The 131,422-nt window shown below is 32.4% G+C and overlaps 7 protein-coding genes and 1 long non-coding RNA gene across 15 annotated transcripts; 3 read left to right on the forward strand and 5 right to left on the reverse strand.

Moving 5' to 3' along the window:
• Positions 1 to 1,761: 1,761 nt before the first annotated feature.
• On the reverse strand, positions 1,762 to 40,013 carry LOC132728541 (katanin p60 ATPase-containing subunit A-like 2). Of its 8 annotated transcripts, XM_060714181.1 has the most exons (8): positions 39,819 to 39,949; positions 28,258 to 28,331; positions 19,159 to 19,285; positions 18,586 to 18,656; positions 17,845 to 18,011; positions 16,476 to 16,490; positions 12,174 to 12,207; positions 9,010 to 9,509 (listed from the first exon to the last, which is right to left on the reverse strand). In XM_060714181.1, the coding sequence occupies exons 3-8, from the start codon at positions 19,210 to 19,212 to the stop codon at positions 9,374 to 9,376; spliced, it is 477 nt and encodes a 158-aa protein (XP_060570164.1). In that variant the 5' UTR covers positions 19,213 to 19,285; positions 28,258 to 28,331; positions 39,819 to 39,949; the 3' UTR covers positions 9,010 to 9,373. The 8 variants fall into 8 exon arrangements, with proteins under 8 accessions (XP_060570169.1, XP_060570170.1, XP_060570171.1 ...); XM_060714186.1 differs by lacking the exons at positions 9,010 to 9,509; positions 19,159 to 19,285; positions 28,258 to 28,331 and adding an exon at positions 1,762 to 2,137 and having other exon boundaries at positions 39,819 to 40,013; XM_060714187.1 differs by lacking the exons at positions 9,010 to 9,509; positions 16,476 to 16,490; positions 19,159 to 19,285; positions 28,258 to 28,331 and adding exons at positions 1,763 to 2,137; positions 15,068 to 15,079 and having other exon boundaries at positions 39,819 to 40,013.
• LOC132728548 (uncharacterized) lies at positions 36,190 to 39,059 on the forward strand. Its single transcript, XR_009625499.1, has 3 exons — positions 36,190 to 36,777; positions 37,785 to 37,887; positions 38,164 to 39,059. It is a non-coding gene; the product is annotated as an uncharacterized LOC132728548 (long non-coding RNA).
• Positions 40,014 to 40,097: 84 nt separating the features above from the next.
• LOC132728538 (uncharacterized) lies at positions 40,098 to 44,404 on the forward strand. The gene is made up of 2 exons (XM_060714179.1): positions 40,098 to 40,246; positions 42,915 to 44,404. Exons 1-2 carry the CDS (start codon positions 40,244 to 40,246, stop codon positions 44,286 to 44,288), a joined length of 1,377 nt encoding a protein of 458 aa, XP_060570162.1. The 5' UTR covers positions 40,098 to 40,243; the 3' UTR covers positions 44,289 to 44,404.
• A 4,320-nt stretch (positions 44,405 to 48,724) lies between these two features.
• On the reverse strand, positions 48,725 to 52,650 carry LOC132728544 (uncharacterized). The gene is made up of 4 exons (XM_060714191.1): positions 52,453 to 52,650; positions 50,890 to 51,047; positions 50,432 to 50,549; positions 48,725 to 49,818 (listed from the first exon to the last, which is right to left on the reverse strand). The coding sequence occupies exons 1-4, from the start codon at positions 52,567 to 52,569 to the stop codon at positions 48,925 to 48,927; spliced, it is 1,287 nt and encodes a 428-aa protein (XP_060570174.1). The 5' UTR covers positions 52,570 to 52,650; the 3' UTR covers positions 48,725 to 48,924.
• LOC132728543 (prostatic acid phosphatase-like) lies at positions 52,592 to 56,569 on the forward strand. The gene is made up of 2 exons (XM_060714190.1): positions 52,592 to 52,838; positions 54,394 to 56,569. Exons 1-2 carry the CDS (start codon positions 52,710 to 52,712, stop codon positions 55,567 to 55,569), a joined length of 1,305 nt encoding a protein of 434 aa, XP_060570173.1. The 5' UTR covers positions 52,592 to 52,709; the 3' UTR covers positions 55,570 to 56,569.
• A 4,860-nt stretch (positions 56,570 to 61,429) lies between these two features.
• Positions 61,430 to 72,322, reverse strand: LOC132728547 (peptidylglycine alpha-hydroxylating monooxygenase-like). Its single transcript, XM_060714193.1, has 12 exons — positions 71,938 to 72,322; positions 68,149 to 68,203; positions 67,537 to 67,657; positions 66,347 to 66,423; positions 65,830 to 65,907; positions 64,919 to 64,967; positions 64,112 to 64,176; positions 63,473 to 63,556; positions 62,720 to 62,796; positions 62,395 to 62,448; positions 62,119 to 62,168; positions 61,430 to 61,708 (listed from the first exon to the last, which is right to left on the reverse strand). Exons 1-12 carry the CDS (start codon positions 72,097 to 72,099, stop codon positions 61,474 to 61,476), a joined length of 1,107 nt encoding a protein of 368 aa, XP_060570176.1. The 5' UTR covers positions 72,100 to 72,322; the 3' UTR covers positions 61,430 to 61,473.
• A 2,243-nt stretch (positions 72,323 to 74,565) lies between these two features.
• LOC132728542 (putative elongator complex protein 1) lies at positions 74,566 to 99,005 on the reverse strand. Its single transcript, XM_060714189.1, has 32 exons — positions 98,819 to 99,005; positions 97,837 to 97,983; positions 96,966 to 97,047; positions 96,513 to 96,593; positions 95,852 to 95,937; positions 94,955 to 95,054; positions 94,324 to 94,414; positions 93,721 to 93,844; positions 93,032 to 93,119; positions 92,063 to 92,290; positions 90,720 to 90,987; positions 89,851 to 90,009; positions 89,042 to 89,148; positions 88,496 to 88,593; positions 88,055 to 88,108; positions 87,149 to 87,251; positions 86,378 to 86,567; positions 85,164 to 85,322; positions 84,597 to 84,746; positions 83,948 to 84,033; positions 83,228 to 83,373; positions 82,078 to 82,201; positions 81,500 to 81,597; positions 80,054 to 80,255; positions 79,699 to 79,760; positions 79,311 to 79,373; positions 78,559 to 78,733; positions 78,044 to 78,173; positions 77,500 to 77,627; positions 76,634 to 76,788; positions 75,948 to 76,038; positions 74,566 to 74,704 (listed from the first exon to the last, which is right to left on the reverse strand). Exons 1-32 carry the CDS (start codon positions 98,963 to 98,965, stop codon positions 74,634 to 74,636), a joined length of 3,993 nt encoding a protein of 1,330 aa, XP_060570172.1. The 5' UTR covers positions 98,966 to 99,005; the 3' UTR covers positions 74,566 to 74,633.
• Positions 99,006 to 107,899: 8,894 nt separating this feature from the next.
• On the reverse strand, positions 107,900 to 114,558 carry LOC132728545 (uncharacterized). The gene is made up of 7 exons (XM_060714192.1): positions 114,529 to 114,558; positions 112,257 to 113,009; positions 111,336 to 111,474; positions 110,581 to 110,763; positions 109,553 to 109,752; positions 108,594 to 108,750; positions 107,900 to 108,033 (listed from the first exon to the last, which is right to left on the reverse strand). Exons 1-7 carry the CDS (start codon positions 114,556 to 114,558, stop codon positions 107,957 to 107,959), a joined length of 1,539 nt encoding a protein of 512 aa, XP_060570175.1. The 3' UTR covers positions 107,900 to 107,956.
• Between the last annotated feature and the right edge of the window lie 16,864 nt (positions 114,559 to 131,422).

The following is a 131,422-nucleotide window of genomic DNA, read 5'->3' on the forward strand; positions in this document are numbered from 1 at the left end:
CCATGGATCCAGACCAGCCTGCGCATCCACGCAGTCTGATCAGGATCCATGCTGTTCGCTATCAGTTTCTCTACTTGTTATAGGGATTGTAAGCGAACAGCAAAGGATCCTGATCAGACTGCGTGGATGCACAGGCTGGTCTGGATCCATGCTGGTCGCAAACCCATTATGTTGGTTTTGTCGTGACGCGGCTCAATTATAAGTGTTATAATTGATATTTCATCTGCCTGCAAAAACTCTAAAACATTTCCAGCCGCATGCAAAGCAATTTTTTTTTATTGCTTGTTTTTTTTAAATATACATTATATAATTAATATTAAATTCAAATGTCACATATATACAATGTGCGTAATAACCTTCCTCTTTTTTAAAAATATAAAATAGGTCTTTTATTATTATTTATAGAAGAAAATTCCAATAAAATTCGAAGAAAAAATACATAATTTTCTGAATTTTTAGTTTAACAATGAATATGTATTTAGTTTCAATGAACATGTATTTAGTTGTCTTAACAAAAAAAAAGATGGCAGAGCGAAGCAAAAAACCTACTAAGACAAGAAGAGCATTATTGCATCAGTTATGAGACAACTACCATTGTAGCGTAAAAGATTTTCATCAGCTTGTAGCTTCTTCTGCACTTACAAAAAAGTACAGTATAAGTAATATGCCATAACTGATCTTAATTATCAAGCAATTAAGATTCTGTGAAAAGCAATTTACCAAGTTTTTCTACAAACTGTAATATCAGATATTTTGGAAGGTAATAAAAGAGTGTCCACTACCTTAACCACTAAAATCCCTAAAACTATTACCAAAACCAAATTATCGGCACATAAATTAGTTCATTTGTTTTATAACGATATTTTATATAACCATATTATGGTTATTTACACAAGAGATAGCAGACCGACAGTACACTGGATTATATTCTCAAAACTTGACAGTAAAATATAAGCTATAATTCATGGGAATAATTCAGTAGAGTTATGGGTCTTACTTTGATAGGTCTTGGATCTTGGATAGAGTCCTATATCATTCTAAGTTTACAATAAAAACCTTAGGATAGCATCATTATCCTTTGAATAGTTGAGCTAAAGCATCCAATTACAAAGGGTGTTTTTTTTAAGCCAATATCATTTCAAATGATATAGTTTAGTAAAATAACATATGATAACTTGCTAAAGACTTAACCTTCATAAAGATTTAAAAAAAAATCTTAATTCTACCTTTGTTAAACTGAACATAAAATTATATAAACCTTTAACCCAACTGAATTTGCTAAATGGACTTTAAAAGCTTAGATCAGTATGAATATATATCAAAATAAAAATTTGAGGTCTTATAAGGCTAAGATTTTTGAAACTGTTAAAACGAGTATAAATACAATAAATGTATATATCAAAATGAAAATTCAAGGTTGACTTGCTCGATAAAATTATATGGAATTACATTTATAAAGCTAGCTTGTTCTATACTACACTCATTGTTTATACATACAAATTTATTTGAGGAAGCTTACTGAAACCCACTCAAACTCATTCCTGGAACCAACCAGTACTAAGGAATGATTGTAAAGTTTCTACAGCTAACGGAAACAATGGCTTGCCCCTGACAACGCCTAGATTACTAGTCTGACATGTTAATCACTAGGCGGCGCTACCATTCTTGACAAAGGCTGGCAGTTCAGTATTGTACGTGCCTTTCAAGTTGGCTAAAGTCACAATAAAAGAGTCTAAATATATAAAAAGACAGGTATATAATTATATTATACAGCTTTCTAATTAACTGATTATGCCAACATATGAGACAAGATGCCAATTAAAATATAGAGTTACAAGATAACTTGAATGGAATTTTTCTATATTGGGTACCGAGGCCCAACACGTTTTCTGTGTACATTTTGCTGTACGTATTATGGCAGGATATTTTCAAGAAAAAAGAAAATGTTAGAGATGAGATATTGTTTTTTGATTGGTAAATATATAGTCATAATTATAGCATCATAAGCTTATGTCATATATAAATTTCATCAAAATATCTGACTTTACAGGCATATTTTAGACATGTTTAATACTAGCTGGCTCTCTACTAGCACTGTCAACAACAATACCTGGACATTCTACCATTACGTGATGCACTGAAGTAGATCAGTAATTAACATATTTATATAACAATTAACAATCATAATAACACAGATTACAACAAATAATTCATCTACATTCACCCAACCATAGCATTTTTATAAGAACTGTCATTTTCTGGTTTGAAATTGCCCATCCGTTTGTAAGCGGTTTCCCTCAGACAACGGTGGAGAGGGAACCAAATTCTATGATGCTTGTCTATGCATTGTTTTAGTTTAAACATATTTATTTCCCAAATATATACATATATACAATACAAATCAAACATTTTTATATTCAAGATGGAAGACTTATTAGGTCTATAAAATTCCTCTCCTTGCAGTGTTTTCATTGCACACCTTGCATTGTTTTCATTGCACAAGTAACAATATTCTGTTAACTTGACCTGCCTATAACCAGCACTTTCAACATTCTTTGCCTGATTTCAAACCATAGCAGTGAAGGACAAAGCATTCTAAGTCACTCGTTTCAGGAAGTGAGTAAAAACCACTGACCTTCCTGTAATTGGCAGGAAAGCTTCCTTTAATAAAGAATTCAATATTTCCACCTGTTTAAGCTTTATCAGTCAATCAGCAACCTTTGTTAAATACTGTGTTCTCTAACATTTATTAAGATAATGCTAAGGAAAAATTATATTAATGAAATAAAAGAAGAAAATGTTAGTGTATGAAATAATTTTGTAAAGCTACAGTTTAGGCAATTATTTCTAACTTCCTACCAATCAGTGCTTATCTAAATATTTAACTCTCACCCTGCTGAATGTGCCTGGAACCTGCCTTAGCCACCAGTATACAGCCAGGCCAGCCTGCACTCCTGCGAAGTCCGGCCAGTCTCTATACTGTTGGCTGACTCCCGCGCAATCGGACCATGCTCCATACTGCTGACTGACCAGATTTCCAATTACCATCTTCATTACCCACAAGATTGATTATGGACATTTCCAAAGATGGAAGCTGGAAGCTGGACAAGTCCATTTTAAGATCAAAGCACTGAATGTACTGATGGGGAGGCTATGAGAGAATGTTTCAGACTTATAGTTTCTTTTCTTTTTGCTTAAAATATGCTACCAAAATAAAAAGATATGCACATTGCGCTATTTATCCTTACTGTTGTGTTCAACCATTCATATATATGGTTAATGTGGTTGACTATTCATTTTGTTAATATTCCAGAACATTTAATTGAGGTCTACATTCGGACTGTTAATCATGCAAATTTTGAAAAACCTAAACTGTCAATAATAAATGACATACCAGCAAGTATGACGACTGTTCATTATCAGATAACAATAACATTTTACAACTGACGGTTCCTTATCAAAATATTCTAGGACTGTTCATCATAAATACTTTATGTCATTTTAATATTATTGAATGATAATAACAACTGCAAGTGATGCAACATTTTTATTGAACATAAAAATTATACACGTTTAGATGTACCATAATTGAGATCAATAAGATACTGTCTTGTGATGAGTATTAATATTCATGCTCTACGGACAGAAGGTTGTCTTCTCCAGAAGCAAATCTCGAATAAAATCACGTTTCAGAAAATTAATCCCATTTCATTACTGACGGCGTCGGATAATATTAAAGCTAAATATTTCTTGAAAAAAATACATCTCTGCAAAGCTTATTCAAAACTGAATCAACCTAAGTGAAAATTGATCAGGAAGTTATATCTTCTTTTTTTTAATCGATAGATTCTACGTGTATTTTTAAACCTCACTAGCTTGAAATATATACTGCGGAAAATCTGTTGTTAACAGGGTGTGCGGTTATTACGTAGGGTTTTCCCTGTCGACCATTTCCCGCAAATAGATGAGAACATCGAAGCCGTCAGTGCTATGAATGGTGTTATAAATGGCGTGTTTTGGAAGTTTTTGTTGAAACTTCTCCAAATACCTCCAGAGGCGTGCACGTCGCGGAGAAGGCACACGGAAGGTCATAGTCAAGTCATCATAAGTACCAGAGGTGATTGGTTGACCTGTCGTGACTTACTCTGGAGGTTTGGCGCTAATAGATGCCGTTTTTGTTGTCGTCAGTCAGAAAGTTGATGCCTTGACGGTATTGTCGTCTCCTTTACCACCAAAGAACGAAGAATGGGCTTCCAGGAAGAATCTGCTTGAAAAAGACGTCCCAGATGCTATAATCTCGGACATATGGTTATTCCGGCGCCGAGTATAAATAAACTTAAAACACACACACTTTTGTTGAAAACAAAACAACAACACATTTTTCTGTAGTAATTTTTCAAGTGTTGTAAAATGAATAAGAAATTCCTCTTATGCCGCCCATTATTTTTAGAACACAACCATAAAAGTTCCTTTTTTTTTATTTTTCAAATAAACATTAATCACTTCAGCGCGCGCAAATATCGGTTTCAAAATTAAAGTTTCGTAAGATATGTTAATGACTTCCCGATGCTCGACTGTAAGTAATTTGTATATGTATGCGGTTTTTTTTGTTTTGGTTTTTTTGTTTTTGTTTTTTAATTAAAGCTTCTTATTCTTTAATATTTTTTATGTATCTCATAATCTGTATTGAAAATTTGAATTTTATTACACATGGACTATCAAATTATGATGTATGCCCTAGAATTGAATAAACTTTCTAATTACACAATACGGGGTCATACTGATCTTTGCGTCTTTCTCTGAAATAATTATTTCCTTGTTAAAACATATTTGACCACATATTTCTGTCAATTAACTGTTCACTTTACTTCCGATTTTGTTGTACGGAAACACATGTTTCTATTTGTGTTTTCTAATCAATTCGAATCTATAATCAGTTTAATGGGATCACCACCGGGTAAACGACTACTAGGTACTTTGGTCATGTTTTTTACCACAAATATTTGAATGTTTCTATTGGGATTAAAATGAGCATAGTTAACTAAACAACTGTTTGTATAAATTCCTGACCTGTCTAATTCTAATTATGAGATTAGTGAATATATAAGACTTTCACTTCAAAATATTCCTAAACAAAAGAGCACATGTTTAAATTTATTCCTATACAAATAAAAGATCAAAGTAGGGATCTGTCAATTGCCAAAGATACTTTTATGTTAAAAGTTTGATTAATGAATTATGTAAGATGAAAATATAAGTATTGCTTTTTTTATTTTGCTAATGTAAAATGTAATATTGTGCTGGAATTTTGTCGGAGGTCCTTAGGGGTTTTGAAGTTAAATAGTTTTTTTTTTCGGCGATAATGGTTAAAGAATAAAATGTTTTCAAACTATATGTTCATCACCATCAGTGAATTTTTAGTTAAATGTATGCAAAATATTTACTAAACAGCTATATGATTTAGCGGTTTATGAGCGTTTTCCGCGTACAGCCTCCTGGGGTGTACAAATAAGTTAGATTTCCTTAGTTATCACGCAAGCATGATCCATGTCTCTGATGTAAGCGACAGTTTACATTATTTGTCTTTAAAAAATATTAAGGACTATTAATAGTTTATAACAACAAAAGAACATGCATGATATTGAGAATACGGTGTTGCAACGTTCTAGTTAATGACCCGTCATAAACAGTTGGTCGCTGCGTAGTAATTGGAAAATTGTTATCAAAAATAATAAAGAATATTTGCCACTGAATTAAAGCATTTACTTATAAATTTTCATTTATGATTTTTGTTAAAAAAATATTGATAAAGTTATTATTTTGAAGGGTTTTCATACCAGAACTATTTATTACCTAAACCTGATTACCGCGGCAGTATGACGTCACGGAGTAGTGATTTAAACAAAAATCAAGAATTTTTCAGAGAATTATTATCTTTACAAATTGCAGATATGAAATTAAAGAATGAAAATATTTTCATATTGTAAATGTCTGTGATGAGTGATGAGTCAGCTTAGAAAAAATCAAGGTACTATTTTTTGACCTGATTACCGCGGCAGTATGACGTCACTGAGTAGTGATTTAAACAAAAATCAAGAATTTTTCAGAGAATTATTATCTTTACAAATTGCAGATATGAAATTAAAGAATGAAAATATTTTCATATTGTAAATGTCTGTGATGAGTGATGAGTCAGCTTAGAAAAAATCAAGGTACTATTTTTTGACCTGATTACCGCGGCAGTAAGATTTGACAGACGGTTATTAACATTGGGTCGGCATAGCCTCCCCAAAAATCAGAATGTTATGAGTCAATGAATCTTTGGTCAATCAGACTTCTTGATATCCCATGATATATGTGTTATTATTTCAACAAAATGCAAAATGAGTTTGGCCCCTTTAATTCATGCATGAAAAATTCTCATGTACACTAGATCTTATGCTTTTTAAAAAGTAAAAAAAAGTTATTTAAAACTCAAAAATAAAATTTAAAAATGTCTGAAAAAAGAACAAAGAGTTTTAAGCGTTAAAAAGGATGAATCCCTACTATTTTGGAAAAACTAGTTACAAAACATTTTCTTTTACTTATATATTTAGGTAAAAGTCAAATCAAATTTTAAAATTTTTAAAATCAGGGGGACATTCTACCACTTTGATTACCTTTCATGGGATATATCTTTCCTATTATTATGAAAAAAAAATCAAAATGAGCTTTGTGCCAAAATCATTCCTGTTTTTAAAATTCTTGTATAAAAAAAAAATTCATTATCTAAAATACAAAACTGCTACATGACATCAATAATCTTCCTAGCAACATTTCTAACTAATGTCATCAATTTTTTATTTTAATTTTTTCACTTTTACTTCGAAAATGCTAATGATATACACTTATATCCTTATTTCATGGGGAAAAAATGGAATAAAAAATAAATCAACATCTCTTTTTAGTTGTAAAGATGTTCTTCTAAAAAATTTCTGATACAGTTGTAACAACACTGTGAAATTGGAAATATGATATGCCTCTATCATGCTTTATGAAACTTACAAGATTATTTGAACACATATCTGGTTTAATTTGAACACAAAGAATGGAAGTGTATTTGAACTCATTCTCAATATTAATGCAAGTGTATTTGAACACAACGAATCTCAAAAAAATTAAATGTATTGGAACACATTCTCAAATAATGTATTATAAGTGTATTTGAACAAACTCTCAAAGAATGTAAGTGATTTGAACTTCTCAAAGAATTAATGTATTTCCTTTCCCAAAATAAAGTGTATTGGATCCTTCTAAAAAATATAATGAAACGAAACATTTTCAAAAAATGCAGTGCATTTGAAACGCTCTCAAAAAAATTTAAATGTATTTGAACAATTCTTTAAAAAACAATGGAATTTGTACAAGGTTTAAAACAACAATGGCTGTGTGAAATATCAAACAATAAATCGAGTGAACAGACATTTCGTAATTAAAAATTTAAAAAAAAAACTAAAAAATTTTAACAATGTTACCTTTTTTTTTCTTATCTTGCAAAAATTTTTGAAAGAAAAAAAAAGTGCAATAACTTAATAAAAAGATGATCTTGAAAAAAGAAAGGTAAATACAAAAAAAACTTTTTTTTTTTGAAAAGGGTGATAAAAGTGTTTATGACGTGCTGGTAACTGAGAAGGGTTTTAATTAGCAAAATTACCGAATAACTTTCCATATGTAATGGGGCAAAAGGGCGACTACTGTGTCCGAATAGGCACATGAGATTTGAAACACCAAAAAAATGTTTTTAAAAAAAGCAAACAATTTCATTTTAAAAAAAAATTCTGTTTACCCCAAAAAAGATTTGCCCCTTTGCTCTTTCAAGTTGTTAAAATTATTTTTAAATCTGGTTAGAAAATTTTTAAACTTGTTAATCACTCAAAAAAACTTTACCCAAAAAAATTTGGTGATTTTAGAAAGCTGATCTGCCCCATATCACAAAAAGTTTCTGCCCCAGGATCAAATTTTCTAGTCAGACGACACAAAACCTTAATAAGATCTAAAATTAGAAATTTTCTTTAATGATGTTTAGCTTCCTTCACTTCAAATTGTATTTCATTTTTAAATGATGGGTTTTTATACAGTTCAATGACGATTTTGATAATTTGTGGCCTCGAGAGAAAACAATACATTAGCCTTTCTTATTTGAGTTACTTGACCTTCAAACTTGTACCTTGACCTTTATTTTATCAATGAAAAGATTCAGACTATGTATCTAATTATCAATGTCTTCGAGCAGAGTTTGGGAACAATAATTTTCTTCAACTTAAATTTGACCTAGTGACCTAGTTTTCTTCTGCATTTTGTAGTTTTGTTTTTACCAGAGATATCTACCAATCTACTAACATGATATGAATTTTTTTCAAACATCAATTTATATGATTAAATGAAAAATATTACCACTAAATGATTGACAATTTCAATTTGACATCAGAAATTACTTAATCATAACAGCTTTCAGTCAAACACTTTGTCAAATCAAATCTAGAAATGTTGAGTCTTTACAGATTTTTTATTAAAATGGTCAAATAAATATTAGTAATATAATGTGATATTAATAAATTATCAATTAGGTCATAGGCCCCAATATAACCATGTTATTTCAAAGTTAAGCATAGATGGCAATTAAAAACAAAATTATTTGATGATATTTATGGCATTAGTCGTTTGAACAATATTATAATGACTCAAAGATTAAGTTATATTAATATTTAGTTTATAAAGTCTTCTTTGGGGTTTTTGTTTTGGTAGGGTTTTATGAAGCACCAACACTGTACAGGTAATAATGGCATCTTTCCAGCTTTATTAGTGACCTTCATACATTATTTCATGCACAGTAGAACCATCAATGTTCCCTAAGCAAGCTGAATAACTTCCCAAGAAAGAATTCAAACTCCCTAGCCAGATTTGAACCCACAGCGATGAGGGACAAGTGGTTTGAAGTCAATGACTGTTACCACATATCTTAAGTTTTAGGTTATCATTGGTGTTGTTTTTTTACCATAAAATTGAACAAAAACTTAAGAAAGACAGCCTTATTGACAAAAAGTAAACTAAGAAGACTTTTATCAATTTTCATAGATTGGCAGCAGCAATAATGTGTTGTCTATCTGAGCCAGATGACCATCATTCTGTGCATGCTAACAAACTTTATATACAACATTTTCCTTAGTTACATTGAAAACATAATTGTACATTGGAGAATTCGAATTTCTAAGACTGTCGTTAGTGAATCATATGAATTTAGCATATTATTAATAGAATGGACAATGTATTTAATCACTGAGTTTTGAATTCATAAGCAAAAGAATTAACTTCATCCAAATTAGCTTCAAGCAGGTCAGTAAAAAAACATAAATAAATATTGATGTGCACCCCTAGCCCTATTTGACAACAAGCAGAAGTCACGACATACGTGACACGACGTGGCTAACCTGTGTAACAGTATAGCGCTGCTTGACGCCGAATGTCTCATGCTACAAATCATAAATCATTATAAATCATCATAAACAACACCTCATCATAAACAACACCTCATCATAAACAACACCTCATCATAAACAACCATATTCATGATCATAATTATCATAAAATACACCTTATCATGTAATCATAAACAACACCTTAAGTTATATCATCATTTACTACTTAGTCAGCATTTATCATTATTAAGCAAATGAATTGCAGTTTGGGCCTTTAAACAAGAGCGATCAGTAATCACATGTGTCGCCTCATGATGGCCAATTTCATGTTGGGACAAATTTTGTAATAGACGGACAGACAGACGGACAGTGCACAACTAGACTAACAACTTTGTACTGATCATTCCTGTAAAGTTTGGATAAAATTGCACCAGTAGTTTATGAGGAGTAGTCCGGACAAGCTTTTGCGTATCTGGCAACACACAGAAAAAAACACCTTTTTATCAAAGGGCCATAACTCAGCCAAAAATCATTCAACCGGAAAACCCGTGCAATATGCGCAAGGACTTGAGCTACAGATCAATCCTGTAAAGTTTCATTGAAATTGCATAAGTGGTATAAGAGAAGTAGTCTGGACAAACTTTAAAAATAAAAATTTTTAAAGGGCCATAACTCAAACACAAGAGCGATCAGTAATCACATGTGTCGCCTCATGATGGCCAATTTCATGTTGGGACAAATTTTGTAACAGACGGACAGACAGACGGACAGTGCACAACTAGACTAACAACTTTGTACTGATCATTCCTGTAAAGTTTGGATAAAATTGCACCAGTAGTTTATGAGGAGTAGTCCGGACAAGCTTTTGCGTATCTGGCAACACACAGAAAAAAACACCTTTTTATCAAAGGGCCATAACTCGGCCAAAAATCATTCAACCGGAAAACCCGTGCAATATGCGCAAGGACTTGAGCTACACATCAATTCTGTAAAGTTTCATTGAAATTGCATAAGTGGTATAAGAGAAGTAGTCTGGACAAACTTTAAAAATAAAAATTTTTAAAGGGCCATAACTCAAACAAAAATCATTGAACCGGAAAATGCTGACAATATGCACAACTAGACTTGGTACTGATCATTCGTGTAAAGTTTGGATGAAATTGCACCAGTAGTTTATGAGGAGTAGTCCGGACAAGCTTTTGTGTATCTGGCAACACACAGAAAAAGAAACCTTTTTTATCAAAGGGCCATAACTCGGCCAAAAATCATTCAACCGGAAAACCCGTGCAATATGCGCAAGGACTTGAGCTACAGATCAATCCTGTAAAGTTTCATTGAAATTGCATTAGTGGTATAAGAGAAGTAGTCCGGACAAACTTTAAAATTAAAAATTATTAAAGGGCCATAACTCTGACAAAAATCATTGAACCGGAAAATCCTGACAATATGCACAACTAGACTTGGTACTGATCATTCCTGTAAAGTTTGGATGAAATTGCACCAGTAGTTTATGAGGAGTAGTCCGGACAAGTTTTGTGACGGACGGACGGACGGACAGACGGACAGACAGACAGACGGACAGACAGACGACGGAGAAGTGATCCCTATATGTCGCCACTACTCCGTAGAGGCGACACAAAAAAGGGAAAAAGAAAGGGAACAGCATTAGACTAGTTTAACTGAGCCTTTGAATGTTTTATTTTCTGACCTTCACATTGCTCTCTCCTAAGACATTTCATAAATACCGTACATTAATATCCATTAAACAATAAACCTATTGATTTTTGTTTTAATGGAACAATTATAGTCTGAAAATATTCTCAACAAATATATAAAATTCAACTCCAAAAAGACAAAATAACTGATTCGATACTTTTTAAGGTCACACTGACCTTTAAGTTGGAATATTGAGCACACCTACTCAGTGTATGAAGTTACTGCACTAAATTAAAAAATTTGAAACTTTAAAGTATATTTTTGTTTAAGTTGAAAATTTAAATTATGTTATTAATATTCCATTTCCTTTTAGATAGATATCAAATGTCTTGTATTAACACAGTATTATTGCAAATGTATTAATTACCATATATGGTTAATGGTACTTAGGCAATACACATGATACTAAAAAAACCTCAAAAAACAAAACTATCAAATTTCAGAAATTGTAATTGAGATATTAAAAGTGAAATCAATTAGTTCTGTTCAATGATCAAACATTATTTTTTGTTTATTTTTTTTTTTTGTTTGTTTTTTTCTTTCTTTCTATCAATATCTTTAATGGTCTTTTTAGCCTAAGGATTGGAATAATAAAATTGTCTTGCCTTGCATGTACCTAATTATTTGATATATTGTCATTATGATACACTACTGTTATTTAATGTCTTTATAATTTTCACACAAATAAATATTTATAACTAAAAAAATAACTATTTAAATGACTTTGGGTTGGGACAAAGTAAGAGAGAGATATATATTTATAATGTATTTTAAGTTCCTACAATTTCAACCAAGAAAAAAAATCGCACCACCATTATAATTATAAAAACAAGGTTGGAAAAGTTTAGTGGCATCACCACAGTAACCTTTCAATAAATTTCATATATTCCCTATTACTTAAAGGCAACCTTTGTTTAAGTAAATTATAAAGATAATACATCTATAATTATATAAGTAAATGTCTTGTAATACAGACTCAAATAATATAAAAACAGAATTTACCTATTTGCTCTGTTCATTTTTGTCCGTCTATCTCCTGAAATATCAACAAGGAATTTCATTTTTCAATATGTGAATGAAGTATGATAAATCTTTATTCACTAATCTGAAAAAACTTTCAAGTAAGTTTGAATATGAAAGTATTTTTTTTACTGAACTTCGTATTTAAATTGTTACCAATAAAAAAAAAAGTCACATTGACTTTGCAGTCTTTGTAAATATAAACATTAAATACATGATTCTGATGACACTAACAAATGTCTGTGAATTTAACAAAACAATAACATGACTGTAATGAAAGGTCCTAAATACATTGTCACAGTTATAATTATGTAGAGAAATATAAATTATATAATGCACCAGTCATTTGCATCCAATGCCCCAACCCCACCCTCACAAATTATGGGGTAAACATTTAGTACTGGGGAAAGCAAGGGGATTATATAGCTGTCAATGCCCTGCTTGGTAAATGTTGTGATTTTGTACTTCAGACAGCAAAAGCTAGGAGAATTAAGTGATTGACTGATTGTCATCAGAGATAGACTGTCCCTAGAAGCACAGTCTTCACCATTTGCCATGGGTTGGAAAGTGGGGCGGGTGGCTGGTGAGTCAAGGTAACAAAACAACTAGTGCACCTTTTTTGAGGCCATACTGATTTAGTGAATTAGCAGCAGGGTAAATGACCTTGAATCATAGCTGCAACATTTCTAGCAAATAACAATCATTATATTTATACTGGTATAGCATCTTAGACTAAGAAAAACAATTGTTGATTTTTTATATAATACAAAATAATAATTGTAACATTATTATAAGACTTGTACAGAATGGTTTGGGGAAGGGGAAACTCACTGCAAGCTGTTATTTTTGGGAAAAAAAGAATGTTTTTGTTTAGTATTAAAATGGAACAATGAAGAAAAGAGAGAAAAGAATACTGTGAAATCCATTCAATTTTTCTGAAAGTTACAATTTCGATATAATGTAAATATAAAATGTGAATAAATAAAGTCTATCAGTGTTGATTAACACATAACCCTGCTGTAACTTAAGGGGTTTTCCTAGGTCACCACAGTATATATATACTGTCAGGCCAGCCTCCATACCCATGCAATCTGACCTGGCTGTATACTCTGTTGACCAAAATCAGATTTTCAATGTGATATCTCCAAATATTGATCAAAGGCAGTTAAACAGATGAAAGTCAATTCAAGAAAAAATTCAGCATTTCAAGGGTTAAAATTGTCTCCATAAATGTCTATATTAACTTTCTAAGCCCTGATGGCAATTATTAAAAGACTGAATACTGAAATTCCTCAGTCTATTTATGGACTACCACACTGGCAAGTCCATTTCAGACATGTTTATCAAATTAAGAATGCCTCCAAAGCTATCATATCATAAATAAGTACCTACACATGTGACCTTGACCTTTTTGCTGGAGACCTAATTAATGTATGTGACATGTCATCATCATGTCTAACACATTCATGCAAAGCAATTTTTAAGATTCCATTTAAAGGAGAATCAATCCAATAATAACAGATTTTGATAACCTGACAAAACTGCCCATCAATGCATTTTCATGAAAATTTCCTTACAACTTCTAGTGTGACCGTGACCTTTGACCTAAAAACCTTGGCCTTGCATGAGACACATCATGTTAATGTGCTTCACATTGATGCAAAATTATTTCAAAATCCATGCATTAATAACAAAGAAATGGCCCTGAAAAAATGGAAAGACAGTTAAAAAACTATGGGGGAAGGTGGATAAAAGAACAGTAAAATAAAAGATTAAGATTTCACAGTACTAAATGGCATAAGGAAAAGTTAATCAATTTAATTTTTCCAAATTATGTTGGGTTTTTTTTGTTCAAACATTTGCTAAAATTCACCTTCAAGAAACGAAGGAACACAGCTTTTTTTCCTATTTAAATACTTAAATCAATCAATATATAATTAATATATAATTGTGTCCATATCCAGTTTTTATTTCATAACAACAATTTCTTTACTTTGCAATATTGAAAACTAATTTTGTTGTATTTGGCGACATGTGAATTTCAATAAACAAGAGCAACGGAAGATAAATTACAGTAAAACTTTGATATCAGTAGAAAGTTTTATAAATAATCTAAAATAGATCTATAATATCTTGTACCATTTTCTTGATAGTTTACATGCAAATACTGCAAACTATCTGTTTAAGATATGAAGTTTAGTGTAAGAGTTCTATCATTTCAGACTTACTACATAATGCCACCATTTTAGAACCAGCTAGGCAAGCCCAATTGACCATGCAGATTTACCAGACACTATACAGTCAAAGTACTATTGTCTTATAGATTTAACATTTTAATACTGAATTCCTTTGCATTCCTTAGAGCGTAGTCATTCAAACCAGAGAAGTGCATAGGGTTAAGGTTAAAACATAACAAATGGCGGACAGGTTTCCGATGAAGACAACCAAACTTTGATAAACTATTAACAATGAGCCTTCTTTTTTTATTACTTAAACAAAATTTAAAGTATCTACAAAATTGGGAGTAAGGTCACGCTGGTTTTCTATTTCAGTATCTTTTAGAAATATTATCTTTTATGATAAAAGTATAGAGGCAGGTCAACCAGCTTGTCTGTTGGGTTTGTCACTAAAGTCCATCCTGCTAACTGCTGAGTTTTTCATTATTTAAAAAAAAAATCCACCAGTTTAAAAAATGAAAATACACAATTATAAATTCAAAGCATGGCATTTAAACAAATCAAGCAGTATAAAAAAAATTGTCAAAGTTTTACTGTAATATGAATGGTAGGAAATGGTAAGAAGATGATATAAAAAATTTTAACAGGTAATAATAATGCGGTCAATAAAAACATCACAGCAAACCAACAACCCCATACCTGTTGGATGTCCTATTAAAGCAAAACAAACAAAATCATCTTAATAACCTTCTCCAAATCTATCTCTCTATCTATCTAGCCAGCTAGCTGCTAACACAAATGTAGGACACTTATCAAAATTTTCTTCCGATTGCAAGAAAAAGGTAAATCTTCAGCATTAACTTTTTAAGTTTATTATAAATTCCAAAGATATAATGCTTATCTGAGAAAATTTTCGAAAGAAAGAACGTTAAAGGCCCATTATGCCTAAAAAATGCTATTATTTTATTCCTCAAAAACTTTTTCTTTTTGGTATCTTGCATGTTACTGTTTCCAAAAATTTAAATATAGATTAACTTTTTTTTTGCTTCTTTTGCTCTGATGGCAGTTGGTATAAATTTATTGAATGAGTAGAATTCTAAAAAAAGGGGTTTTGAGACATGTGCCTTAAAATGGTCCTTTTAAATTATATATTCATCATCTGTTATTATGATAAACATAAAACTCTGTATAAAAAACAACTAAAAAAAGCAAACAGAAAGAATGAAAATGACAAATATCGTAAAGGCATATATTTTTGATAAGCATCCTTCATCTGAAATTTAAACAACTTTAAACACATACACATTCAATAACAAAAATTCCATCTATATATTCTAATTAGATTGACAGCACAAAAATGGCACAAATATATAGTAAAACAAGAGCCTGGATAATGTAAAAATTGTCAAAGTTCAAAAAGGGCAATTTCCATGTTAAGAGTTATTTGCCTTATATTATGCTCGCAAATAACAGTGTGGAGTTTTCAACCCATTCCCTTCAGTAGTTTTGGAGATACCAACTTGCATGCAAAAACTTAACCAAAGGGTGATGCGGACGCTATCACCAGGGTAGAATAGTCCCACAAAGAAATAAATTAGTTATTTTTTACCATATCAAAGAACATGACCTACTTGTTTACCCCATTATCAATACTACACAGCAGACTTTCATACTTAATGTTTTTGTATAGGATTAAGATCATTCTAATCTGATTAAAACTTATCAGCATTATAGTTCATGGTCAATTTGTCTCGTATATAACCCAGTTATGATAAAATTCCTGAAATCTGAAAGTTGTTTCCAAATTTAAAACAAGAACCAAATCAAAATCAGGATCTACTAATATTGTGTTCATTTACAGATTACCCCATTTATTTATCAATTATGTATTCTATTCATATTGTATTACTGTGAGACAGGACAATCCCACACACTAAATGAACATAATTAAAAACAATTTACTCTGGTATTATTACAATGAAAGTCACAAAACAATCTTATAACGGTTAACCTCTAATTAACTACCACAAAATCAACAATTTTTCACAAAATATGGTTGTTATAGCAACAAGAACACAAGTCAAACTATAAATGGCCAAATTCATACCATCATAGGGATTTACTACAATAAAGAACATGTTCTAATAAATTTTATTTTTGGTTGGATTTGAACCCTTAACCTATGGAATTTTAATTTGTGTCGCTTTGAATTTCAAACAGTTTTTTTTTCCATAATTTATGGGATTTCAATATTAAAATATAAAAATTGAGTTACAAACAGTATAGAGCCTGGTCGGACTGCACGGTAGTGCAGACCGGCCTGGTGCTATACTGGTGGCAAAGGCTAATCACTTTCATTTCCAGCAGGTTAAGGGTTAAAGTCACTCCAACATATGAAAGGTCATAAATTAACTAGTCAGCTATTCTAGTGCAGAATCAATTCTCAGTGCTTGATAGTACAACAAGAGCTTGGATATTATATAGGAAGTGTGAGTCTTGGAAATTTTTAGTGTCCCATGAATATTGTATGTCCACATAGGGACATATTTTATTTAAAATTCATGCTAGAGTTATGGGTCTTTGATTGAGCAAAACTTTAATCATAGTGTTACATTGATGCCTATGCCAGAGTCCCAATATTTTTTTTCGAATAGTCTAGCTAAATCTTACAGAAAAATATATTTAAATGTGCCGAAAATGTTTTCGAAATTACAATAAAAAAATTATTTTTCATAATATTTCCGCTATTCAGTGACACCCTTATACCAATATATTGTTGTGACACTAATAGCTGTAAACATTTATTGTGCTAAATGTCATTTTAAATAACCAATCTTGTGTATTCAACCTCACCTCTTTGACGAGCTAATAATTGAAACAATGTTTCATTCTATCAATGTTTTCTTTTTAACCAATATAACTCTTTTAAGCAGTATGCCTCCAGATTCATGCTTATTTTCATGAAAATTTTGAAAATGTTTTTAAAGTATAATATTGTAAAGTAACCAAAAGGAAGCAATTTACACATTATCAATGGCACTTGCAACCCACATAAATTACCAAAAAGAGGTCAAAATATGCAAAATATAGGCCTTACTGTGTTACTAACGCAGAAGAAATATGGTTATAAATACTGCAAAATCAGTCAACAATTGCATAAAGCATGTAAATAATTACTTGAATCTTTTACTTTTTAAAAATCTTAATACAATTTTTTTAAGTTTGACTTTCTTGAAATATTTTGGCTCATCTGGAGGCAGGAAGCTTTAAGAGTTAAAACGTAATTTCCATTCAGCATAATAAACTGCAAATCTTAATAATTTTAAAAAGACAGCTCCTGACAACTTGTAAATACAAAACACAAGACATGACAGAAAACAGAAAATGAAAATCATTCTGGGAAATGTCAAAACAAAGGCAATGATTGAAATTCAGTTTTCTTTCTAATCATAAAATTGCAAAACAAGGGCACTTACCACTCTGTGTAAGTTTTTTGCAAATTTTGGGGTATTTTGCGAACTTGACATAATAATATGATTCATATTCCATCACTATGGTATCCAAGTCTATGTTATCGCAGACCTCAAACTTTGAGACATCAATATTTGTCTCCCTTGCCAACGCCTGGCCTGAATCCAAATAACTGAAATATATGAAGATTACTTATGAGATTTTTTTCTTTTCATCAAGATTAAATCATTAGATACTTGTCACTTAACATGCATTACCTCTCATTGTTGCCATTTTCAGGATCATTCTAAAAATAGTATCCTTATCTAAGGTGATTAAAACATTTCTGATACTGGTGCTGTGACAGTATTTTTCTTCAAATAATTATGTGAAAGAATTTGACATTTTACCCAAATCAGGTGTTAACTTTTTTTGATTTTCTTACTTTGTCAATTATATAATAACTGTGAATTGATTAATTAACCCCAAATGGTTGCAACATTTGTCATGGAAGCTTAACATTTTGAAAATAAGAAACTAACAGTATGTAATAGTTCTCGAAAATAGCTACATTGCTGGCAACTGTAAAATTTACTGCTGGTTACTTTTGCAAAACATTGATAAACTGCTCCCCACCCACTCCCATTTGCCTGTCACATTACATGTATTGCTGGCTTTTTTCATCTTGCTGATTTTTTATTAGACTTTGAAGGCATCTATAGAAATTTTTTTTATAAAAAATGGCCAAAAGAAATAATGATTCTTACCCTTCTTCATTTAAATAGTTTAAAACAAGGATCAAAATATTCTTTTTTCTTGTCTCTGTCTTCAACTCATCCTGAAAATATACAAGAAGCACTGACATGTAAGATATATGATAAAACTATGATACATCCTGCCAAAGTAATACACCATTGTAAGGGATATGTTCTCACAAGTCCCGATAACAAATATGGAAGATTCTACAAAATTTTGTATCTTTAAATTTCTACTTTGGTGCGAAATTCTAATGACTTGATTATTATGTGGTCTGGTTAAAAATTATATAATACTATCTAAATTTGGTTACAATGTTCTTCTCTGTAAAAGATTAAGAATACAGTGCAAGAGCAAATAATTTTGAAATATTTCCAATGTTATTATCAATATAGAGTACAATAATTCTGAAAAAAGATTTTTATGATATGATGCACACAAGTTGACACTTTGCATATGAGTTCCTATATAAACCCATTACAAAATTGCCTTAAGCCCTGAAAATAAATGAATGAATGAAGCTCATCTTCAATATCAAACTAAGCACAAACATCACAATTTACTAACTAACAGTGCCCACTTACTTCCTGCGAGGTTTTCTTGATGTGTTTTGTAGGACTATGCATAGTTACGCTCATCCCTTGTAAACAAGTTTCGATGTTTTATATGTGCTCACAATGTTTATATGATGATAAAATCCAAGAAAATAACCTAGAAATGTCACATGCGTGTATATATATATAAACATAAAAGACATGCATTACTTTAATGTCTATGATACTGTAAAAGATGAAGAAATCTTATGCAAAGATGTCAAAGGTGACCAATTATAAATCTTCTCTGCAATAAATACATTTTAAAAAGATTTGAAGAAAATACTATAATTATGATAAAGAAGTACAATTGTACATAATCATATATGTTTCTAACAAAGAAAAGTCATTTTAAAGGCCACATAAAGCTTATTCTATGTCCATTTGTTGTGACATTTGCAGAAACAGAAAGTATTATCGAGTTAACCCAAACAATCCATCTCATGAAATGACCATTTCAGGCAAAGATATCTCAAATAACTATTCTGTTTTAAAGACCAGACAAGGAAATCATATACTAAATTTTGTATTTGTTACTTTTGCAATCAAATTTTGAATAAGAAGACATGATTAATACCACATCTCCCCTCAAAGAGATATTACTGTGAATATTCTTTGAATCTTAGTATTTAATAAATGGTATTTAACAAACATACAAAATCATTCAGTGTGTTGCAAAATAAATAAATTTACAATATTTTACACCATTTCAATATAAAATAATTGGCCACCTTTAACAAAAAAAGTTCTTTACTGTGAATATATGCTATCCGGAACTCAGCGATTTGTATGGTTTTCCTGCAAATCCCGAGGTCTAAATAAGCTTTTACCATTCTAGCTTCATGGTGCTTAACGCACCATTATTTTACAATAATGATATAACAACACAGTCGGTTATTATCAATATGATTACCAAGTTGTAAATTGTAAAGTTTGTTTGTTCCACTAGAGAAGATAAGAAAAACCAACATTTGCTGAGTTCCGGAAAATGTCTGTTTCATGTTTTTACATTTAATCAAAATATACAATGATGGGTCACTCTTACACAGTATATGATAAAAATTTGTAATAAACAAATATTCATTCATGATTTTCATACAGAATTATTTATTTATTTATTTAAAATCTTGCTTTTATTAATAAAACATTTCATAATTATGTTGGTTTTTTTTTTTTTATAAAATAGCATGATACATGTACGATTTTAATAATTCAGAAAAAAATTAAATTTAAGACTAATCAGAAATTTTCAAGCACCATTTGGGAGCTTGAGTAATATTAAAAGCTATCCCCATTTTAGTAAATTGTAATATAAAAACAAATATGAAATCCCTAAAAATATTTCATAAACCCAAAGAATAAGAAATGAGTCAACAAGGTATTAAATAGTTCTTGAAAAAAAAAAAAACATGTAAAAACCCAAAAGAAAACCGCTACAATAATAAGTAAACCATTTCAAAATACATGTATATTACAATAAGGAGAATGGCATTAAAAGATTATAAAAAGAAATAACACTCTGCCGACCATGACCTATGTGTTAAAAGGTTTCGAAAAGCATACACTGGGTTAGTTGATAAAGCTATTCAAAAATACCATACATTGCTTTAACATTTAAGCCATACACAAAACGATAGCAAAATTCTTGAAAGAATACATATCACAAGAATAATGAATATATTTATGCATCATATCACATTGTTTTAGGAAATTTGTAAACCTGTTATCACTGAGAAATAAAATTGTTTGCCCTCTAAGAAGTGCCCTTTTGTATTATTCTTGACTCAGAATTGGAATTAATTTTTTACCATTGAATAACTAAGCTTGAGTTAACGACTTGAACTGCCTTGACTTTGAACTATTTAAGTAAAGGGATTTCAATATCAAAATATACACACTAGTGGTATATAAAAGTTATACCACCACTTCTACAGAGCATATTGGGTACCTCTGTTATTTGGCCTTAAATATATTAAGGGCAATGCTATAAATCAATGATTGATCATAACTACATAGCTATTTTATTGAAAATTAAATAAATTAACACTACAAGCAGGTACAACCAAGAAAATTAAGCAGTTTACACTGCCCTTGTTTAAATTTACTTTATTTTTTAACTGCCTGTTCCTCCCATAAAAGGAATATTGACATTACAGACTCATAACAAGAGCTGTCTGTAGGACAGCACGCTCGACTATTCTAAGTGCTTGATATTAAAAGAGCCTTTATAATGTTAAATTTTTTAAGTTCACAAAAGGGTTAATTTTTTTTTATAAATTCATGTTATAGGTCTTAGAGAGAGTCTAATTATACAGAATCGGCTTGACTATTTGGAAGGTAATGTCACAAGGGTTTTTTATTGAGTATAATAATACTAATTACCTATGAATACATAAATTTGACAGAAAAGGTACAAAAGCTTGTTATTAAGATGTTTTATCAAGTAAATCACTGCTTTATTATTATGAATGCATAAAATTGTCCCAAAAAAGGCACAAACCCTTCAGTAGTTATTGAGATAACAGCTTACAAGCAAAACTTTACCATGAATTTCTAAGTTGAAAAAGGGGAGAAAAATCAGCCTAAATGCAAGATAGAATTATGGATCTTTGTCAGTGACCTACAATTATGACCCTAAATGCATATGTGAAGTTTTAAATAAATATCTTTAATGGTTATTGAGATATGTAAAACTTGCATGTAAACATTTACCAAGAGACTAAGTAGAAAAGGGGATATGAATCAGCCTTAATGCAAGATAGAGCTATGGAACTTGGTCAGTGACATACAATTATGCCCCTCCAATTATGACCCTAAGTGCATGTGTAAAATTTCAAGTAAATATCTTTGAAGATTTTTAACCTTTAACCAAAATTTCTAAGTTTCAAAGGGGCAAATAATTCTGCAAATATTGCAGACAGAGTTATGCAATTTTGCAAACTGATGTACATTGTTATTATAAATAAGAATTTTAAATTTCAATTGAATATCTCAAGCAATAATTGAGATATTTGACTTTACAAAAAAACTTTAACCAAAATTTCGAAGTTCCAAAGGGGCATAATTCTGTCAATATGGTAGGCAGAGTTATCCAACTTGTCAATCTGATGTACATTGTTACTATAAATAAGTATTGTTAGTTTCAATTGAATATCTCAAGCAATAATTGAGATATTTGACTTTACAAAAAACTTTAACCAAAATTTCTAAGTTAAAAAGGGGCATAATTCTGTCAATATTGTAGGCAGAGTTATCCAACTTGTCAATCTGATGTACCTTGTTACTATATATAAGTATTGTTAGTTTCAATTGAATATCTCAAGCAATAATTGAGATATTTGACTTTACAAAAAACTTTAACTAAAATTTCTAAGTTAAAAAGGGGCATAATTCTGTCAATATGGTAGGCAGAGTTATCCAACTTGTCAATCTGATGTACCTTGTTACTATAAATAAATATTGTAAGTTTAAATTGAATATCTCAAGCAATAATTGAGATATTTGACTTTACAAAAAACTTTAACCAAAATTTCTAAGTTAAAAAGGGGCATAATTCTGTCAATATTGTAGGCAGAGTTATCCAACTTGTCAAGCTGATGTACCTTGTTACTATAAATAACTATTGTAAGTTTCAATTGAATATCTCAAGTAATAATTGAGATATTTGACTTTACAAAAAACTTTAACCAACGCAGACGCCGACGCGGACGCTGACGCCGACGCCGGGGCGACTACAATAGCTCTCATATTCTTCGAATAGTCGAGCTAAAAAATGTACATGATAATATTTGATGTCCTTGCCTACATTTAAGGAGAGAAAAAACATCCAAGAATAAATAGATTCTTGTGACAATGGGCCTTTGTTTTTGCAAGTTTTTAGTATGTGCGAGTCAGGGCGCAATGTAAAAACAGAGCCCCCCTGTAGTTTGATTATCAAAACATAACTGTCATATAACAAAAGTAAAAAGAATGGCACTGGACCTATGATACATATTTTTCAATTTAAATAATCTATTAGTGTACATCAATGTATTTAAACACTTTCTTTAGCCAATAAACACTTTAACAATTACTAGTACATGTATATATGTGATTAAATTTTTTTCTTTCTAAGAAGGATCGGAGAGATACATAAGAAATATTAAAAGAAAACAAGAGAAAGAAAAAAGATGACACTACTGATTGGGTTTTAACCAATGCACCTCCATTTCAAAGTGCTTTGACAGTAATTCTATCCTATTTTAATGTTCTTGAATGTGAAGGATATGCATTATTAAGTGGGTTCTACCGGTACCTTAATTACTGATGTTTTTTTTTTTTTAAATTATCAGTTTGGAAAAATATAATGCAATACAGAAATAATAAAATCTACCTTAAAGTCATGATTACTTCGCATGCGCTCCAACATTGTTCCAAACATATCACTTTAATAACGTATGGTATTTTATATTTAAGTTTTCATTTTTATATTCCAGCCTATTTTCCTGTTTATTACAATAACTTGATTAAAGTGTTAGGTCATCTTGTTTCATCTTAAAGTAAATAACAGTTACACAGGTCAAACTGTGATACATAAATATGTCCACTTAGCAGTACATGCAAATGTTTCAATTTTTTTTTTTTTTCGCAGCTACTTAAATTAATATTACTTTAATTATTTCTGCAATATAATCCTTTGCAATAAATAAAACCATGTGTAAATGACAGTAAATCGCCAACATTTCAAGCTTAAAAGATATCAAGTACTTGTAACGTTCTATACCATAATTGATTTTACGACACAAATTGAAATAGAAAGTTTGATACAGTACTTAATTTAACTGAATAAACACTGGGAATATTAAATGACAGTTTACCCGAAAAATTGTTTGAATAGAAAATTAAAAGAAAAAGTCAGAAAGCCCTTCAAAGATTAATCCCAATAAAAAGCCCACAATAAAAAAACTCATGCTTATATACATAAGATATCTTTTAAGCACACAAAAATAAAAAAAAACATTGACAGCTATGTTTATATATTTCAAGAGTTTTATAGTTTTGCTTACAGTTTAGACGCGCGTAGCTAAAACAAACTTGAAAACACTATAATCTATAATAATGAAAAAAAAAACTTAACGTCAAACATGCTTTTCCTGGTGTTAAATCTTTTAGTTAACAGGTATTCTCTAATCTACCATATGATTTCTATAGCAACTATTAAAACATTAAAACCTAAAACAATTACAATATCTAAATTCAGAAGAACACCCAGTACGGATTTGATGAGGATTCTATATAATATACAGGACATTGTGTAAGTAGAAGCTACCTCTCACAATTTAAATAATCCTAAAAACCACTATGCACACCCCCACCCAAATTCTTAGTCCGCCCAAAGTCCCAAATGTGCCCCCAATTATGAAGTGAAAAATTCCAAATTGACTGCCATTTCATTAACCTTAATATTCTTTAAACTTTTGATAAATACAAGAAAACAAGAGAGCAATGTTGGACATTTTATCGCTCACCTACGTGGAAACTGTTACTTCCTTTTATCACAGAATGTAAGCATAAATCAATGTTGGAAAGAAAAGTAAATTTTTCTTTAGATAATGATTCAATTAAAAGATCTGTTGCTGTAGTGGGTTTATGAGGATTTTCTATTAATTTGACCTCGGCTGGTGCCCTCTATTTTTACTCTATCGATTTATAAGCTTAAGAAGACAATGTTAGAATATACTTATTTCAAGAAACATTATGATCAAGTTTGTGAAGACTCATTCATTATTGTGGTTTCTCAGGTGTGTGCACACAGGAATCAGAAAATATTCTGTTGTACTAAAACTTCAAAATCTCTCTAAAAATACACAAAATAGTTAAAAGAAATTGAAATTTTGCTCTTGGAAAGCAGACAGATTGCTTTCCACTATTGAGATACATGCATGCAATGATGACCAATGTGTTAATTTGTAAGACATCATTTAAGAAAACATTTATGAGGACAGTTGCTTGCACTTTCAAGTACATGCTCGATTAAAATGAGTCGGCAAAATTTTCAATTTTGCCATTTTTGGAATTTCTTTCGGGATTCTTTTTCTTTCAAATATATTCTTACAAAGAATATTGACAGACACTGACTGTTCCTAATAGCTTGCCTTTGAACTTTTCATGCTTTGGTAAGCTTTAAAATCTTTTTTTTTTTTCAAAAACATAGCCTAGGTTAAGAATGTATCCTTACCACAAATTCTTTGACATTATATTTGTTAAGTGTTGACCTGCTATTCTGATAATTCAAAACTGTGATGTCCTATAAAGTATGTCCTTAACCCTTTAAGACAGGGGCATTTAAGGGGATTTGACCATTTAATTGTTAGCGCAAAGCCGAGGCTTTACAAGGATTTTAATGATCTAAAAGTCAAAGCCTATGCTATTCATGAAGCTGGTGTTACAAATGACAGGTTCTGAGTGGTTCATATAAAAAAAATTACACTAGCACCTCGAACAAACCTTAATATCCAATATCAATTAAGATTCACAACAATATCGAGGGTTGACTGCAAAACTGTTATAAGTCGTTTTTTATTTCATAAAAGTTATTGCAGTTTTGCATTCAAACCCTAGATATATACATTTGAATAACTGAAATAAGAACAAACTTAATTGTATCCATCACACAAAATGTTACAAACACACTATGAAACCAAAGTCATATTTCCATCTCTAAAATCCATTTTTTTTCTTTTTCATTTTCCTTATTCCAATTTCTTGATTTATCATAACTTATTATCCATCCAGCCTCTTCAGAATAGAAGGTAAATTAAAAGTCCCTGCTTCTTTTCTCAAAACAGTGTAACAGTAAAAAAACATTTAAAATTTTGATATGAATTCCAACATAAAATAAATCTATAAACAAGTTATATTAAAGATAATCATGAAATCTCCAGATTAAGAAATGTCATAAATAATTTTTTAATACAAAATTTATAAGTACATGTAACAATGTATTAGGGCTGTGTTGACCTAGTATGACTTTATGCTATACCAAATCCCCCCTTAATCTACAGACTTTATTATTTAAGCTTAATCAAATGGATAGGACAATAATATCTTAATCTGTAAAAAATCAAAAAATTTTGTTTATTCCTTTGACATTTATTCACTATTTTAAAATTTTAAGTAATGTTAATTTTCCATAGGCCAATACAGTACTTTCCTCGGGATGATATTTTTACTTCAAACCTATGTATTTACACTGTATATAATAACGAAAGCTCTTGCCATAAATGTTTCCTACAATAATGGTTAATGCATTAGACAAGAGATCCAAGGATCCTTAGCCATAAGGGTTCAAACACTGTCAGGGCTCTGTGTAAACTAATTTGACAAGACCCATACTTCAGTAGTTGTCTCTTTAATGACATGTATCAACAATGTTCATCTAATTTGTTTTTTGACTCTGAACCAGGGTTGATATATTCTAATCTCTCCACTTAAACTTATATTTTTGGCAAAATCGAAAGAAAAAAAAAAAAAACACTTAAAAAAATAGATTTTCAATAATTTATTGTCCTTTAATTAAATTTGGGAATTGCCTTGTTGAGGCATAAAAACTGTGACAATACATGACTGTACTAGAGTCAAGTGTGACCATGAATTAGTATCATAAATTATTTTTAACAAAACAGAGCTTTGTTTACTTATAGCTACACTGTTATATTAATTCATATATTAAAATAACATTGAAGCATATAGCAAAAAAGAAATACACATGTTAATATTTTATATTCAATCAACAGCTATAACAATGAAAAATGTACAAAAATATCAAACTTGGCAACAAAACACTATGTCAATTGCAGAATCTTCTGTAAAGGGAAATAAAATCCATTCCATATCTATACAGACATGGAGCAAAGTTTGTGAACTAATAAATCAATAAATACTTAGATCAAATACAACAGTTTGTCATAAAGATGCAGTCTATTTCCCTATGAATTTCTACTCCATATAATTAAAATCATAATTCATTCAAAAATGAGAGAATTTTTGACAAAATTTTGTGATAAATTTGATATTTTTGTACCTCAACCTGAAAGAGAAATTAATAATGATAAAAAAATTGATGAATTTACAATGGTATTGAAGTATGGTACTAATATATGAAATATCAAGATTTGCATTTGACATAATATTTCGTAACATAAACGTCAAACTAAAGTACCCAGACCAGCATAAACAAGTCACATTACTTATCAACAGTCAAACAGTATCATTAGCCATTTAATTATAACTACAGTACTGGTAATTCAACCTCAACCTCCCAACATTACTATCACGCCTTAATGTCACAGTTTTGTTTGTCTGTTGGGTTTTAAGTGCACCAACACAGAAAAGATCATAATGGGGCTGAAACAGGAAAGATGATTTTGGCTTAAACCTTAGGGGTTACGAATTTCAAAGCAACACCAGGGGTCAAAATCACCTCACCTGCTGGAGCTAAGAGATGCATAGACTTCCAATATCACAGGACTCACAGCATCAATTTACAACATTGTTAAACCATTCTCTATATGGAAATATATTCACAGTAAATACAGAGCAAAAGTGTATTTACACATTTAATGTAGAAGTGACCTATCTTGAAACTACAGCAATATCTAAGATTGACTGCTCAGTGCTGTCAACCTTTTTTTACTGCAGCAATTCTATTTTCATCACAGGTAGGGGACACTATGCAATCCCTTGAATTTGCGGAAAAAACAGACATGGTATTTTTGCATTGAAAAGGGAAGAAAAAACTTGATGTGAAGTATATTTTTTGACTGCATGAGCTACAGTTGCAAAAGATCATGAGTTCAAGTACAGTCATGTAAATGACAAAAGTGTATTACATTGAAAACTGTAACAAGGTATTTAGAGAAATGAAACTAGGAGCATTTCTGAAGCATAATTTTTAATGACAATGTTCAATTGTTCTTTAAAAGCATAAATTAATAGGTTGGAAATGAATTTATTTCCCAGAATGCAGGTAAATCTATTTGGCATAAATTGATACTGTTTTGAAGTTGACAACTGACAGTTATAACATTAATAGCCCAACAACTATAATACCGACTTCCGGACCCTTCTTTTATATACCACTATTTTTACTGACTAATGAACCTTTGGCTGGGCACAATTTATATCTGAAATAGTTATCTCTTATACTCTGACAAAATCAAACAAAAACAGAAGTATTATGTAAAGGTATATAATATATAATGTAAAAGCTTTGACAATAAAAAATAAAGAAATGCCATATATTTATGTTACAAAGAAATATTTTCATAATTTACATCTTTTAACTTTTAAAGCAAGTTGTCAATTTTCCTATAAAATAAATAAAATAATTATTAACCCTGTGTGTTCAAATCATACTTTGCAAGTTAAACAGGTTTATTTCCACTAGCGTATCTTAATTGACTAAGATCAGTGGAGCATACCCTGGTCCATTCATAACATTTCAACAGCTCATTTAAAGGTATTTACGACTTTGGCATTCAATTACCTATGTCATACAACTCAATAATTAATATGTCTGAAATATCAACTTTTTGTATCATTTTCTATAGAAGTCTATACTTGTAATACAAGAAGCAAGTATCAGCTTTTCTTTCAATACGATATATAAGATTCTATGTTGCAAATGTGCATCTGAATTGATTAAAATATTTCCTTAATCCTAATTCAGTTTTCTCCTTAATATGGTTAATAAATGTTCCCATATATTTGTATATCAATATGAACTTGTTAAGCACAGGATCACTGTCTTCCTAAAAATTTTCTATCAATCAGGCAAAATAATGTGACAGTACAAAAACACTACTAATGCACTCTTAACCTTTAAATCGCTTCATTTCCAATTCATTATAACTATATTCTTATATTTATATCTCAGATGAAACTAGAAATATGTCCACTACTGTGGCATAACAAGCAAATTCGTTGAATTTATATCCCCCGCCGAGTACTGGTTATTATTAACACAACAACTGAAGACATAAGGCTTTATTTATATATTAATCATGGCATAAACAGTAATATTCTTTGAACTTGATAAATATTCAGGGCAATAACAGAGCCATAACTTTGTGTTAAATAGTAAAATCTGGAAATGCCAATGAGATGTATGCATACTACATAACTAATCAAGGGCCATAAATCTGAGTTATAAGTATCTGACCGGAACAAGGCAACTATATGCACATTTCCTCTTAGTATCCCATAAAGTTTCATTGAATTCCAGCCAGTAGTAGCACAGAAGTAGCCAGGAACAAATATTTTTCTATATGGATACTGCATAACTATTCAAGGGCCACAACTCTGAGTTAAAGTGTCTGACCGGAACAAGCTGACGATATGCGCATCTCCTCTTGGTATTGAAGGTTCCCATAAAGTTTCGTTGAATTAAAGCCAGTAGTTGCAGAGAAGTAGCGCGGAAACGATTTTTACTCCATATGCATACTGCATAACTAATCAAGGGCCATAACTCTGAGTTAAAGTGTCTGACCGGAACAAGCCGACGATATGCGCATCTCCTCTTGGTATTGAAGGTTCCCATAAAGTTTCGTTGAATTCCAGCCAGTAGTTGCAGAGAAGTAGTGCGGAAACGATTTTTTCTCCATATGCATACTGCATAACTAATCATGGGCCATAACTCTGAGTAAAAGGGTCTGACCGGAACAAGCCGACGATATGCGTATCTCCTCTTGATATTGATGATTCCCATAAAGTTTCGTTGAATTCCAGCCAGTAGTTGCAGAGAACCACCCCGGAAACCATTTTTACTCTATATGCATACTACATAACTAATCAAGGGCCATAACTCTGAGTTAAAGGGCCGGACCGGAAAAAACCCACGATATGCGCATCTCCTCTTGATACTGATGATTCCCATAAAGTTTCGTTGAATTCCAGCCAGTAGTTGCAGAGAACTACTCCGGAAACGAAATTCGGACGGACGGATGGACGGACGGACAACGCCAAAACTATATCCCCCTCCCGATTCCATCGGCGGGGGATAATTACACACATGTACTTATAGGTCAAATGTTACATAAATATTAAGTAATAATGTAATATGTTGTTGTTATTGGGTTTTTACGTCACAGCAACAGTGTTGATCATACTTCAACTTTCCAGCTTTACTGGTGGAGGAAGACTGGAGTCCCTCTTTGAATTATTTCACACTGGTGAGATTCAAACCTCTGACTTCTGGATATGTAGTCAGAGGCTCTACCTTTATACCACTGTTTCTCCACAAAAAGTTCAACTAATTTAAGAACATGTTTGAACTAAGTACTATGAACTGACAATGCAAGAACAAGAAACAGAGAACAAGAGCTGCCGGTAGGACAGCAACGCTCGACTATTCTTAGTGCTTGATAGTAAAAAAAACCTTTAACTAAAAGGTAATTTTTTTTTCAGTAGAGAAAAAGGCAAATTTTTTCTTTAAATCCATATTATAGTTATAGGCCTTGGAGAGAGTCCTATTATGCTCTAAAAGAAGAGTATAAAGTTTCAAAGCCATATGTCAATGGACTTTGAAAATATTTGAACTATTACAAAAACTTTAACGTAAATTCTAAGTCGAAAAAGGGGCATAATTCTGTCAAAATGCTTGATACAGTTACCTCCTACTGTCTACTGGTTTGGGTCATGATGGTGAACAAGTGTGCAAAGTTTCAAAGCCATATGTCAATGGACTTTGAAAATATTTGAACTATTACAAAAACTTTAACGTAAATTTTAAGTCGAAAAAGGGGCATAATTCTGTCAAAATGCTTGATAGAGTTACCTCCTCCTGTCTATAGGTTGGGGTCATGATGGCAAACAAGTGTGCAAAGTTTCAATGCCATATGTCAATGGACTTTGAAAATATTTGAACTATTACAAAAACTTTAACATAAGTGGTTACGCCGACGCCGACGCTCGGGTGACTACAATAGCTCTACTTATTCTTATCAAATAGTCGAGCTAAAAAACATCAGCAAATGATCAATTCCTTAATTGGGAGGGAAATATACTTTGCATATCTTACAGAAATATCATTCAGCCTACATTTCTTTATCAGTTGCATTATAGCCTCTGTACTGAAGGGGCTGCATACCTGTAGTAGACCTCATAACAACATTAACACTGTTTATCATGTCATTGAAATAAAGAAATAAACTTCATATGAATTACTGACCAGTGCTATTTTTTTGTTGTTGTAAGATTATTATTATTTACATGCAGATTTTTTAAATGCAGAAAACACAAAGGTGGTTCTGCTCTTGACCAGAACTGTTCAATGAAACAATTCACTGTTGTTGTTTTATTACCCAACATAGAAAGAAAATGATGCACACACTCTATCACTGAATTAGTGATTTTTTAATTAATTTTAATTCATATTCAGTGAATTAAATTTAGTTCAATTTTTTTTTTAATTTAACTGTGATCAAAACTGGCTGTAAAAAGACTTTCATGGTATTTGTACTTTATTCAGAAACAAAATAGAGTGCATGTGTACACTTGCAAACAGATAGTCTACTATACTGACACATCCATGGAATCGGCTACTTTTGTTTTTTCAAGTGAAAAGACACCTGTTTAAAGGTCAGTACTGCTAAAAAAATTTCCCTATATAACTTTATGGAATCGGCTCCTTTTGTTTTTTCAAGTGAAAAGACACCTATTAAAAGGTCAGTACTGCTAAATTTTTTTTAGCAGTTTTCTGGCAGTTTATCATATTTAGTTTCGATTGTGTAGGAAGCTATAAGCTTATAGACACACAGAATCTGTTCCTGGAACAAACCAGTACTGAGCAATGAGTGTAAAGTTTCTTGCTCAAGGAAACAACGACTTGCCCCTGATGGGGTTTGAACCTATGCCACTAGTGATCATTAGATTACTAAGTCAGACGTGATAAACACTCAGCCATGCCACCACTTAAGTTTAGTTTATCATATTTGCCGGTAGGGTCTATTTTTACCAATAAGACACTGCAGTACCTCAGCACATCAGAGAAACATTGATGACTAAGGCAACACAGCAAATACTTTAGAACAGATGTTAACATTTTTTGAACATTTGCTGGCTGTATAAAATTATAAAAGGGAACTTGCTACTAAGCACCTGGGTATTTCCAGTCCAAATGCACATGCCAAAATATCTGAGGCCTAATAATTGTGATAAATTAATATGTATTGCCATAGTTGTTGATTTAAAATGTCTGTAATATAATTATATATACTGTACTTTGATATTATTTATATCATACTGTGATTCTTTTTTATCTGTGATAGGTTTATTTTGTTATTAGTTATTATTTTGAAGATTTTCTACATATTTGTTGTTGATTATTGTGTTTAAGATTTTTCTCACATTTGAATGTAACATTGAAAGTTAGAAATACTTTACATTTATTTGAAATATTACATATATAAATACAAGTAGTGTGCTAGAAATTGCATATACATTAAACAGAAACGGTTGGGAATGTTCTCTCTTTCTTTGATAAATTCATAAAATATCCCTTTTTAGTATAAATTATTTTCAACATTAAAAAGCAAAAAAAAACTGTTTTGAGTAAAAGCTAGGCACATATTCCAATTAAAAGTAGAGTATAAGAATAATATGGATGTTTTATTTTTGTATATACTGTTATATACATAGTAATAAATCTTTCAATGATTTTAAGAAAACATTAAATGTATACATGTTAGTATATAAAATAATATGAAAGTAGATAGAGCCTTCTAAAAACTGGGAAGTCAGAGAAAATGATATGTTCATTTTTATTTTACATTTTTCATTTTAGGGTGTCATTAGTACTTATGTTCCGATTGTCGCAAGTCGCCGATTATCACTTACTGTTATGTAAAACGACAATAATCGATTCACAAAAGTTTGTTCCGCGACGTCGTCAAAAATGTTTTAATTATCAAAGGGAATTTAATTCTGACGGTAATTTTCCTTTAGGAACACCTCGCGGATCGCAAAAAATCACTCAGAGACAATTTGGAGTTGAACAGGATCAATAAGTGATGTAAAACAAAAGAAATATAATGTGATGAAAATGGTATTATTTGATATCCATTGAAAAATAAAATCTATTTCGTAAAATTATGACTATATAAGGTTAAAACTGTGTTGAAAAGTGCTAAATGAAGTTCATGTTATTAAATATAATCAAGTGCCTTGGTAAGAAATGTTACTTCCCTATTATTTTTTAACGCGACTTTATTCGAAAGTTATCGATTATGTCCCATCCGACTGAACCGATTATCGATTGGGACAAATTTCATCCGATTTCCATCACTAGTCATTAGGCATGTTAGGTATTTCATGTACGCTTCTATTAAAACACCTTGATGATTATTCTTAAGCAGAAAAGATGTTATTGATCTGTTATTGGAATATCCCGGCAATTATCATGCTTTACTGAAATGAGGCTATAAGTCAAAAGTATGTGAAGCGCAAGTATTATTTCAAAGCAATCAAGAAAAAAACATGATGAATCAGGGTTCTTGGTGACGCTTATTTCAGCGTCCTGGTACGCATGTTTATTAAGCTGGACGCAAATATTTCAGAGCAAGGATTCTGCGTACACTTACGATGCATAAACATTACCGATTGTTTACAACCACAAATACGTCAGCGTGTATCAGTCTATAGGTGGGCGGTCCTATGCACATCTACCAGTGAAGCGCTTAGCCAATCAGTGATAACGCTTTCAATCATTTTCACGCGATAGAGATCAGACTAATGTATACACTCGCTGTACATGTAATTAGCAGATATAACACCAGGTGATAATAGTTGATTGGAAATTAGCAAATTTTACCGACAAAAGGATTAACTATTGACTATTTACGCCGCAGGTTAAAAGAATGTTTTCTCATGTTTACAAATGAGTGTAATTATGAATTATTGTTGAATATTTTCGGCATTTTCTAGGATATAGTGCCGGAATGCCAGGACAACAATTTGATCAAACCAATATACACATACGCTTTGCTTTGATATTTAGATTCTTTCCGAAAATTGATCCCGAACATCGGCGATTTCATATTCGCCAGAAACCCTAAAATTTCGCAAAGGGCACAAAAATTCTCAGTTTCCAAGCCAAACATGTGAATGAATTGTTCCTTTGTGTTTTAATCAACATTAAATCTTTAAATATTGATCTTCAATTTGCCCCCTTTTGAAGATATTTGGTAAAATAATTGTAGATAGGATGAATCTCTTACACACTGTGAAGCTGTACATGATTTTCCTATTCATTTCGCTAAATGCTGTCTATATAAATTTATGTTGTTTTTTTTTTTACAAATATAAACTTTTGGTCTTAAGAGTGCTTTAGAGTGGACTTATTTAACCAGAATAAAATTTAATTTGGTATAAAAATGCAAAAGAAAAAAAAATGATTTCCATGCAGGGCACTCGTTTGGCCAATTTTGGGGCCGAATATCGGCCCCATTCCCCTCTCAAAATCATATGCTTTTTTCCCCTATTTCAGTAGAAAATTCCCCACAAAAAAAAATTGTAGTGTAAATGTTTGATATTTAATAAAAAAAGTGATGTTTTGATTTCATAAAAATAAAATATATTTCTGTATAACTTTCAATGGATTGAAAACTAAAATACAGTTGTCAACAACGCTGTATGTTAAAACCGAAAGTAGCAGGAAGTTAGAAATGTACAAGGGAGGTAACTCTCGTAAAATTATTTACAAAATTAATGTGGCAGATAATCATCATAGGAGTTTACCTTATATTCAATTGATGAAGAGTATTGTATTACTCGAAACTAGTAGCCAATAAAAACTTTTTAAAAATGACCTGGTGTTGTACGTGTGTTCCTCACCTACTTTATTCATTATTTTATATTCAATTTGTTTAGAGAATAGACAAACATTGTCATATTCTACTAGTAAATAAACAAAACTACTTTAATTTCTGTCAGTTGTTGTTGGAAAAAAACGTATTTCTCTTGCAGTTTTGTACTAAAATATTTTCGTACCCAGTTTTACAGTTACAGACAATTTCCTCTGAAACCAAAACTTTTTTTAGAAAAGGTATAAAACTTTCTTGTTTATTTTTATTTAATTCTTATTTCAATTATCATTGTTATAATTGTTTCAATCTAAAGAACAGGCAGAAATATGTAGAAATAGATTAACAACTGACCAGTGCAGATTGCAAAATAGTGTGATACATTTTTAACTTTAAAAATAAAGAAGACATTAATGACTATAATAGGAAATAGTTTAGCTGTGTTTCAATAACTTGGGAACAACATACCCTTGCCTAGGAAAGTCTGCCTTTCCAGAGCTTGTTGCACTGATTCAATTCTTGTTATACAAGTTTTTTTTTTTAAAACAACAACAACAAAAACAACTGTCAGTTTTAATTTTTTATCATAAACAAAAATGCATTATGCTTGTTATAGATTTTAATATAACCCTAATATTTTTCAGAATTTGCATTTTACCCCTGACTAGAATTTGAGGGGTATAAAACCCTTGGCCAAAAACATATAATTATCTGGAGCTCTGATAATTTGATGTCTGAGTCAGTCAAGTGCAATAAGAAAGCAATAAAGAAAACAATGAGATAGCCTGTCTCAAGAAAAACTTCATGTTATATGTTTTATTTGTTAGGTCTATAGTAATAAATATACTAGCTATTGTAAGTAATGGTAGGAAATTGTGCCAAGAGTTAGTGTAAAACTTAAATATAAAGAACTTGTATATGACTTAAAATTCCCCTTTTTGTCTTAAAATGACACAAAATTCCCCTTCCTGAGGGTATGGGTACCTGTCCCCAAAAGTTGTCTAGTGCCCTGCCATGTGTTGATGCATTATAATTTTATTGTGTCATAATAAATATTAACAACAAAACAATAATTATACTATGTAGTTCAGAGTTTGGTTTGAATAACTATAAACTTTGAAAGTCTCTTGAAGATTCAAAATATCAGCAATGCAACTGTATGCAGTAAATGACTAATCATCCCAGCAAACACCCGACGTTGACCCAACGTTGGATCAACGTTGAATTTTGGTCGCGACGTCGGTGACCTTCATACAACGTCAAATCGACGTTGAATCCCCGACGTCTAACAGACGTTGCATTTTGACGTCGATTCGACGTTAGGTTTTGGTCGGTAATCTGACAATAGGTAAATTTAATTTATGAAACCAATATATATATAAATGAAAGCATAAACAGCGAGAATTTTAAGTTTAAGTTTAGAAAGGGAACATTATATATTTATTTTCTCCATCAAAACAACAGTATCACGTGGGTGGCTAACGTACGATATTCGATAGGTGGCGCTCTGTAAACGGATAGTCGCAGATCAGTATGAAATATATTTGCTCTATTTTCATTTAAATAATATCTTATTTCCTCGAATTAGTCTAAGAAGTGTTTATATAATTTACAATAAAGTTGTTATCATTTTTGAGTGCTTCATTTTATAGTGGTAAATAATTTAGTAAATTCGAATTTGCGACTTATCGGATTTGAAATTCAATTGTATTGGCGGACAAAAAACGACGGGTTGACAGACAAAGTTGTGTATTCCAAACAAAAGACAAAGGTAGGCAAACATTATATATTGTTTTTCATTGCTAATTTACCGCATGTTTGCATGGATTCGATGGTTATTTGATCATTGAAATGTTTGACTGGTAAAACTTAATGTCACGTTATTTCGCGAGATAAATATTTTTGTTTCAACGTAAGAACACTTTATCATTTGCTATAGAACAGTCTGTATAATCGGATCATTTTTCCCACACTATATCGCCATGCCAAATAAATGCACAATCAATGGTAGGAAATATCCTAGCAATTGAAATCAATAAAAAGTTAAATGCAGTACGTAAGACTCTTATTATTCAAATGCTGGTAAATAAAATTTCCTCTTATTTCTTATCAACATGAATTTCACTTATATGAGGGGCCAGTCATTTACACATGTATCAGATGCAGTTTGATTTTGATATCTGTGTAGTTGTTATAATTGTAGTACTTTACACATACTGTAAGCATACCATGTGTTTCTTATATTATGATAATGATTCATGGCATTTGATACATGTAAATGATACGACTTTTGTAAGATATATCTGACAGCACAATGTATTTGACTAGCTATCTTTTTATTAATGTAATCAAACAACATATTATCAATCAGAAAACACATTATCATAGTTATAAATCAATAAAAGTAATAGTTTGTTAATTAGCCTTGATATCAACAAGTTGTATGCTCGTATCATAAAACGTTTTTACACTAAGCCAGTCTGTCCTATATACACTTAGCAGACCAGATCATGCTGGGCAGAGATGATATCTATAAAAATGACAGTAACATGTGAATTTCTTTGATGTTGTATGAGCATTTGTACAAAGTACTTTGAATATAAAAAATAACAATATCAATTTTTGCGGGAGTAGAATTAATTTGGTATTTGTTATATCAGTTTTTCATGCGCTTATGAGTTAACTAAGATTAATAGTAATTTGATTTGCCTATTGTATTAGACAAACATCCTTTCACCACATGGTTAAATCCTAAAACGATTATATTTCGTCTTTCAGATTGTGAAAATTATGATAATTCAACATGTGTCAAAAGTTCATGAGGAAGATGAAAATATTTAGAGGAAAAGAAAAATGAAAACCTTCCAAGATTTTGTGACAGGTATATTTCAAAATATTATAGAAAATACAGTGATCTTATTACCCTTGATTTTATAATGAAATTCTTCATGAAGCCATTTTTATCAAAATTAATAGATATAATATACAGTATGTACACGAAAATACATATGGTTTAAACTAAATTAAAAATAATAAGTGCATGTATCTTTTAAATAGTTGGAGAGTTTTGTTAGAATTTCGTTTAATTATAATATGTAAAAGTGATTTATTTCTTGCACTTGTAACTCACTGATTATTTTATTTTTTTTAATTTCAGAAAGTGTGATGAGATCTCAGGTTGGAGACGGTAATGATACGCTTAAAGTATGCCCCAGATCGACATAGTGGAGGAGGACGAAAGAAGCTAGAATACTAATGAAGATACATGAACATTGCTATTTATAGTTATAACAAAATATTCAGAATATTGTTCCATTTAACATTCAGATCTAGATTCAGTTATAAAATACAAAGACAAATATACATTTAGTGAGTTGGATAGATGATTGAAATATCCCAAACTCAGAGTGATCAGTTCAGTGGTGATATAAGAAAAAAAAACATGCATGGATGTTTGCTATATAAAATGTCAGTGTTTATATTCAAGAAGGATTTTGTTTAGCATGCTTAAATAATACATGAAGCGTTATAAAAGTACATACCGTCAAGTTAAATAGTTTCAAAAAATATTATGTAAATCTTGCATTTGTTATATAGTACCACATTTCTTGTTTTGTGATTGTGATTCCGAGTATAAAATAAATTGCTAACATCATAAGAATGCTTATTTTTAACCCTATTAAAGAGCTTTAAAATGAAAAAAAAAATCATATTCCAAAAGTTTTGAATGAGGTTAAATCATGGTTAGAAAATTTGGTCAGATAAGGTTGGCATATGGTCAGATAATGGTCAGAAAAGGTTGGATTATGGTCAGAAAAAGGTTTGATTATGTCCAAATAATGGTCAGAAAAGGTTGGATTATGGTCAGATAATGGTCAGAAACGGTTGGATTATGGTCAGAAAAGGTTGGATAAAGGTCATTTTATGACGTTGTATAGACGTCGGTTTCTGACGTCTAAAAAACTTTCAAATCCAACCTTCTGCCAACGTTTACCCAACGTCAGGGTCTAACGTCAGTACAACGTTGGTACAACGTCTTTTGTTTGCTGGGATTCTGTAAACATGTTAATTACTTTTGGATTCCAACTTTTTCAGGCTTGGGAGACCATGGACTCCATGTTTTAAAGTCCTAGTGAGAACCCTGATGAATAATCACTAAATCAGAAAATTAGATCTATCTATTAAAGATTTTTAATTTGATGTCTCTGATAATACAGGGAAGTCAAAGGCCAGGACCGCGAAGTTGTCCAGGCTTTGGCTTGCCTGGCTATAGAATACACATGTATATTTAAAAGGATCTCAATTAAAAAACATTTGAAGAATAAGTGTATAGAATTGTATACCTATCAATGAAATTTTCAGTGTCCTTTCAAGTTGGGCACCGCCATTTTCAATGTTACTCAATGATAATAGGCGGGGTATTCCGATATCGTAACATCTGCAACCTGTTGGATTAATAATTATCGTCGAGTGCTCCAAGTGAAAACGGAAGCGTTGCATGAAATACCAAATGACTACTATAAAAAGGAAAAATGAACGATTTTTTTAAACTGACTTCATCGTTCATAGGCTTTACCTAATTTCATATTATATACAAAGGAGACGTAATATAAGGGAGAAGTTCGGTGACAAACTGACTAAGGGACGCAATGATTTAATGCTCATAGTATTATCGAAAGGTTTCCAATCATTTCCATGCAACCTTGGTACGAAAATAATTGTGTACGAATATATATTTTAAGTGGATCTCTCTGGTACTTTGGCTGTGTTTTCATACATATTAAATAATTAAAAGGATGTGAATAACATTACCGCTTCTCTTGCTTGATTGGCAGTCCTGATACTTTGGTAGCTGAGCTCTGCCATGATTTCTAAAAGATATAAAGCATTTTCGATTGCACCGTTTCGGTCGCGAAGATATACAACAAAATGGCGGATGTCAACGACATTCTGTAACCCAAATCAAAAATATTCCATATGACTTTATAGAGAATATGGTTTATAAGATTTTAATAAAATTTGTATCTATTTTATTTTTTAAGCTATATATTCTATTTGGTGCACCTTAATATGGTTCTAAATATCGGCATTTCTTTAAATTTAAAGGCTAATAGAACGACCTTCACCTTCTTAATTGATGATAATAACAATTAAAACGTTGTAACAGAATTTGTTGAACCTGCAAGGCAGATAAGCAACAACTGACGATATTGCGTGTCTGCGAGAAAAGCTGTTGAATGGTAATGTAAAATTGCAATATTTGTCGTATTTGTAACTATTGTTTGTAAATTATCATTTATGTAATAGCATTCGGATATGTGAAATTTGACCTACAATAATGGTTATAATAATCTCACTAAAGGTTTTGTTATTGATTTAATTACGGTAGTGTCTGTGCAGATAAAGGAACAAGTCACTTGAAAAAATATGAAAGACTGGGCATACTTTCAATTATCTAAAGAGACTTCAGCGAACAGGTTTTATAGTACTGCGCACAACGTCAAAATAAAAACGACATAAAGTTATGGAAGCCAGAACTAACTTTCTCTCAATTGATTTACAAACATGAACAAAAAAGCGGTGTAGTCTGGTTAATTCATCGTTTATGCCTATCTATATGTAAATGTACTGGTATGCAAGAAGTTCCCTATAAAAGCGGAAGCAATATTTTATATATAAATCCTTGATTTTTAGTTAAATCATTGGCATGCAATGGAACTGGAAAACTTCTAATTCTAGTGCAAGTTTGAATAATCTGCTTATGCTCCTTTTACAAAATGAGAAATTTTTATATCAGTTAATGGACAGAATTGCTTGCCAGTCCAGATATGAGAATTGTAGTTAAAATGAATTACATAACTGATTATATGAATGAAAAAAAGACAAACAAGTTACTTGTTAGTACTAATACAGAAACGGTGACATAAATGGACCACTTCTCCGTCTTCTGTCTGTCCAACTATTGGTCTGTCACAAAAAGTATCAGTACTATTGCTCAAAAACCACTGGTGCATTTTCATCTAAACTTTACAGAAATGATTGGTACCAAGTCTTGTTGTGCATTTTCGTTTTCATGATTTTGTCAGAGTTATGGCCCTTTTATGATTTTTATTTCTAAAGTTTGTCTGGACCATGTCTCGTATACTACTAAATCAATGCATTTTGAATGAACTTCACAGGATTGATACAGTATGTTGTTATGGCCCTTGAATAAAAATGGCATTTTGGCATGTGAATATTTTGTGTTTTGTCTTATTTAGAAGATACATACTTTGAATGGCCAATGTCACCTGTGCTAACAATAGATTTTTTCACTTTTGCTTCTACAGCCTTAATTTTTTTTAACCCTTTGTCTTTCATATTTGTTATGATAGCTTCTACAGCCTTAATTTTTTTTAACCCTTTGTCTTTCATATTTGTTATGATCAAACATTGGGTGGTCCTCTATTTTCGGGGTGGAGTTTGGTGTCACTGGATTCAAGGTCAAGATCATGCATTTATCAACATTTGATTAACTTTTATTGTTTCAACTAATTATCCCCCCCCCCCCCCCGATGGAATCGGGAGGGGGATATAGTTTTGGCGTTGTCCGTCCGTCCATCCGTCCGTCCGAATTTCGTTTCCGGAGTAGTTCTCTGCAACAACTGGCTGGAATTCAACGAAACTTTATGGGAATCATCAATATCAAGAGGAGATGCGCATCTGACCGTCCGTCCGTCCATCCGTCCGTCCGAATTTCGTTTCCGGAGTAGTTCTCTGCAACTACTGGCTGGAATTCAACGAAACTTTATGGGAATCATCAATATCAAGAGGAGTTGCGCATATCGTCAGCTTGTTCCGGTCAGACCCTTTAACTCAAGAGTTATGGTCCTTGATAAGTTATGTAGAATGCATATAGAGTAAAATTTTGTTTCCGGAGTAGTTCTCTGCAACTACTGGCTGGAATTCAACGAAACTTTAGGGGAATCATCAATATCAAGAGGAGATGCGCATATCGTCGGCTTGTTCTGGTCAGACACTTTAACTCGGAGTTATGGCCCTTGCTTAGTTATGTAGTATGCATATAGAGTAAAAATCGTTTCCGCACTACTTCTCTGCAACTACTGGCTGGAATTCAACAAAACTTTATGGGAACCTTCAATACCAAGAGGAGATGCGCATATCGTCGGCTTGTTCCGGTCAGACACTTTAACTCAGAGTTATGGCCCTTGATTAGTTATGCAGTATCCATAAAGAAAAATATTTGTTTCCTCGCTACTTCTCTGCTACTACTGGCTGGAATTCAATGAAACTTTATGGGATACTAAGAGGAGATATGCATATAGTCGCCTTGTTCCAGTCAGATACTTATAACTCAGATTGATGGCCCTTGATTAGTTATGTAGTATGCATACATCTCATTGGCATTTCCAGATTTTACTATTTAACACAAAGTTATGGCCCTGTTATTGCCCTGAATATTTATCAAGTTCAAAGAATATTACTGTTTCTGCCATGATTAATATATAAATAAAGCCTTATGTCTTCAGTTGTTGTGTTAATAATAACCAGTACTCGGCGGGGGATATAAATTCAACGAATTTGCTTGTTCAAATAGAAATTTCATGCCAACTTTGACATTATTACATTTTATGATAGCAAAAGGTCATAAATCTATCAAGGTATATTACTGTAAGCAATATTTTTTGGAAAATTTTGTTACTGCAAGAATCTCAGCATTTATAGGTCTTTGCATGATTCATTCTAGCTTTTGTTGAAAATTAATGGTCTTAAATGCAGGTATTGCTTTTGGTTAAATTCTGTCTGTGCCTCCACTAATCCAACAAGAAATAAAGTGTTTTTACTTTATGAAGTATAATATTTAAAAGAAGGCTGCAAGTAATATAAATGTTTTATTTCTCTTTTCAGGAGCATGAAATCAGTTCTAAAGACAAGACAGAAACGTTGGAAAATGAAGGAAAGACACCTGATACAGAAAAATGTGATGAAGGTCATGTATTTAAAAAGGCAAGATATGCCTGGCAAATTAAAGGTCATCTTGGTACTGAACATGACTCTCTGAATGGTGAAGCTTCTTGTGATAAATCCAAAAGTACCGAATCTGTTGCCTTAAATGACTTAGCTCATTTTGAATATAAAGACTTCAAAAGGCAAGACGACTCTGATGTAAATGAAACAATGTTATCAGCAGTTACGACTGAGAAAAATTCAAGTCATCATGATGAAGAGAGTTATGAGAAAGGAATTAAGGAAGATTATGTTAATAGTGATACACAGAAACACAGTGATATGATTGAGTTCATAGGTAACAAGAGAAAAGTTGATCTATTAAACTTTGAGGGGGGTTGTGGGCGATCCAAACGATTAAGAAACATAGAGGATATTAACAGTAGAAATGAAATAAGTAATTGTTCAGCAAATGCTCATCCACAGCAAGATAGGTTTATGAACATGCAAGCTGGAATTGCCACTGCTGCAAATAACCCAGATTTCGGAAGAGCTGTAAGTTCTATTATACCAAATTTTCAAGGCTTTGATATTCCTAGCTTTATTTGGCAAAAGCAAGAAATGGGTTGTGCAATCGTTGACAATGTTTTTAATAGGACTTTGGAAGAGATGGGTCTGTCACCTGATCCGGTTGTCAACTTAAGCGCAACTACTAGGCTAACTGTAGAAAACCAAAGTATCGAAAGTGCCATCAGAAATCAAGGTCTTCGTGCAAATAGTTCTCAAAGTGATCACAGTACTATATTAAGAAATATGGAGGAAATGAGACAATCTGCCACAAGGACAGACTTTGAGCACACTCAAAGCCAGCTTTCTAGAATATTGGCAAGCCGGTCTAATTCACAAACATTGCATTCACAGCCTTTGATAGAAAGTCATTATGAAGAGGAAAATTGTGCCATGCATGATCAAGACCTGGACTCAGTAGCTAATGGCAATGAGAGCAATCGGGTATCTTCTTGTGGGCCTTCTGTTGCTAAGGATATTAAATTGGACAAAGCTAACAATAAATCTGCTCCAGGAAATGATCACAGTGGTCATTGCAAGTTAAAAATAGTCAGTGAAAATCCATGTGTGGACCATGAAACAAATCATAATATATGTGATGTTGAAAAAATTTCGGGACCAACCAATGAAAAAGATGAATTTATTTTTATGGAAGATTCGGAAAGTATACATGTACATTGTAGGGATATAGCAGAAAAAGGTTCAGAAAATGTTTTAGATCTTGCAGTGTCAGCTGCAATTATGAACCAAGGACTTACCTTTGACTAACTTTTTATAGCTGCCATTATTTTGCAAATATATAAATGGAAATAATAAATTTTAAGTAAAGTCTAACATAATGAATAACAAGACAGATATAAATATTGTCATGTGATAATGATAAATGCTTTTGTTATTGTTATTTTCTGTCCCCATTTCAAAAGGTGAAAGGTCACTTACTTAGAAAAGGCGAGTCCATGGCCAAGTAGTTAAGGTCATTGACTCCAAACCACTTGCCTCATACTGCTGTAGGTTTGAGCCACGCTAGTGTCTTCGGATAATTTATGTGAGGAAGCTATCCAGCTAGCTTACATAATGTCAGTGGTTCTACTCAGATGCCTGTTTACATGTATGCCTGAAATATTCTACATAGGGGTACCTACAGTCTTCCTCCACTAGTAAAGGTGGAATGTTGCCATATGATCTACACTGTGTTGGTGTGATGTAACCCCCTCCCCCCCAAAAAAAGTAAAAATACAAAGGTGCCCCCACATTCCATCGCCTTTTGTCAATCTTATGACTCTTCAGGCTACATGTGCCATAAGTTGAAAACTTAAATTCTTTTACTAAGTAAAGGGCAAGAACTTTATACTGAACAAATCCACAAGCAAACCCTAAGGTGCATAAGTACACCTGCTGACCAACACTCTTGTAAACTTTCAGGCCTACAGGTCAAATACTTTTTGAGCTATGCATGAACAAGTTGAAAATTGCAAATTTATACTAAGTCAAGGCAATAACTCTGAACAAACCTGAAAACAATCCACATGCAAAACCACAGGTGCATAGCTTCACAGTGATGTTGATCATTATTCCTGTAAAGTTGGTTGATTCTAACTCAAGCACTCAAGGAACAAATAACACAACATAATGGAATGTTTTTTACGAAGTCAATGGAAATAACTTTAGAAATACTGGATAAATCGGCAAGCAAAACTCCAGGTAACTAAACATGCTGAACATTATTCCTGTTAAGTTTCATGACTAGGTTAAATACTTGTTGAGCTACGCAAGACACAAATTGAAATTGCAAATTTTCACTAAGTCAAGGGCAATAACTCTGACAAAACAGAGAAAATCCACAAGCAAAACCCCAGGTGCACAACTTCACATGCTGATCAACATTCCTTAAAGTTTCATGATCCTCGGTCAAATACTTTTTGAGATACATGCGACACAAGTTGAAAATAGCAAATTTTTAGTAAGTCAAGGGCAAGAACTTTGACAAAACAGAATAAATCCACTAGTGAAACCCCAGGTGCACAACTTCACATGCTGAGAAACATTCCTGTAAAGTTTCATGACACTAGGTCAAATACTTTATGAGCTATGAGCGACACAAGTTGAAAATTGCAAAATTTTACTAAGTCGAGGGCAATAACTCTAAAAATACTAAATAAATCCACACGAAAATACCCAGGTGCACAACTACACATGCTGAGCAACATTCCTGTTAAGTTTCATGACTAGGTCAATTACTTTTTGAGCTACATGCGACACAAAATGAGAATGGATTGACGAACAGATGAACAAGGGTAAATCTAAATCCCCCCCCCCCCCCCAAAAAAAAGTGGGGGCACAAAAAAAAAAAACTAACTTAGAATCGCTTTCCCTCAATCTGGTCATTGCCCTGGCTACCAGTCTTGCCATGAATGTATTATGCTGACAACATGTATCCAGCTAGCTTGTTATACCCAAATGCCTGCCAGTGCTTGAAGTAATGACGTGTGTTAAACACATTGTGATTCAGCCATTAATAATTATTAATATATTGTGACTATATATTTAAGCATACTTTAAACAAAATATCATTTTGCACCAGTCATCCATGTAATGTGCATAAGTAAAGTTCTTGCTTTAAATCTGCTCGCAGAATTTTTTCCAAATTCCAACACAGAACCATATTTACCATGGCATCTGATAAGTAAATATTTTTAACGCCTTCTTATACTTTGATTTTTCAGTGTACTTCCATTGTCCACCTTGAGACAGCTTGACAGAGACACTGGTCTCTCTTTTCATTCTGACTTTATGTATGAATAAGTTCCCAAAAGTCAAGATCAAGCTATTTTTTGTGTCCAGGACATACGTTTATCATTCTTGAACAGCTTTTGAACTTTTTGACAGATAATATGACAATGAGGGGCTAACAAAAAATGGACCCTGAAAAGCTAAGTTGTTCTATTGTCTGATATTGAATCAAATCCATAAATAAGTAACAAAGTTATGACAATTTAAGCAAAGTTCAATAATTTGACCTTTGACGGTACAGGTCAATTAAAGGTCAAAGTCATTTCACAGTGATTTTTTTTTTTTTCAAATTTCAAAACAATCTGTGGCTTTCTAAAGGGGAAAATACAGCACACTAAATCAGAAAAGTGGGAAAACCTGAAATCAAATTCCAACAAGTGAGAATGGAATTAACCAACACATTTTATTCCAATCCAATTTAACATGCATGGTACATCACCTCTATATGGCCACCATCTGTCTTACAGTCAATTAAATGTATCAACTAGCTGTTAGGTCAGCTGCTGTTAACCCATTGCTTCATGAGCATTTTGTGAAAAATGGCTGTTTTCATTGAAAAGTCTCCCGTTACAAGTTCAAATTGCTATAATACTATAAAAACTGCTTCAACACTAATCAAACTTGGCACAAATGTTGACTGGACCATTGTCCTTGCAACAACATGCTCAGACTTAAATTTTCTGTTACCATGGCAACGAGGGGACATCTCAAAATTGCCAAAAATCACTATTATGCGTTGATTTTTTCCATCAAAATTGATTTCAAAGTGCTGCAACTTATCAATGGATTGAGATAGAGTCAAATGCTTTTCAGCGTTGGTTACACGTTACCTTATGATCAATCTGGGGTCATTTACAGCCTCTCACAAGTCAAAAATTTTCTTGGCGATGAGGGGGACTCCGCCCCCCTTCAAACCCCCAAAAACAGAAGGGGGCACATCCCCCTTCTGGCAACCCCCTGATGTATCTTTTGGTTGGGGGGCCGCGCCGAAAAAGAGGTCAATTTTTTTAACAACATTTCTCAAACAAAAACAAGTGTTTGGGGCCTAAATAAGGCATTTTTCATCATTTGAGACAACAAAAGGGGGGGGGGGGGGTGAAAAAGGCGTTAAAAGGCGTGTATATGAAGTAATGGGTTAAGTCATGGTTCTGGTCAAGAATGTGCACAGGGCATTAAAGCCAGGAGAAATATAGCTTTTTTAGGGGAAAATTTCCATATTTTGGACAAAGGGAAACAGCCTTTAACCGGCTGGAAAGTGTAGGGAAAAAATCACTGTATCAAAATATTACAACATGTCAGTTTGGCCACATCTGTTTTTTCCTCCAAAAACCAAATCTCTGTAAATAAATAACAAAATTAAGCCAATTTAAGCATATTTCAATAATTTGACCTTGATGGTCAGTCAATTTCAGGCAACGGTTGCTACAACCTGACTATAGGCCAATAGCTTGAAATTTTTCTTTGGAAAAGTCAATCTAAAAATGTGTCAGTTTTAATTCTGTTAACTTACAGAATATTCCACATACATGTACATAACAGATGCTAGTTCAGGATCCACCTATTAAGGGTCAAATTTATACTATTTTTGTTACCATAGCAACCAGAATACTGATCAAAGGGAAGAGCAAAATGATGTCCATAAAATTAATAACAAGTTGTTTATTGAAATCAAACTTATACTCTCACCATGAGAAAAGTGGAAAGGAGCAAAATTTCTTCCTCAACGTAAGTCTGACGATTGCATTTCATTAAGTTTTATTATACAAATATAAAAAGCAATACTTTGATACAAATACTGTAGTATTATCATCAATGTGTCTTAATAGTACAATGTACATGTATAAACATCACAAATTGACATTCTTATTATTTTTTTTTTCAATTCTCTCTTAAAAATACTAATTAAGCATTGTCAATGTTTATCTTTTGCACGCCATCCAGACATTCAGGTTGTTGGTTCATAAAGTTCTTGCCAACATTTCATAACATTAGAAATGATGGTGCAGATGTCAATTTAAAAATTCGAAACAAATAATTTAATTTCATGTTGCAAAGCAAAATTAAGACCAATAAATTCAAACATAATACACTTGTAGATAAATTAACCAGAAATGTTTATGTCAAAAAGTCTAGTTATATCATTCTGAACATAAGATAATTGGGTTCATCTGCATAATAATCCCCGAGATCTGTGCAATATGCAATAAAAATAAAGAGTTTAAATTATAAGATTATGTGTGCGATCAAAGGGAAAAGAAATCCCTTTCAGTAATTTTACACATAAATTACAAGAGTTATACATTTTTCCTCCCATTTTGTGATAATTCAAAAAATTATTGTTTTTTTTTTAAAATCTGTGTTTACCCTAAAAAAAGTCTTCAGTGTTTACCATCAAAAAGTCTTCGATCTCAAAAAGTCAACTTCAATGAGTGTTAAATAGATTTTTCCAACTCGGATACAGTTCTCATTGCAAAGACAAGTGGTGCAAGAACAACAATACTGCGCATGGAGATCCATTGTTCACTTGGCACTGAATCACCGCATCTTTTCAAAAATTTCATTATATGTAATGTAAGATATTTATAGATACAAATTCATGTACACTTTTCTTGGATTAATGTTCCTTGGATAATCGTCTTTGCCTTTCCTCTCTGAATTTATCAAACAATTTCTTACGATCATTTTTCTTTTTCAACATTTGCACCCTAACTCTACTTGAATTACTGAGATCTTCATCACTCTCGTTATCTGAAGCTTCACTAGTATCAGCAGATGTACCTTCACTGTCACTTTCTGAATCACAAGAACTTGGTACATTTTCAGAATCATTCTGTATCTCAGTGGCAGTAACTTTCTCAAAGTTTGTGAATTCCTTTTTGGATTTGTCATTCTTTGGTACATTAGAATGTCCATTACATTCTGTGACATCATCTTTATTCTCTTTATCAACAACCGGTTCATTATTGTTGCCAGGACTTTCTTCTGACTTGTTTCTACAATGTTCTAATGATTCAGCATTTCCATCAATGCACTCATCCTCGTCACTTTCTATAATACTTCTATTGTGTTTTTTAGTCACAGCAATGTTTTCATCACTGTCATTTCCATCATCACTTTCATTAATTAATCTTTTACATCCTTGCTTAATCTTTTCTCTGCCTCTGTCTTCTTTGTTCTCACAAATATCAATATCATTATCATCACTTTCAATAACACTTCTGTTAAGTTTTCTTGTCTTTGCTCTTGCTACAATTTCAAGGTCTTCATCAGTGTCGTCATTTTCACTAGAGTCTGTGACATTATTTCTTATTCCTCTTTCAGTAGACCGTACACATATTGCAGAATCACCTGAAAGGGGATCTTCATTCTTATCTGTTACGTCTGCACCCACAGTATTCATAACATCTGTTACATCATCGCCATCACTATCTGTTGAACTTGATTCATTAACTTCTGATTTCATTTGCAATCTTCTCCGTCTTCCTTTTATTCTCACTTGCTTCTTGTGCTTAAAGTAGAAATGAAAATTTTACATCAACACCAGCCTTAAAATTGTCTTTGTTTCTTCTCCCACAACTAAGGCCAGTTGGGTAGGGTTGGCATTCTTTTATGTTTAGTGACGAAAAAAGAATATTGTTTACTGTTAAGCAATAGAAAGTCTTGGGTACCGGTAACTGTGATTTTGTGGGTAGATATTTTATTTTAGGCCCAAAAGTTTAAAAGCACTATGATTTTTTGAACTCCACTGTGCAGCTTTAAGAAATAATTTTCGTCAAAACTAAAAGTCTGACATTAAAACTATATTATAATGTTGACACACAGAATTTTTGCCGATTTATCTATAGATCATGTGGACTGTACATTTCACATTTCAACAAAGTTTTGTTTCATCAGATACATGTACAATGTACATGTTTTTTACAAAGAAAAAGGGAATATAATTACAAGCATATAAGTTTAGTATTAAATTTGATTTCAGCACCCTTGAGTGAAACCTAAGAAGGAAAGCAGAAACTTAAAATCTTAGCCTTAAACAATACAGCTCTGCCAAACTTTGGACAGGTTAGTATGGAACAGGGAACAAAATAATTTATTTTAGTCTTTGTTATGTTTGTACAAACCTTGAGGGTTTCTCTAGAACTGTCAGAGCTAGATTGTTCAGTCAAACTATCATCGAGGAAATCGTTCATTGACTCATCTCCACTTGTTTCATTAGGGTCATAGTTATAACTATTGTTCCTGAAAGCAAAACATTACTTTTCATTGTTTATATTATCTAAAATATCAACATCATGAAACACTTCATGTATTGTAAAATGTTCTCATAGTCTAGTAACATTTATATCATCAGTGCCTTTCCGTGTTTTTTTTCCCCCGAACAATTTAAGGGTTGAAATAAGGCCCCATTCACATTGAGCTTAGTAGTTTTCCTGACATCATTTGGTTTATTGTCGACATACGAGATGTAAGCATCCCTTTTATTATGTTGTGCATATAGTGTGCTATGTTGCACTTGATTGCCATATCAGTTTGATAGTAAAGTAATTGTGTAATGTGTAAGAATGACATGTTTCCTTACTCTTTAGTGAAATTATTAACAAGACGTTTAGGACGGAGCTGCTCATATTTCTCAGGTGACTTTGTTGGGGTTATCTTCTTCCAAACATCTTCTCTTGATGGTTTTCTGAAAGTACGACTTCTTTTCTTTTGAAGCCTCTCTGAACTTCTTGGAGTGTTCTGTAAAATTAATTTCTATAAATATTCATTGATAAACGAGAGAAAAAAACAAGGACTTCACTAAGGTGGGCAGTACACGCTCAGCCCAGTCACACATCAAGATTAAGAGGGTATCATGGGCAAAAATGTGTCTGAAAGAAAGATAGCAAATTAAAAGCAAAAACCTTAATCCCCATATTAAATTCTTATGTGGCTGTCTTATATAATTTATTAACTTTATGAACATATTTTGGAAGATAATTCAATCTCCTGTTCTTTACAATAGTGTTTATTTCATCACGATAGAGGATATATATCATTAGATTATAAATTATGAGCCAGCCTAGTATAACAAGTAAGATAACATCCAAATAAATTTATCCGATATATGTAGAGTCACCGTACCAGTGCTCAACCAGTTTTTCACAAAATCACATAAAAACTCTTTCAGAACAAAAGGTTTGATGGGAAACTTATTTTTGTTACAAAGCTGGACCTTTCAAACTCACAATAAGCTAAAGCGTTTTAATATCACAGATAAGGATACAATTAACCACGGAGTTGTATATAGGGTATAAAACCACTATATTTTTCAGACAACCAAACCAGTGCTCGACCAGGTGGTTTTTATCTCTATCAGAACTTTTATTTCTTATAAACAGATATGACTTTTTATGTTCAACAATTCTATTATAAAAATATTTTGAAACATTTACGTTTTATTGTCTATAGATGAAAATATGAAAGCAAATATGATATAAAGGAAATGCTATACATTGACAAATAAAGTGTTTATAAGAGTTTTGGAATTTAAATATACTGGGGCGTTTGGGATTACTTATTCTCATATTTTTTTTACTAAAATCACTATGCAAACATAGTTAAGTGTGATAATTGGTGTAATATACAAATGGTCCATGCTTTTAGTGGTGTGTTCCCGATTTGTTTCCGTACAGCTGCCATATTTGTTTACATGTTCATAGCCCCTGCCTTTTGTGGAAGCAGGGTTTTGATAATTTTTGAACACCTTTCCTATGGAAATCAATTCGAATCATAAAAGTAAAGGCAATTTAACAAATATTGTCCACATTTGCCCTAAATTATCATTATTTCAGTGTTTTAGATAGTTTTTAATGCACTTTTATTATAAAATTGTATTTTTGTGCTGTTTAATATTGTCTGCAAAATGGTAAATCTTCTACCAAACTTGGAGTACTTGTACATGGTGTAGAGTTTACAGGTCTGGTACAAAGAGCAAGCACAAACTCCCAGGGTTTTTCCACTTAAATGCATAAATCATACACAAATAGAAGTATTGGTCGAGCACTGGGCTGGTCGAGCACAGGTACTGTGACTCTATAGCAGTTATTTATAAATGGCCCTTCAATTAATAAGTGGCGTTATGATAATGCACATTAAATATTACCGTTTGATCCATATCATCATTGACCTTCTTTAATGGGGTTACTTCATCGCAAGATGAGCTGGATTCATGGATAATTGACACTTTACGCTTCCTAAGCTTTGTGTTTATCTCCGCCATTTTGTGAAGGAAATCGAAAATAAACAACGAGTTACTCCCCTTTTATTCAAAACACCATTTGCTCTGATAAATGACATGTCAAGCGTTAAAAAAAAACAACAGTCTATAGCACAAATAGTCGGATATATAATGATTTAATAATGAAAGTGATTCAACTTTTGCTGTATATTTTGATTGTGACAGCCCAAGACCCTTCAGAAGAATTTGATGATGATGACCTAAATGACAGTCAGATGATTGAGAGTGAGGATACATTGAGATTACTCCAGGTAGGAAAAACGGTGTACGGACATAACCCCTTCGGACAAAATCCCCTTCATGTATTTTTGTATATCTGGACATAATCCCCTCCATGGATGGACATAATCCCCTTCATGTGTGAAATTTTGAAGTGGACAAAATCCCCTTCATAAAATTGCTACCTGGGATAAAAATCCCCCTCAGATGAATTTTCGGTTTATAAAGTAGGTATGAGAGCGACATACTGCATTATGCTGTGTGGTAAATATCTTAAAGTATAAATAAAAAGAAAATATTTCAGCAAAATAGCACATTCAATTAGCACATTTTAATCACATTAAAATTGCTTTGTTAAAGCATTCATAACAATCAAGTTGTGCAGTGATCTTGGTTTGATTAAATTATCACTCTTTCATCAATAGAAATTTTAACAATGGATAATATGTATCAATTAGAAGTATCAACATATACAATCCATGAAAAAATTATTGGCTAATAAAAATGTTTTTCATACTAATCAATTTAAAACAATTAAAAAAATTGCCTAATCAAACATGTGTTATGCAGTTAATAATTTAAACTTCTAAACTAAATAAAGGTTAACTATTGAAACATAATTATAAATAAAAAACAAAAGTTCAGTATTCATCACTTTTTAGGGAGTTTAATAATACATTATTCATCAATTTTTATGGAACATAATAATACATTAGAAACCTATGAAACAAAGGGATTTTGTCCGGGTAGTGAAGGGGATTTTGTCCAGCCTTGCAAAAACACTAAGGGGATTATGTCCACCCATGAAGGGGATTTTGTCCGGGTATGCAAAGGGGATTTTGTCCGAAGGGGATTATGTCTGACATTCAGGAAAAACAAACACTGATAAACTGAAACTGAACATTGACATATCATGTGTATTGTTATGATGATAAGTAACAAGTGAATGATCAAAATAACCTTTGCCCATATATTTTTCTGTCATTTTAAAACGTTTAAAATTTTTTTACAGAGTGCCAAGTGAAAGCATTTGAACAAACACAATCAGTTGGCCTTCCCCTGACATCCACTGCCATACAATGTATTTGCACTTTTATTGTGCTCATTGTTTTTGTCATAAACGGCATTAGAGTACAAGTATTCAACTTTGTTGAAATAAAACTTTTCCAGAGTACATAGTTTGTAAAAATATGAAAATAAATCTGATATAAACTTGCTGTTCTTACTGTTCGGATGGTCATTGTATATCTCAAGGAGAGTGGTGGTCTAATGCTTCAGGTGTGACTGTCTGCTTTTTAACAGGTTCAAGCCCTACTTGGGTTTCGTTCCAACCATGTTTTTTCTCATAGTTAAGACAACTGTTAAGACAACTGTTATGGTTAAAGACTGTCCTGTGCATAAATGGTCTAGTACATTGAAATGCACTAAAGTGCACATGTAGTGCACACCAAGTGCACTTTATGTAACTTAAAGTGTGAACTCAACTGTTAATATAAATTGTAAGAACTTGTCTAACAATCAAACTAATGGTAAAAAAAAATGTTTGGAAACTTGGAAATATTTTGCTTGGTTTATTTGTTCTTGCAGGTGCTGTATAGACATGGGGATCGAAGTCCTACGAGAGCATATACAAAAGACATATATGAGGAATCAGACTGGCCTCAAGGATATGGACAGTTGTCTACAGAAGGAATGCAACAAGAGTTGGAACTTGGTGAATTTCTTATGAGAGAATATGTGGACACTGGGTTTTTAAGTTCGGAATATTCACAGTCAGAAGTATATGTTCGCAGCACATCATATGAGAGGGCATTAATGAGTGCCTATAGTGTTTTGTCTGGACTTTTTCCACCAGGCCAAAATGATAGTGTGTGGAATCATAATTTAAATTGGAAGCCAATACCAGTTCATACTGTACCTCTAGAGGAAGACTATCTTTTGAGAATGAATTTATCTTGTCCTGTGTATAATACTGCAAGAAACAATGACCCACAAAGAAAGTTATTTATGCAGCAAATAATGGATGAATTTAGCGAGTTTTACAGTTATGTTTCGAAATACACAGGTGAATCAAATACTTGGGATGGAATACATGCTGTAATTGATCCAATATTTTGCCAGTATGCAAGTCATTATAATTTGCCAGAATGGATAACTGATGACATTTTGGATCAATTTTTACAGCTCTATGATCTTTACAGCATTGAACACAGCTATCCTAGGGAGTATGCCTATCTTAAAGGTGGATTTCTTGTTGGAGAAATGTTAGAACATATGATCAACAAAAGTAAGCATGAAATATCAACCCCGCAGAAACTGTTCATGTATTCAGCCCATGATACTACTATTGTGATGTTCCTTACAACTCTAGGAATATTCAATGACAGGAAACCTAAATACACAGCCTGCGTTCTTGTGGAACTGCACGAGGTGCAGCCTGGCCAGTTTGCGGTGCAAATTTCATACAGAAACGAATCCGACAGCATGCCTTATGTTTTAAAATTACCAAATTGTGATGAATTATGTCCCCTTGAAAAATTTGCTCAAATCATGCAACCATCGATACCAAAAGATTTAAAGAAAGCTTGTGGTATTAAAGGCTCTGCGGGCGTAGATGTTTATGCAACCTCTACAATAATTGTGATTGTAGAGTTGTGTTTATTGGTGCTGTTGGTAATAGCAGTGGCTATTTTATGCTGGGTTAAGAGAGACAAATTAGCTAATACACATGATTATATGCCTGTTCCTTTAGAAATGTCATAGGTTAGAATACGCTTAGCCTTTAAAATTGTCTCAGATTTGTATACACTTAACCAGATGCTTTTTCCTTTTAAGTAAACATACACAAATGCATGTATATGTCTCTTTCTTTAAAATGGTTAAAGATGTAAAGATGGGTAGCTATGCATGTATGTCTGTTCCTTAGCAAATATTCTTTTTAAATTGTTTAAGATTTAATTACACATGAATATATGACTGTTCTTTTGAAATTTTCAAAGGTTTGAATAAACTTGGTCAGATGTTTGTTCCTTTAAGGTTTATATACATGACAAATATATGAGATTGTGTCTGTTCCTTTACAACTTTCATAAACTTGAATTGGAACATTATTAATAGCTCAAGAAAAAGAAAAATGACCTCTTTTTTCCCCCAATTTTATACAAAGGTATTCCCATAAACTATGGAAATATGACATGTTTTAATGCCTGAGAATAAAATGTTTTAATTCCTGAGAGTAAAACTTAACTGTTACAAAAAAAATTGACAGGATAATATATGTCATTACATGTATACGAATATATGATAATGTAAAGCAAAAGTCATTCACATGTAAAATGACAGTAAAAAGGTGGTTTTACAAATTTAAAAAAAAATATTTTCTAGATTGCAACATTTCCCCCCCCCCCCCTAATTTCAGACAGGGCCTTTTCTCTAATATAAGTGGAAAGGGCCCTTACTGCTGAATTAATTTACTTGCTTTACCTAGGTTTATTGATGTCATGTATGATCTCAAGGGCTAGTTGCTAACGCCCTTTTTCATAACTCATTTATTGATTGTATATTTAATGCTTTCAAGAGTTCAGTTTTTGTTTAACCTTTACTATGCTGAATACCTTAAAAGGACTCGTGCAGGTTTTTAATTTAAGAACCAACAGTTATTTTGGGAATGTCAAGATGAAAAAAATAAAGTATGTCAGCCAGCAGTATCATGGTGCGTCAGAAGTCTATATGAGCCGTGTCATGACAAAACCAACATAGTGGGTTTGTGACCAGCATGGATCCAGACCAGCCTGCGCATCCGCGCAGTCTGATCAGGATCCATGCTGTTCGCTATCAGTTTCCCTACTTGCTATAGAGTTTGTAAGCGAACAGCATGGATCCTGATCAGACTGCGCGGATGCGCAGGCTGGTCTGGATTCATGCTGGTCGCAAACCCATTATGTTGGTTTTGTCATGATGCGGCTCATATACTGGTGGCAAAGGATAATCACTTTCCATTCCAGCAGGGTAAGGGTTAATAAGAAATTATGTGGACAACACTTGAATCAGCAACAAACATTATTGTTTAAAAATCATTTAAAATATACCACCTAATTCATTTATATCAATAATAAATACTATGCTTCATAATAACTTGTGTGTTAAATAAGTGGTGAAACAGCGAGGTTTAATATGATGTATAATGTACATGTAATGATTTTATAATAATTTATGTAATGACACATAACTAGATTTATTAAAGTATGACATATTTACCGCTACTATTTGCTTATATGAGATTTTTAAAGCCCCATTATGTGTCATAAATGTTATTATTTATTTTTCTAATGGTTCTTAATATTATTCAATATTGTTGTGATTAATTTTCACAAATTTACTCATTGGCAATATTGCTAAGCCATATTGTACTCCTTTTGCGTTTTAGCAATTAGTACAGTTTGGATGACATAGCATTTTATATGGCATTCAAAATACCACTTTGCTTACATTTTGCTACCCTTGTCGCAAATAATTTCACATTCTTTTCGTTTTTTCTTCTCCTTAATATTGTAAGCAACTTATGTGTTTTAAATCCATTTTTACAACACAATAAAAGACATGTTTACCTTTTCTGCAGAATGAAAAAAATTCTGAGGCATAATGCCTGGAAAGACATTGAATGTTTTATGTTGCCATATAATTTAATGTATATATCAGACATTATAAGGAATGTCATAATGTTAGCTCGTCTTTTTTGTCGAAAAAAATAAGAGCTAACTGCTAGACATGTTGTGTTTGACATTTCTGTTGGCGATGCCATTGCTGTTGCCATCCGAAAACTTTAATGTTGATCATAATTTTTTATTTCTCAATGGATTGCGTTATACATGGACACAACAAACCTTTAGACATCAGGTTAACCATACTGAACTTGATCTCAGGTATAGTCAAGTCAAATGTTTGAAATTTGCTTAAATTGTCATAACTTTAGTTATTTATGTACAAATTTGATTTATTTTTGGACAAAAGAAGACATGGCAGAAAAACAAAATGTTGGATTATTCTTATATGACCTTGACCTTTTATTTACCTTTACTGTCAACGTCAAATTATTAAAGTTTGTTTAAATTGTCATAACTTGGCTATTGATTTATGGATTTGATTCATTCTTGGACAAAAAGAACACTCATGATAAACAGACATGATGATAAAGTCAGATGTGACCATGACCTTTGAATGACTGTGAACATCAAGGTCAAATATGAATTTGTATTTTGTTGAAGAAATTTTTTTGAGGACTTTTCTTTACCTACAGTTACCTTCGCTGATATGTTTGTCTTTAGAAACAAGAAAAAGTCAAGCATAGGTACAGCATGGCGGTGGCTCTCATTATATGCTTTATATCTGATATTTTATTATATAGTGTAATTTTATGTTAGGATTTCATGTACATGTAGTATTTACTATGTAAAGGCGTATTATATGTATTGCATAGTCTGAATTTTGTTATTAGTCATGCTTATCAATTAAAGACTACATATTATTATTAAAATTTTATAGAAATCATACATATCAATACATGTAATTATTGTGTTTTCAAGATTAATGTTTTCAACAATCTTTACACTTGCATTACGTATATTAAATTCATCTCATTCAATTATAAGAATGCTTGTCATTTCAGCTAGACTTTTGATGCTTGAGAATCAGCCACCATCACAATGAGAGTTCATTAAAAATCTATTGTGTCTAGATAAATAAATGTTCATTTTGACATTGAAATATTAATTAAAGACAAGTTGAAACTGTAAATATGTTAAATGTTTAGTTTTTAGTATGTTGTTTTAGGCAAAGTTGTTTTTATAGATTTACCTGCACTTTAATGATTATTTTAAGATTATTTTTTGAAATTTTTTCATCTGGCATTTCCATTCTAAGTGAATTATTTTCTGGGTTGAACTTTTCGTCATGTCCCGAAACACATAGTAATTGATCAGTATTTCATGAGTATGCCCTTTTACATGGAAAATACTTAATTTGAACATTCGCAATCAAGTTTTACATCTTACTTAATATGTGGTCTTTATTATTTTTATATACAGTAGTTATTGCTCTTAACAGAGGAATATTGGCACCTAACAACGTGCTATTGTTTTATTGAACTAAATTGTATTGAAAAAATTAAATTCATTCCCATTCCTTTACCAAAAACTTACTTTATTACTGGGGACTAAAACACATTTTGGTGTCCCATGTTAGGTTAGTCCCAAATATAGGAAAAAGCAATATTAACAAGCATATAATTGAAAACATGTACTATTGATAGTTTGCTAAATGAAACTAAAATGTTATTTTTTTGCTCATTCTTGGTCAGCCAGATCTCATTATATATTATACATATGAAAACAATACCAAAGATTTATATTACCAAGGAATAAAAATGTATCTCTTTGATTATTATGTTAAATTATCAGAAAATATTGTATGGAATTAGAACTTCATAGAACTTTGTATAAGAAACAAATTTTACTTGTATGAACTTAGGTTTATTGTTTCAGAAACAAATTTAATTGGTATGGAATAAGGACTAATTTTGTATGAAAAACTTATTTTATTTGTATGGAATTAGGACAATTGTTTGAGAGAGAAAATATTTATATGGAATTCTGACTATTGTATGATTAACAAATTTTATGTGCATGGAATTAGGATTTTTATTTGAGAAACTAATTTTCTTTGTATTGAATTATTGCAATTTTTTTTTATAAAACATCAACATTTGTATAATTTTGGGTCTTTTGTATGAGAAATAAATTTTATTTGTATCGAATTAGGACTCATTGCTTGAGAAACTAATATTATATTGTATGGAATATTACCACAATTGTTTTTGTTTGTTTTTTTTTGAAAAAAGGTATGCAAGACTATTGTTTGAGAAATAAATTTTATTTGAATCTTGCTTTATTGTTAAAGGGATAAGTAAACATGGAATAAATTATAGTACATTCCATTAACACACCTATTCAGCATTTCCTGCATATTAAAGTATCATGCTTCCAGATTCATTTTAATTTCCATGAAATTTTTAAAAATTGTTAAATTTCTAAAATACATTATTATGTGTACAGTATAGATAAAGTGTTTATAAAAATAGCTTCTAAGCACTTATTGTCTACAGGAATCATCTGAAATGTGTCAAAAATGCAGAAAAGGGCCTAAACCTTGTTTGTTAATACAAACGTATTTTAGTTTAATTGTGTTGGAAGGCATAAGCTTATTGAAACACTCTCTTTTATTTTAGTTTAATTGTGATGGAAAGTATAAGCTTATTGAAACACTCTCTTTTATTTTACTTTAATTGTGTTGGAAGGTATAAGCTTATTGAAACACTCTTAAACTGTTCCTGGTACCAACCAGTTCTAAGCAATGAATGTAATGTTTCTTGCTTACAGAAACAGAATAGTTACCACCTTATTTTCTATTTATATGCAATTTTTTGAAGAACATAATGATAATAAAATTACACCATCTATAGGCCTATGTCTACATGACTGATCTCTAGAACTTTTTATGCAAGTCCTTTCAATGTTACATGTATATTGTATTGACAGAGCTTTAAATAACATGTATATTGCAATATATTATTCTATTATTATATATTATTTATATTTGAAAAATATTGCAATAACCATTATGTTAATCTATTGTGATAATTAGATTTTTATATTGTGTAAATATTACAGGGCTGTTGCATATAGACAACTATATATTTTGAATAATAAAATTGATAAAAGAGCAAGTCTTTAGTGCTATATTGTATGTGTTTGAGTTTAACTTACATGATGATCTTAAAAAAAAATAAATATAATTTTTCAGGATAGATGTACCCTACCTTTTTTATTTTATCAAGTGATTTTGTTAGATTTGAGGTGTGATGAAATGCTTAAATCAAATACAATGTAGTTATTATTAGAGTGCTGTATGTTGTATAGAGGCTGTCTGAAGTAGATGGCAGTTTATAAATTCACATCAACACTGTTGAAGGTTCTATGGTATTTGAGGAAGACTTTGACTGCCATAGCATGGACTAGTTCAGGTAACATGCAATCACCTGTATAGTAGAACCACTGTCCATGCATAATCTACCTTGATTCCTCACATGATCAAATCTAATGCCCCTTACCGATAATCTATACAACAGGTAATCTAAAATGCTCAACAACTGCAGAGTCCTATTATGTACAGCTCTTGCTTTATCTTAAAATAGGCTAAGATAAGGATTTTAAAGGGGATCCAATATTGGCTAAGATAAGGACTTAAAGGGATCCAATATAGGCTAAGATACGGATCTTATAGGGATCCAATATAGGCTAAGATACCCATCTTATAGGGATCCAATAAAGGCTAAGATATGGACTTAAAAGGATATAATATGGCTAAGACATGGACTTAAATGGATCCAATATAGGCTAAGATACGGAACTTATAGGGATCCAATATAGGCTTAGATATGGACTTAAAAAGATCCGATATAGGCTAATATATAGACTTAAAGGAATCCAATAAAGGTAAAGATACAGACTTACAGGGAACCAATATAGGTTAGAATAAGGATCTTAAAGAGAAATAACACAAAACATAATTTTCTGAATTAAGAGTTTATTTTTGAAACAATGTTTGCTATTTTCACATAAGATTTTCTTCATTACTGTTTGAGATAACATCTTCAATAGCAAAGGGGTCATCACGTGTGAACGAGGGTATTCCTTCTATAGAACTGGCAGATTCTGGAGGCGTTGTTAGATAGTCGGCCCAGCGAAATGACTGAGCGTCTCTCTGACAATATTCTATCTGCAGAGTGTCTTCATAATCTGTGTAGTACATGATGTAAAAGTTACACATTTCATCCTTATGTTGAGGCCTGCAACAAGAATACCAAAAACAACTATACATTTTTTGGGCTCCTAATTGGAAATTTACAAAGACAAAGAATAAAAAGAGAATCACGACTGAAACAAATTGATGAAAAAACATAAGGGGTCACCAGCGTACTTTTTGATTTACCTTCCACTGAAAGTGATTTTTTGTTCATGTTTTTCTTTTCTTGCTTTCCTGATGACTCAAAATCAAGATTTCTTTTCAAATTAATAATTAGTTAATTCATTTTCAGGCATTATGCAAAGTTTAAAACAATGCTATCTTAAAATTATTTTGTTATATTCCAATGAGTAAACAGACTGCATTTTCTTGTTAAAAAAAGGGCATAAGTCGAAGAAAATGTTGTATTATTTCACACAAGCAACTGCTATTTAATACAATTATGATTCTTACCCAATTTGTGTGAAAAACTTTCGTTGACTGCTCATTGTACATCTTGAAGCCTAAAATAAATATAAGTTTCTTTTCATCAGTGAAATGTCACTTCACCAGACAACTGAACAGCACTTGTATAACAGAGTTAATTGTTTATAATGTGAATAATGGTAATTACATTTGTATACTTGTTCATAAAGGCTATATCAGAAATATATTTCACTTCCAAATCTGTTAACAAGCACAAAATGTCATTATCTCTTTGCATTTTATAGCAAATTAAACAATACACACCAGAATATCTCCCTTTCTGACAACGAGTCCCTCATTAGATGCGTCATAGAAAGTCTGAAATTATGTATATACATTTCAACAAAAACATGTAAATATTATTTAAACACATGTACACAACAAGCAAAATACAGAGTTTATGCGTTTGAGCTCATTATTTGACCGCTAACTAAAATTTTGAATAAAGAACCACGACATAAATTAAAACATGAACTGTGAAAAGGCAACAGAAAAGAAAATAATAATAACAACAACAATATAAATATTTTTTTTCAATAAACCCTCCATTTAAAAAATCACGTAAAGGAACCAAAACAATAAAATATACCTGTGGTAGCTGGGGAGACATACGTCCTATCTCGACCCATGTTCCGTTCCTAACTCTATAACCGGACGTCACAACACCTGTAATAATAATGCACGGTCTAACACACACAAGGATGGAATATGTAAGATAAATATTTATGTTGGAATGAAATTATCCAACAGTCATAAAATACCGCCCTACTCCCCCACCCCGGTTAATGCGGGAAATAGCCGGGAAATTCATTTTTGTTTAAATTTTTCGTTTGTCCCCGCCTTCATGATCGCCCAATGCAGTTATATTATTGTTTTGGTGCCAAAATAGAGGGGAGTAGGTTCAACCTGCAGTTTAGGGACTTTTAGGAGATTTTATCCTGTCACTGTGTTTGGGCCGAGTTAAAATTATCCGATGCATGATAGTGAAATCTACAGAATACCACTAAAATATATAGAATGCTATATACGAAGTATACATTCTTTGAGAAAAACAAAATTGTGTGCAGCAACATTTTTAACTTGTAGTAGACCCTACTTCTTCTTTATTTACCGAACACGTACCTACAATGGTTTTCGAAATAGAAACTCAATGGCGTTAATTCGATATTGTCCATTCCAAAGAGCTAAAATGATTAAATTTATCTCTCGAGTGATATATTATGCTCTTGAATTAAGTGTGTAAGTTTCAACCCATTTCCTCCAGTAGTTTAGTGAAACCCCTTTTGCACGCAGAATTTGATTTTTTTAAAGGATTTCCATATATAAAATTTCAACATTTTACCAAGATTGTGAGAATGCGTCCTGTATGCTAACGGAATGATCGTGTAATTCTTGTTAAACTCACACGCCGTCTCCATGTGGAATTCTAAAACAAAACAAAAAAGTGATCTACGTATTTGTGCAAAAATTAAATGTTTAATTTTTACAGGGTTTTTGAAAATTGTTCTGTTATGGTATACATGGAGAATAAAAAATAAAGTCACACAAACAAAATGATTGTATTGATAGGTACGAGTATTCAAAGACAAATTTTCATGTCTAATCATAATAAGTCAAAGAAATGATGAAATTTAGATAATGTTTGCTATGTTTCTTACTGAGGCAGTAGGAACAGAAAATAATTTAATTTAATGAAAGATATAAAGTAAAAGATTTCCGTAGAAAACTATATGAGCCGCGTCACGAGAAAACCAACATAGTGGGTTTGCGACCAGCATGGATCCAGACCAGCCAGCGCATCCGCGCAGTCTGATCAGGATCCATGCTGTTAGCTTACCAACTCTATTACAGGTAGAGAAACTGATAGCGAACAGCATGGATCCTGATCAGACTGCGCGGTAGCGCAGGCTGGTCTGGATTCATGCTGGTCGCAAACACATTACGTTGGTTTTGTCATGGCGCGGCTCATATATTTTGTTACCTTTAGTCATAGGAGGAATAAAGCCAAATGTATACATAACGAAATATCCAGCTTGGTATTTCTGCCTGAAGAGCGAATAAAACAATAATGAATAACGTGTAATTGTAATTCAAACCGCCAATACAATGAATTAAAAAAATCTTTAAAGTTAAGTCTAACTCGAAGAGTCGAGTCGGACACTAGGATTAACCTTAACCTCTCTAAATATTTTAAAGTGTATAGGCCAACAATGGGCACATTTTCCGGAAGAATTTAAAATATTGATAAAAGCAAAAGATAAAAAATTATCAGATTTTCTTTTAAAATATTGCTTAAAAAAAAAGTTGATGATAAAGGTCGTATTTAGTATGAACATGTATATGATAAATGGATTATAATATTTTGTTCTAAAACATTTTATTATCTGCTATATAAATACATGTATGTAATTTCAGATCATGTATCTTACACTTGCCAGAAACATCCGTATATATTTTTTTCCTGGTTAGTTGTTATGTCTGATACTAAATACTATCCGGGTAAATATTTACTGTATTACAGACCTATTACAGACCGCCCAATATAGACAAATTCTCTTTAAATGGATTTAACCATTTGTCCATCATTCATAGTTGTGCCGGCTGATTTCGGGCTGCAGTCTGCACTGGTCACGTCGGTATATTTAGTTGCCGCTCACAGGCTTAAGGGTGAAGTGTCATGGCAATTTATTAATAAAACTTTTCATATTTGACAGTTTTGTGAGTTGGAACCACAATAATAACATGTTTTTCTTTAGGATGATATTGGTAAGAGATATTATATACTTACGGTTTGTCTGTAATATACAGTGTAACTCCAGAATTGTCCGTATGTCCGGCTAAAGGAAAACCAAACTTACAATTTACACAGAAAATTAAGTAAAATATAGACGTAAAGGCAGAATGAAAACTGCATAATAGGATGAATATGATTACAAAAGCATTTTAAGCGAAACAAAAATGGGGGTCACCGAGGTCGTTTCCGAATTTTCTGACCTTGAATTAAAACACTTTGCTTACTTATCATTTACGTATCACAAACCTTTTTTTCTATTGGTTGATTTTGTTCATACCAGACAAAATTTCAAGGAATTCTATTTAATATTTGTGCTCTATTCTTAAGTTTAAACTGCAGACTGACACTTCTTTAGAGATAGGCCACCCGTGTAGTCCGACCTAGCTGTATCATGTCGGTTGTTCAGTTGTTTTATTTTGATATTGAAATCCCTTTAACTTCGGAAGAACTGCTCAAAATTCAAAGCAGGTCAAATTCATTAAATAATAAAAGATCATTGGTTAAAGTAAATGGAATTCCGCTAAGGTTTTTTAACATGATTGGACAGGAAATAATTTTTCGAGATTAATGTTCTATTTCATGCAGGTCAAGATCAATAACTTGTGTGCACAATTTCAAATAATTCGCCCACTCCTTGTTCCAGAATAATTATTCTAATAGTGAAAAATGACAGAAAACATAAAAGCGTTGCAACGCTTTTCACTCAAATCGGGATAAGAATTGCATAAAAACGACTTAGAACTACTTTATTTCTGGCTATATTTCTCTATTACTTTAACATATCTTTCTGTTTTTAGTGCCCCAGACGATCTATGTAAAAAAATCAAAGTGTATGTTTTTAGCTTTTGAACCTCAGTGGGGTCCCTTTACGTTAACAAAGACAAATCTTACAGATATGTAATTACCTTCAAATTGTTCAGCATAATGAAGTTGTATGACTATGTAGTTGATATTACTGCGGCCTCCAACACGAAAACCAACATCTGTCACAAAAGCCAATATTATCATATAATGCATTACAATTGTTCATTAAAGTGACATTATTCTCATATAAGTCTTTATTATAAATAAATCAACCAGGAAAATGGCCATCCAAGGCTTTCTTATTTAATGATAGATCTTTGACGGAACGCTTTACTTTGACTTAAGTTTTTGCAGCAAATTGAAATAAAAGATGATGAAATAGAGCGTAAATTATTCAAGTTACGGATCATAAAATACATTACGAATTCATTACATTTCATTGAACGTTCATCATTTAAGTAATAGAACAGAAATTTACCTTTATACGGATTTATTTCAGTTTATTATCCAATAATATAATTATAATATTTAAATCAACGTAGTTTTGGACCTGTGTTTCATTTTTTTCTGGTATTATAGTAAGATTATAGTAAGAAAAATGCAGTCATATTGTTATACCTTTAGGAAATGATCTTCCGTCAGCGTCCATTGCCCAGGCCCACACAATTTGTCTCTCTCCGTCCCCACAGACAGATCTTTGATTATATAAGATGTTGTATAATTAACATATCTTAAATTAATATCAATTGTGAATATACCTGAAAATGGAATCCTAATTTTGAAAATTAACATGAAGAAGTATCGATAAAAGGAGCGTGTACAAGAATTATATACGAAAACTTTCAAGTTTTGTAGGTATTTTTGTTTATAATATTATTTGTTTTGAATATATATATTCTTTATTTGAGTCTCATCCATACATAACAACATAAAACGATTCAATTACATGATTTTACAAAATAAAAGTTGTTTAAAAAAAATAAGGATTACAAGAGACCTAAAAATAATCTAATGGAAGGGAGGCAACTCTTCAATATAACTTCCAATATAACTTACAGAGTTACCTCTCTTCTCGTTGCATATTCATATGCATATTACAACTAAATATTGTTAAAATGAGAAAATACTGCGAAAGACTAAGAATTTCTGGGACAACTGCTTTATAGTGAAAACCCTAGTCATGTTCTCTTCTTATACCATAGATGATGTACAATTAGATAATGTATCATAAATCATAACTATTAACACATAATTTATTAATTAGTAGCACCATTTAAATGACTTGCTAAACATAGCATTGATGCATTGCAATTATATAATACTCCGAGAAGTAAAAGGGAGAAAATCATCTGTGAAGAAAATACTTTGAAATTCACATAACGATAATTGTAACCTGCTAGTGCCATGTTAGTCCAACTTATTGTACTACGAGTTGAGATATTGGGTTGATTTTGTGACTAGGCAATATATCTTCTCTAGAGGCGAGATTTTGACCCAGAACAAAAATGTCTCAAAATCTAGCCTTGGCACTCAAAATATTTTGATTAATGTCATGCTTGTCTGTTAATGAAATATGTGAATGACATGATTGCGAAAAACATGCTGTTCAAAATAATGTATGTCTGTAAATAAAAGTATGTAACATAAAACATTTATGATATGCCAATGCACGACATGTTTTTTTTTCTGTAAATGTCTGAATTTTAACATGATTATGTATTTGTGATTGGCTTAAACTCAAAGATATTTCCATCGAAGTATTTCCATCGGCGAATTTACATATACAATCTAACTGATAATTACTACACCTGTTGGAATGGTCATCCATTTCACCACATGACCAGTATGGCCTGTCTGAGCCCGGATTGCTACATCCATAAACCATCATGTGATGTGCCACATTCTTTGTTGCGTGGGGTTCAAACTTCACTGTATAAACAATATGATATAAATACAATTTACCCAAAATTACAAAGCCAAAATACAATTTACCCATAATAACAAAGCCAAAAGGCCAGTCTGTCTTTTTATAGAATTGCATAAAGAAATTTTAAGAATATTTTAATGGACACGGACTGGTTTAAAGGCACATTAAGTCTCTGACATGAATAAATTAAAGAGCAAACATGCGTTTTTTAAAATGTTTTGTGTTAATAACCTTAAGAAAATAGCGTTAAATGTGAAATGATTTGTGATAAAGGGAGCAAATGTAAACATAGTAATAATGTAACTTCCATTCAAAATGCTATTATACCATGTGTACTATTAACCAAAATGCATGACTCAAGTTTATGGCCAATGAGTTACGTTTTCGAAAATACAAAATGCTTATTTACTACAAATGTACTAATAACCGAAACGCATGACTCAAGTGTATTATAGTGTATTATATTTATATGGCCAATGATCAAGAAACTCACATATATAGGCCTCCTCCTGTTTCAGTTGAACCGCGTGACACAGTAAGTCGTCTGCCTAACAAAAATAATATTTGGTCATGAAAATATTAGCTGTTCGTGCTCTGCTAGATTTACACCTGACCATAACTACAGACTGTTGTACAAAACTTAAATGAATGCAATTGTTTCGTCCGGTATCGATTGTTTTTAAAAGAAATAAACTTCTGTAAGTGTGGTGAAACGATTTGAACTAAGTACCAATGCATGAAAGTGCATGCTTGTATGGTCGGTTAGTAGAGAACAGTTTTACCTTGACTCAACCCAACTCAACTCAACTTTATTTAAGTAAATAAAGGCCTCCGGCCCAAAAGTATAAATATAATACTAGTTAGTATTGTATACATGTATTGAATGTAGTTGCATAACATAAAATTTGAATAAAATAAGTCAAGAGCTGGTACTTTTAGAAATGTTTTCTTCATTTTGTGTATTCATCAGCGAATAAAAATCGTTAATTGTAGTACCATTTGAATACCAATCATTGAGATCATTAGTTCGGACGTCATTATAGTTAGAACATTGAAAAAAGGCATGAAATTCACAATAAATAGCAGTTACATTATTTTGGATAAAACAAAATAAACATATTCTTTCATGAAGCGGTATATTATTTTTTCTTGCATCTCAGACAGGATTATCTACCGTTGTCACCGGTGCTAGAAAACCCTGTCTTACACCCCCCATGTAAGACAAGTCGCATGCTTTAAATGACGTCATTGACGCGTGCCTTTTATGAATGAATTGCGTTCTTAGGATGACGTCATTTTTCCGTTATGAATGAAGTTGTATGTTCATACGCTACTATAAGAAAAAAGTGCGTAATGAGAATATCAGTTTTCATAATGTCTGTTCCGAAAACAATTGACATGTGATATGCAAGAAAAAGAATCAAACACCGGCTGTTAGTACATACGAAACCTTGCAAGAGCAACCATATATTTTCTTGGAATAGATCTATCACTGAAAAGATAACGTTGACTCTTAAAAAAATTATAATGGTAACAACGGGACGCAATATTTATATCATTATGCCATTTTTGTTCAAACAGTCTTTCAGTCGTTGATGAAAAGTTAAAATAAATATGTCTATATTTTAAATATCTTGTGCAAGCCATACATATCCAAAACCCTAAGTATAAAGTAGTGATTTTACGTATTTCGACCGATCTCATCTAGGGACTTCAACATTTTATAACATTGTCTCGGATATATATGATCTGGCATAGTCAACAATTTACACCAGTATTTTATAAACAGTATCATATTTTCTAGCAGTTTCATACCCGGATGTGCCCAGTTACATTGTGGCGCCGTTAAATGTCACAACGCCGCTAAATGTCGCACTTGCCGCTAAATGTTGCACCATTGCCGCTAAATGTCGCAACCGCCGCTAAATGTCGCAAAATCATTTGCCGTTAAATGTCGCAATGTTAACGCTAAATGTCGCATGAATTTCCCTTACCGTTAAATGTCGCAACACTACCGTTAAATGTCGCAAGGTGTAAATTCATGTTAAAATCATGATTAAAGTAGTATTATATTACTTTTTAACATTCTCATAGTTATTTTTATTGTAATTGCCATCTTTGTTTTATTTGTTTTCTTTTATGAACCTAAATATCGAGGTTTTGAGCTGCTATATAATGTAATCTTTAGGCTAGAAAGGATAATTGATACTAAATTCTCAATAGATAAGTATTTTTAGCTGATTGCATTTGGAAACCAGTTGAACAAGGGGTTTGACATTATCGGAAGATAGATAACAACCGCATGTACATTAATTATTAGAGCAACCTGATTAATAAAATCAGCTCCTAACTAACGATACGCTACATGTAAACATAAGATTTGAACTTTTATCATGTTGAAATTAACTGTACATTGTAGGCTATTAAATTTAAATGCATTGGCTGCGGTTGTATTAACAAACATATTAGCGAAACAAAGTAACCACAGTTAAATGATATCATATTCGACTTTCAAGTATAATCTTTCATAAGCATCAGCTTAATTGTTATGTCACTGGTTTACTGTATGAAAATTGTTTGGTCTTTGCCGTTTGGGCCCCGGATCAGTGGGTTTGAGTGCTATATTTTCCTTGAATACTTAAGTTGTTCAGGTGTGTGTTGAGGAACATCAGTCATTGATAAAATAGGGGGAAAAAGAACCCATAAAGAAAGTCCAAAACGGCAAAATTGAAAATGATGCAGGCTCCGTTTGATAAAGCCCAAATTAACACTGTCCGGTAATGGCCACGGTATCGCTACTGTGTCTTAAGCTGGTGAACCGAGGTGTTCCGTGGTGTTTTTCTGAGAAATCAAATTGCATTTACACATCCCCGACAGAGCCCAGGTGTATTCCCGGTTCAGAACCCGATATAGCACCGGATATATACGATAAGCGCCGATGCTAAATCGGTGTATTCCCGCTTGATTCCGTTGGAAACCCGACTAGACACGGTTTCATCACGGTCCATCCCGACCATCGCCGTTTTTGCCACGGTAATGCTATTGGTGATGCCGGTACTGTGCCGGTGACGCCCTGGTAATGCACCGATGCTTCCTGTTCAAGTTTATGAGAATAAAACTGACTGACCACGTTGACATCAGTCATTTGGCAGAGATGCCATCCGAAGGAAAGGGGATGGAAATTAGAAAAAAACCGAATTCCGATCGCGAGAATATCATAATACTTTTAAGATGTTGTCAATCAGGGTTATAAATGAAAAAGGGAGACAAAAGAAAAATACTTATCTATTGAGACTTGAATTTCAATTGTATCTTTCTAGAATACGCTTTCTAGCGTCAATATTACATTATATAGCAGCTCAAATCCTCGATATTTAGGTTCATAAAAGAAAACAATTAAAACAAATATACTTTTTGTTAAATGGCTATTACAGTCAAATTAACTATGAGAGCGTTTTTAAATTAAAATACTACTACTTTTAATCATGATTTTAACATCTTGCGACATTTAACGGTAGTGTTGCGACATTTAACGGTAGCGGAAATTCGTGCGACATTTAACGTTAAATGTCGCAACACTTTAACGGCAAATGATTTTGCGACATTTAGCGGCAGTTGCGACATTTAGCAGTATTGGTGCGACATTTAGCGGTAAGTGCGACATTTAGCGGCGTTGCGACATATAACGACGCCACATACATATCTAAATATGTGTATAAATATATGTAAAATATAAAAGTTTGTCCTGATATTAAAGTATCCATCACCATTTCTTCACTAAGTGTTTCCCGACTTATGTAATGAGATAAATACAAATGTATGCATATTGAATTTTTACAATTCCATTGAAGCTATTTCATTGAATCGTACTATATTACGTAATCTACGGTTGGTGTGTATTTTTGTTTATGTTTTTGTATTTCATTAAATAAGTTTTCGTTTGGTTTGCAGCGAATAGGTTCTTAAAAAGCTTTAATTAATATCAGTTTGATGATCGACATTGCTTTGAATGACGAATGTATTAAAACAATAGTTCTTCTTTTTTAAAACTGCATAGAATTAAAAAAAAATATTCAGTACTACACTTATGTTAGAGTATGAATGAATGTGTGAGTGCGTGGTCTGCCATATCTAGCTAAAATACTCAATGACTGTAATGTCTTTTATAAATATGTTTTCTAACTCCCCGAGTCTGAAAGATGTTCCTGACAATTCAGAATTTCTTTATTTAAGGTTCTTGCATAGTATTTCACATAGTATCTGATTAAGAAATATCCCATACCTTTGAAGGAACGGCTTGTGGCATTCGAATCGTTACAGAATACACATCCTCTTCCTCTTTTTGCGGTACACGTGCCTTACCTAACACATTGCACGTGCACTCAAAACACAGACCTAACACAAACACTAGGAAAAGTTTAACTGTTAAGTATTTACTAAACATTGATATGTTTCCTATGCCAAAATATTTTAAGAAGGCTATATTAGACTATAGGATTGACACTACACTTTAAACACAGGTCAAGAGATAAGGAACGTATAAAAACCCCATAGACAGACTAGTACATTACAATCATCACGTATTGTTTATTGTGTCCGAAAAATATTCCATTATAGAAACAGATATCTTGTTTCTATTATTTTAATTTTAGTTTTAACTTAATAAATATGTAGATCTATTATCTGTGATTCAATCGTAATGCCTGTCGAGGATGAAAGAACGCACAAAAGCAAAATTTCGTTACACACTAGACTGGCTTGATGTTCTTATCTTTGATGTACAAGTCCGTGTCAAAGGTCATAGTCAATAATATGCTATATGACTTGCACTCATTTGTTTGCATTTAATAACATTCCTTCAGCTAGATGTATACTAGTGGAGGAATTTAACTGGCACTCTACATGCATAAATGTGCAACAGAAATATAGCAAATTTATCTTGAAAATGAATCTCGCCATTTTGATTTTAAAATCGATTGTAAAGGATCAGATATAGCATATAACTTTACAATATCACATCATGATTAGCGGAAAAAACTGTTCGTTCAGTAATTAAACTGTAACAATTGTCCCTCACCGCTGTGGGTTCGAATCCCGACAGGGACTTTAGATTACTTCACGTGGGGAAACTATCCAGCTAGCTTACAGAACGTTGGTGGTTTTGCTGGTCAGTGGTTCTACTCAGATGCCCGTTTGTGCCCAAAATATTGCACGGAATGGTACCACGAGGTCTTCCTTCACCATAAAAGCTGGAACGTCGCCAGATTAACCTATACTGTTTCGGTGTGACGTGAAACCCAATTAATCAATCAAACAAACAAACGTTAAACTGTCATTGTGTATGTCATAGGCCCGAGGTATAGTAACCATTTCCAACAGAACAAATAGCGAGATAAAAGAGATGTAAGTGCTTGATAGTGGAGTAAGGACAAGTTTCACAGTATTAAGTGATAAAATAAGGCGTAACACGATCTTAAATCAAAATCCTAATAATTTTGCAACAACAGCTCCGCTGAGACTGTGCAATATACGTCCATTGGCAAATTTACAAGGCATCAATGAAATCTTTCAAAAGGTATGCTGTGAAAACCAATTGTCTACGGACGGACAGACGGATGGATGAACAACGCGATAACCAGAACAGTCCTTAACTAGAACTGCCACTGTCATGGCGTGATTACCCCCGCATACCACTTTGTCAAAATCAACAGTGGTCATTTAGAGCTCAAGGACAACGTCCCTGCCAAATCTGAGCCAGTGCATTCTAAGTTATGTATTCTACATGCTTCAAATGTGAAAATGTCAAAATCAATACACTGTGAGCAGTTGAGGGGAAAATTTTTTTATAGTTGACCTTTGACCCAGTACCCTCAAAATCAAAAGGGGTAATCATGACTAACCTTCATGCCAAATATGAAGACTGTGGGTCAAAGGAATCTTAAGTACATGTAATTGGGCGGACAAGCTTTTTATAGTCAAGGCCCCTGTGACCTTGACCTTTGACCCAGTGTCCCAAAAAAAGCAATAGGGGTCATCTACTAATCATGACTAACCTCCATGCAAAATATGAAGACTGTAGTCCAAGGAATCTTAAGTTATTGGGCGGACAAGCTTTTTGAATTCAAGGTCACTGTGACCTTGACCTTAAAATAAATAGGAGTCATCTACTCAACATGACTAACTCCAAGCCAAATATGAAGACTGCGGGTCAAAGAAATCTAAAGTTATAAGGGCGGACAAGCTTTTTGAAGTTAAGGCCCCCATGACCTTGACCTGGTGACCTCAAAATCAATAGGGATCATCTACTTATCATGACTAACCTCCATGCCAAATATATGAAGACTGTGGGTCAAAGGAATCTTAAGTTATTGGGCGGACAAGCTTTTTGAAGTCAAGGCCCCTGTGACCTTGACCTTTGACCTGGTGACCTCAAAATCAATAGGGGTCATCTACTCGTCGTGACTAACCTCCATGCCAAATATGAAGACTGTGGGTCAAAGGAATCTTAAGTTATTGGGCGGACAAGCTTTTTGAAGCCAAGGCCCCTGTGACCTTGACCTGGTGACCTCAAAATCATTAGGGGTCATCTTCTCGTCATGACTAACCTCCATGCAAAATATATTAAGACTGTGGGTCAAAGGAATCTTAAGTTATTGAGCGGACATGAAAAAACCGACGGACGGCTGGACGGACAAGCTGATTCCAGTATACTCCCCTTACAACTTTGTTGTGCGGGGGTATAATAAGTGTTATATATAGCATACCAAAGAATTCAGAGGAAAAAATCGGGAAGTACAAGAAAATGAATTTACTAAAATTACATACTGTAGTTTTGATAAAATGTGTATATTTATATGTGACAAACACAATAATAAACTATGTTCAAGTTTACAAGTCAAGAATAACAAAGTTTCACTTTAATACATATTTTATTTCTCCAACCACTCAAAGTTGTCAATGTTATAAATCATTTATAAATCAAGTCTCTAAAGCGTATAATTTCCACTTCACATCTTTCTGTAAAACTGGCGCAAATTTTATCACAGGATCTGTAAAGAAAGGGGCAAATCATAAGTAAATCAAGTGGAATATAAAATTTAAAAATAATACGTAAATCATTTTTTCTAGATCTTCTAAACACAAGTGGTAGTATAAGTAAATGATTTAATTTTCTAAACACAAGTGGTATAACAAGTAAATGATTATTTTCTGAACACAAGTGGTATAACAAGTAAATGATTATTTTCTGAACACAAGAGGTATTATTTTATCTTCTAAACAATAGAAGTATTACACATGTAATTAAAACTCTTCATCTTCTTCAACACAAGTGGTATCAAGTTTATAATTAAATCTTTTTAACACAAGTGGTGGTAAAAGTAAATCATTTTATCTTCTAAATACAAGGCACAATTAGACAAGACACAATTAGGTAACTATACGCATGTAATTAAAACATTTCATTTTCTGAACACAAGTGGTTAAATCTTTTAAACACAAGCGGTGGTAGAAGTAAATCATTTTATCTTCTAAACACAAGACATATTTTACACATGTAATTAAAACATTTCATCTTCTGAACACAAGTGTTATTTATTGCATGCTTTTCGGAGTTTTATAGAAATATATCAGTGATATAAAACTGGTAATTTCACTGTTTGAAACAGTGAAATTACCACTTTGATAATTTCACTGTTTTGAATTTATGCCCCTTACGTTGTTTTAGTGAAATGCCAGCGTTCACAGTACTGGGTACCAACTTAATGACGTGACGTCGTAAATGACGTCATGTTGCATTATTATTTGGCGCGCTTTTCATTCAGTATTAGGTTTAATGTCTTTTTGCATGTAATAAAAAGAAAATTTGTTTAGTTTAGTGTAAGATTGAAATATATTTCACCTTGTGAACACCAAAAGTTCATATTTCACTCGTCGCTGCGCCACTTGTGAAATATACATTTTGATGCTCACTCAGTGAAATATATTCCGATCTTACACTGAACTAAACAAATATCCTCTATTTATCATGTTTATAATTAAATCTTTTAAGCACAAGCGGTGGTAAAAGGAAATCTTTTATCTTCTAAACACAAGTGGTATTATATGTTATTTATAAAGGATTCATAAGGTGTAGTGTTAACATAAACACTGTTTCCTTATAAAGGGACCAACTAAAAATCATGAGAACAAACTTGATAGTGGACCATCTAACAATGGCAAAAAGTCATAAGGTTTATAAGTTGGCTAATAATAATAATTATAGAAAATAATAAAAGAAATTGACATAATTACCTAATTTATCTTCCCTATCTGCTGTTTGTATAGTTTTTCCCTGCTGCATGGCAAGAGCTATTGTATTTGCTGTCGTGTTTGGCCCAAGAACCTATTAACAAACCATAGGGAACCACAATTATGTTTTGGACATGAATTACAGTGTATATGAATTGTGTGCTTGATGAAATATTGATGGACTGACATTGTTGATGACTTTACTTTCATTATAAGAAATTTAAAAGCATTTTGCCGTTAAAAAGAGTTTGTTTCAAATTGGCATAAAATTGAAAACATTGCTTTGTTCTTACATGTATTGTACGAAAATCAATTATTTATGCCAAATATTGTTTTGTCTATATTATCCAAAATACAAGAAACTCTTCTGTTTTAATCTCATTACTATTTATCTCATTAGCAATCCCCTTATTATGGTATGATTAAATTACCTCACTATCTCATATTATAATCCCCTTATTATCTCATTTCATAATGCCATTACTTTATATCTTACTATATAATCCATATGTTATACATATTGAAGTAAAACCATTCTATCCATAAAACACCTTTAGTTGCTTGAGTTTTAAAAATCATATATGAATAATTTATCATATCTCAATAAAAAAGGTATTTTTAATTTATAATAGTGAACCATTTACAAAAATCAAAATGAATATTTAACGACAAAGATAGTATAAAATTACAGGTGTAAATTCTTGATCTGTCTCCTCATCCAGCCAGATCTGTGGTAGAGATTTATCTATCAATGAGAGGAAGTTGTCATATTGTCTCTGTATTTGTTCCCCTTGTCTGTCATAGTGAAACATCACCAATGCCCGCACTAATGACCTCATTTCATCTGAAAATATATCGCAATAATCTCAGACAAGATTACAGTATAACCGCAATAGAGCAACACTCTAAGGGAGACAATCAAAACTAAAGATTTAAGGTTGCTGTCAAGAGGTGTTGTCCTACAGAGGTTAAATTTATTGTGAAATCTTTAATTTGGGAAAAAAATGATACAGTTGTTGTGAAGAGGTAGTTGTTCTGCAGAGTTTGTATTGTAACTATGATTCTATGGAACTATGGCAAATATAATAAACTGCAGATATCTCAATATGTGTGGGCTGTGCTTCATAAAAAGTCCTAAGTGTATCCTAAGTCCTAGGACATAAAACCAACTTTTAGTCCTGAGAAAAGAAATACAATGACAGACACATTTATTTGCAACATGTAAATGCCCATCAGCAATGGTATTCAGAACTCAACAGTTATACAACATAAGTTTTCTTTGAAACATACGTTTTCTTTGAAACATACATTTTCTTTGAAACATACATTTTCATACATTTTCTTTGAAACACAAAATTGTCTCAGTTTTGGTATTAAGACTTATTTCAGATTAAGGCCTTTCTATGAAACGCAGCCCATGCTCTTAACTTGCGATACATTAATATTGAATCATTCTATCATATTAATCAGCAAGGTATTTTTTTAGCTAATCTGTGTAAAAACATCTTACACCATAAAACTGCGTACAAATATTTCGTAAATTAATACAGCATACCTCTTAATCCATCAACATATTTTATGATTTTAGCCAATTCAGCTATCAGAGCAAAGTCCTCAAATTCACTCCCTTCTTTCAGCCTCCATTTCTTATGTTCAGCTTTGCGGCGGTTCTTGATGGAACGACTAAAATTAAACATTAGAATCATTTTATAGATCTACAGACTGCATTTTTTTTCAATAGCAGACTGGTGTTTTTGTTAAATCTACCAATGCTTGAATTTTTATGGGGCATGGGGGAGCCAGATGAGTCACATGTTCCAAACTGACAAAATTTGACGCATTAGATTATATCTATCCCACAGATACCCACATTAACCTAACATTTTTGTATATATCATTAACCTAATCTGAGATTTAGGTACATAGGGTAAAACTACCCTAAATTGTGTGTACACAGTGTAAAACTTCCCTGAGATTTGTGTACATAGTGTAAAATTACCCTGACATTAAGGTACATGGTGAAAACCTACCCTAAAATTTATGTACATGGTGTCCTGATATTTAGGTAGATATAAAAGTATATAAGGTATAAAACTTACCCCGACATTTTACTGTAAGCAGAACTAGAAGTTTCAGCAGAGTATCTAGATGACTGTATACTCTCCCCCGTGGCACTACTTGTGTCCGAGAATAAATCAGCGTCTTGTACATTACCTGCTCCACCACTTTCTACAAACAAGAAACAAGACATATATACATTACAGATCATTCAACAAACTATTTACAATATATAAGATATTGAACGAGTGTGGATTTAATACAAAATTTATCGGACAAAATGAACAAAATCATGATATACAAGCCTCTGACGAGCTTGGTATTGTTTTATTAAAGGAGTCAATAAAAGAAATAAGAACGGAGTCATTTTTTATTGATGCACTTATATTGTAATAATAACATGAGGTGGTTTCTATGTATTGCATAGGATGTCACATATAGAGGGTGAAATAAAAATGAGTTATTTTACATTTGCATTCCTTATGGAAAAACATTGATAAATGTAAAATCAAACAATATGGTTAATCATTATTCCTCCTATTGCCAACACTCTTACCAATAAGTTCTAGTCTAGCTTTTTCCTTCTCCTGTCTAACAGCAGCCAGTCTGGACCGATATTTCTCAAAGTTCGCCTTCATTTGATCAAGGTTATTGACATGACCTTCAAAGCTATCAACTAAATGAGATTTCAGATCTGTCTCAATAAAGTCAGTTCTCTTATACTTGTGCATCTGTAAATATAAAAATATTTGTAAAAACTCGTAAGGTCGTATGTCAACATTCCAGCTATCTTGGTCATGGAAAACCCTGAGATGCTTCATTATGTATCACTAGCAAGTAACACCAACTTTATGTAAATTTGCTTCATGACCTACTAGATGTCTACACGCTTGCATGTACATCTTAACCTCTTTGCCAAGCAAAATGAATCTTTTCTTATAAAATTAAAACTAGTTGGGATGATAGTGGTGGTGGTGGTTTGTGGGATTTTCTGGAGGAAGTGTTTAAGTGCCCCAATGTGCATAATGCCAAGCATGAGTAGCAATGGTGTAGAATTATCGAGGTTCAATAAATTTGCTTTTAAAAATAAAAGTTACTTGTAACTGTTATTGATTATTATTGATTCAAAACGAATAATTTGCTAAAAATCATATTAGACAGATATTTCTACCATAATGCTTTAGACAGATATTTTTATCATTATGCAAATCAAATATTTCATTAGGATTTGTTGTCTAAATAGTTATATATAGAACAGTCTCTAATACAGTATAAAATACGTAATAGCGGCATAAAAATTATTCTCACCATACGAAGTGCCTCGTCCCATAAACATCCCTGTATTAATGTCACAATTGCTTCTTCTGAATCCTGTAAAAGAAAAACAACATATACACATACAGTACAACAACTGAAGAGCCATATCCCTTTGAGAGACAATAATAGAAATTCTATGTTAATAAAGGGGCATATTGCCAAAAATATGTCTTTCAGAATTACCACTACCTCTTGTCATCATAAACAAGCATGCTAAATTTCATAATGATAACTTTAAAATTGTTCAAGTATTGGGCGACATTAAAGATTAAGCATGATGATGACTAAAACAACAACGCCACTGCAGATATCATAAAAGCTTGACTTTTTCTTAAAAAAAAAAACCCCAGATAAGCTTACAATAATGAGGATGGTTTACCTTAGCATATTGTTCTAGAACTATAGCAGCCTCAGAATGTCTGCCTCTTGTCTTTAAATCATCTAAAACATAGAAAAACACTACATGTTGAATTAATTGCTACTAACCCGTACAGGAAATCAAAAATAAAGTATCTAAAAAAAATCTAAAAAAATAATATGAAATGATCTTTCTTCACTATCAAAAGTCTGAACAACAGTAAAATGTTTGTTCATGCATCTTAAGTAAATTCTTTAATTTAAATCACACATACCTAATGCTAAACCTTATTCAAATCAATTTTGAATTTTAAAAAAAAACACTAAAAAAAAAACAACTACAAAAAACATCAAAAACTAAATTTTACGAAAATAACCTGCGATCTGTCTGGCTGTTTCAACCTCCTGTTCTGAAGAGAAGTTTAATTGTGATGTCATACAGAACACCTGTTGCCATTGGTGACAGGCTGTAAATGAAGTTAATGCCGACTCCCAATTCTCTCCCTTGACAAACATAATGGCCGCCTCCTCATGTTGACGTTTACCAGCCAGTAAATCTCCATAGCAACTTGCTATTTCCTGAAATTAATGAGATATTTTCTAATTGGTTTCAGATTAAAGTCACTAAAACAAAGGTGTTATATAATGGTTACTAGCCACTGTGTGCAACTCCTATATTTCTCATACAATTTCAAACACTCTTTCACAGAACGATACTCATTAAATGCCTTTGTGCATACTTTGGGATTTTTGTAATATGATCATTTTATGATACGATTTGGTCTTTTTTGGCAAAATGATGCCCCTTTATTGTTATTTTACTTACTGAAAATTGGTTGAAATCCTAGTTTGGAGGTAATTTTTTCGCCACTTGTTCGACTATTACAGCAAAAGAAAACAGCTCATTCATCACAATATTGATGTAATATTAATCTATCTCTTACTCTGCTAAAGCCTTTACAACATTTGTATGTCCCACCAGGCTAAGAGACACTGGTGGCTGATTACTTTTGAAATTTAAACTTTGATGTCCCCCATAATTGATACTAGATAGTCCCAAAAATGGATGCTGGGCAAGTCCATTTAAACTAATGGTAAGATATCTTGATAAATGGATGCTGGGCAAGTCCATTTAAACTAATGGTAAGATATCTTGATAAATAGATGATGGGCAAGTCCATTTAATCTGATCATAAGATATCTCTGAGCAAGTCTATTTAATCCAATTGTAAGATATCTTGATAACAGGATGCTGGGTAAGTCCATTTAATCTAATTGTAAGATGTCATTATAAATGGATGCTGGGCAAGTCCATTTGATCTAATGGTAAGATATACAAGAACTGTCGGAGGACAGTAACGCTCGACTATTCGAAAAGTTGTCACAAGGGTGTTTCATTGAGTATAATTATGCTTACCTATATGAATACATAAAATTGTCCGAAAAGGTACAAACCCTTCAGTAGTTATGGAGATACCAGCTTACAAGCAAAAATTTACCTAGAATTTCTAAGTCGAAAAAGGGGAATAATTATGCAAAAAAGAAATCAGCGTTATGGGACTTGTGCCAATCATCTCAGATAATCACAGAGAACAAGTGTGTGAAGTTTCAATCCATTCCCTTCAGTAGTTATGGAGATACCAGCTTACATGCAAAAACTTAACCACAGGGACGCTGACAAATGGGTGACTGCATTAGCTCGATTATTCTGCGAATAGTCGAGCTAAAAATGGATACTGGGCAAGTCCATTTAAAGTAATCGTAATGGTAAGATATCTCCATGAGCATCTGGACAAATATTAAGACATGATGATGGTGCTTACCTTATATTGTGTAGTAGAGGAAAGGTACAGTTGTAAAGCCACAGTATGTAATTTGTGCTCATTGATCAATGACAAGCATTCACTGAAATGTTCCGGGCCTGAAATCATATATGATAAATTTGTGTTTAATGAAATCCTTCAATAGCCTATTCAAGATACATTTTACAAGCAAACTACTACAAAATCAAAGCTGTTTTTTATATTTTATAACCGTTCTAACACCAACATTTTGGAAACCTCCCAGATTTACTTAACTATAAATGGTAACTAAACCCTTATACCACTAACAATGGACTGGTTCATTATTCAATCTGGACAAAACCAGTCATCATTTTATACAGAAAATTTCAAAATATGCTCTGAATGAAAAGTGTACAGTGCAGAATTCGCCAATATTACTACGTCGCTAACTTAACCATTTACAAAAATTTGGCTTTAGTAATTGTAGAATTTTAATATTGAAATACCTATCGTAACAAAAGACCATTTCAAACACAAAACATGACAAGTTTATTACAAAAATTCAAGAACTCAGGTTAGGTACAGTAAGTGTAAAGTATTAATAAAACAATGCTTACCACATTTGACAATATTTTCCAGGGCCTTAGTATATCTTTTTAAATGTTTGTCTATTGTGTACCTCTGATAGTTTGTCTCCAATTTTCTCAGTTGATTCATGAATGGAATATATTCCTTTGGATCCTGCAATCAACCAAAACTATCTTAAAATAGTGTAGTACTTATTTCCATATACCACTTAATAATTATCAATTATGGGGCACTAATTATCCTGCTTTTGTGGCTAGGTGAATCCATGAATTTAAGATCATACAATTATTATTTTGTCTGCTGCAAGATTATTTTGCATAACTTTTTTTATCACATACCCATGTCACTTTTGTGACTCCAGAAAAATGTTATGGCAAGGTCTTGCATATATTTTGATATGAAATCACTTATACAAACATTATTAAACTGGTGTAGGTTCAATACTGAATTTATTGATCTTGTTGAATAAAATAATATTATACTCGCCAGAGGCCTGCATTATATAATTTTATTCAACTCTTTCAATAAATTCAGTATTGACCTTACACTCATTCAAAATACTCTATATATGCATTAATTTTTTTTGCAAAAACAGACAATCTGCAAATTTAAGAACCCTGGCAAGTGTTCTTGGCAAAACCATATTTTTTTTGCCCATGACATTAAGCAAATTCACAGTATTTAACTCCCATTCAAACATGTTGTTTGTTTTCCTCCTGCCTGACAAATAAGTGAGAGCTGTGGCCTAATGTGGTTTAAGTGAATTGGTCTATAATGGAAGGTAGATTATACAATAAATAATATGTTTATATAAGTCATTATTAGACATCAAGGAATTATATATTTGGTGGCTGTTGGCAAGTTTTAGATACATGATCAAGATATTACATATATATTTATATTGCAAATAATAAAATATTGTTTTTATACTTATGGAAAATGTGCCCATTCTAGTAGACCAATCCACTTTAAGGTGTCTGTCTCTCTGTCTCTCAAAAAAAGAAGGTACGTTTCAGTCCAACTTTTATTTTTTTCATTCTTCTTTTTTTTTGTTATACTTTTTTTTAAAATTTATCTATTTATTTTTTTAAAAATTTATATAAGGGAGGTGGGGGGGGGGGGTGCAGGGGGAGGAACTATGTTAAAGTCTTACAACAAAATAAACTAAACTATACATACCTTTTGTGATTTTTCAGCCACCATGAGAACTAGATCAAAATCATAGGTACCGAGTGCTACATCATACAGCTCGTTAACATCCACCAGAAATAGAAGATATTTCAATGTCTCCTCCGCATTTCTCTCCCGGTGATCATTCTCACAATCTGTAACATAATTTATTTGAGCCGCGTCACGACAAAACCAACATAATGCGTTTGCGACCAGCATGGATCCAGACCAGCCTGCGAATCCGCGCAGTCTAATCAGGATCCATGCTGTTCGCTGTCAGTTTCTCAACTTGTAAGAGAGTTGGTAAGCGAACAGCATGGATCCTGATCAGACTGCACGGATGCGCAGGCTGGTCTGGATCCATGCTGGTCCCAAACCCATTATGTTGGTTTTGTCATGACATGGCTCAATTATGTGCTTAACTAGATTCTTATTGTACAGAATAGCTTTGTGGGATATACAATTTAACACACAGCAATTAAGTCTAGTGACTCATAATACTTGTGTATTGTGTAACTTTATTTGCTCTGACCAAAAGCCAAAGGTCAGTGAAGCCTTCCTCCACAAGCTGCAAAATTCTTACTTTAGTGGAGGGAGACCCTGGATAATCCCCCTTAACTATTGAGGCATGTATAAATGTATGTTATATGATTAAAACTGCTTAAAAAATAGCCCTTACTTACATATCAAGGGCATATAATTTATCAAGATACAGATAAAGAAACTTACCTCTGAGATTTTTTACTAGCTGAAGAGCTTCCTCCAGTTGAGGCTTAGTTTTCCGAACATACGTTGTGATGATGGACAACATGTATCTAAAATAGTAAAAATATTTGTTGTCAAGGTTACAATTATGTCATTGACTGATGAAATAGAGGATGGACACAGCTTTGGCATTGTCTGTCCCACACTCTGTCTGTTATAAGAATTAATTCTATTTATAAAATCAGTTGCACTTGTTTTTACCGTAACAAAATATTGAATACTGAGAGAAAATTAGCAAGCATCTTTACAAAGCAATTCAATTTTATTGAGTATGCTTGTTCCCAGTCTTTCACTCATACACAAGTTATTGGTCTAGACCTACATCAAATGGAAAATTAATCATGAAAAATTATTTCCAGTCATATCAAGTCAAAAAAACCTCAGTGGAGTCCCTTTAAGAAAAAAATCAATTATATAATTTCCTGCATAAACTTCAAATGAAAAGTAAATTCATTTTCAAGAATTCAATAAGTCCTGTTTAAGGTTGATATCAAAGAATGAAAGTTTTTGAAAATCAACAGTCAAATACCCATCTGTCAACATATAAATTGGTGTGATTTTTAGCAAGTTATTTCTAAAATCAGTTAAGGTAGAATAATACAATATATCATACTTGTTTTCACTGATGGATTTAAGGGCCTCCCTGACTGCATCACATACTTTATCCACTTTGTTACCTTCTACAGTAGACCCATTACCAGCAGACGTAATCTTATTCCTCTCATAGGCTGCTGTATACATTGTTACTGTCACATCTTCCTCGCTGAATGTAAATATAATCAAATGTGACGCATTCTAACGACTGAGCTATCCAGCCGCTTACACATCTTCTCCCCTAAATAGTGAACAGCTCTGAACCGTGACACAAACATAAACACATAATGGAAAACCTACTTTAAATTTGCTAATATTTACCTTATTCAGAGTTTACCTAATTCAAAGGAATAAGTGGCCATTGGAATTGCAATATTCTTTTATTTAGAATAAGGCCATTGGCCCCTTATTCTATTGTTACCAAATTAACTCTATTGTTCTCTTTTGTTTTGTTTACAGTTAGATGCCACCTCCCTCTTTTTTTTCTCAATGGTGTGGACAGACGACCAGGTGCATTACGATATACACTATAAAAATTTTTTTATGTCTAAAGAAAAAATAAAAGAGAAAGTGTCTGTGTACTTACATAAGATCTGTGAGGAACAAGTTAATATGATTGACAGCAGCAATCTGTTGTACAAATAGTTTGATATTCTGTAAGAACATTTCCGGATTGTGATCATACAACAGGTTCATGTTAATTCTATGTTTCCTCATGATGGTAAACGCCTCAACGTACTGTAACCTGAAATGATACGTCCTTAATTGTAATACTATATTAATACTAATACTACGTCATGACAGCACCATCATAGTGCGTTTGCGACCAGCATAGATCCAGACCAGCTTGCGCATCCGCTCAGTCTGATCAGGGTCCATGCTGTTCGCTTACCTAGAGAAAATAATAGCGAACAGCATGGATCCTGATCAGACTGCGCGGATGCGCAGGCTGGTCTGGATCCATGCTGGTTGCAAACCCATCATGTTGGTTTTGTCATGACATGGCTCATATACTTTAAACAGATTTTATTTTCAGAAAAGACTCTCCTTTTAGAGTCTTACAGCATTTTTTAGTACAAGCCATTTGCAATGTTCTATGTACTAAAATAAAATAATATTTAACAAATAATATATTAAGGATATTGAATGAGTGTAGACTAAATACTGAATTTACTGAACAAGTTTAATAATATTGTTTTATTCAAGGAGTTTTGGGGCATTCTTTAGGGATTCTGTTTTCAATATTTTGTTTGATAAATGTAATGATCTTCCAAAAGAAATTAATATTTAATCAGTGATAAACATCAAATCATATCTTTGTTAATGGCTCAGTTGTGTCATTTTAGATGTTGTTTTTAATCCATACCGATTTAAAAGAAGCAAAAATATCTGACCTTCTTGAAGGTGACTTAGGAATAACTGTAGCATGAAAAGGACATAGGAAATCTTTTATTTAATAGAAGCCCATGTGAATATTATTACATCACCACGCAATAGTTATTACATATGTATGGGTAGCAGTACATGCCCACGTGATATCTATTAAGTCCCAACACAAAAGACATAGCTATGTATTATATTTTATAAGAGCATGCATTCTCAATTAATTTATTTCAAAATCAAAATCCCTCAAACTTACACTGGGCTATAAAAAGTTCAAACCAAGCCAAATTCATCACACAAATAATGCTTGGTACAAGTTTCAGAAACAAAAAACTCATGTGTTAAGATGAATTGACATTATCTGGATAACCTACATTTTCTGTATCACAAAACTGATAAGACACTAGTTTAACATACCTGTCAAGATGTTTACGTACAGCTGTGAGAACAAGAGCTCGAGGGTGAATGGTTTCCAGATTACCTCGAGGCATCTGAAGTATGAGTTTAGTGTCGTCTGCTACAGAAATAACAATTTGAGAACCTCTTTCTACACGACGTACACTCTCATCAAATGGATGAGCCTTACCATCTGACAATGTGGGCAGATCTTTAAAATAATAACACACGGTTAGGTTTATATCTCTTTCAAGAGTAAAATTTATTAAAGAATGTTTTTCATCATTTCATGAAACTGTAAAGTTGAAATCACAAAATTTGTGAAGTTAAAATCAAGGATAAATGAAATTAAAATCTAGAAATCAAAATGCTAAATGTCAAAATTCATGAAGTTTAAATCTTGAATTTGTGAAGATGACCTAATGAGTTCATGAAATTAAATGTCACTTTATTTATTTACCTTTTTTAAATTGGGTTTTTACGTTGCACAATTGCAGTGTAGGTCATATGGCGACTTTCCAGCTTTACTGGTGGAGGAAGACCTCAGCTACCCCTGTGTGCATTATTTCACACAAACGGGCACCTGAGTGGAACCACTGATATTCTGCAAGCTAGAAGAATAGCTTTCTCATATAAAAGAATCCTAAGATGCTTGCATGACTCAAACCCTCACTGGTGAGAGGTAAGTGATTTGAAGTCAACGACCTTAACCGTTTGGCCAAAGACACCCCTATTAAATTTCACTTCTGGTCGACAGTGATTTGACACAATATGAAGCATAAGGATACTGACCTTTGACCTTGGTATGCAAGGTGATACATCTACATGTATGGGACAACGTTGTCAACAACAAGAACTCATCATGTACAGAGAATGAAGTACAGTTACTGGCAACCTGAAGATAAAAACAACATATTTCATATAAAACTAATAAGGAAAGCATGTATTACATTTAAAATTTGCCCCTCAAAGAAGCACATCTTCAGATTAAAGTTTTATGTTTTTGTTTTTAATTATTTTTTTATGTAATTTAAAGCGTTCAAAATACTAAAATTGTAAAAAGAAAACAAGACTTGTCAGAAGGACAGTGTGCTTGACTATTCTCAGTGCTTGATAGTAACACAAGTGTCTGGATAATGTAGAAATATCTAAGTTCAAAAAGGGCCATAATTCTGTCAAAATCCCTGTAAGAGTCATAGGCCTCGTACTATGCTCTCAAATAAATGTGTGATGTTTCAACCCATTCCCTTCAGTAGTTTTTGAGACACCAATGTGCAAGCAAAAACTTAACCCAAATGTGTTGCCAACACTGGGTGAGTACTATAGCTCTCCCTTTTCTTCAAATACTCAAGCTAATAAAATACATTGGACAAGTCCATTCTAGAATTTCAGAAGGTAAAAGTTTGATATGATTTAAAGTTGTTAACTTATCTGAAACTTTTATCACTGCTACTAATATATTTAGTTTATACAAATTTATTTTAGTTTGATTGTGTTGGAAGCTATAAGCTTATTAAAACACTCTCGAATCTGTTTCTGGAACCAACCAGTACTAAGCAATGAATGTAAAGTATCTTGCTCTGCCCCTTACAAGGTTTGGACACACGCCTTCAACAATCCTTAGATTACTAGTCTGAAGTTTTAACCATCTGACCATGCTGTCACTACCAATATATCTGAAACAGTTCTGATACTTACCTCAATATTGTTGACATTAAATCTGTATCTCTGAGTTAATCCCAAGACACATGTCTGAAATAATATATGGAGTCATTTTCTTATTATTAAAATGTGCAAAATTATGAATAAGAACTCTCAAATGCTTTAAAAATTGGTCAGTCACACTGATTTCATATAAAAAAATAAGCCTTTGCCACTACTTTAGAGCCAGGCCAATTTGTACATCAGTTAAAATGCTGTAACCAGAATTAATTAGTTTTTGCCATTCATATAGTCAGGACAGCCTACACTTACTCTCAGTCTGATCAAACTTTATACTGTTGGTACTTCAATTTTTGTATTTTGATATTGAACTCCCTAAAACTCTGCATGAAGTGCACCAAATTCAAAGCTGGGAAAATCTTACGTACTGATTCTGCAAATTAAGGTTTATAGACACAGGTTTAATATGACAGTTACCTCCCCTCCAATGTGACAGAGCGCCATCTGTGAACAATGAGAAGGAAACTGCACTTCAATGCCATCAGTTGTCTCCCATGGTAACAACATCTCATCCTCTGAAACAAATAAATAAACTGAATACAAAAAAATTAAAAAAACGAAATAAAATATGAGCCTTGTCATAACAAAACCAACATAATGGGTTTGCAACCAACATGGATCCAGACCAGCCTGCGCATCAGCGCAGTCTGATCAGGATCCATGCTGTTCGCATGGATCCTGATCAGACTGTGCGGATTTAATTTAACATTAACTTTTAATTTGAGACACATTCTATTTGCTCTGTAACACTTAAATATATACAGATACTAATAAAACTTCAATAAAATGTACATTATGTAGCTATAAATAACTCAAAAGTTTCCCCTATATCAAGTTTGTACCAAACAACCTTCGGTAAAATATGATACTTATTATTTTAGAGCAAGTAACAGCTTTTGGACTTTAAACTTCATAAATCATAAATGCAGGCCATGATTTCTCTTCTTTATTTAGTTAATGTACCTGGTGTATATTTAAGAACAGTCCCATCAATTAGTTGTACAGCTAAACATTTACTGCACGAGTCATATGCTGTATTAAATATCCTAGATTCTACCGCTGAACTTCCTCTGAAATAATACAATGTTACTACTTTATAACATGATAAAAAAAAAATAATTTGGTAATATTAACTAACATGCATGATGTTAAGATAATAATTTTTAGACATTTCATATTATTCCCCTTTTTTAGTTTTTAACAGATAGGAATGGGTCAAGTGCAATAATATATGCATGGCAAAGAAAGGGAATGCTTACATGTTTTGGTTTAAACATATAAATTTTAGCTCGATTGCGAAACAAGGTCTTGCAACTTACATCAATCACTTTCGAGTCCACTTCTGGAACCAACCAGTACTGGTGTCATATGAACATATGTGGTTTTGACTTGATTAGGGCTCAAACCCATGATTCCTAGGTTGAGAGGCAGACACCTTAACCAATAGGCCACAATGCTTACATGTCACATGTTGACATCAATAAATAACTAATTTGGAATCAAACACATCTTACTTACAACAGTGTATTTCTTACCACATTTTCACTTATTTATGAAATTTTTTTACATCCACATTCAAATATAGTTCCATCTAGTGTGAAAATTATATTCTATAATTAATCACTGTGAAATTATCAAAATGTAATTTCACTGTCTAATGAAAAGCATGTAATAAAAATTTTTCATTTAACCATATAACATTAACTAACTTGCCAAATTAATGGAAGAGAAAATAGCACATTCTATAAATTTTATTGAATATTAATACTTACATGACAGTTATTTTCTCATTGTCTATCTGTGCTTTATGGATTATAGAATGGGGTGACCCAGATGTGGCCACCGTTGTAAACAGTATAATATCTTCAGATATCCACGTAAAATGGGATGTTGCCAGTGGATACCCACAATCTTCACCTAATCCTTTGATACTGGTTGATTAAAAAATGCAAAAAAATACAAAATAACTGCATTAAAGAGAAAATGTGTGTACATGAAATTTATCTTTCATGATCATATATTCAATTTATACAACATATGTTGAAAAATGAGAATTTTCTTGTGAAGCAAGTTATTAAACATAAAACTTACATGGTAACTATTCAACTCACATTGTAAATTTAAAAACAATTAAACCTACAAATGTACATGGTAACTATAAAATTGACAAGGTAACTTTAAAAGTACAAAACTGGCAATCATGGCTAGTTTTAAGTCATATTTTTTTAACTTTCCAATGAAACTATCTTTAATTAGAAAAAATATACATTTCTATGTTTAAGACACTAGCTGAGGTTAGGGTTATTTTAACAAAAGCTGTCAGTCAGAGAGCTTGCTCAACTAATCTCAGCTAACTGATGTTGCATAAAAAACTATAACAGTACACAAAGGGGCAAAATTCTGTCAAAATCTATGTCAAAGTTATGGGCCTTGGACAGTGACCTCCTATTATGATCTCAGATATGTGTTTAGCAAATATCTTCAGTGGTTGATGAGATATGATGCTGAATAAGAAATTTGCCCTTAATTCAAAATTTAAGCTGATGCTTACAATCTGACTAATAATTATTCTTTGAATAGTCAAGCTTATAAGTTTTCTAGAAAAACATCACATAACTGCTGATCTTTAAAATTATTTTACCTATAAATTCCTTGTAGAGAAGGAAATGTACAACATCTTTTAAACCCATTTCCTCCAGCTGCATTAACTTTGACCTCTGACCCCGATTTACCAGTCTCAGTGAATTTGAATATGGCAACCCTGTTATCAACAAGTATAACTGCAATATTATTTGACAGCGGGGGCGGAGCAAACACCACTTGATTGACACTTCCTGGTAACTGTAATTCGTAGGCTGACATTGGGGGAGGGACTACCATGTGCCGCATTGGTGTCATCAAGACATTTGCTGGAAAGTGGACAAAAAAAAGAGAAATTATTATACAAGAGACAATGACAGATATGGTGAACTAAAAATAATTAAAGTATATTTATTTTTAGAATAAACAAAGCAAAAAACATGAACATACATGTATATACCAGTATGTGTGTTAAGTCAATGGCCATTCATCAGACTTATACAAATGGTAACATACATAAGTTGAGTGTTTATATACTTCCTAATTTTACTCAGCAGGCATACTGTACATTGGAAATTTTAAACACCATTTTGGCCAGCAGAAATTTTTTTTCAATCAATTTTTTTTTTTTATTTGCCTAGGCCATATGACTAGTGTTTATTTCGAAGACTGTTATTTCAAATATAAGAAATGGTTAAACACCTATTTTTGTCAAATTAGTGACTTTGATATTACGATGATTTAACTGAGAAGACATGCCCACGTAAAACGTAATACATGTACATGACCTAATAAAGGCTTCTATGTTGGCATGTAATACTATCCCATGCACATGTATAATCTAAAGATTGGCCACATCATAACTATCACATGGGCAAGGGTAAACAAAGGATTTCCTGTATCCTTTATATGCTATTGTAGAAGGAGTTCCAACCTACCTCCCCTGTAAATACCAAAGGGGACTTAAAACTAGGGGTGTCACGTTTATCCGTTTAAACAGGTACGGACAGTTTTTAGCTGAAAACCAGTCAGAAATAAAGATGCATACAAGTTTTAGATTGATTCTAAATATTACTTTAGTGTTTTATAACAAGATAAGATAATTTGTTTGTATTTTAGTTTTACTCAACAATGTATTTTTTCCGATCTCATCGAGAACGGTATGACGCTGATGGAAAATAGTTACTACATGCATTTTTCCAATATGTATTATAATCATTTCGAGTACAACAAAAGAACAAAATGTCATATTTTGTCATAAAGAAATAAAATTAATGTTAAAAATATAAAGATCTTATTAGTGCGGTCGTTTAAAGATTAAACATGGTTATTAGGTCACCATTTAAAGGGACAGCTTTTTGTCTAACCGTGACATGCCTACTTAAAACAATTTAAAATACCTACCTCCATCAATCACAGCTACTATGGCCTGATCATCACAGCTTCTACCTGCACTATGTGTTGTGGCCCAGGCCCAAGTATATTGAAAATACCCTCCATTTTTACACACTATATGCAGCTTATATTCTTGTTCCGGGTCCCATATCATAGCACCTATCTTTTGTTCAGGGCCCTCAAAATGTAAACTCTGTTTAAGATACCAGTGATAGTTCCCTGTAGTCCATAATTGCACTGAAAATGGACAAAGTTCCTGATATACCACATGATTTATTTATTTTTCAACTTTACATAAAAAGGTTTTGAAGAGGGGAACAACACATCAAAACACTAGGTTGGTCTATATACATGTACTGATTTCTAATACCGATTTTGGGTAATATAACCCTCTTTATGATGACACTGCATAGGTTATACTGGGACTTTTCACCTTTACTGGCAGAGAAAGACCTCAGGAAGACCTTCTTGCATTATTTCAGTTACAAATGGGTACCTGAGCAGAATTTTGATATTGAAGCATGACCTTGATCCATCAGAATACAGACTGTCACCTTAGTGCAATAACGTAAAAAGTGCTTCTAAATATAATATCAGTTATTCAGTTATTGCACAAGGTGACAAGACATTGGTTGTCCCCCCTTAACATTAGAAAGTCATTAGAGTTAGAAAGAAAAGTTCAATGTGGTTTAACCTAGTTTTTAACCTAGCTATAAGGCAAACAAGCAAATATATAGTGACACAAATATATTTACTTTAGCACATGCCACGCTAATTATATCTAAACAAGACATCAAAACAAAGCAAAGCATACAAAGAGTATTATATTACTCGAAACTAGTAGCAAATAAAATCTTTAAACTCGACCTGGTGTTGTATGTGTGTTCCTGACCTGTTTAAATCATTATTTTAAAGCAAATATTTGTCTAAATAAGACATTGTGTTGATCAATTGAATATGTTTATACTATTAACTAACCATAAGATTTCACATTGTTCCCGTCTGCCAGATCTTCACACCAGACGGCAAGTATAGTAGAGTCATTGTTCCAGTAAACTTCCTTTACCTACATACAATAATAATAATTCTAGATTTACTTTATCAATCAATCTATACATGTATGCGAATATACTGAGATAATATGCAGGTGTCTGACTGTCTTTTATATCACGAAATCCAAAATTTCTTGGCTCAAAATAGCTGAATACAATTTTGTGTATCAATATAATTTTAACAAGAGCTGTCAGTAGGACAACGTGCTCGACTTGTTCAAAATGGGCCACAATTCTGTCAAAATCCATGTAAGAGTTATGGACCTTGAATGGTGTCCTCCTATTATGCTCTCAAATAAGTGTATGAAGTTTCAACCCATTCCCTTTAGTAGTTTTAAACATACCAACTTGCACGCAAAAACTTAACCAAAGTGCGACTTTGATGTTGACACCGATGCCTGGGTGTGTACAAAAGCCCTCCCTAATCTTCAAATAGTTGAGCTAGTAAAATAAAATCTGGACAAAATTTAAGTTAACAATGTTTGTTACTTAATTATCAATCACTGAAATATCACTTAATCTTTACCATGCCAATTTTTTTAAATACCAATTTAGGCACAGCATCAACATCACCACATCTTAAATGACTACATTGTAATAAACATTTAGTTTTACCTTCACTTGGTCAACTGGGAATGGTAAAGTGAATTCTCCATGCCGTAGACCATTTCTCTCAAAGAATGCAATGTCATGTTTGTTAGGGCGTCTCTGGGACGTTGCTATCAAATTTCCACTTGGCCTTAAAATAGAAAACTAACTAAGATTAAACAATAACAAGTAATTTCCTACTGATATAACTTGCTTATAAATCGATAAAATCGGTAGTAATTCTAAGTAAGCTTGAAAACATTATGTGCCAAATTTTGTGTATATAACCGGTACTCAACTGTCAAACTGTTATGGCAGCAAGAAATAGATTCAATAATGTCATTTAAACGTGACCTTGACCTTAAAACGATTACATTGCAAGTCATCTTGACCAATATTTACATTGTCCTATGGCATTTTTTATGCTACAATATTACTTCAAGAATTGATGGGCATTGAAATGAGTCACTGTTCCTTCAGGTGTCAGGATACTTCAATACATGAGTAAATTCAAAATTTATTGACCTTTAGGTTTGCCATTGACAGTCGGCATTTTAATAAATGTTGTAAATGCAATGTCACCTGCTAATTTGCTTCTGCTGATTATCAAGAACTAATTAGAAACATTACCTCCAGGAAAGAGACTGTTCAATACCATTTACATCCTCGCTGGTAGAATGATGTGCTCCCTCTCTTGTCCATACATGAACCTTACGAGCACCTGTTATAACATATACAATGTACATGACATCAAATGATATGTTATTTTAATGTTTTATTTATATTTTGATTCACGCCCTTTAAAACCATGTGCATACACGCAACACCACTTTTTTCAAAATAAAACTAGAAATTCATCAATAGGACATTGATCCCCCACTGTTTTGTATAATGGAACATTTATGTCAAGATGCATTCTGTTTTCAGCAAAAACAGATCAAAGTAAATGGCAATTTAGTCCCAATTAGCTTTTAAGGGAGAGCAATGGAGTCACTGGTTCAAAGCATGGGTGAAATTAAATTTCTCCATGGCAACCTTGGACATTTAAATCTGATTGGTTTGCTGATTCAGAAATATATGGCATTTGTAGTTGACCACTTGCAGAGAAATTGGTAATTACTTCATATTTATCCAGGAAAGCTAGATAAGTGGACGTCTGTCGAGTTATGCCCAAAACTGTGTTAAAACCATAACAAACACAATCTTAACTTTCACTTTAATTTTGCCTGAACTATGACACTTAATTAAACCATTTACATACCTGTTTGTGGATGTATAGAACTTATTGCGAAGTACTGCCCATCAGCTTTCCACGATATTCTAGGTATATGATCATCCCACATCAATGCTGGCGTCACCTCCTAAAATTATTAATTATAGTAGCTTTCAAGCAATTACTGATAAAAGAAAGTGCACACTTATAAAATGGGTCATAAACTTTTATTTTGCATCTGATACAGTACTTTATCACATACCCATGCCGATTTTGCAACTTCGTAAAAACGGTATTGCACGGCCGTGCACATATTTTGATCCAAAGGCTCGCATAATATAACTTTATACAACTTGTTCAATAAATTCATTATTGAACTTACACTCATTCAATATCCTCTATAGATATTTATTTTTATGTTTAACATTTGAATGTGTATTACAGTTTATTCAAACTCGCCACCAGTTGTCCGTATGGGCACGTGCTCCTGATGAGTGCTAGTCATTTTAGATTTATGAGTATAGCAAATGATACAGAAAAATGCCCATATTTCAAAAAGATCTCCCTTTTCTTTAGCGTGCCAAGTGTTAAAGCTCTCATACATGGAACCTCAATTCAAAGTCTCATCTAAAAGACTGTATAGTACATAAAGCCAATAAAAGGCTCAACAGAAAAATTAACATGTAGCTAAATGTATTTTTGCATATTTCTATATTCTCTATTGAATTGCTAACATGTAATATGTGGTTTCTTTGCATTCTTTCTTTTCATCCAGTATGTAATATGCAAGGAAAAGAATCAAATCAAGCCTGCTGTTATAGAGTGGAATATATGCCTCAGCAAAGCCTGGTTACCAGTTACCATTAGGCTGGACAATTTGATAGAAACATTGTTTATGTAAATTACTTTAAAAATCATGTTTGACCTTACAAAAATCAAACTTACATCAGGCCTAACATGTGCAGCTTGTTTGCCCACTGATCCATGAAACTGTGTCTCCTTCTTCCCCCACCCAACTTGTACAAACTCAGCTACAAGAAAAGTATAAACAAAAATCTTACTAAAACAAGCATGTTTCAGCAGAAAACAATGAAATTCTTTGACTTCTCCAACAGATCATTTACATAATGTATTTAATAGATAAAATTTTTGCATTGAATCAATCAATTAAAAAAGCAACTTGTGATATAGTAGCTAATATTTATCTTATTTTATTAAATATAGTTTCTGATATTTCTGCCTTTGATTGGTCTATCGGAGCAAGCCATCATTTATGCCTATAATATTTTAACTTTCCTCACATTTCTGTTTCTTTTTTTTTGTGAGGGGAAGGTAAGAAGTTACCTGTTACATTGTTTATTAATTTATTAAGATACAAGCAGACAAAAACAATCAGGTCAGTACTTCTCTGCACATCTATACAGGTGGACATATCTTAAATAAATAATGAATGAAAACATGAACATTTTTGAATCTATCTGCCTTCTTGGATCTAAAATAAAACACACCCACTGTCTTTCTCAACAAGTAAAAGCTTGAAAGTCATCTTAACAGTGTAAGCTTCCCTACAAACCAAACCCAATAAGTACATGTTCTATCAACTTACCTTCGCCCGAGTTGTCTGGATGTAAACTAAGCTCAGTTATTGGATCAAACTCTCGTGTCATCACGATCAATGTCTGGGCACCTATAAAATATATAATGTTGCATAATTACATTTATACAGCAAACAAATCATACAATCGCCACACAGTCTATCTACTTATTCAGGAGTTTTTTTTTCTTCAGTTTATCAATTATAACTATGACTAAAATTTTCTAATTCCTCAAGATCAGACTGTGAACTTATGTCTGATGCATTGATGCTTTTAGGCTTGTCTCTGACATTTCATACAAGCAAATGGAATATAATTATTGCATATTTAAATTTTTAATTAACTGATCTTGTACTAAAAAAGTACTGGTACCCCTATAGAGGCTAAAATAATTCTGATCTCCAGCTTAAGTCATAGCATTTTAATTCAGATATATGTATAAATTTCTAGATAATCAAACTTACCTGTGGTAAGGATCACCAATTCCTGTTCGGGACTCCACGACATAGCTGTGAGCCCGGACTCCACAGTTCCCACACATTCTACCTGTTTTAATACATGAATGTAACAATGAGATAAGAAAATACTGTAAAATTGTTTTAATAAGTCAAGGCTCATGCTGCCAGGAGTCAATTAGCAAATTGGCAACAAAATTAATAAATATGCAAAGGGAAATTATGATCGGCGCAAACTTACAAAAGTATGACTTTCGGAATCTCCAGTCTAATTTTACATTTTGCTACTCTTAGAAATGGGAATAAACTGTTTTGGTTGTCTAACTACTACTTTCGTTTTACTGCTATTTACTTTTAAACATGAGATCCACTATATTTATCATTAAGTTTTTTTTTTTAAAAATGAAATAAATTATAAATAATCAGGCCATGGAAGAAGTAGTAAAAAAGCTTGGGATTGTTAAGTGTACATGTATATTAATGAATGTCACCAACAGGAAAATAGTCAAGTAAAATTAGCTTTTTCAAATATAAGTTCCAAGATTAATCACAATATGATAAGTCAACTTAAAATTTAAAAGAAACTGACATACATGTAATTGGGTGCTCTTAGGTACTGCAGTACTTAATATTTCCATAAATTTACAAGAAAGAAAAGGACTTATTTTACTGGTATTGACTGTTACATCTTTACTATCAAAGTTTTAGTCAATGATCAAAGAAACTAACATCTAGGTCAATCTCCCATAATTATATGTGGTGCCACTTATGCTTATAAGCACTTATTCGAATCATATCGCAATATTCATGGGGAGACATTACCCACAAGGAGTACTGTATGATGTTCATAAAATGAGGACTCACTTCCATAGTAACATACCTCATGTGACAAAACATTCCATAGCAACAAGTCACCCTTGTTTGTGGCAGCACAGACAGAAAATTCTTCTGGTAAATGACGGATTGATATAAATGTTGCATCAGATGTTTGATCAGGAACATTTGCCAGGTCCAACTTCCCACTTATCTAGAAAATGTTAAAAATATTTATGACAAAAATAATTCACTGGATTTATTCCATGATGTCAACCAGTTTGTTTTTAAGACATTCCATTCATTTTACTCACAGGACAAGTATCAGGGCTGTCAACTGGCCACAGGAACTTCAAATTCTATCAATATTAATGATAGTATCCAAAATATACCCCCTATACAGTATAAATAAACTTATTTATACTGTTTACTTATACTGTATAGGGGGTATAATTTCGATATTATCATTAATATAATTTCAAGTTCCTGTGAATTGACACTGTTATCATAGTCTTGACTTGTGAAAATAAGTAAATGCATGCATTGGACTCGTGATAAAATCTGCTCATGAGTCAATTTTCCACACTGGTCTTTTCTGTTACTGAACCTGTAACTTACTGTTACATAATAAAATAATTATGATGTCAGCTGCTTCTGGTATAATGTGACAATGGTCTTGTTTATTTGATTTGAAATCAAAGAGAAGTCAATTTCACTGAAAATATCATATCTGGATTATCCCAAAAAGTGATATTCAGTATAATTGTATCCGCCCAGTTTTGGGACTGTTTGATATCATTTGCCGATTAGAGAATCTATTTTGCTGTAACCGAACCGATAGACTACATATACATAAGAGCAAACTGTGATTTCAGTGGTATGAGATGGATCATTTGCAAGACAATTAGATAAATGAGTCTAACAATGTATCTAATTAATTTGGGGACATGTGCAATTTTGCTTATTGATGTATTTTTCAGTCTTACTTACATTATGCTATAAGAACTCAGTGTAAGCAAGTCTTCAAATGAGGCATTGTATGGACTTACCGTTCCTGAACCTGGATCACATTCTAGAAGTTGTCTATCTGTAGCAATGTAAATCGTGCCATTGTCAAAGTTTACATCTACACACTGGGCACCAGCTGCCTCTTCTATCTTGCTACATAAGCTGGTTGCTAGCTTCAAATTCTTCATTCTCTTTCAAAACTTCTTGTGTTATCTGTCATTTAGAGAGAATAAATAAATTACATTAAAACTAAACTTTATTATGTATCACCTCTCAGTCTTGCCTAATCAATTTCTATATACTCAGATGAGGCACGAGTTGTCTAAACAGGTAAGTTGCTTAATTATACTTTATTTATAGTGTTTTGATTTGAAATCTCTTAAAATAAATATAATAAAAAAATTCAACAGGCCTTTTCATTTTGAGAAAAAGTACCTTTAAGTATTGTCCAGAAAATTTTGAGTTTTAAAATTACTTTGTTGGTTAAAAAAATATTTGGTTACAGGTACCTTTGGAAATCTCATTTTAGGCTCTTTTTTGATTGTGTGACATTATTAACTATAACCAAATGTCAACCAATTTAATGAAATTTGACAAAAAATATGAGGAGACATCTGTCTGTTATGATATTGGAATAAACTTCAGCAAACTTGTCAATTTGGATATCAGTAATTTCAGTTTGATTGGGATCTGTTTTAAAAATTGGGAGAAAATAATCATTGGATCAATTGGAAATGGGTCAGATAATCTGACCTGTGGTGACAATGGGAAAAGGCATGATTGAAAATGGGACAAAGCTATTTATTAAACGGTATAAAGCTATATCTGATGAGAAATTTTGTAAAGATTTAAAAGCGGTAAATACATATTGTTTTCATATCCTAAAGGTAATATCTCGAAAAAAGTGTTACATAGAATGGCCATGTTATTAATAAACATACATGAAAATTGTACGTAAATCAGAATAAAATGTTCCGAAACATAATATTCCCCTACTATTTTAGTTGGTTTAGCGATTATATAACACATGTTCCACCCGCTTTCATTAAAATATATGGACATATTTCTTGTTTTATGTTTTTGTAGCTATTTTAATTATAATATTAACAATATTTTTGACAAAGATATAGCTTTATACACTTTAAATAATTTTGTTTTTTTTTCTGTATTTTACATATACAAACACAAGTCATTGGTGTACCTGTCTGTCATACTGTCTGCAGTTTACAAATCTTTGAAGACTTATTATCAGATTATTTGAAACATATATTAGCTGATTTATAGTACATGTATATAAATGACATCTCAATATTTTTTTCATTTGATTTCCCTGTTCATAGGCTTTGCCCATGTTGTATGATTCTTCTTCATACTTATTAAACTCTGAGCTATATTCAGTCAGGGCTCCACGCTGGGCGCAAAAATGTCAAAGGGTGAGAAAAATGTGCAGCCTGACCGGGACTTGAACACCCGGGACCCTCGGAATATGGTCACGCTGCTCTACTGACTGAGCTATCCAGTCGCTTACACACCTTCAAAGAGTGAACAGTTCTGAACTGTGACATACTCCCCTGCTCTGTTGAAATTCGTCCTCAAATTTCACAGAGTTACAGAGCAATAAAAATTAAACTCTGAGCTATATTCAGTCACGGCCCCACTTTGGGCGCCAAATGTCAGTGAGAAAAGTATGAAGCTTGACAGGGATTTGAACCCGGGGCCCTCAGAATACTGTACCATGACTCTACCGACTGAGCTATTCGGCTGCTTACATCTTCTCCCCTTAACTGCTAAATAGTGAAAAGGTCTAAACTGCGACACCTATTTTCATATTAAAAAGCACAATTTGTCGGGGTAATTAGTACATCTATAGGTCACTGAGGCACCTGCACAGCACTTATCTGCTTATTACAAATATTAAAAAAATTGATACACTTTACTTTACTTTACTTTACTTTATCCAGCGTAGGGTCGCGAGATCAGAAATCTCTTATAACCCCCTCGAGGTCTGACACCCAATGATTATTATCCGGTATAACAGTATATAATTTGTTTTTCATAACCTTATCGAGTCTGTTTTTTAGCGAATTCAGCGTTGGTGAACATACCACAGAATCTGGTAATTTATTCCATTCTGGTATTACTCTTAATGAGAAAAAATGTTTTCTTAATTCCTTTTTACATGATTTTATTTTCAACTTCATGGAATTTCCTCTGATGTGATGATTATCAAGTTGTGCTTTTTCAAAAAATACATTATAATCTATATCTTCCTTCCCATTTAATAATTTCCATGCTTGTATGATATCACCTCTAAATCTTCTGTAAGCCAAAGTAGGAATTTCCAGAATTTTTAATCTTTCTACATACGATAAATTTCTAATACATTGAACCATTTTTGTTGCTCTTTTTTGAACTCTTTCGATTGCTTCAATATCTTTTTTAAATCTTGGACTCCAAATAATATTTCCATATTCAAGGTGTGGTCTTATAAGTGTTTTATAAAGTTTCCGAAATTGCTTGATATTAACATGTAAGAAGGTATTTCTGACCAATCCAGTTATTTTATTTGCTTTATTGATACAATTACTTATGTGATGTCGAAATTTCAAATCTTTATCATATAATATACCTAAATCTCTTTCTTCCTCACTAGACCTCAATTGTTTAGTTGTAAAGTCACTTTTCATAAAATATTGATGTTCCGTATTATTGTGTCCATAATGAATAACACAGCATTTGTCTACATTAAATTGCATTAACCACTTTTCACTCCATTGTATTAAACTATCATTGTCATTTTGTATTTGGTTAAAGTCTTCATTTACATTTGCCAGGTTAAATAATTTGGTGTCATCCGCAAAGAGACGCAAGGTACTTTTAATTTGACTTTCAATGTCATTAATGAATATAAGAAACAATATTGGTCCTAAAACACTTCCCTGTGGAACACCACTTGTTACACTACAATAGTCAGATTTACTATTATTAACAACAACACACTGAGTTCTGTTTGTAAGGAATGCTTTGATCCATGATAAAAGTGCACCACCAATACCATAAGATTGCAATTTAAGTATTAGTCTAGAATGTGGAACCATATCAAATGCTTTTTTAAAGTCATAATACAAACAATCAAAATTTCTGCCTTCATCTAACCAATCTGTCCACTTTTCCATGACTTCTAGTAACTGAAGGGCACATGATCTAAGCGATCTAAAACCATATTGGGCTGCAGAGAAAAAGTTGTTAACATTCATATAGTCTACAATAATATTCCTTATTATTTTTTCCAACAATTTACAGGGTATACATGTCAAACTAATTGGTCTATAATGTCCTAGTGAATCTTTACTTCCTTTTTTAAATAAAGCTTTGATGTTCGCAGTCTTCCAATCCATAGGCAATATTCCAGTTTCTACAGATTCAGTAAATATAAGTGTTAAAGGAGAAACAATTGATGTCCTCAACTCTTTTAAAACCCTTGGGTGAAGCAAATCTGGACCACAAGATTTATTAACATTTAAATTCTCAAGTAGCTTAGTCAATAATTCTCCGCTGAAATAAATGTCATTTAATGTATTTCCACCCAGGGTTCTCACTAGGACTTTAAAACATGGAGTCCATGGACTCCCAACCCTGAAAAAGTTGGAGTCCAAAAGGGCGTCGCAATTAATATGTTTACCGATTAGTCATTCAATGCTCACAATAGCATTGCTGATATTTTGAATCTTCAAGAGACTTCCAAAGTTTATAGTTATTCAAAAGAAACTCTGAACTACATAGTATAATTATTGTTTTGTTGTTGATATTTATTATGAAATTATTTCATTATAATGCATCAACACATGGAAATCGTTTGTTTGTTGTTGTTTTTTTTCACTTTTATACCAAATCAAATTTTATTCTGGTTAAATAAGTCCACTCTAAAGACAAAAAGTTTATATTTGTAAAAAAAAACGTAAATGTATATAGGCAGCGTTTAGCGGAATGAATAGGAAAATCGTGTACAGCTTCAAACAGTGTGTAAGAGATTCATCCGATCGACAATTATTTTAGCAAATATCTTCAAAAGGGGGCAAATTGAAGATCGATATTTAAAGATTTAATGTTGATTAAATAATAAAGGAACAATTCATTCGCATGTTTGGCTTGGAAACCTAGAAATTTTTGCGAAATTTTAGGGTTTCTGGCGATCGTGAAATCGCCGATGTTCGGGATCAATTTTTGGATAGAATCTAAATATCTGACACAGAAAAGCGTATGTGTATTTTGGTTTGTTGTCCTGGCATTTCGGCACAATATCTTAAATTCTTAATAGTCTTATCGAAAGTTTTTGCAAGAATGAAACTAAAGCAAAATTGTGCATAGAAAATGCCGAAAATATTCGACAATCATTCAAAATTACACTCATTTGTCATTTGAGAAACAGTTGCGGCGTAAATAGTCGATAATTTTATCCTTTTGTCGGTAAAATTTGCTAATTTCCAATCAACTGTTGATCAAAGATATAAAATTATCACCTCGTGTTATATCTGGTAATTACATGTACTGTACAGCGCGTGTATACATTAATAGTCTGATCACTATTGCGTGATAATGATCTTAAGCGTTATCGCTGATTGGCTAATCGCTTCACGGGTCGATGTGCATAGGACCGCCTACCTATAGACTGACACGCGCTGACGCATTTGTGTATTTCTGGTTGTAAACAATCGGTAATGTTTATGCGTCCCCAGGCAAAATTAAGCGTACGTGGAATCCTTGCTCTGAAATATTTGCGTCCAGCTGTAATAAACATGCGTACCGGGACGCCGAAATAAGCGTCCCCGAGAACCCTGCCACCACTGCGATTTGTAATATCTGGAAGATTGTTATTATCTTCAATTTGAAATACACTTTTGAAGAATTTATTAAGTTCATTAGCTTTATCTAGGTCACTTTCTGTATAAGTGCCATTTTCACATTTTAAATGAGAAATACCACTTTTTACTTTCTTCTTGGAGTTTGCATATTTATAAAAAGCCTTTTGATTATCTTCTTCTGATATTTTCTTTTCAAAATCTGACCTTGCTTTTCTACATTCCTTTGTTGCAATATTTCTATTGTTACAATAGTTCAAATAGTATCTAAGTTCTTTTGTTTGTTGATATCTATTCCATGATTTATGTTTTCTCTTTACAGCTTTCAAGGCTGTATTTGTCATCCACAAGGGCCTCCGTTTATTGAACACACGTTTAAAATTTCTTCTAGGTATGTGTTTATTTACACTATTTTGAATTTTTTCTTTAAAAATTAACCATTTATCCTCCAGACTTTTGTGCTGAAATTCAATACTCCAATTGATTGAACTCATTTCAAAATTTATGGAAGCGTAATCACCTCTATCATACATAAAGTTCAATTTATTTGGTTCTTCAATTTGCTCTACATTACATATAATGTTAAAAGTCAACAGTATATGATCACTTTTACCAACTGGTGGAAAGTGTTCCAATTTTTCAATTAAAAACTCTTCATTAGTAAATATGAGGTCCAAGGTGCTAGGATTCTGGCCATTTCGAAATCTTGTGTGAAAATTCACTATTTGATATAAAAAACTATCACGTACTGCTTCGATGAATTCATGACTACTATGATTTTCAGGCATATTAGAAATCCAGTTGATCCAATCAATCTCACGATAATTAAAGTCAACCATCACAACTATTCTACTGTGAAAACTGTCTTTTAAACAGCTAAACATAGTATTTAATTCTTTGTGCTGATCGGTGAGTTATAAAAATTATCATGTCATCTGTTTGAGTACCTTTTTTTTCGTACGCAAGTTTTGTAGATATTTAATTCTACTAAAGAACGTTTGTTCTCGTCCAATGTCTTCAAGTCATCAAAAATAAATAGATAAAATTAAAAGCACATATTTGCATCACTTTATGGGAGCTGACATCTTTTTTGACTGTACTACAAATCTTTAAACCAGCAATAGATATGCCAATACTACAAAACCAAACCAGTCTGAAAAAGGATTTGACTAAAACATTACCTGTTCTATAATAAGTTGCCATCCATCCATCCATCCATCCATCCATGTAATTTCCACCCCATCTGCTAAATACTACTCAAACAAGTCAAGTTCTATCTCAAACCAAGGTCTTACAGTTTGTATAGCAGTTATCTTTAATTTTAACATATAGATTTAGTTTTGACTTTCAAAAAATAAAAATAAAATATAATAAGTATCCTCCTCATCGGCAAGAAAATTTTGAACATGTGACAGGCTAAAATGGTCTCAGGTCGATCGTAAGGTAGCGTGTAACCAACGCTGAAAAGCCCAATCCATTGAGAAGTTGCAGCACTTTGAAATCATTTTTGATGGGAAAAAACAATGCAGAATAGTGATTTTTGGTTATTTTGAGACGTCCCCCCGTTCCCATGGTAACAGGAATTTAAGATTGAGCTTGCTGTTACAGAGGCTATGGTCCAGCTGGGACATAAGATAACTTTTGTATATACTACAAAAACACTCGTCAAAAGTCAAAATTTTCATCTTTGAAAAGTGAGTTTGAAGTGCTAAGACTAAGCTTGCCTTACATCTTGTGCTATGTGTAAAAAAACTAAATAATAGTCCATTTTTTCATTGCCTCTTGTTTAAAATCTGGTTGTTTTGAGTAAAATTTCCTAATTATTTGCCAATTCGCAAGTAATGACCTGTTTATTTCTGGTCTTCATCCTTGCCATATTCATAATTACCCAAGTATAATGCAACAATTGCAAACATAAAGCCCCGGCTAACAAATTTATACCCGATTTTTCAAATATCCTGGAGTTCTTGTGATAACTCTGAAGATGTCCTAGAGTTCTTCTCGTATTATAATAACTTTTGTTACTGCCAGCGTGTTTCTTGCGCTAAATCACGGCACGTTTATTCAATTAGGTTGTAAATCATTATGAAATGTAGTACGCCCATCCTTTGCACAAAAATGAGAATATATAATGTTGGTCTTTAGTGTCTGCAAAGGATAAACAGGTGATAGGCTATCATCTACAGAACAAAATGATCAGCGGTCACCGATATTCATGCAGCAGTGTTATGACTTTAACCGCAAAACAAAAATGTCTCAAAACTTACACGTTGTTCTCAGTTACACATGTTTTAAGCAATCACCTTTCATATACATGTAGTTGTGTTTCCCTTATCTAAGGGTTAAGTAATTTGTATCATTTTATACCATAATAAACAAGTATATAACAAGGATAATCTCCACTACTATGTCTTCAAAAGTACGATACATGATAAAAACTCAATTGCACTGTACTTGGGAAAAACTTAAGACTTTCAATGTAAGGCGCTGCTCTTTTAACCGATGGCAAACATCCTTATTCAGTTGAAGGTTTTGAAACGAACACTTCCGTTGGTTTCAAAAGTAATTCCAAAAAGATTTTAATATGTTTTGGATAGTAGATGGGCATACATTTGATAATGAACGGTGTTCAGGTAGAAAATTCTTTAGTTTTCGTGATGCCCTGTCACAGATCATCTATAGCATGTATTTCCAGCAATAACAACTAAGACTGAACATACAGAGCATCATCTTAAACGCTTGCTCTGTCATTTAAAAACCCTCTTAGAATTGAGGCAAACAAAAATTACTGCAATAATTGTCTTGACATTTATCAATAATTCGAAAAACTATGATGGATGAGCAGAAATAATGTAGACCTTTGCTGTAAATGTTATATAGTTCAATATTCCCTATCATCATGAAAAGTATGACGTATAGATATCTTATTTAACAACTGAGAAACTTCCTCAGGGAACTTTACCGAATAGGAAGTTAAGGCACTTGCTGTGAACTGACTGATTTTTTTGTTTTAAATATTTTTTCTGGTCCTTCGTGGTTATTAATTCCAGCACGTTAGTGTTGAAGACTGGATACTGCTTAAGCCGGTGCTAGGGGACGCGATAATCTTGATTAAACACAGGATTTTGCTTAACTTATGAAGTACTTTCTTTAGAAATAACATGCATATTTGATGTTTTTTCACATTCACTTCATTATTTTAAAATGGGTTAAATTTTGTATAAAATTGCCATTCATTAGTGATTTCCTTCTTTCTTTAAAACAATATTCAACCATTAAATATATTTTAACTTATAAAAGTAATAGCTCATTTGTTTAAATTATTTAGATTGTAACATTAGAACGTAATGGCAGGTTTATTGGCCCGGTGCCGCAAATAATATCTCCAAGAGCTATTGAGTGGGCTCTTGGGTTAAACGGATGGGGGGGGGGCTATTTTTTTGTACCGGGCAATCGTTAACTCTGACCCCTTGGGTAATAGCGGAAACTTTGACTTTTGGTTGATAATATTGTAAAGGGCTTGCTGTAGGCCAACATGGCTCATTTCCCAACCTCCTCGTCAAAGTTAGGGAAGCCCGGGTGACGATTGATTAATAATTAATTAATTTGAGAAATGGCTAATAGTAAATGGTCGAACTTGGTCAACAATTCGTAACTTGGTTGTCACAAGATTGCCAAAGTAGAGACCTGGTATATACAGGTGCCATGCAAAGTTAACAACATGTAAACAAAACACCAAAAGCAAGCAATATTAAACAAGACATCCATTTTATTAGTAACACTTTATATATATGGACATGGAAGGAACGTTACTTTTACTGGAAAATAGATAACATAACATAAAAAAACTCCTTAGAAGTAAAGGATGTCAAGGAATTGTTTAACAATATTTGATTTTTAGTACAAATGTAAATATAACAATTACATATGAGATTCGGTAAAGTGAAAATAAAACACACTTTGAAATGTATTTCTAGATGCTCTGTTTATTCGTTAACAAATGATTACGCATGCATGGTTCAAAGGAATAAAAGTAAACATATATGTTTTTCAAGACATTAAAACAAATTATTTTTCAATCATAGTGAGCTAGAAGATGTAAAAAGGTAATAATGTGCATGTTTACTTTGTTAGATAAAAACAATAAGAAATGACAAAAACATGCCAGTATCACTATCAAATGTACAGTTCTTGATATCATCGATTACAATTCCGTAAATAACTAAAGAGTAGTAAATGGACATGTTACATAAGAATCTAAAACTGCAATGGACGCTTGAGCATCTACAGATAATTACACCCGTTGAAGAAAGTCTTTAGTTAATAAGATGTAGCCTTGAACAAATACATCAGAAGCATGCTAATCCCAATATGCAACATGCTACCATACACATGTCCTGAAATAATGAATAAGTATAGAATTCAAACATTTTACATTCTATCAATCAAAACTAGCAAATCAATTTGTATATTCATCTACTTAGAGTTAATTTAGATTTTAATTATATTAAGCAAAGACAGAAGCATACACTACATCCACTTGATGTTGGAAAAGAAATACAACAGCCGGTCGAACCGGGTGATGCTCCCCAAATAAGTGTTGGACACAGAGAAGTTGTTTCTTGCTGATATCTCTTGTAATTTCAGAGTTATGTCCCTGACAAGAAAAATGCGGACGGACGGACAATGCTGCGACTACATGCTTCCATTCAAGGAGCATAAAAATTGAAATTTAGAATTAAGGATTACTTGCGTTTTATTCAAAATACGCAAATAGAATATAGTTTTACATGAATAACTGAGAATTTAAAGTTCACCAAAATATGTCTTGATATGCCGCTTGAGTTGGCTAAAGGACATAATTGCTCTATCATTATTGATTTATAGGATTTCTAAAATGTCCACCAGTTATATAGAGATAGTAATCCATATAAAACAAATATTGATAAAATATTACCTGACGAAGACCTGTCAGAGCACTTAGCACATCCGGAAAAGAAGTGTGATTCGTCAGAGGCATCGTCACAATCCACCTGTCCGTCACATCGGAATGTGAGGTCGATGCACTTAATGGCCCCTGCAGCACATCCGAACTGTGTCACATTGTCACATCCCTGTTTATAATTTAAGAAATGTTCATTCATACAGGACTTTAGATAACTAGCAACAATTTTGGTGTGCATGTATACACGGAGTAAATGACGAAGATTGACGGAGTAGCACGATAGACATAATACCGAACATATTCGAATTTTACAGACATTGTTTTTGAGTGATTGTTTTTGTTTTCTTTATCAATGCAATATTTTTTTTTGAGAATAAAATGAACAAATATCTGATGTTTACACCAAAGTAAAGAATGTTATTTTGATTCCTCAAAAGGGAGCTTAAAACAAAAAAATCAAGTCATTGATAGTTTCTTCAAATCAAGTTGGGAACTTTGAATAACATAAAATAAGGTCTGAACCTTCAATGTAGACAATACTTTTTGAATTTGCGCGAGTTGTAAAATTTTGCATCTTTTCATTAAGATTGTCACTATTTGTATACATGTATATCCGGTTTGAATTAGAGTGGGAAGTAACGTGTTTGCTGCCTTTGTTACAATTTAAAACATTTGCATTGTGATTTTTGTAATTATGAATTTTACACGTCACTTGCCTCGTTAATAATATAAGCCACGAGTGTTTATGAAGGTATTAGGAAGACACCAACATGCAGCGTATTGTTCCAAACATTGTCATACTTTGACATTCTTAAACATCGGCTTTTTTCCATGACCCAATTATAGATTAACATATAAATATTATCCGTATACTTAAGTACATGTATAAGGAAGTATTTAATAATACGTCAAAAAGAAAAGATCTGTTTTCAGATGCTCAAAATTTGCAAAAAAATATTAAAAGTACTCGCCAGGTCGATATTTCCTAACATCGAAGGCAAACAGTACGAGCTTATGGTACACGTGTCGTTGTCCTGGTCACTTCCGACACAATCGTTGCCACCATGTTGTGCTGGAGGATTGTCACATGACCTGTTACGGAACTGGAAACCCGAGCCACACGTGACAGTACAGGAACCCCAATTACCCCAGTCACTCCAAGCGCCATTGACTGTACAATTATAACAAGTAATAACGCAATGATTTAATATTTACCACTTAATTAAAATATGTCGGATTATATCATAATAAAGTTTTTTTAAAAACTCAGACTTTTCTTCAATGACATGTTGACTTATACAAATGAAACACTCGCCATACATACAATACAATGTAATACTGTGTAATAATAATAATAATAATAATAATAATAATAATGATGATGATAATAATAATAATAATAATAATAATAATAATAATAATAATAATAATAATAATAATAATAATAATAATAAAAATATAATAATAATAAATAATAATAATAATAATAATAATAATAATAATGATAAAAATATAATAATAATAATAATAATAATAATAATAATAATAAAAATGAAATAATAATAATAATAATAATAATAATAATAATAATTATAATAATAATAATGTGTTCTTGCGCTGCAAATGTGAATGTTTATTTAATTCTTGTAATCAAATTTGAATAACGCTTATGTATATAAACTTAACCTAAGAAAGTATCGTAATGTCTTACTTTGATTATATCATTTTGAACTTGTAAACAGTTTGTTAAAGGTCAAAACCATTTATTTATCTATTTATGCGAGTGTTTATATATTATTTTCAAATTAAAATGAATACGTTTGTACATGAAATCTATTAAATGTGTAAACCATTTCCTTAGGCTTCGTTGAATGCTCAGTAAAATACCTTCTAATTTTACATATACCTTGTAAATATACAGATTTATCGGAAACCACCTATGTTTCTATGCAATACGCTAATTTCCTGAAACAGTTTATGCTGTTTGAATTGTACATACCTGGACATGGATTGGATGGTCCTGTGCAGGAAAGGCTCTCTGTTCCAGAGCCGACACAGTCGAGACCGAAATTCGCTGGTGCTGGGTTGTCACAGTTACGAGTCCTCTCCTTTGTACCGGACTGAGAACCACACGTGGCTGAACACGTACCCCAAGTAGCCCAGTCACCCCATTGTCCGTCAACTTTTGAAATAAATATGACGTTATAAGTTCTAATGCACATCTTTTGTATTTATATATATATTTGACGAATGGTTCTCCCAAGACGCAGCTTTTAACACGTGTAGCAATGTCAGACTATATGCCAAATAGAAATGTAAATATGATGGATCAATAAGTTAATGAAGTTCATTTACCCCAAACTCAAAAAAAAATCTGGTTTGCAGTCTGCAAAAAAAAATCCTTAGAATTGTCGCTCGAGTAGGTTTAAAAGGTTTAAAACAAACAAAAGGAAAACAGTGCAGTACGTAAATAATAAACTTGGCTTTTGGGGCAATAACCAAATCATCGATTGGGTTTTAACGGCTTAAAACAAAACAAAAGGAAAGCAGTACAGTACATTAATAATAAATTTGCCTCTTTGGGAAAATCCAAATCCTCCATCGGGTTTAAAATGGCTTAAAAGACAACAAAGACAGTTCAGTTCATAAATAATAAACTTGCCTCGTGGGGCAAAAGAAAAATCCTCTTTTGTGTTTAACAAGGATTAAAACAAACAAAAGGAGAGCAGTACAGTACATAAATAATAAACTTGCCTCTTGGGGCAATAGCTAAATCCTCGTCAATAGTACCATCACCGTCGTCATCGATACCGTTATCAGTTTCTTCGTCAATCCTTCCATCACAGTCATTGTCAACACCATCGCCTGCATCCGTTGAAGTTGGACTACACGGCTAGAGTCAGAATACAGAATTTGATTGATTTTCTAATTATGCTAATAATGCTATAAATATGAGTCAGTTTTAAAAGTTTTGTATTTCTTGTGGTAGAAAAGTTATCCGCCCGTTTAAAATTTGTGGTACTTAGTCAAAGCTAGACAGACTCGCATATACCATACATTCGTTTCCTATCACTTGCAAAGGAACAAAAAATACATTTTAATTGTCATATTGATCAAAATAACAAATTACAATGGATTGAAATAATTACTTATGCTCCTTAAAGTGACATTATGCTCATTCTTTTATTGCCAAGTGTAACACAATTCTGTAAAGTTCAAAAGATTGACTGTTATATTGGTGATTATCTAACAGCTTATATTGGAAAATGTTTGGAAAAATATGAATTTGCCTCATTATAGACTGCCTCATCTTTTTTATAAAATGAACGTTACAGGTAAATCAATTCAAGAAGATATTTACAGAAATTTACTTAGGCCACGTAGGATATCTATCGTTCATGCGAAGTAAGGTATGAAATTGAAAGAAATCATTGCAAACTTATTGAAAACAATTATGGCAAACTTATTTTGTCTGTCACCCGTTCACTCAATATATACCCTCGGATAGCCATAATACCACTATAAGGAATTAAGATATCATTATGCGACAATCAACGGAAGTTAACTACTAGTATAATCCCATTAACTACTCACAATATATTGAATGTGATTAACAATTTAAATAATATTTATAACTGAGTTGTATTTGTCTACAACTTCACATATATAACTTACCAAATTAATAGGAGCAAGGCGCGTTCCGGCTGCATATGCATAGGAATTATACTGAGCATTTCCATAGGCTATTCCAAGAAATGGATGAGCTGGTACAGTATTGTAAATATTGTGAGAGCCAGGACTGACGCTGACAAATGTACCGATGTAATCACTGTTGCCAAGAACATCTACCCAAGTAGCAGTCATATTAGCGTTATCTAATACAAGGTCATCAGCATAATCTCTCAAGGTGACGACGATGATGTAATTGTTAAAGTCGCCAGATGTAGTAGTTACTGTACTCCACGTGTAATCGGCGTGATACAATTCGACTGGGGCGCAAATTGATATAGCAGGATCTCCACCATTTACTCCATCATTTGTATATGATTTACCGATAGTTTTACTGTAAACAGCCACTTGAATTCCCTTCGAAGCATTCACCCAGGTGTATTGATTTTGAGGAAAATTATGGATATCATATTCGTTCGCTTGAAGAGTGTGATCAACACCGTCCACAGTGTAGATCGTGTTATCTTCGGAGGCAAAAATGCGTACGAAGTCACCAATAACACGTTCTGGTGATGGGAAAGTGATGAAATTCTTTCCCCAGCTTTGTGTTGGGACCAGTTGCTCGACCAAATGATCTGATGTTATTTCAGTATTTGTATCTATAGTACGGTTTGATTTTGTAGTTCCCCAACTGTGCAATTCCCGTGGTATGAGTTTACTGTTGAAGTTATTCTTTTGACCGACTAGATCACTAAAGCACTAGTAAAATGGAAATGTTTGGATCGATACTAATTGTTATTGCAATATGAGTTGTTCCTGCACGCTGCATTAAGTACCCCTTTATGAAACGAAGTTCTGCATAACTTGTTGTGATATTTGAAATGACACATCTGTCCCGTCTGACGTAACAGCAGCTACCATTAAATTTCAGGAATCAACAGAAGATAACGCCAACCGTATACTCAATTGCCTATTGCAGTTCGTTCGAGGTACTATGCTACAAACCATAGTCCAGGTAAGAGAACTTATCTTATATTTACAGCATAAACGGTTATTCCTCTGTTGAAAATACAAAGTTACTCCTAAGCCAAGCAAGCTTTACCCCTCACCACGGATTAATAGCAGGAATATTCAGTGGAGTTATGGTACCCCGACTAACAGTAAGTTGTTGCAACCAGGTGGCGGCGTCAAATAATGGCGTGGTTACATTGACCTATAAAAATACATTATCATGAAAATGTAAAGAACCAAGTTTCTGTGGTGCGATGTATGTGTGCATTAGAAGGAAGATTGTTATTTCCTTGTCTTCCACTAGCTTTTTTTTTTAAATTACGAGACTTGAAATATCTTTTTCAAAGATAATTACCCCATTTGATGAGGTTTAGATCAATTTGTTGCGTTCAAAATTTCAGATCATTTACTCTCTACGTTTTTCAAGAATAATTATTAAAAAACCGATCCAAAAATGATCCAAAACTGAGTTGTAACGCCTTTTTACTCAAAGCGGACTACTATTTCATCGAAACACGATTTTCAACTTTATTCGGAATACATTTTCCTAATCATATTTTTCTTGTTTTGTTAAAATTATATTGTAAGAAATTCAAATTTATTTGGTTTTTTATGCGTTTGGATCTCAGGTGTAGTTCTTTTAAGTCTACAGTTAACCTGGGTCATTTAAATTTCAGTTGACGAAACATACAAAATCTTGAACACATGCTTCCAAAAAAGGAGTTTACAGCTTAAACTGAAGAAAATCTTTTTCTCAAATGCTTAAGCGAAATTAAACGATTGGATCTTAAAAGTTTAGAACCTTAAAAAACAATTACGCTTTTGGAGAAGTAACAATTTTTTAATATGAAACCGATTTATATACTAGTAACTATTTTTAATAGATTAAAAAACATAAAAACTAGAATATTTTATCATTTAAGACCACAAACGTTTTTGTATTAACATAATTATTTGTATATTGAATATTTAAACAATGAAATATCGTTTTTTTTCAAGCTTTAGGTATCATGATATGTAACATTATTCTCCGTGTTGCTTTTTTTAGTGCCAAAAATGCCAGATAATTATATATACTTTAGAATAAATGTAAAAAAAAAAAAAAAAACAGAAAAAAACCGGCCCCCCAAAAACAAATGTAATTTGTGGGCATATATATATTTTAGCTTCAACGTGAAACTTGGGATAAAATGTTGGCTTCACTCAATGTTTTGTGCAGACTGGGCATTAATGTTTTGAGTTAAATATAGCAATCCATTTGTCTTACCTGTGCATCTACATTTGATGTTGTAGTCATAAAAACTTCGATGTTCAAATGATGAGCCGCAGAATAGTATTTGGTTGTCGATGAAACAGAGCATAAACTCCATTTCTTCCCATGTTATATAAGGCCTGAAAAATTAAAACGTCAATATATACCTTATCCACCCAAATATGACCATGCCGATACATTCATAATTTGTCTCAATGACATATTTGAAACTATCAAAGAAATAAGTCTACACTAAACAACGAAGATCTTAATATATAATTACTATAAACCCGTTGGTAAAACCTAGTTTTAATATATATTATCTCCTATTATCTCAGTCAAGTTCAAGTTAAGGAACAATTGTTATTATTACAAAGGACTCTCACTAAGGCCCCTAGAATATAGCTATTTCTATCATGGACCACATTTTGGCCTATATGGGACCTATATGGGTCCATTGCGTCCATTGGGCCCATTAGAATGTGCAACCGCGGTTCCAAAATGGTCCATTTCTGGCCTAGCTTAGACTCAAAGCTAATGGGAATTTCAATGTGCCCACATTATGGGCAGCCCATTTTACACATTATGGGGCCCCACATGGGCATGCCCTTGTATCAGAATATGTGGTTGCAAATGCGCAACAGCCCAACTACTCCATTCAGTATGGGGTATATTTAGTAATTCCGACTGGGTTAGAATCTATTTTTCAATTACTTCAATATAACGTTTGCTGGACGTCTGAACACAGTGTATACCAATTACCGAGCTTTGCTCACAGAGAGCCTGATTCTTGTACTGCATTAAATATCTCAAGTGCATGTTGTAACTGCATGTTTCCTGAACAGACAGATTATGGCACAAAGCCTATTATTATCATGCAAGAAAACAATACAACAATGATATGCTTTAACAATGTAACTTTATTTATGAATCTCACTTATCGGTAAGTGTAGTATTCAATATATACAGGCTCTCAATACAGTACATGTATGACGCCTCCTGAAATGTCAAACAAAAGAAACCTTTATCTTAAGTAAATAAACTTAGAAAAAGCCATGTACTATATAAATATCGGGAGCTAAACTCGTACATATATTTGTTATAATGCTCATAGCATTATCATTATGTTGAAACTAAATAGCTTTTTTCATTCAAAAATATCAGAAATAGTTAAATATTATTCAAAAATCCTATCGAGTTAAATTATCACTCTTCGATTACACTATATAACAATAACACACATGTAATATGGGAAAAACTGTTCTATAATAGGTACGAACAAATATAACATTAAAAATGCAGTTTTTGAACTGTATATTACATTAGATTACCTTCCACACTACAAGAGGAAAAAATAAACTCAACTACGCTAGGACACGCGTAAATACTTTACCAGAAAGTCTTGCGACTCCATAAGATAATACTATGCTCAATGATAAATTTCAGGAATCAAAACAGTATGCACACCCAACTTTCTTTTTTAACTTTCTACATAATTCTCATTAGAGAAAAGTTATTATACTTTCTGTAAATTCATTACAACATTTTCTATTCTACCTAATACTTCTATCATTTTCAAATGATATAACATACATCCACATTAATATAAAAAGATATGTACATAAACATTATTACACTTTGTATGGTTCGCTGAAGAAAAAAATGATCTGCGCAAGCTCGTGAAAAGTTTGCTAAAAATATAGATTAAATACTCAAAACCTTGGCACAGTTGTAATTTCCCATGTCATAGATGAGTGAAACAAAATACTATGGCAGCTGATGAAACAAAAATTAACTAATACTTATACCCCACCTTGGCACCGGGTTTTTAATACTGGATGTATTATAAGACGTCGTGGACAAAATTATGACAGCTAATGAAAAAGTAACAACCTTAATAATTATACAAAATCTTGGTCACAAATTGATAATTATCTGTTTATAGACATTGTTACAACAAAACAATAGCAGCTGATGAAAAGTAGAAAAACTAGTTACCCTTACAATTCTTGTAAAATCAATATAATTTAAAATGTGTAGTATATACACAAAGACTTCAAATTTGTTTGTTGAAGAAATTCATTTAAAAAAATTGTTCACGCAGTAAAAAAATAGATCTCTTCCAGTAATTTCTCCATATTACAACTTTAGTTTTCACAACAATAACAACAATAAATTATTACAAGAGATCCAGTCATTGTAAAGATATTACAACTATATTAACATAGGTTCTACACCTATGCAAGTACATGTTTCCACTGTTGCAGTGACAAAGTTTCCCCAAGATGTTATAATTGTATTGATCAGATCAAAAACATTCCCAAGCATTTAATGCTTGATTTAAATATAACAATGTATTTTTCTTGTTGTTTCATTTACGCCTTTTTCTACGTCATCTAAAGCGAGAGTAGCTTTCCTAACCATCGTTTCTGCGAGAGAGAGTACACACCCCAGTACTAGGCACTACCCTTTCTCTCCGATTGCAGTAACCAATTTTTAATTAAAAAAAAACATACAAACAGCATTAGACAACAGAACACAACAGATATAAAATAGCAACAGCACTAACGTAACATACGCACGCAGAATATACTGACCTAATAAGGGCAATAATTTGACGTAGGACAAGAATTTTGCAACTTTACAAGAATAGTACATGCTTATGCTGATGACCTTACATCTAAACATAAGCAACAAAAAAGTATAACAGATATAACAAATGAGCCAGGCTTACTGTAGTTCTACGCTATATCACATTATAAAAAAATACCATGATACATATTGACTTCGCATCAAGTGGTGGACATAACTGATACTGCAGTACCTTGAAAATAAAGGTTTGAAAAATTTAAAATTAAAAAGTCATTTCATTTTATAGCTTATTGATGTATTACTGATATTATCCTCCCCGTTTGAATAAAATGATTAGATAATTAACACGTGATAATGATTTACAAATTTCACAAACTTTCTAAACAGAGAAACACTAATACTAATAAATTAACAGATTATAATATATATAATATACATTTTATATGACTATAATTCAAAACCCAAATGTATCAAATGACTGCAAATATCCGAATTGAAATAAGATCAAATATTAAATTTAATACAACACCAAGACTCCTGATTAATGAGAAATATGGACTAAAAAAACATTATATATGACAGTAATAGACTATAATACATAATATGAGATCTAACAATATAGAATATAAACGCACCACTAATATTTGATTCGTTGAGTGAAATAGATGTAATTTATAATCATATAGAAGAGAATATATAAAAAACAGTATATCTACAAACGAGCGACTAAGCCACTATAATATAATATCTATATCTTTTAAAGCTCTCTGATATACAATAAATTTCATCTCACACACAAACAACCAAAATAATCCTCTATAATTGCATTATTTAAATAAGTAAACACTGTCTGTCCCAAATAATATAACAAATATCTTTATCAAAAAACTTGGATCTCTCGACACCTATGTTTACATGAACTTCCCCTCGCAGTACCAGTCACACATATATATAACATACTATAATATTCACTACATGTACCTTTTCACAATTTAGGCCTCAGACACCAACTACGTGAGAGCTAATAATAAGCATCCATCTTACTTGGACAGTCTATTCTACCACATTAGCACAAGACCCATTCTGTATCCTTAATAGAATATGTACTATTGACACAACATTGATGAAACATCATCTCTCACAAATAAAGGTATCATAAGCCAACCATCAGAGGTCATAAGCAATTTTACTGAGCAGTATAAATTGGCAACGATATTAACACTAATGTCATCGATGTAATTACCAAATATAGATGTTTGTTTCCTGTGTTACTTTACTATTAAGGCATTGCTTATAACCACCGTATATTCACGTATTCATAAGTAATACCATGCCATGATCAAGCTTGTTTACGCCATGAAGTTCAAGCAATCATTTTATCACTCGCGTTGTTCAATTTAAGGCAAATGCTTCCAGTAAGTATAGCACAACAATATAGCTTTGATTCATTAGGATTAGCGCATTTTCTAGCTTTACAGTTACAATGTTTATTGAAAACATACAGCAACTAGCTATTTGCAAAATCAAAACCACACTAGTCATGCTTAACTCATATTTCTCTTTTATAGCAACAGTCTAAATATTCTCTCCATTATAGTGCCAGAACAGCATTGTATTTCCCTTTCTATTTTTAACGCACTATACACCAACGAAGACACACATTTAACGAACGATCTTGCAATTATAAGCAAATATTTTTTTACAAACACTCCATACTTTTCGCGCAAAATTCTGTTACACGAAGATTTTGCACTTCCATAGCCTATAACGTACTGAAACACTCAAGTATCTCAGGACCTCATAAAACTCTATTATCCCTCATCTCCCCTTCACATGCATCTTCGAACTAATCTGTGCAAACACCTCTCCAGTTCACTTTTGACACATTCAGGAATCTACATCGACTCAATTCTCGTCATATCTCAGCAAGCTTTCCTCCGTAATATCATTCCACTTAGAGTCACCCCATCACCCATAATTGATATTTAAGAGAACAAGCATGACTTTCTAAATAGCAAGGGCCAGAAACAATTTACTTTTCATATAATTGTTTGATAATTCAACAACTAGATTTAGATATAACGGTTACGATAGGGTGCCAAGTCATCCAGAATGACAAAATTTGTCAAACTGGGACCTTCCAAAGGACCGTTTTAATCGTATTTGCACAAGAAGACAAAACCATGTCTTTTCTATAGCGAACCGTTCGACTAATCCAATATATTTAATAAAAACTTCACATTTTACTACTATCACACAGTTGATCATTTTAACCAGTCACGATAGACAAACAGCACTTTCATGGTAATCTTGAGGTCTCACATTCTTAGTTTGTCCCACACCCGTGGTAGTGCTTTGGGCACTAATTATGTCACTATTCATTTTTTTTGTATCTTTCTTACTTTAACAGCAGATTAATATCAGTCATCGCAAGCGATTAAATTCGTTTAGTTCATGATGCGCTTATATACAGTCTTCAAATTGATGGCATTTTTGTGTTACGGTACATTGAGTTCATTTTCACCTTTAATTTTTTGATCTTATCAGCCTTAAGAATTTTTTCTGCTGGGTTATGTTTCTAGAATAGCTTGCCGCATTTTGATATGTATATTGATACTAACTGTATCATATATTTATCCTTTTGTATAGTTATTAAATTAATGATGGACCTAATATCAAAGAGACATACCTCCATGTCTTGTGACTTACATTGGCTATCAAAATGAGCTGTATCATAAGTAGCATGATAAGAGTCAACACGTTACACTGTTTCATGATTCAACTAACTAGAATCATATAAAGAATATTAATTAAAAACATGACATCACACATTTTTATAATTCTTGAAGAATTTAACATTGGCTATATGAGCACGTGGATCAACTGTGCAATTACTTTAACGGACATCAATTTTGTTTCACTTTTAGGCTCACAGTGGCACTTGGATGCAATAAAATACCTTATCTATATATTTCAAAGTGCTCACACAGACCTTATATTGCATGGTGCGAAAACATTCTTTCCTGCTTAATGGACTGCTTGTGACTATTAATGTGATTTGTTATACTTTTTTTCAGTTACTAATGGAGCAACATACAGGACTAACTACTATGCGTTACCACAGCATGAGAGCAATTGTTATCTCCAGTGTGAGAGTCGAATGTATGCTTACTCTCATGCTCAGCTGATAATCTCGCGATTGAAATAGGAGAATGATAAATCGGGGTATAAGAACAACTTCTAAGTGCACCAGAGGAAACAGTATTAAACAATTCCTATGTTCTGGTTACTCGCTTAACTCTCAGGTTCATCCACCGCTGCTAACACATTGATCTCCTCATATATAAATTATCCTATTCGATTTCTATCTTCTCTACGCTGGTGTCGTTGCCATAAGAACTAAGCCCACAGATTACTAGTAGAAACTAGGAGTGTATAAACACTCATGACAGACTAAAACAAAGGCGTTGCTTCCATGAAAATATGCCACCTCACTCCCACTCTTATTTAGTGATCGTTAGACATGGCGTAGGAAAAATTGGCTGTGCAAAACTCTTATTTTCTATAATGTGTGTCTTGCCACTTCGTAGTATTCTTACACCAAACACAGACTTATTTGACTCAGTTTAATGCATAATTCAAATTTAAAATGTCTATTATACAGAATATTATACCTTTCTTTTCAACTGTCGACAGCGACTTGTGAATCATTTGATTGTAAACAAGTTATTCCATTTCAAATTAATATCCTTCAAACAGTTTCAGGTCAAAATGATCTGGTTACTAAAAACTTATACCAAGATTGTGCTAGAAGTTCTAGATAAAAGAGCCGACTAAGATTTTAAACAAATTCCTTGACGTAATCGCTTCTAGCTTGCGTACAGATGCAATACGTAGAGTATCAAGTGATGTGATAATAGCATTTAAAGAGGTTATTCAAAAAGTTATAGCGGCGATAATATCCTCCTTAAAGGGCTCAGGCAGAACAAAATAAAAGATCTTGGACAAATTTAAGCCCACCTTTATTTCAATGTATTTTTCTAAGTCCCAAAAAGGCATAATTTCTGTCAAAGAACCTTACAGTCAGTTACATAGTTTCTCACTCTTTAGCTGCTGATCAGGTATGATATGAAACGGGTTTCCCTAGTATGAATTCTCAAACTCAAGAATTTTAAAATCATGGTCTCATCGATAGTCTATATGACCTCCACATTTAAGGTTTTTCCAAGATAAAGTAAAGAAAGGAGTTGATTACCTAAACTAGAAACTTATATCGTTAACCTAGATTTCAATTTTACTATAAGTGGTTTCATGTATATAAAAAAAGGCTCATAATAACTATTACAAGAAAACATGATCAATCGTAGAAAGAGTAGTTATCCATCTCTTTCTTGAGAGTTAATCACAAGATTAGGTGAGATTCGTTGTCACAAGGATTTTTAGATGGTTTTTTTTCATTAATTATCGTATAAGGATGATTGAAAAATGCATGAAATATTTTTCTCTATATAGCAAAATATCTGCAAAGGTTAAAGAGTTCAGATAACGTTTGGATTATATTGTTCCTCCATTTTAATCTCGTATTTTTTCTAATGTGCTAAAAAAAATAGGCAATAATTCCCTTCCAAGAACCTGACAGTCAATTAGCCTTGTTCCTTCTTTAGTGCGATCTGTTCTATAGGACGTCCTATAAGGTCGGTGTAATGGTTATAACCCTAAGTATCCGGAAATATGCATGTAGTATATTAGACGAAATTCTCTACCAATGAAGGTTGAAAAATGAGTTGATATGTAATATTTTGATACACTGTATTAAATCAAATAGTAAAGAACGATAGGTTGGTTACTCATATAAAGCCAATAAACTCAACAGACTCATGAATCTCAAGATAAATTAGCCACTCAATTAATTTTAAGAGCCAATACTTCAGAACTCAATACGCATAAGTCGTGTCATCTTAACACTGTAATTTCGATTGGTGAGATGTTCGTTATAAATTAGTTGTGGTACTGAATACGCAAATTAAAACTTTAATAGCGTCAAAGCATATTCTTCGCAATTCAGAAAAAGAAAAATTATAAAAGAGAACAGATTAGGTGGATTTACTTATACCAATCTATATTCTCAATATATCTCTTTCTAAGTCCTCAAAACATTTTTGTAGTTGTTTTTTATTTTCTGTCCTCTCCTATAGAGACCCTTGCAGAGTTATCAGTTTCTAGCAAAGATATGTATATCTAAATGAGATACTTGTGTTAGCTCTGAATGTTGATACAAATAGGTTCTGTAGTTTATAGGCATATAACAAAGTCAATTGGTCTCGTATTTTTCAACTACACCTAATAACATAACCAACAATGGTGTAAATGAGATGAGTTCATACATGGCTGAGGTAACTCATAAACCTATCTACTCCTCATAGATCACATAGTATACTTCTCAAGTCTCCTAAAGCTAGAACAAAGACCATTCTTCTGTCAAACAAAGCTGTGAGTATGATTTTATAGTACTCCTGCGGCTTGTTTAAATTGAGCTCCTGCGATGTTTATGATTATTGATACATTTTTTCAATTAGTGAACAAGTATGGTATAGTATTTTCTATACATGCCTCCTTGTAGTACTTCATTGAAATTAAAGTGGGGATAACAGCGTCTATCCTTGAAAAATTCGTTAAGGTAGGTCTCCATCGGAGAAAACTTTAGTAACCAGCAGTCGTTGGGTTTCTACTCGGCTACGACATCCCAGTTTGTCTCGCTAACATTACGTACCCTCAGACGCCACGACTCGACCGAGGTTTCATTGCGTCAAGTGATTAGGCTCCCGTGGGTTCATATTGAAACAGATCGGTCGCGCTAAAAAGGGATTTTCATAATTCTCTTGGAGATAATAAAGTTCTCAACGCGTATCGTGCACTGATACTACAAGTTATTGAGTCAAATTTGTTACTCTGACAAGCAACAGGAGAACAGTGTACTGCATTGCGATTGACGGCTGGTTTATTCCCATACACCTGGGCGAGATCCATGCCAGTACTGATCAGTAGTCCATCGGGCGTGTCCTGAACCTCATATTATATACACTTACCGTATATGACACGACTAGGGAGGAACTTTGAATAAAGGTCGCCGTAAACAGGGCGTATGTATCCTTACCCGTCAGGAACCTGGCTGCAAATAAGGCATCCGCAGGGCTTGGTCTGGATCCGCATGCGGCTTGGTCGCAAACCCATTATTGTTGCTTTTGCATTCCTCAACTCCGGCTCAATATTGCAACGTAAAAGAGTTCCAGTTGTATCTAAAGTAATGATCCTTCTTGGCATTTATACTCACAGCTCAGTGTTAACAGCTATAATAGGATCCATACAAAGACGGCATTGAATTATTAATCAGTGTTAGATGCGTAATTACAACGTACCTATACACATAAAAAATTTGTGATTTCAGAGACTGATTATAGAGAATCAATTGAGATATGTAGTATAGTGCTTTATATACATGTCTTCCTTTCAGAAGTCGGCTTTCCTGCCCAGGAATGTAAGGTCCTATTTGGTTGACCGCCCAAGATAATCCAAGATATAACATTTCTTGACTCTTCCATAGTAAGAGATACTCTCTCCGTCAATTCTGACATGTTAGCTACAAACATTAAAACGTACGGGGTTCAGCTCTCTCATGAAAAATACAATAAACAAAAATTACCTACTAGTTGGTGATTAAAAGAATTAACAAGTAATACGCATGCACTATCTCAATTTCTTTAAATACAAAAATATTTTTTATTTATTTACTCATTGTGATCATGGTGTTTCACTCATACTCTTGTTGCACTTGTGTCAATTTATATAGGCTGAGTGCTTGTTCACTACGTAAAATACCCCTTACTTTATAACAATTTATTGACTTGTTTTTTTTGAGAAAATAACATTAAAGTTAATGTTTACCCCTGTTTAATTAAAAAAGTTAGACTAATTTTTTGATTGTACAACCCGTAAATCTACAAGAATATCATTACTTACTGAGGTAATAAGACCCAACTAATCTTGTCCTCACACTGGCGTGGCGCTGACAATAAGAGGCAGAAACCAAACTACGAATACAAGAGAAATTGCCTAAATAAATAATTGCATCGCGTATAATGGTATTCTGTCATGATAGCCCTTTGCAACACTCAACTTGAATCGCGGCCATCCTAGCTACAGGCTATGCACGTTGTCATTCAACTGGTTATATTAGCCGCATGCGGAAGAATTGTGTAGAGCCTGCTGTGCTTTTCTCTGATATCATCGCGAGCCCCAGTTTGGCGTTTGACCTGTTTCTAGAATAGTATTCTAGCTCCATTAATCTCAAAATTAGTTGTGGCCTAACTTTCTGTCTGTTCCATATTGTTCTTTCATTCGTAGATGACTCCACTATATCGATATCGATATCATCACCCGTTCTAATGAAACTCCAGCTGTGATTAAATACTCTTATCAATTGATAATATATAGAAAAAATCATTAATAAGTATCAGTATTATGATTATAAATAAAAATTATCTGAAAGCTATATAGTTTGATATATATTCGCCTAATAGTAGACCATAAGATGATGGAACCTAATAAACGGAGTATGTATTGCAGGATAACATATGACCAAAGTCTCATGTATTACGTACCGAGCTGACGAGTTGTGTCCGCAATTTTGTCTACCAAGATTTAGCACGAAATGCGGTTGTTTCCCCGATAGATATTTCATGAACGGGAAGGGCTAAAGACTGGGTCGGTCCCATGGAAGCTTAATACAAACGTGAAGTGATAAAAGATTTTTTTTTAATTGTCTGACAATTGTTTTCACAACGGCCCGGGAAGTGAATCCCATTGCTTGCAGTCTCTAATCTGGAGTTTCTGCCCTTCTCTGTAACATTTAAAGTATATTTTTCTCAGGGGGGTTATTAATTTACCAATTTTTTTCGGTTTTTGACTTTAAAGCATGAACACAGGTTTATTATCTATCGAGTCATATTTTTTTCTTCCAGTCGGTAACTCGTTCATGTGCAACATAGGCTTGTGTACTTGGAAAAAATACTTGCTCTCTCTCCTCTCCTCATTTACTATAAAGATGCTTATGAATGAAATAAGTGTACAAATGGAAGGACTTCTAAGGCTAGGACCGTTCACTGGATTTCAAAATGATGCTGTCCCTTAAAAAAGGATCCCTTAAAATTTAGTCTAGAAGATAGAAACAATATATTAAAATGTTAGTGTCGACACTCCGTCACAGGTTAAGTTATTCAACAATAACAACTATACACATCCATTTTAAGGTCAGCAAATTGCCTGATAGGCGTAAATTCTAGAAAATGGTTCGAATTAAACTGACAAAAAAACTATCCGCGAAATTACATGGCAAAAGGCCAAACACAAAAAATAAATGGACGTTACACTACCTACACACAACAATAAATGTGTAAGGAAATAATTATGAAAGTCGTTATACGAAAATCGTCCGTTAAATGTTCCGAATTGAATGAAATATTGTTTTCGTGTACCAATTTTACAATTACGTTTCAATACACATTTGATTTAAGCGGCAGCGAAATCACGTCTGCCATGCTCGAAATAATTTTTTTTCATCAAAGGCTGATTTTTATAAATTATTTCTGAATTAAAAATAGTCTTAAAAACACATTTTAATATTTAGATTATAAAAAATTAAAACCAATATAAAAATAAACAAATATAATTCTCGCACCTGCTCAGGCATGTAATATTTATTGGGATTGCCAAATGACCCAATGGGTCCCTCATGCTGTATATAGTTAATGCTACGATTTTTATAAAGATAATTACTAATTTATGCCAAGGTGTCACACAATAGCTCAAAGTAAAACAGGTTCTAAAGAAATAAATAACGAAAAATCGTTTTTCTCCTATAGTGCGAATATGGACCCATATGGGTCCAATAGCGCGTTACCCAATGGACTTGCCCATATTGGTCCCATATAGGTCCAATATGGGCATACCCATATGGGCTTGCCTAGATATAGCCCATATGGGTCCCATATATGCATGTTTGCTGGGGCTATTAACATTAAAAATTAAAATTTGATAGTTTGTTCGAATGTGACCCTGACTCAATGATTGAACGTTCAAAGTGCTTATTTCAGCTTGAAATGTTAATACATTTTTTTCGTGGAAAATATTGTTCGATTAATTATTTATTTTTTCATCTTTTCAACAATATAATTTTTGTTCTGATTTGCTATTTACTACTTATAGTTGAAGCAAAATTATCATTTATTTATTGAACATCGTTTTACCTTTAGTGAATAATAAGTCTGATTGGCGCGCGGTCCCATTTGACCTAAAGCCGAATTCTCTCTCATCAGATGTCCTTATTTTTTAAGTATTCTGGTGAGATCAAATCAGCAATTGGTTGGAAACCCTCAATAAATTTCGTTTTGAAGAGTTTAACCATCCACGTATTGATAAACTTAATAATATGACCGTGAATTTTTCGTATAAATATTAATACTTGCTTATTTATTTTTATTGCATCATAGGCCATTTGAAATCTTTTTACCCGAGAATGCACTGTAGGCATTTTTCCATTCAAATAGGTTTCGATGGCAGGAGATCTTAATTGTATAGCTACTATCTCGAAATATTTTCCCACACCGTGAGATTTATTTTATAGTTATGAAAGGCGTTTCGGTAGTCTTTTGGCGCTTGTTAACGGCTTCCAACTGATGACCAACTAGAATTAGAATTGACCTACTTTTATTCAGTATCGGAATCATTCCAACCTTCTGTTATTTCACAGAAGTCAAATTTAGAAAAATCGTTCCGCGTGAGAAAGATAACTATAATCCAATAGATACGATTCTTCTCTAATTGTTGTCGTTAAAGATCAAACACTCGAAAATTCGATTATACTATAGAGATAAATGTGTTTTCTTTTGGATCTATTTCTGAACATACTGAATTACAGAAAATCAATTTGGGATTTTGTAGGTCCGCCATTTAATAAGAGACAACTGAAATCCAATACTTTGTTAAGTTTTGTAATTTCCGAGTGGGGAAAGCCTGAGTGTAGTATGTGGGAACTTTCCTCGAGCCGGCTGCATTTGCGTTAAGATAGCCACGAAACTATGAGTGGACTTTTGAACTGTAGGATGTTTAAACCCAAAAACATAAAAATCAACAACTTTATCAACGTGGCCTAGCGATCTGCTTGAGCGTGGTGTAAATAGTTCAATTAAGACAAGATAATATATAATTATGGGTTGAAGATGCTAGTGTGTAAACGAATATTTAACCACTTGGTGGCTCACTCCAACAAAGCCTCGAGCTTTTAATATAGATTTCTGCCTACTGTGCATTGTCATAAAAATAACACTTATTTAAAAAACCGATTATAAAATGCTTCTAATCATTAGGAATTCAACAAGAAACGCAACTTGCTAATAATAAACTATAATCTGCAAAAGGATTAATAATGTGGAGATCGATTTGCTCAAACAAATTAAAAAATCGATTTATTTCCTATTCTTAAGTCCGATTTGAGTTAAAGAACGATCTCCATAGTCAACATTTTTATATTATGGATTATTCTGCGTTTGCACGAATAAAACGATTTTTTTTTGACCTGAAATATAATGACGATATGTATCAAGAATGATTCTTGAAATGGACACATCAAAGTTTCTTAACTTTTTCCAGAGTGGCTTGACTTATCTACATAGAAAGTACGATCAGTTCTTAGAATCAATAATGTCAAATGTTATCTTTACTGAGATTAGATCTTTATATTTGCTAAGTGATTCATTTCAATTTCTGATTAATAGCAATGTCTGATTGGTATATTCTTTACACATTGTCTAAATTTCAAACATCCTTGTATTATTTTTTTTCTAGAGAGGAAGTGAATTTAGTTTATAGTCGGCAGGATGAACACGTTAATCTCACAAATGGGTATTTAGTAATAAGTAGTCATTCTCCTAAATATGGTTTTATGGATGAAAAGGACTTTTTATGAAAATGACCCAGGTTACAATAGAAATGTACACAAATCGAATGGGAAAAAATTATTTCAGTCACCTCTATTATACAAATAAAACCTCAGACTGAAATCCCTACTAAAGGCATTTTATAATTTCTATAATAGAGCGAGGAAAATATATTTAAAGGCCACGCTTCTTAAATACTCTAAACTGCATGAAAATTCTAGTATAACATATTTATTAAAAAAATTAATAAGCATATGATTCTCACTACAGGTCTATGGATCTCTTATCCACATGTTTTTTAGAAAGTAATAAGTAAAACATTTATCTGTCAATCTCAGTGCTTACTTATGATTGTAGTAAATGCAAACCCAATGTATTATGAAATCACTATTTTGGATTGAAAGTTAAATCTCCTCAAATATGTTTATGATTGTTTCTTATAGTGGTTTTTACAAATAATTTTTTCCTATTATAAACATAAATAATTTATTATGTGAATTGGACATGATCTTCGGCACATTTTGCTAAAGTTAGTTTGAATTCTCTCTTTTTGTTCATTGTTTTTTTTGTGCTATAACTAGTTTTTTCATTACATTTTGCCATTCACTTTTAACTGTGTTTTGCTTTTAAACTCATACGCTGTTGAATTAACTTTCATATTATTTTTATACTCTTACAAACTTTTACTTTAAACAAACTCCACCTCTTCTCTATACCGTTCTTTTCTTAATAATATAACTTTATATTTTATGAATTTCTTCAAAATTACTGTTGGAAGACATCATGAAGCAAAAATGATTCAAACGTTCGCTTAAAACCGTATTACAGGTTTGTATACTCAGTAGCTATTTTAAATAAAGATCATAGAAACATGGATTGTTTAAAAATTTACCAACAGACGGCGATATCATTTATATGAATAGATTGAGCCTTCCAATAGTGAATACAATGTACTTTGTCCGAACAAAAAAAATATACCCCCATTTAAGAAAAAGTATATTGCAAAGAGTTGTGATCCTTGCTTGTTAGAAATGTTTTAAATTATTTTGTAAATATTGTACTTAATTATAAACACACCGTGTTTAACTGGTATTTGAAGCTTGAGTTGACACTTTTTGGTTGCCTGTGATAGTGTTCTTTTTCTTATTAAACCAATTCGTATCCACATTATAAAGTTATTTTTTTCAAAACTACTCCATTTAGTGTTTAAAACTTTACAATGAAATGCATTCCTCTTGTCCTCATCTAGGTCTATCTCATGTATACATTTTTTTAATTTAAATTTTAATTTGCCCATGGGAAATGCAATTTCGTCACCTAAACTTGTTCATCACATATGTGCTTATATTTGCAGCATCTCCATTGCTCAAGGTGTATATCTTAGCGAATCACTATGCTGTTGTCGCTTTTAATTTGTATTTGGTTTCTGCACTATATCGGCTCAAATTTTAAGTCTTTTTTGAATACAACTAAAACTGTTCCGTCACATTTTCAAATACTCTTTGGCGTTTTTTCTCTTAAGTTATACATAGTACTTTTGTATAAGATATGTTACCAGATTATGTTGTAATAACGATTGTTTGTAAAAGTATTTGTAATAGTCCTCTTTTAATATCATTATGAGGGCAAGTCATTTATGTTACAATGTCGATTAAGATTTATATTCCTGTTATTGTTTTAATATTGTTACAGTGGATTGTGACAACTTTAATAAAAAAAACTATCTTATACTATTATTCTCAATAGCTCGAAAATTGTATTTATAAACCAAATGGCAACAAGTATTTCTTGTTTGTTTTGTGAATTTGTCATTTTACGGAGCGCACAACCTCAACAGTTAGGTTCTCAAACAGTGCGTCCGAAACAGAAAGTATTATTGGCTAACCTCGAGTGTTACAAATTTAATCAAAAACAGCCCCTTTAAAAACCCCCTCACCCTTTCTGGACTAAAGTATGGATTAAAAACAAGTAAATTTTTTAAAAAACTTAAGTTTTTAGCACATTTTAAAAAAACTTAAACCTTTCCCCTTTAAATTCCCCCCCGGCAGCAGGGAAACCAATCAAAAACCAAAAACCTCTTTTGGCCCTGAAAATTAATTAGAAAGAATTTGAAACTTTTAATTTTTGGGAAAGTTTCAAAATTAAAAGTATTGGGGATTTTCAAATTTTTCCGAAAAAGTATTAAAAAAAAAATTTTAAAAAGTAATATTTTAAATATTTTAAAGGGGCCCCCTTTTTAAAATTTTTTTTACATATTAACTAAAAAAATTTTTTTTTTCCAAATAAAATTTTCCCTTTTGATGTAGGGTTTTGAACCCTTTTTTCTTTGGGGCAAAATTTCAGGGGGGCACTTTTTTTTTCCAGGAATAATTTTTTTCAATATGAAAACGTTTTAAAAGCTTTTCACCCAAATCCGGGCTAACACAAAGGTAAAAATTACGGGTTTTCAAAAGTATTTTTTTCTTAACTATCTTCCAATTTTCATTTGTATTTTTTGTTTTAAAATGCCCCCAGTCAAATTTTTTGTTAAAAAAATTCAAAGTGTTATGTGCTTTGGGTTTTCAACCTCCCGTGGGGGTCCCTTTTAAAAAATATTTTAAAAAAAAAAACCTTTTTAAAAAAAAAGAAACCCAAAAACCCCCTTTTTTTTATTTTTTTTTTTTGCTTTCCCCTTTTTTAAATCTGGTGCCAATACATTTGATTATAAATTATAATCTAAAATTAAAAAAAGTCATGGTAATTTAAAATTTAGCCTTTTGTGACAAACATTTAAACCCATTTTTGGAAAGCAAAAATCAACCCGAAAAAAAAAAATTAAAAAGCATTTTTCCAAAAAACCCGGAAATCGAAAAGGTTTAAAACCCAAATAAACCCTTTCTCAACTCGGATTCATTTCCGCCTTTTTCATAACGGGGAAACATAGCCCGGGCCCCCCAAAAAATTTTTTATTTCTAAGAGGGTTCCCAAATACATTTTAAACCCCTGTTAGCAACCACTTTTAGGCAAAAAAAATGCATTTTTTCTGTAAAGGTTAAAAACTTTTTTTTTTAATTAAATTCCCAAAATTTTTGAATTAAAAACCCGTTTCAAAAATTTGTTACCACTGCATACGGAAAAATGTATTTTTTTTGACGTTATTTTTCTTTTTTTTTAATTTCAATACAGTTTGCTTTAAAACAAAAAAAAAAATAAAAAAAAAAAAAAAAAACAAAAAACTTTAAAACAACACCAAAACACGTGGTTTTTTGATTTTTTAGCAATAAAAATACTTCTCCCTTATTAAGGGGGTGATCTAAACAGGTTTTTTAAATTTTTAATATTCTTCT

The sequence above is a fragment of the Ruditapes philippinarum genome, unplaced genomic scaffold (genome assembly GCF_026571515.1).
Source record: "Ruditapes philippinarum isolate M1 unplaced genomic scaffold, ASM2657151v2 ctg4614_1_1_1_1, whole genome shotgun sequence".
Lineage (NCBI taxonomy): Eukaryota > Metazoa > Mollusca > Bivalvia > Venerida > Veneridae > Ruditapes > Ruditapes philippinarum.

Excerpts from the sequence above, each read along its gene's own strand:
- LOC132728541 (XM_060714181.1), bottom strand. The coding sequence starts at position 19,212 with ATGAGCGTAACTATGCATAGTCCTACAAAACACATCAAGAAAACCTCG. Across the intron at positions 18,012-18,585 it reads AACTATTTAAATGAAGAAGG|TTATTTGGATTCAGGCCAGG; the intron begins GTAAGAATCATT and ends CATATATTTCAG. Across the intron at positions 9,510-12,173 it reads AAAATGAACAGAGCAAATAG|CATGAGACATTCGGCGTCAA; the intron begins GTAAATTCTGTT and ends TATGATTTGTAG.
- LOC132728543 (XM_060714190.1), top strand. The coding sequence starts at position 52,710 with ATGAAAGTGATTCAACTTTTGCTGTATATTTTGATTGTGACAGCCCAA. Across the intron at positions 52,839-54,393 it reads ATACATTGAGATTACTCCAG|GTGCTGTATAGACATGGGGA; the intron begins GTAGGAAAAACG and ends TTGTTCTTGCAG.
- LOC132728545 (XM_060714192.1), bottom strand. The coding sequence starts at position 114,558 with ATGACTACAACATCAAATGTAGATGCACAG. Across the intron at positions 113,010-114,528 it reads CATCAAATGTAGATGCACAG|TGCTTTAGTGATCTAGTCGG; the intron begins GTAAGACAAATG and ends CCATTTTACTAG. Across the intron at positions 108,034-108,593 it reads CTCTGACAGGTCTTCGTCAG|GACATGTGTATGGTAGCATG; the intron begins GTAATATTTTAT and ends TCATTATTTCAG.
- LOC132728544 (XM_060714191.1), bottom strand. The coding sequence starts at position 52,569 with ATGGCGGAGATAAACACAAAGCTTAGGAAGCGTAAAGTGTCAATTATC. Across the intron at positions 50,550-50,889 it reads GTTAATAATTTCACTAAAGA|GAACAATAGTTATAACTATG; the intron begins GTAAGGAAACAT and ends TTTTGCTTTCAG. Across the intron at positions 49,819-50,431 it reads GTTCTAGAGAAACCCTCAAG|CACAAGAAGCAAGTGAGAAT; the intron begins GTTTGTACAAAC and ends TTCTACTTTAAG.
- LOC132728547 (XM_060714193.1), bottom strand. The coding sequence starts at position 72,099 with ATGTTTAGTAAATACTTAACAGTTAAACTTTTCCTAGTGTTTGTGTTA. Across the intron at positions 67,658-68,148 it reads ACAGGAGGAGGCCTATATAT|TGAAGTTTGAACCCCACGCA; the intron begins GTGAGTTTCTTG and ends TTGTTTATACAG. Across the intron at positions 66,424-67,536 it reads ATGGATGACCATTCCAACAG|ATCTGTCTGTGGGGACGGAG; the intron begins GTGTAGTAATTA and ends ATATAATCAAAG.
- LOC132728542 (XM_060714189.1), bottom strand. The coding sequence starts at position 98,965 with ATGAAGAATTTGAAGCTAGCAACCAGCTTATGTAGCAAGATAGAAGAG. Across the intron at positions 86,568-87,148 it reads CTTGCATACCAAGGTCAAAG|ATCTGCCCACATTGTCAGAT; the intron begins GTCAGTATCCTT and ends ATTATTTTAAAG. Across the intron at positions 80,256-81,499 it reads CCTCTACTACACAATATAAG|GAAATAGCAAGTTGCTATGG; the intron begins GTAAGCACCATC and ends CATTAATTTCAG.